Here is a 113,600-nt window from a genome sequence, read left to right as displayed (position 1 = left end):
TTCATGTAAGTTTATCTGCAATAAATTGAAGCAACTTCGGGTTACCTACGATAACATGTTTAAAAAAAAGTAACAAAAAAACTATCTGCAAAGAAAGAAAGAAAGAAAGAAAGAAAGAAAGAAAGAAAGAAAGAAAGAAAGAAAGAAAGAAAGAAAATAAGAAAGAAAGAAAATAACTTTTCAATAATAAATGTAGACGAAGGCCGCGCATGCGTACTGTAGCGCCACATTGCCCGCGCCGGTGGTGAATGCAACTGGGAGAAATTCAACTGCGTGATCTGGACCAGACAGGCGGAGGCGGCGGTGCCTGCAAGTTGAAGGGATTATAACGGACATTTTTTCTCAAGCCGTACCAAGAGTGACTGAAGACAAGGTAGGAAGACCAAATTGTACCGCCAATCACGCTTTGAAGTTCCTATTTTGAAATAATAACGTGAATTGGGTCTGTTTGGCGGACGCATCAACAACGTAGATGGCATGGTGCCGCATGTCGGCTTGGAGTTCAAAACAAACGTGACGAACTAGGTGATCATACTTTATGTCTGCACACTGAGCGACCTCTTTATATCACTACTAGTGTGTTAGTTGTTTCCTTCAAGATTTCCAAAGGCTGCGTCACTGTTGCTCTGTCTTTGTCATATAGAGAAGTTTACTGCTTTGTATTTCCACGCCGCTCGTTCGCAGCAGGAAAACTATGAGAAGTAGGCCCAGCGCGAGGCCCCGGACGGCTTTGTGACGGACAGGTGATCAGCCAATGATGTGCTAGTATCACACCCACCCGGTTCCTCCAGCCAGTCATATTTGCTTATTGCAGTGACGTAAATGATGGTTTCGCTCGCGCTACGCACACTGGTTATAAAACACCGGACAATAAAGAGACATTAGCCGTTAAAGTTATTAAATTGACACGGTGACCGAGTCAAGACAACGAGGTGTGGTTGTAATTTCTGCACTCGATGAGAACTTGGGTAAAAGAAATAATAAGAAACACAACGTCTGGCTTTGGTATCTATCATTGAAATTGAAAAAAAAAAAGGTTATGTCCAATTTTTATTATGTGAATGTCCTTTTTTAAGGAGTTACTATTTTAATATTGGTTGCCTGCTTCCTGAGTCTTGATTTCGGCATCACCAACTCTCTTCTTTCGCCCCGCCTGTGTCACCATAGCCTGTCCTTCTCTGTGTTCTGGCGTTTTAAATAAAGTAAAAGCTTAAAATCAAGTGATGTGTTTGACAAGACGGGTTTCATAGTTTGATTACGTGACGAATACGGCACTATGGTGGTCGGTTATTCTGGTAGGTCCGAGCTATTGTCTCTCATTGTGTCCATGTACGTGTGATCGGCTGACAAGAAAACACGTGGGCCGAGTGGAGATATATCCGGTTTGTAGGTTGCACTGCAACCGTACAACTCCAGACTGTCTCCGCTATGATGAACCGATTAAGCTTAAACCTGGACTATAGTAAGACATTCTGGCTTCTCATGCAATCTTTTAGTTTTTTACAGCCTGTATCTCGATCTGCCATCCGGAATCTGCATGCTCGGTCAAAGAGGCGCTTTTAGTGGGTGGGAATTGAAATTTTCTTTGTATGTCAAAAAATGATCCTCCTAGACCAAGCCCTAAAGCCAGAGGACTCTGCATGCAGTGGACCACGCGTCTTTTGAGGCAACACTACGTGAACAATGACCCATTCTAAAAAAGCTAAATGTACTGTGTAAATCTGACAAGTGCGGTGTACGATTGCATAATTTTTCCATCGGTGGGGGCTTACAGCAGTGAATGAAAGCGGGCGAGCTATTTTAGTCTTCTGTCTTCTACCATTGTATTTGATTGATGAGAATGAGGTAAAACTGAAGGAGATGGTTCTCATTTTGATAGCAATCCTCTTTGTAACATGTGTGCTGTCGTTCAAACATCCCTATTATCTGAGTCAGTGAACACTGAATGTCAAACATTTAAATCCTGTTTAAAGGGCATAGCCCAAGTCCCCCACTTTACTCTGTGGTGCACTGAGTTATCTGTAGCTGTGACTATCACTGAAATGTATTTCCAATGTCTGCAGTGCACCTGAGCTCTCTTGGATAAGGTGACACACCTTACTGCTAAACACCAAAATGGCCACTTAGGTATTAAAACTTAATTTTGGTCACTTAATCTTCTGGTTGAATAAAAGATAGGATGACTTGAGAGAAATGGGGCCTGCAGCACAGCTTGTTTGCATGTTAAGACCACACATGTTCTTAGATTGATACAGTATCTCTTTCATAGTCTTGTACACAAGCCATATAACTGTATCTCAGATTAAGATGTTGTTGATTAATTGTGGTGGTTTTTGTGTGCATACAGGAAGGTAGCCTTGATGTGGGCAGCATGAGCAAGACGCCCCCTACCAGAAGAGGGATTTCATTTGAGGTTGGAGCACAGCTAGAGGCCAGAGACAGCCTCAAAAACTGGTGAGTCATGGCCTCTGTCATCACCCTCCATGACTGTGACCATTCACTTCCTCAAGACCCAAGAAGTCCTGATTTTCCCTCTTGAGCCTGTGTTAACTATCCCCCTTTATATTTACAAATTTAAAAGATTATAAATTACATTAATTATGTACCTGTCAATGATTACAGCTCATTTGTTATGAAACCGCACGTGATGGGTGTGTTTTCTGTTGCAGTTGAAATGTAACAGATTAAGATGAATCTGTAAGAGTTTGATTAGAGTTTGAACTCTTGCAATGGTTATGAGAAGAAACTAAACTGGATGAACTGGTGAAATGTTTATATAACGGCTCCTAGCTCATCATTCATCAACATTAGGGATTTTTTTTTAAGTTAGTCTGTTCATTTCTTTACCCTTTGTCCAGCATTACTCAACCACAGGTCACCTTCAAAAAATGTAGGATCAACTATAAGTTGTGTTTTGATGTAGTAATAAAATTGTAATCAGAAATGTTGCCCAAACGCGTCCCCCAGCAGTGTCATCATCTCCCTTTCATCTAAAGCTGTTGTGATTTATTTTGTCTCTTTGGGTTTGGCTTTAAGGCTTTTTTCTACAGTTATGAAAAAATAGTTTGCGATAAAAAAGGACCTTTTAACCTCTCAGCCTCCATGTATATGTAATGTATTTCATATGTTGTGTAGGTATGCGGCAAACATCGAGAAAATTGACTATGAAGGTGAAAAAGTACTAATCCATTATCGACAGTGGAGCCACCGTTACGACGAGTGGTTTGACTGGACAAGTCCATATCTGAGACCCGTGGAGAGAGTTCAGCTGAGGCGGCAGGGCCTCCAGGACGACGCTCCTGCACCTGTAAGCACATCACACTAAGACACTGGGAGTTATGCTCACTGTGATTTGTTCTGCATTTAATGTTTATGTAATTCAAGCTATGTATCAGTTTCCCTGAAACAGAAAACAGCAGAAAGATAAAACTTGTAGAGAGCAAACAGTATCCGAGGCACTCCGATGTAATTAAAGTCCTTTATTATGTCAGGGACATATCAACGCGTTTCGACTTCTCAGAGTCTTCATCAGGACATGATTAACAACACAAAACAGGTGTTTAAATTACCTAGGAAGTGTCATGTGATTTTGTCACGGGACGCCATCACATGACATCAGACCTTAAAAAAGACATATACAGATGAAATATACAGGGAAAAACATACAAGACCTAGTTGCACAAACATAAACAAGCTACACCAAACAATAATCAGCAATAATTCATTAGACCAAATTCAATATTACAAATTCATTATGAAAAAAAAATCATTTATAAAAAGGAGAAAAATCTATTTCATCATTTAGGCCTGGAAAGGGGGTGGCCCCCAAAGCATAAATCCAAAATGTTTCACGTAGTAAGAGACATCAAGGTTTGTCCCAGCCCCTTAGAGGTCTAGGAATTACTTAAATAGCCATGATTTTGAGAGAATTTGAATTGTTTGAATTACCTAGAGAGTGTCATGTGATTTTGTTAAAGGACGCCATCACATGACAACAGACCTTAAAAAAGACATTTACAGATGAAACATAAGGAATAAAATTGCCTGGTTGCTTGTTCATAAACAAGCTACACTAAACTATAATCTGCAAAAATTCATCAGACCAAATTCAGTATGAAAAATTCATTATGAAAAAAAAAAGATCATTTATAAAAAAGGAGAAAAATCTATTTCTTCGTTTAGGCCTGGGAAGGAGGTGGCTTTTAGAACGCGGTCACACTGGCCATCCAAAACGTGCCGTGCTTAAGCACGATTGCCCCCCTGCAGCGCTGTTCCCCAGCTGGAGAGTACGGCCGGCGGTCACACTACCCCTATATGAACCAGACTTTAGGGGGTATCAGACACTTGCACAGCCCGCCTACGTCATCGTGAAGCGTCTGTTTACATGAAGCGCGATCTCATCAGAGTCAGCACAATGAGACACAGAGAGCACTGCTACAACTTTAGAGACTTTTGGAATTATATTGAGTCGTTTTCGCCCGGCACAGCCCTCTAACACCCCCGCTTTGTTTAAAATGATTGTCAAGAGATGCGCTCGCGGTGATTATACATAATGGATCGCACCCGCTGTCCACGTGCTTGTGCTCGTGCATGAAGTAAACCGTACCGAAGCCCACCTCTTCGAAGCGTGCCGAAGCACGGAAGGGAATCGTGCCGAAGCACGGTACAGTTGCGGTCACACTGGCCATTCCAAACGTGCTTTACGGCTGAAGCGTGCTTAGGCCGTGTGACCGCGTCCTTAGTGTATAAATCCAAAATGTTTCACGTTGTAAGAGACGTTTGAGTCTGTCCCCACCCCTCAAAGGTCTAGGAATTACTTCAATAGCCATGATTTCGAGAGAATTTGGATTGGTATGTCAAACTTGTGTTGGATTTGCTGAAGCTGAATAAGCACCGATAGCTTTAATCTGAGAGAGGAAACTGATACGTGGTCTGTAGCTATGATGTCCTGTCAGAGATAGTAACTGTGCTATGGTTCACCAGTTGAACCTCCATTGTCTTTTGATTATAGTCTTATATCATCGCTGTAAATGACCAAGTCTGTTTTTTCTTCAGGGCTTTCATGTGAATGACAAGGTCCTTGCCAGCTGGTCCGACTGCCGTTTTTATCCCGCTAAGGTCCTTTCTGTTAACAAAGATGGTGGGTATTCATTAACTCGTAATTTTAATGTTGATATTAGCTTTGAGCTGCGATATCTGAGACATCTTGAAAAAATTAAGGCATGGGGGAGTCATAACAAAGGTTACATCTGACCATTTAAGTTGTATTTTCAGTTGCATTGAACATGAAGCCTAGTTAATGTTCTGTTTTGGGAAAGAAGCTGCGTTGATGTAAGTCATTTAAAAAAACATCAGGACTAGAACTTGGTTAAACATTTGGCCAATCAAAAGAGCATGCGCTCCCCTCTATGGATACTCCTTTATGGCATATATAGAGTAAATATACAGTCATTATCATCTGAGGCTTTTACTGTCATGTAAATTTGATCTGTTATTGACTTGAATTAAATGAGTTCTCCCTCTTCATCCACAGCATCCTATACTGTCAAGTTCTATGATGGCGTTGTTCAGACAGTAAAAGAGATACACGTGAAGCCTTTTATTAAAGAGGTAACGGATATTAACTAAAATGTGTCTTGTATACTCCGTGGCATTTGATCCTTCATCAGCCATGTCTAACAACACCCTCTTCATCTTCTCTTTTCACCAAATGCCCTCTTTGCCCTGCTGACAAACAGAGAGGTGGAGGAAAGTCTCGGTCCACAGAAAGGAACATGGTTAGGAGGGCTCCGAATCGCAGAGACAGAAGGCCACAGGAGAATGGCGGTCCCAAAAACAAGCGAGCCAGACGCAGCACCTCTGACCAGGAGGATGAGAGCAACAGCGAGGAAGAGGAGCGAGAAGAGAGGGTTGTTAGTGAGAAGAAAGAGAAGATTAACGGTGAATCAAAGGTTTCAACTGCTATCAAACAGGAAGAAGAAATGTTAAAGCAGGAAGACGAGAAGCCCAGAGATCTACAAATGAAGACAGGACTCACAAACGGTGTGAAGGTTGAAGAAGACATGGAAGAAACCAAGGAAAGCTGTCACCTAAATGGAGAGGTGAAGAAAGAAGAGCTGGAAACAGAAGGGAGTGGAACAAAGCCATACTCAGATTTATCTAAGCCATACAAAGAGTTGCATACTCAGTTGTCAGCGCAGTCGGAGCAGGTGTCTGTCACTATGACAACCACTGAATCTAATGGAACAGCGGAGCAGAAGCCAAACGGCCAACCAGAAAGCTCACAGGCTCCAGCAGAAGTGCCACCTCCCCAGCCTGTCAAACGTAAGTGTTAATGATCTGAATGAGCAGGAATCTGTGATCTGCATGTTGTGAAAAGTATTACACTGCTGTTGATATGGAATCTGAATATGCTCCAGACTGACAAACATCTCTTTCTTCTGTCTTGGATAGCGGTAAGGAAACAGGGATTCCACAACCCAAACAGATTCAGCAGAGAACCACGTGAGTGCACATCAAAGCTCGATTTAATCATCACCTGTATTATTTGATGTACTTCCTTTTCTCAAGTTGTGTCTTTTTCCTTGTTTCAGTGTACCGAGTGATCAAAAACCAACCTCCCCCTGTCCTTTCAATCAACCTCGACCACAACCCTTTTAAGTGCAGCGCTCCTGGCTGCTCCAAGTCATTCCGTAAAGCCAAGCTGCTTCACTACCATATGAAATATTATCACGGCGAGGAGCAGCCTCTTGAGGGGGAGCGCAGTCCCACCAGGAGCATACATACCAGGGCATCTGACAAACAGGTCCCTGGTGCTGGTATGGAGGGCCCCAGAAGAAGGCGGACCATCTCTGCTTCTATGCGTGAGTGTCTCACTAGTTTCACTTCTCTATCAATTGACATAACAGGACTCAGAAACTAGTTTAGGTGCTACTTCTGCTACTCTCAAACCAAATATCTGTAATGCGACGGTAAAATGAGGAATAAAATGATGTGCATCAGAAATCAGAGACTCCCGGCAGTATGATGTCACATACTCCGCCCTGTCTCAGTGTTAGGAATTTAAACTTATATTTGCTCTTGACTGATTTGTCTCAGACTCTGTCGGAGCTGCCACAGTTCCCCGAGGCGAGGTAAAGACTGCTGGCAGACGCACGTCAGCCCCACCTGTCGTCAACACTCAGGGCCATCAGCAGAGGGCACTGCTGAGGGAGAAGAGCAAGGAGAACCAGCTGGACAGGAACGGATGCCACCAGCAGGACAAGGACTCAGGCAGGAGCGCTTTTGACATTGGTGAGTGTCTTACAGTACTGTGGTTTTTGATGAGCCAGAGGAAGGTATAATCCACTTTTTCAAATGCAACTCCTGTCCCTTCACTCTTCACAGGGTCATTAAAAGAGAAGCTGAAAGAGAAACCAAAACAGAAGGACTTCCTCCGCATTAAGCTAAAAAAGAAGAAGAAGAAAAAGAAGGCAAAGTCTGGTAAGAAGGGGCTCTGGCTACTGCCCCTCTCCCCTCCTCTTGCATATCTGCTGCTCTGCATGTGCACTCACTGTGACATAGTGAAAACGACTAGCCTGCAAAGCATTGAGTACTCCATTCACTCCTCTTGGTGTGGTGGCTGAGCCTTTGTGCGTGGGAGACGTGTCACATCTGTCACTCTGTTATGTCGATCAGGCGGTGCTCATCTCTTGTACATCATGGCTTGACTATTCTCATGAAGCACAAGTCAGACAGAGCTGGGGATCAAAAACAAGTCAAATCCAATATTTTCACTTTAATTTGCTGGTTGTATTTACATGTCTGTTAAATATGTTTGGTTTGGGCGAATGTTTAGCTAAACCTGACACATTTATTTATACTAAAAGGCCTGACACACAGACCTGTATTGATCTGATCAGATTGAGTTTCCCTGCCTGTTCTTGACTCTATTATTTGTCCAAGTTTGTTGTGCCACTTTTTTTTAACCTCCTGATGGGCATTTGTTCACGTTTTTCAAAATTGACATTTTGTTTTACATCTGCTTCCCCCCTCCCTGTATTAACAGACTACACAGGTAGTGAGGAGAATATTGACATCTCAGTATTGGGTCTTCAGTCCAAATTGAATTTGCCATTCAAATCCCCCCCCTCACACTATCACAAGCCTGATGCCTACCCCTGCAGGCCAGGATACAGCTACTCAGAGCAGATACATGTGGATGGTGGGTATTTCTGTGCCTGTGTGTATGTGTATGTGTGTAATAGCTGAAGAGTTTGACTGTATGACTGTACTCTCCCTTTCATGTCTGTTCCTTCTGGATTCAATCTGTGATGCTTTTTGTATAATTCGAGCTACATTTGACCTATTCCTTGTACTACAAAGCAAGATTTTGTGTTTGTGGGTTTTTTTTTTTTTTTTAGGTGTGACCCTGATTTTTCAGGGTTGCTAAACATTTTTTTTAATTGGGCTTTTTATGCCTTTACTCAAACAGAAGAGAAGGGTAGTAGAGGAAACAAGGTGAGGGTGGGGAGTAACATATGGGAAAGAGGCCACAGGCTGGATTCAAACTCAGGGCACCTGCATGAGGGTGAACCTAATGGGACATAATCTAAACCACTAGGCCATCCCTAAAACTTTTCTTGACTTCTTACAGAGGTAACAGAGTCAGAAAGACTTTTATTGATTACCTTAACTCAACAAATAACAAATTGATCTTGATGAAATTCTCAGGAAATGTTCAAAATGGGATCAGAAAGAAGTGATTAAATTTTGGAGGTGATCTGGATCACCGTCTGGATCCAGGATTTTTTCAAAAGATTCTTTATCATTCAGAGATAGGGACATTTTTACCATATATGTATGCTTATTGCTTTGTAAAACAGTACAAGACAAGTTCACAATAATTTCTGACAGATATTTAAGTACGATCCAACTCCTGGCAATATTCTAGATACTAAGATCCAGAATATGAAATATGTACTGGGTCATCTTAGGGTGTATTCAGACCTGGACTGTTTGGTCCACTTTAAACGGACCAGGGATTGTTTCCCACGCTGGTGCAGACTTTTCATGCACGTGTGAATAGACACAAACAAACCCTGGTGCGGACCAAACAACCGGAACAAGACCCACTTTTTGAGTTGGTCTCGGTCCCCTTCCTGGTGCGGTTCGTAGTTCTCCGGTGCAGGTCTGAATACAAACCAAGGTCCATCTGAACTAACTACAGGATACATGCGCCTTTTGGGCCTATAAAGCCACCGTAACCTAACCGTCTTTGGTTCATACCTGATCCTCCGTCTTCTGTTTAGCCACGCTGTTGCTAGCATGTTGTGGGTCAGGACACGCAGAGCATAGTGTCTCCTTGCTGCGCGCATTCGTCTTCGCTGTTCCAAAATTTGAAACGGTGTTGTGAAGCCTTCTTTGAAGGAGCTTAAACTGAAAATGATTTTGCAACTCTAATAAGAGCCCAAACACATGTTTACCTCCATTTCTGGGTCTGTATTCTGTGTGCCGCCCTTTGTCAGTGCTGTCCAATGAGAGCACTGATCGTCACACACGTGGATGTGTTTACAGAATATAGTCCACTCGCAAAAAGTACAATCTGAATACGAACCGCACCAAACCAAAAAAATAAAGTCCGCTTTTGGTCCGGACCAAACAAGTGGACCAAAGGACTTTTCTGGTCTGAATACAGCCTTAATTTTCAACACTGCCAGGAAACAAATTATGGTACAACCCTGCAGCTAACACCAAATTGTAGCAGACAGTCTGCTGAAAGGGAGTATAACATTAAAGTAGGACTTAAGTGTTGCGTGACAATCACAATGTGCTTGGTGGAGGTCTGCGCTCTCTGAGTGCTTTACTAGTTCAAGATCAGAAGACTCTAGGTTTAGTTTCCTAGGTTGATAAACATGAAGTGATCACTATGTGAGCCTTGCTTTGTGGTACATTATCAAAACTTGTTGAATTAAACTGTATGCTCTCAGGGAGACAAGCAGTTTTTGGGCATTGGTTGATTGAATCCTGAGCTTTATCTGCTTCCATTGCTTGCTTCATTGTGTTCTCAAAAACATTCCTTTAAACTTACATAGTCTGACAAAGTTAGCCAATATTGTTAACATAGCTAGAATCTTTTATAGTAATATTTTATTCTGAGTTTTCCAAGGAACAGCTAAATCCTGACCAGATGTTGGAAATCCATAACAAAAACAAAAATCTGTTCCATCATTCCTGTTCCTGTAGATGAGGACAGCATCAGCGACTGGTCCACTGACAGCTGTGGGTGGAGCGACGATGACTTTGGGGTTGATTTGGATGTCACCACACCTCCTTTGAGCATCGACTCCGGTGCTGTAGACACAAGTGACCAAGAGATTGTTCGGTGTATCTGCGAGGTGGAGGAAGAAAATGACTTCATGATTCAGGTGAGCTGGATGTTTTTTATGATGACTTCTCCTTGGTCCTTTTATGGAAGTGCCAGCATTTTTTTCTTCGTTTGACACCTGGAATGATATTTATGTCTAAAACGATCTTCCTTCCCACAGTGTGAAGATTGTTTGTGTTGGCAACATGGCACCTGCATGGGCCTGCTAGAAGACAACGTACCAGATAAATACACCTGCTACATCTGCAGGGACCCACCAGGTGAGGATTTATCACAACACATATCTGTAAATGACTCACAGTCACTACTTGGCTTGTTGACATCAAATAACTGATGTTTTCCTGCTTGTTTTTCATTAAAGAATTGATATAGACTGCCTTGAAATGAATAGTAAGAGAAGACATTATTGTAAATAACCATTTGACATTATATAACATCATGCTGCTGTGTTTATCGTTAAAAAAACACTTAAACTATGATTTGCTTTGGGGGTGACCTGCCAACAGCAGCCACCAGATACACACATATCTTTGGTTTACTCATTGAGTAACATTTTGCAAATTGTTCGTCATTCCAGGTCAGAGACAAAGTTTGCGCTACTGGTATGATCGTGAGTGGTTAAGCAATGGTCACATGTACGGCCTGTCCTTCCTGGAAGAGAACTACTCTCACCAAAACGCCAAGAAGATCACCACCACCCACCAGCTGCTGGGAGATGTGCACCACGTGGTGGAGATCCTCAATGGACTGCAGCTGAAGATGAGCGTTCTACAGTGAGTGAAAAAGATTTCAGACTGATGCCCTGTCAGGTCAAATTAAAATGATCTTTCATTTTTATGTTCAAACCTCCATGGCAAAGTTTGAATTTAATTTTCTTGGTTCTCACTCTTCAGAAGCAATACTCACCCTGACCTGCAGCTCTGGAGGCAGCCATGGAAGCATTTGGAGAGGCCACGGATCAGCTCTGACTCATGCCGTAGCAGTGACGCAGTTCCTTCTCCTGTGACTCCTGATGAGGACATGAGCCGAGGCGAAATTTTAATGTCTAATGCTTTGGAGAAGCTTAGCAAGGCTGCTACAGCCGCTTCCTCCTCCTCGTCCTGCTCTTCCTCCCCCTTCCCATCCTTCCAGGACTCGTACATTACCAGTGAACATTGCTACCAGAAGCCACGGGCATATTACCCTGCTGTGGAGCAGAGGCTGGTGGTGGAGACCAGACAGGGCTCAGAGCTGGAGGATAGCATGAGAAGTACAGAAGAGCTGCTGGAGCGGGAGCAGCGCTATGGAAGCCTGCTGGAGACAGACAAGCCCAAATCAGCAGGAACGTGTAACAAGGTGATGACTTATTCCACCACATACAAGATGTTTATCATTTTTCAGTGTAATCACACATTTTAATGATGCTGTCTGTGGAATTTTTGCTTTAATCCAGCACATCAACATAAAGCTGTGACTAGATTATTATTATTTTTTTTCCTGATCTTGGAGCATCTACTCAAGACACAGCATAAATAACATTGTACTGAAGTCATTGTATTGAGTCATTTTGTCTGGACTAAATAGAACTCTGTTTTTGGCAGTCATAGGAGAAATAGTTTTGTGACATGACAGAATATATTCTGTCCAGTGGGTTCACAAATGTCTTGGATCCCTTATTGCTTGTAGTTTTAGGGCACAAAGCCTTAGCCAGGTGTGATGTAATGGATTGGTAGTTTCAGTCTATCTCAGGGACTCAGAAGCTGTTGTGCAGTACAGTGCTGCTGTTTTGTGTATCTAACTTAATGCTAGATGTAGGGGAAGCATTGCTGGCCTTCTTACAGTCATCGTGCTGCACTTTGTGGTTGAAAAAGATATTTGTGGTAGTTTCTGTTTTTAACCTGAAATATCTCAGTTGTAGGTACATTTCTTGGACAGAATTACATCTGAGCTTTAGCCTGATTTATGTTTGAACACTAGTCATGCTGTCGCCAAATAAATCCACTTGAATAATTTTCATTCATTTGGTTGGAAGTGCATCCAGATTGGGGTCTGACGCTGTTGAAAATGTCTCATAATTTAAACCTATATGTCTCCAGGCTTTGATGAGTGGCTCCTGGTCCCAGGCTGACCCAAATGAAGGGAGTGAAAAAGATCCTGGAGAGACTGCAGATAACTGTAAGCAGCATAATCAAAGGCAGATCAACCTGCTGGATCACATAGATGCAGTCCAAGATGAGGTCTCACACAGGATGGACTTCATTGAGAGGGAGCTGGATGGTAAGACTTTCTGTGGTCATAACTTAAACTGAGCTGGAAAGATTTTTGCCCAATAATTGCAAGTTTATGTTTGACAGGCTATGAAGCTGCCTAAATCTAGGGCTGACAGTTTTGGAAAATAATCTAAGTGCGATTTTTTGGACCAATATTGCGATTTAGCATGTGATTTTTTTTTTTTGGGGGGGGGGGTATCTTCTACATTTTTCACTTCACACATACAATAAACCGTTCCATAGTATGACCAACACAACAAAGGATAGTGTAACATACAAACAATTTTTTCCTATATACCAGGCCTACATGTCATGTTTACAAATAACATGTACCTTGATTTAACTATAACAATCACAATAGAATATTGACTGATTGATTTAATTTTAGGCATTATAGACCTGTAATAAAATTATCATTAATTACCTTAAATAAAATCAGAGAAAAGAACAAAGAACTGCAGAAAAACAAGCCTATTATGAACAATAAAATAAAAAATAAATATGTATCCTCTCATCTATGGATCTCACACAAAATACAGTGCAGAAATGTAAATAAGACCAAATCTATATAAAAATCTGTATAAAAATCTTACTGCTCTCTCGTTACCAACAAAACACAAACTTAAGTAAATGCATTTATTTTTTTTGTTTTGTTTTGCAGCCTTTGCGATTTGAAAATTGTACTTTATTACATTGCGATGTCGGTTTAAATTCGATTAATTGTTCAGACCTGCCTAAATCAGTCAGTAATCAGTCTAAAATCAAAAGTTAGCAGCTAATTGTGTCATGTTAGGACTGTTCAACTTGATGAGTTCAGACAACACTGACTTGCAAGTATGGGTAATATCTTAAATGAACATTTCTTATTACAGCTTTGGGGTATGTTAGCCTTGCTGCATCTAACTTTGATGTGTCGCTTACTCTCCCTCTTGAAGGCAGTAGGTACATGGCTACGAAATAAGAAATGATTCTATTCCTTTATAAATTATTCACACAGAAATTAACAAAGGCTTTAATGAGGTTTTGCACATTACTTCTGGTTGCAGGTGCATTGTCACTAAATGTTGAACACTGAATGTGAACACTTGCTTTTGATGATGCACTAAATTAGGTAACACCTTCAACTGGCACAACCTGACCTATAATTCTTCTTCTTTTTCTCCTCCCCCTCAGTGCTGGAGAGCTGGCTGGACTACACAGGGGAGCTGGAACCTCCTGAGCCCCTGGCACGTCTGCCTCAGCTCAAGCACCGCATGAAACGGCTATTGACACAGCTGGGGAAGGTGCAGCAGATCTCTCTGTACAGCTCCACATGAGGGCGCCAGAGAACAGCAGCAGCTTCGGTCCCATGCAGCTGCAGGAAGAGTGCAGCAGAGGAAGCCCACTGGATTCTGGATGCAAATATAACTGAGATTGTTAGGTGCACTCCCGCTGACCTGACATCTGCTGCTGTTTCTCTTTATCAAAGGTTGTGTGTGGATGAATCCAGTGCTGCAGCCAGAGCGTTTCATATATATGACGTTTATATGAACACTTGGAAAGTCAGCGTTTAAAATCAGGATAAAACACAAAAAGTAACCTCTTAATCGCAGGAGAAAATCTTTAGGACCAGATTACACTTCTATGGTTCCCATGCAACTTTAACCTTCTGAATGCCTTTTGTATAGAGGCACTATTAAAGGTTGCCCTGTCTCTCTCAGTACACAGTGCTTTACATGCAGAAGCTTTGTTTTCAAAATTTCAAGAGTTCCTGAAATAACCCAGATCCTTTGCAATAGTTCCAAAAGATGTTTCATAGAGTTGCTGTTGCAGTTTGCGTTAAAATGTCCCAAAGTTTTTTGTGTCTTGTCATACCATTCTGCATTAAAATTCTCACTTCGGTGTGGACAGACAGTTACTTGAAGACATCCTGTATGTAATGTGACTGAACAACAGTCTCTTCAAAAAAAAAAAGTTCTGTTTTTGGCATACTTAATGGTTTTATACTACACTGTGAAGTTATTTTTGTCTGGAATCAAAGGCATCTTTTTTCAGTTTCAAACTTTGTCAGATGTGAGCTCTGATTCGTCTTACCCATAATCCTTCTGTTCTGCAAGTTCTCTTCAGCGTACCAGTTTCATTAGTTTATCTTCCTGTCACCACTGTATCACTTATACTTACTCTTTGCATTGTTGTTGTAGAACTTGACTTTCCCCCTAAAAACTGTTATGTGGACTTGTTTTTCCTTAACCTAGATTATTGTACTTTGTAAGTTACAAATAATACTTAAGACTAATGCATTTATTTTTCTCTGTTCTGTTTCTTTTTTAATTTACTGTATTTTTGTTGTAAATATGTTACTCAAAAATGTGCTCCTCTTTATTGAAAACATTCTTCAAAATCAGATGTTGTATGCTTCTGTACTGTAAGTGTCTGGCTTAGAAACAGGGAAATGTTAAAACAATGCAAACTTCTGCTGGTACATAAATAAACTCATTGTTATTACTCACTATGGGCACAATTGTCTGTCTTTGTGTGTTTGTGTGTGACATGCTGGTATTTCAATACTTGTTCTGTAAATGTAGATGGCTGTTAAAGTCAAAGGTTGTCATTTTTTGAGTTGGATATGACATGTCACTGTTTTGTGCTCCCACATATGGAAATCAGCTGGAAGTTGAAAGCATGAACTTGAGACTCAGGTGACTAACTAAAAACCACTATTCGATTTCCAGCTGTAATGTCAGAAATTAGACATTCAGACGTATCCTTTGCAATTGAGCTGTTCATGAAAAAAAAAACTTGTTAACAAAGCTACCATTTAAAAAGACCTGTGTGATCAAAGAGGGCTTTTCTGGGTCTGGAAAACAGCAAAAACAGAAATTGCGTGCATAGTTTGATGTTATTATTTTTTTGGATAGCCGATTTATGTGGTTACATCATCAGATTGAAATATAAAAACTTGATGGAAAATCCTAATCGGTTAATCTCTAAAATTTTGAGCCAGCATCATGTGACAGATCATGGCAAGTGATACTATAATTCACTTTCACAGTGTGAAAACAACACCTATCTTTTGGTTTGAGAGTGCCTGAACAGGCAACCCCCATAGATGGGTAGAAAAACTTATATGGAAGCCCCTTTTGGACAGTTTTTTTAAGGGAAACCTGTCCTGTAAAAAAAAATAAAAATAAATACATCTGTGTTGCCACATAGCTTCTTGGGTTCACATCTCCACTCAGTTTGGTTTTGAGTTAAAAAAAAACAACAACATGTATTTAAATTTATTATAGGCTACAACATGTCATTTATGCCACCCACTCTTTCATCAGTGGTCTGTTTCTTCTGCGATTAGCAAACTAAACTGTTGAGACATAAAATCTATACATCATATCTAAAACAGTAACTTTTATAAACGGTTATTGACATACAGGTTGTTAGACCCAAAAGACAGTTCTTGGCTAAATTGGAAGTAGTTACGGACCTACTATATAAAGGAGTGTCCCATTAGTCTACATAAAGGCTCGCAAGATGGAGGATGAAGATAACGAGGGAAATCTGAGGAGTAATAACCAAGTACACATTAGGGTAGTTTTCATGGAAGTCCTTGCTCTGACTGGAATACCCCAATACTGACTATCAGTCTCTCACTGTTTGCCGAAGTGCATGTTTCTTCACTTGAACTCACATCAGCAGCAGCATGAAGTATATAATAACAGGAATAAAACAGTTACCAAGGGGTGCCTTGAAATGAACAAGAACTATGCATTTGTTTCTCAGTGTGATGAGATGAATTTATTTTTTGTTAAAAAAAAAAAACGACACCTTTTTTTTTAATTGAGCAAGATTCCCATTTTCACCTGGCGGAAAAGGGACTTCCATACAAACCATAAATCAAAATTTCTTGCCTCTTATCCAAAAGGGCATATTTTCTCAGCCATGCCCTGTACGCCTTTTTTTACTCAAAAACGTGAGTAACTTTTGGATAATGTTAGTCAGTGGGAAAAAAATAAATAAAATAAAATTATATTTAGTGTTCAGCCAAGTCTGAAGACACCCAGGAGATCCTCGTGCTTGATGAGTAGTGCCGTCGAAATAAATTCGCAGCAGAGTGAGACCTCCTACCTTCACATCCTGTCTCTGGCGTGCTCTGCCTCCTCTCATTGGCTCCTCGCAGTGTCTGCGACGCAGCGTGTAGTTCCGCCCAGAGTCACATCGAAATACTAGTTGAGGCAGAGGAAGCGGCAGACAAGAGACGTGTGTACTGTGTACTTCTTTATTCAATTACCGTTGATTTTCAACATATAACCTCAAAGGGATTAACTGGACATCAACGGACGCATATTTAACCGACGAGGTAAGTCTTCCATCGGTGTTTTCGCGGTAGCATTTTCCAATTTACCATTTGCAGATGTTCCCCATGCCACAGGAGATTGTCATAGCTGGATTTCCCAACCTGTTCACGCCGCTGTCTAAATATATCTTCGGTGGTTCTCTGCTGTCCCCTTATGAATCGACAAATAACCACCATAGTGTTAATAAAAATCCGTTTGGACACCGGGGATAGTTAACGCTCTCAATTCAATGAGCAAAGCGGCTCAGTCAGAAAAGCTGCAGCTCCGTTGAATTGACTTCGCTGCTCCTCTCAACTGTGATGCGACATAACGGCTGATACTCACTTTACATTCAATCTGGTTGTACAGGAGGTTGTAGGAGTTATCCGTTTTCTGTCACGGTTAGTACACTGTACACCACAACTTAGGTTCTGACTTCTTCATGATAAAAAGGGGCCAGTATCCTGCTTTACTGCATAAACTATCTTGCTAATACGCCGAAAGAAGTGTTAGCCGAATAGCTTATAGCTGAATGAAATCAGTAAGAGTGGTTCATGCACATTTTACAACTTGAATAGGGATAGCTTTTAAGTCTACATACGGGTGATTCAAGGTTTAGCAGCAGAAGCCATCCTTGATCACTGTTATGTACAACTTGTAGGTTTTATGTTATTATTTTGAGGAAAAGACATACTTTTATCGCCAGGATTTCATTTTTCTGGAGTTCAATCCGGGGACCTGGAACGCTGGGTGTGAGAAAACAGGGTTTTTAGTTGGTGTTTGTAGTTCGTGATACTCCTAAATGATGTTGCACATTTTTCAAACCATGTCCGCGTCTAGACCTGGCAGATCTATCATCATAAATCAGATACTGCCATCTAAGTGAGAGTTATCTCATACAGAAACCACATGATGGATGACAATGTCACCAGTGGCCATGCGAAGGTCACACAGGTGGGACGTGCATGACAGCGGGCATCAGGTGTTTTCCCTTTTCTAAAAATAACTAATTTCATGTTGGGGTGAATTTGACAAGAACACCGTGTTCTGCTTCAGTGATAATGACTGAGCACTATCTGGAACAATGGGAACTTTTAATTAATAGTTGCATGAGGTTTAAAAATGCCACACTGAGGAAAGTCTATGAAACCTTTGTGTTAACTTCCAAAATCACAAAATCTCTATATGAAAAGATTAATACTTGAATGGATCACTTTTCAGTTTGTGTTCTTTTTTTAAAAAAGTGGGATTAGACTCAGGTGTTTTATCTCCCACAATGCCCTCAACAGCGTCACGTGGTCAGGAAGGCATGAGTAGAGCTTACACAACAAGCAACAACAAGGCATTTGTTGTCACTCACAATATTGTTGCCTAAGATCATTGTCTAGATTGGACTCGACAACTAATAACAAACAATCAGCTAGAAAATGCTTTCTGTTAGATCAAACGAAGGCTTTAAAGACTGAGCCAATAGTCGGCCTCCTGGGGTTTATTGGCACACCTGGTTGATTATTACAGTAGAAACCTAAAGCCTAACTAATAGGGAGTGTCAAAGTTGTTTATTAAGCTGCTCTGTTATGCCTGACTCCTATTGTCAGCACCCTCTCAGTTCTGAAATGGTTTAACAGAATAGGTTTTTGTATATCACGATTATTCATTGCATAGTTTTCAGTGTTTTTGTACAGCAATAGACACCAGCTCTGCACTCAGTATCACATTTGCACATTTTTAAACTGCATAAAGTATTTTCAATAAGTCAGAAGCAAGAAATGACAATAAAAAACCTTTGAGCATGGATTACAACATAAACATAATTTATCACAGGGATTACAGAGTGTCTAGAAAGTGAGTCTAGCTCTTGTGTGGAAGAGGATTTCTTACAGGAAAAGAAGGGATGAATGTCAGGAAAAAGCTCTCACTGGAGAGATGGCGACAGTAATTAAGGCACTATGCTGACACTCAGTCTGCCTTGTATTCTCTCCCACCTCAGCGTTACTGTCTATTTACCTCGCCAGACCTGCAGGGTAAAACACAACCTGTGCCAGCCTCGGACATTTTTTACATCATCAGAAATATGTGAGTTTTCCTCAGCATCTCTCCCTCTCTGCTTCGTTTTTCTTTTAATTTTCTTTTGGTACAAACACAAGTCTTTTTGATAAATTAAAGTGTTGCCACAGTTGTGCTGGCACCTTATTGTGTCTCTGACTCTGAGCCTGACCCTCCAGGGGCTTGGCTGCTCTGTTTTTGTAACCGCATCTGTAATTTAAGCTGTGCCAGGCTTAGAGTTACAGCAAAAGCTCTTCACAGCAGCTTCAAGCATCCATGGCTAAACAGCTGATGTATACACACCTATGTTCTCGGTTAAGTTCTTAAATTTCTGGTCTCCTCTCAAACAGCACACGAGTCAGCCTCCACTTAGTCCTCACTGCAAGTATTAGGGGATAAATAAACAACAGAGCCCATTACTATAGCTTGTTGTCTTGTGAAAGAATGTAGCCCAGTTGTTTTCTGTACTGGATAGATGTACCGTACCATACTGTACCGTACCATACTGAACCGTACCATACTATACCGTACCATACTGTACCGTGCCGTACCGTCCCATATCATACCATACCGTTTACTGGATCACCCCTGCGTTATGGTGGGCTCTGTCTGATCAGCATCAACAAAGATATCAGCAGGTAGGAATGAGGGGAGAGACAGAGAGCACAGGTGTTCAGCTTGTTGATCCAAAGTGTTGGAAACAATCCAAGCCGGACTTCTGGATACCCTGAGTTGTCCTTCAGTGCTGCTGCTCATTGAGAGTCAAACATTTTACACCTGTTCTCAGAACTTTCCCAAACTGCACATTGTGATCTCAACCACACCTTTCTCCTTTTTCTCTCGTTGTCTTTGAGAGTCTGTTTCTGTGCAGCTTTCTGAAATGCAGCTATTCTTTCTTCCTTGAAGTTAGAGGAAGTGCTTCTACTTCTTCTGAGTCTCATTATGTTCACATTGTGCTTATGTGTGCGTGAGGGAGATTGTTAGTTAAGACCAGGATGTTCCAGCTCTCTGCTGAGACAAATCCCATTTTGTCATGGGTATCAATTAGTGCACACTCATAAACATGCTAGCAGCACACTTTGTTTCCAGTGTCTCACAGTAGGCTGTGCACAGTTTGATTCATTTAGAGCTGAAACGATTCCTCGAATGATTCGAGGTACTCGATTACAAAAAAATACTCGAGTAATTTTCTCCGCCTTGAGGAATCGTTTAATTTTAAAAAAGATCAAAGAGTGGTATTTCAAATAGAGCTGAGGCCATATTAAGAGAGTTTTCAGACCCCTCAAGCTACCTCTTATACAAAATAGCAACTAGCAACAAATCTAGCTTTTTTTCTGGAGTTTGGACACTAATAGGTCATTCTACGAAACGGGTGCCATTGGGTCCGCAACGTTTGATGAGATGTACAAGGCACAGAAATGTGTCAAAGTGTGTTTACAAATTTTGGAGCTACCAAAGCAAGTGCTCTCATTGACATGCTGTATCAGAAAATTCTATTTCTTAAAGAGAAAAAATTTCATTTGAAAAATAACTGCTCTTTAACTAAACAAAAATATATTTTATCCGATTACTCGATTAATTGATGGGATTTTTAGTAGAATACTCGAATACTAAAATATTCCATAGCTGCAGCCCTAGATTCATTTCATACTCACTGCGAACCAGTGATGGAGAAAACAACTGAGAAAGTTCAGTACTTTGGTGGTTATTAGGAAGTGGCAAATGGCAGATACATCGACCCATGTGGTTTGAATCCCCTCTCCCCCAGACATTGGTCCTGCTTGAAACAGTTCAGCTCAGACAGAGATGATGGATAAAGAGCTAAATCACCCAAAACTAGAATTTCCCTTGGGTAGCTTCTCTCTGAGTGTTTGTGTGGTATGTACCTCAGTGTGGGTCCTGACTGAAGGTGTTTCATGTGTGCTGTTGATGAAGAGGAATAATTGTTAATTGTAAAGCTCAGTGAACGCTCATTAAGAGTAAAGGGCGGTGGCTTTAGCGTCATGGAGGCTCAGTGAGAACTATGCAGGTTGGTAAAGATTTCCATGTTGTTGTTTTATGTGGTAGCGAGTGACTTCATGTAAATGATGGCGAAAAGGTCATTCCATTTCAACGGCGCCACCAGCTGAGCTAAGGATGGCTCAGGGGGAGGGCCCCTGTGGTTGCCAAGGACACCGCCGACCTCCACAGCTAGCACTCGCACTGGAAGGCGCCAGAGGAACCACCTCTGTGTTTCATGGAGAGATTGAGTTGTCAGTAATCAGTCATTGTGACAAGCAAGCTGACCACATGGATAGCTCTATTATGGGAGGCTGTGTTCCTGCGAGGCAACAGGCTTCAGAGCACTGATTCATGCGCTGTAGTGCAGTGACACACGTTGTGATTCAAAGGCCTCAGTTATCCACAGGCAGACGTCTTTAGTATCTCCGCCCGTGGTGCACTCATGTGTCAGAGCTGTGTAAATGTTTCAGAGAATCCTCTCTCCTGTTTCACCCCAGCCCAGCTTGTTAACCTGATGGTGTGTGGGGGTGTGGGATTGGCGAGGGGGAGGGGGGTGTTCAGCCTGTGTGCAGATGGTCTTACTGCTGCCTCCACGGCTTCCTCCACAGCTGCCCCTCAGCCGGTCTGACCGTGGTCTACAGAGCCTGCTGCGCCTCCAGCAGAACCCTGCTGCTCTCAAAACTTTGGCTGTTCTCATCTGACACACACACACACATTCACAGCATCCCTTTGCACTTTGTCCTCCTTTGTACTGTGGGCTCAAACGAGGATGGCAGAGGAAATCCCTTCTAACAGAGCCACAGCTAGTGTAGCGTAGCGTAGCGGAGTAGGAGCAGGTCCTCTGTTAGCAGCCCTAGGTGCAGGGCTGATAGGTCCGACCATTCCCTTTTATTTATTACCACATACCATGATCAGCTCAGCCAGGAGAGCCAGGCTCACGGCTCCCTCTGAGCCATCACAACACATTTATCAGGATCTATTTGCCTTTCAGTGATCCACATTCTATTGAATTTTTTTCCTGTCTTTTATCTCGTCCTCTCTCCTTCCCTGCCTGTCTTTGTGTCAGATGTGTCTGTGCTTGAGAGAATTGATTTATTGATGATCTGTGTCATGTAGCTACAGCTATCTAAAGTGCTGTCTGTATTGCTCTTCGCTTATTAGTCCATTTATCATTGTGTGGGGGATCGGCTGTGGCGCTGCATGCAGGTTATTATGTGGAGTCGAGGGAAAGATAAAAACATCACTCATGAATTTGAGGGTGGTAAATGGGAAAAGGAATAAATTGCATATTTGGATTGGCCAGACCCCTTTCTATGAAGGTATTTTTGGTGCAAAATGTTTGAGCCCCTGTAACATTGAATTTGTAGCTGTGTACATTGAATTTATATGAGTATCAGTAAATCTGATTTCCCAAACTCAACAAGCTGTGTACTTGTAAAATAATTTCTTGTACGTGTCATTTTTTTCTTCCTACAAATACAACACACAAAACACACATTCACAAATCATATTTACAGGTGCACAAATCCTTTTCTACAAGTCACATATTTCAACACCGACACGCTCACATTTTGCACTGATTGTTGCAGCGCACTTTGCAAAACATACTTGTGCACTTTTATCATATGAAGTGAAGGTGCGGTGAGACTTTGAATATGTGCAAATCTGAACGTGAACTTGTGCAATAAGTATGTAAAATAATTAACCACAAAAGTAGCTGTGTCCTCTAACACACCAACACAAATTGCTACTTACAACACTGAAGTCCTCCCCACGAGTCACACATTCTCTGTTTTCTACAAGTGCAAATCAGAAATCGTACCTCTGGTTCTGTTGAGATATTTGGTGCAAAACTACAAATCGATCTGTCCTGCTCTGAGTTTGACAGACTTACGCTACAGGTGCACAAATATGTTTTGCACCTAGTGCGCTTCAATAATAGTTGCAGATTGTGAGCGTGTCAGTGTTGAAATATGTGGCTTGCAGAAAAGGATTTGTGCACCCGTGAATATCATTTGTGCACCTGTAAATATGTTTTGTGCACCTGGAATTACGATTTTGTGAATGTGTATTTTTGTGTTGTATTTGTGGGAAGAAAAAAATTGAGACATATAAAAAATTATTTCACAAGTACACAACTCATACAGTGTGGGAAATCAGATTAACTGATACACATATAAATTCAATGTGCACAACGTCAAATTGGATGTTACAGGTGCTCAAACATTTTGCACCCTAAATACCTTCATACCTTTCTTATCGATATAAAGTGTCTTTCTAATGCTTAGTTATCTACTTTAAAAATGCACATCTATAAAAGAATGCATCTACTTTCAAAGGGCTAAAAGTGGATGTGAATCCTTTGTACTTTACGTACTTCACGTAGATTTTCTATTAACACATACATCCTGCTGTGTTTGTCCTTTTTTACAGTCTCAAACAAAAAAATTGTGAGGTAGGTCTCACCAGAAACCACAGACTGCAAATACATGGACTGGTCTCTATGATGTCACCCATCTGTTTCTGAGGTGGAGTTTTGAAGCCTATCGCCAAGAGATATTCAAACTAAAATTGTGTTTGAGCCAGGCTATAAAAAAGTTTGAGAATATTGCGTGTGAGTTTTTGAGTGTTTTTGCTTTCTATAGCTACCACCTTGTCATAGCTGAAAATTTAGCCTAGGATTGCTAATGATAATGATGGTCCTGTGGCCGCAGTTTAGGCTCAAACAGTTTCTGTGACTGATTGGTTTGAGCCAATGAGATGACGGTGTGATTGCCGATTACCTCTATCAGGTAAAAAATTGCCTTTTTAGCTTGAACCAAATAGTTGAGAATGAGATAGGGACATCCCTGGCATACTCGATTTCATCAGGGGTTAAACTCCTTTTCAATTTTGTGTTTCCCAATCATCAAAAATGAATAAATTACAAGCTTTAGTAAAGGCCAGTGAAGATCTTCAGTTACAAACAGGAAAAATGAGTCATGTTTCTGTTCGAGGTTTCTGCCTGTTAAAAGAATTTTTCTATCACAGCTGTTACTCGTTAAATTGTGCAAAGTGCTTTGCTCATGTTGGATTAACATAAGATCAGACTGAATCCTGTCTTATCTTGATGTTAGGTCTTTGTAAATAACAGAAGCAAAGAGGACAGTCTACACCTCTGTTGACTCTTACATAACCAGTGATAAAAGTTACATATTCAACATTTACATTACATTCAACACTTGTGAATTGACACTTTGAGAACTGAGCCCCAGTGCTGTGGCTGGTGAACTATATGTTACATGAATAAAGTTAACTTTGGTGTTCTAAAATATATTTCAGTCTTAAAACAACTTTAATTTATTCAACTTTGTCTTTTCTCTCTTTCACCTTTGTTAGATTCTCCTCTCTGAACTCCTAAAAACAGAGCATGTGTGACATTATGCAGTTATTAGACCCAGAAAACAGTTCTTGGCTGAACTGGAAGTAGTTATGGACCCACCATGTTAAGGAGCGTCCCATAGTCTTTTAGAGGCTCACAAGAGAGCGGCTTGAGTTCATAGGAGGGAAATCTAAGGAAAGATGCACAAGAGCAGTTCTCATGGAAGTCTTTGCACCGACTAGAACTCTCTCTGGTATTAAAGGTGGGGTGGGCAGGAATTTTCATTACTTGTTTGTTAGCACAAGGTAATCATGGGTCTTTGACACATACTTGGTTAACAGAACTTAAAAAACTTGTGTTGTTTCACTCTTATGTAGGAAAAAGCTTTATCTTTGTGGCGTTTTATTTCACTTTGGTTGTGTACTTCTTCCTCCTTGCTGCACCCTCTATCATAGCTGCTCTGAATAGCTTCTTTCACACTGTCATCAACACGCAAAGTCACTTTTGCACTGGGAGTGCTCTGATTGGCTGAGGAAACCATGTCCACTCTCCATCCAGAAACGTCTTAACACAACCGAAGCATCAACATAAACACAGAGGAGGTGGTTGAGGCAGACACAGACACTGACTAGGGATGGGTACCTTTTTCATTTGAAACGATACGATACCGATTCCAGTTACTTGGCAATCGGTACTGGTACTCAACGGTACCAATTTTTGGTACTTTTGTGTGTTTATGTAGTACAAAATATCAATTTGTTCAATAATAAAATGCGAATTCTTTTCAATTTTACATATTTGTTATTCAATATATTACCTTGAAATGCTGTGTTCATGTCCAGCATGGAAAATCTCCTACTCTTCCACTCCCTCACAGTCACAAGGATGCATTCAGGTACCTAAACATGGTACCTTTTGATTTTACATGAATCGGTACCTGGTACTTTTGACAGATTTCGATCGGTACCTATAAAAGTACCCATCCCTAACAATGACACAGTTGTATACCTGTAGGAGACAATTAAGCAGGATTATTCCTGTAAAAGTTGACATTTTGTTTTTGGGAAAATCCTGCTGACCCTACCTTTAAATATTGGTGTAAGACTGTGCTTCTCTAAATCATTATCAGCATAACAGGATAAAGTGAAGTGGTTGATTCCCCCACAGGTACTCCTGCAGATTTTAGCACTTCTGCACTGGTTTAGTTTTTTAGAACTGGAAGTTTCTGCTAGGTGTTAATATCAGGCCCTGCTTTTGTCTGTGTTGTGTCAAAAGCTCAACGTAGAATAACTGGGTACGTTTATCACATTATCACTGCACTTGCATGACAACAGGACTCACAACACTCTTACACCTTTCCCTTTCTATTCACAGAGCAGCATACAGTTGGTCAAATTATGCACAGTGCAGCCTTATTCAGTATGTGAGAGTATCCTTCTCATACGTTTCCATCCACACTGACTCATACAGCATGAAGTCTGTTTTCTTCCTTTCCACTTGTTACTGTGGCATGTCACTATTTTGGCATCTCATTTTTCCTGTCTGACACCACCTCACCCCATATTTTCCAGTGGTTCAGTGTGTCTGAAAGGTCCTCATGAACTGCAGTTATCCAGTCAGTGATACCCTACAGTATAAACATGAATGAGCCTTTCTCAGAATCCCTTGATCCAGGCCCCTTCTTAACCAGACAGTTAAAAAAGAGTCTCATTAATTTAAGAAGAACCTATCTGTCTGTATGGTAGGTAACCTGAGATGTATAACCAACCAGAGCCAACATTTACCCTACGTTTGGCAGATGGCAGGCGCCAATTTAATTTCCTGCTTTTAAGTCTTTCAGCATAAGTTGTGGTGGCTCCATCCATATTCAGCGTGATTAAAGAAATGATATTTTTCTCCTGGCTACAGTAAACCCCAACCACCGTCAGCTAAATGTTCAGGTTGTTGTTGATGTAACTGTCTGTGATGCTGAAAACACACCGCCTCACAAAATGCATTTCAAATTGAGTTACCATCGGTTAGTGCAGGGATCAGGTCATTACTTATACAGCAGACCAGTCGTATGATGTAACGAGCAGAGGGAACATGGGAGAGCTGACTTACATCCAAGCTCCAAACACACACGCACACACGCACACTTAAAGCCCCACATGTCACACACATACAAAATTCATACCTACTATGTTCACTTCCTGGTCTGACACAGCACAAGCCTAATGGATGTTCTGAGTTTTCAGTTTCATTTCACCATTGGAAAATATTGCTTCTGGTTTCTAGCTTTTTATGTAAGTAGTAAGTTTAGCATCCTTCTAAAGGTTATGACAAATCATTTTATGCTTTACGTGTTAGTGGTTCCCAAGACTCTCTCTCTGCCCTGGTCGTGTGCGTTTTTACTGTGAAGCGAAGCATGCTGACCATGTCATGTGGTTGTAAATCAATACAGCCAGATGCTGCTCTCCAATCTCATAAGACCATTAGCAGATAAACTGTCCCATCCAGGAATAATGTAATTCTTTAAAAGCCTTGAGAGAGATGAGTTTGGTCCTTCTCTCTGTGACCCAGAAGGATCCGAGATTTGTCTATAAAGTAGGACTGTGACTTTAACGCGTTAATTAGATTAATTAATTACACTGCACATTAACGCGTTATAAAAATCAACGCAAGATTAAGTCATTGGCTGCCAGCCATTTTCAGAGCATCTTGAGCGATCTTTTAAGACCCAAATAATAATGTTTTCTCATACCATGTAAACACCAAAGTTACTTAAGAAGAGTGGACTCTCTTCTTTGATGTCTCTCTTCCTGTTTTTGGTCCAAATAGTAGAAATTTCAAACTTTTTTGATCGCGTTCAACTCGGGCGCTCCTTTCTTCGATCCTCTCCATGATCTCCGTCGACTTTCCTGACAATGGCGCTGCTCTTTCTCTCTGAACTACTGCGACACATCTTCAGTTGGAGCGTGAGCTGCCTGAACTTTTCTGACTCGCAGCGTCTCTCTGTCTCTGTCATCTCACATCTTCTCCTCATATCCATGCTGAGCTCTCATCCAAAGAGCACACCGCTCTCACCCACAGTAGTTTACGAGCAGGATTTTGATTGACAAGTTCCACAGACTCTGCCTCCCTCCTCTGAAAAATGTAATTTACTTCTATAGACGCAGTAAACAGTAATCGAATGTCAATGGCAGGGATATTTTAATTAATATTGCCCAGTTGAAAAAAAAAAAGGATTTACAAATCTTCTCTTTTTTGTGTATTCATTCGATTAGTCATGCACTATAATTTTGTAATGCCCTACAGTTCAAATTCTTTATGTGGGGTCCTTAAACAGATATAAGATTAAAATGTGATTAATTAGATCAATTAATTACAAATCCTGTAAATAATTAGATTTTTTTTTAATCTCCTGACAGCACTATTTACCACATAATGGCTGATGAATGTACTTGAAAGTAGTGTCCACACACAAAAACATCTTCTGAACAAAACAAACAGGATTTTGTTGTTTAAACTTGTGTATGAGAATATTCAATTATTTAGTTTTCTACCAAAATCTGTTTGAATTGAAAAGTGTTGCTTCTGATGTTGAATATTGATGTGATTAAAATGCGATTAATTATGATTAATTAATTAATTACAAATGGCATAATTAATCTGATTTTTTTCAATCAAGTCCCACCACTACTATAAAGTAACTGTTGGTGCCTTTATTTGTCTTTGTTTGTTTACATTTGTGTTACTAAGATGTTTCTTAATTACAAGCAGCAGAGGCTGTCCCCAATCTCGTGTGAGGATGGAGGTCAGGGTTTGTGTGAGTGTTGTGCAGGGCTCCCTTTTTGGCAGGCAGATTAGTACAGTGGCTGCTATGTGCCAGTGAGCATCTTTGTTGATGAACCAGGATTCTCCTCCTCCTCACTCACTCACACACACACACACACACACACACACACACGCAGCAGAATGCAGGTGATGAATTAGCAGCTCAGGTTTAGAAAAAGAGGAAGTTGGTGGTTCATTAAACAGATGTTTTTAAGAGGAGTGCACTTTGAATAAATATAACGACCTAGAAAACAAGGTCATGAGTCTCCTCCTACTCACAAATGCTGCTGATGTGTGTGTGTGTGTGTGGTGTGTGTGTTATCAATGCCCCATCTAAGTACAACCCCTACAACATTTTTATCACTTGCATTTGATTTATAGCCAGAGGCTCCGGATATTAAATGTAACGGTGACTGAGTGAGCCTGCCCTCAGATTTGGTTTTGCAAAGAGGGGATGAGTCAATTATAGTAATGCAGTATTTAGCATTTATTAGACCTTTTTAATTCTGGAAGGATCAAACAAGGATGTCGGTATTTGAGGAGGAAGATTTGTTTCTCATAATAGCTGTCCTAAAATAGCCTCTCTGTCAGGTTGAGTTGCATACTGTATCTCTGTTTCCCTTTGTCTTTGAAAGGTTTTTTTTTGCTGTATCATCTATTCAGTGGTCGTCTGCATGAATCCCTGTGTCTCACTCATTATGTTATCTCGTGTTTAAGCAGGATCACGCTCAAAGCTTGCCAGACTGGTTTAAAAACCAGAGGGGGAAATGTTCCACATTTGGAGGTGGGGGATTTCATAAGAATAGACCACTTTGATAGAACTGTGACAGAAGAGGAAATCACAAAGATGTCTCATTGTTACATTGTCAAGAGAATAAGAGAAAAGATCTGTCAGCCTGTACCAGAAGAATCCTGTAAGCTGTGAGGAGGATGATGGATCCTCGGTGGAGCAGGCTGTCAGTTAATTAAAAACATAAAGCACAGGTGCATGTGTGAGTGTGTGTTGGTCTGCATGCTGGTGTGTGTTTGCTGACAGTATCAGCAGGGAATGATCTGTGCTATAGGTCAGTTTTTACATGACAGAGGACAAACTCCAGATCAGGTGTCCTCCCTTGTCTCTGTAATTCAACTATCACCCGGGCTGTTGTCAAGCAGACACAGGAGGAGGGCTGGAACACAAAATAAATGAATTTCCTTCCTCTAATTCTCTTACCAAACGGCTCAGGTAAGAGCAATAATCTGGAAGTGAGCCTTGTCACAGTCCATTAGCCTTACTTCAGCAGGATTGCTACTTCCGCAGAATGGGAACTGTGAACACAGGATTGGCCTGGTTATTAGTTATTAAAGGTTGAAAGAAATTTCCTGAACCTCTCCTCTGAGGAGAAAAAGATTCTCAGTCCATGAGTAATGTGTCACTACATTTGTGAACAAACTGTCCACCTGTTTGTGGCCTTTGCAGCACACAAAGATGAGCTGTCACACTAGTCAGGCTGTTGGCTGATCTCTGGAATTTGTGCTGGCCTATTTTCTTTTGTGAAGTGATGTTTGGTGGTCCCCCCCTCAAACTGCTCGTTATGGTTCTGAAAAAGATTCCGAAAGTCCTGAGGAGTTCATGAAACCAATGCAGGGACGGTTTAGAAGATTACAAACAAACAAACAAACAAACAAACAGATGTTTGGACCTCTGGGCAACATCTGCAGACTAAACATCTGGACAGAGTTTGGATTCACGGAAAATATGCAGATAGTTTCATTTTTTCACTCTTACAGGCAGTGATATGAACTTAAAGAGGGGTTTAAAGAAAAACACAAGTCCTTAAATGATCTGTAATGACTGGAGAGGAGGGGAAACTCATCCCAGGTCATAAAAAATAACTTTCCCAAAAAAGCAATATCTGAGGCTAAGGTAGAAATAACCTCCAGGTGAATAAAGCCAAGCGGTTCAGTTCCAGACAGTACTTGAGCTGATTTTTACAAACTGTAACCAAAGCACTTCTCACGGTCCAAGTAAACACTATATTCACTTATTTGCTGCACTTTGTTTGGCTTTCAAAAGGCCAACATATTTTTGCAGTTTTCTTGGATGTAGCACTGCAGCACTAAAGAATTTCTCAACAAAGTAAAAACAGAATAGGGCTCTGGTTGAAATTTGTTAGAATAAGCTCAATAGCACCATAGAAAAAGCCCTGTATGTAGCTTCTGCTCTAGTTCTTCAGCCTCTGTCTTAACATAGCAGATGATCTGGCAGCTGTTCCTATGTGTAATACACCTACTATTAGGGCTGCACGATATTGGAAAAAACTGACATTGCGATTTTTTTGGGGGGTTGGGATATATTGCGATATATATTGCGATATTAAAAAAAAAAAAAAAAAATCAACAGATGACTTGATTGACTCACAATGACACCATTGTATTCCTATAATACCGTTAAATCCAGGCTAAGGGGGTTTATCTGTGAATGATGAAGATTGCTGTATTGTGAAGTGATGTTTGGTGGACTGCAGACTGATGGTTCGGGCTCCAGTTGAGGACAGGCTGGCCTGTGTTCATCAAGCAGCAACCTGCAGAAGCCCCAGAAACCATATCCACACCCATTCAAAGAGGACTACTTTCACACTGAAGATAAATGTGTTTACAGCCCAGTTTTACAAATGGGGTTGCAGAGTACCTCATTTTTTCACAGCTTACACCCCACAGGGGGCATATTCCTTCATAACTCGTTATTTTGGAAGCTCTTAAATCTTCACGTCTTGTCTATATTAGGGCATGGCTGACTTACACAGCCTGTAGCTGTCTCATAGACTGTAAGAAACATGGACATAGTCTCACTGACGTCACCCGCCTGTTTCTGACACGGAAAATGAAGCACATCGGCTATTGCTGCCATACTGATAGTGGTATGGGCTTTGCATACAGCTATAGGGCGCCTGTCGGTCACATGACCTGAGCTCGCAATCTTGATATCCTCTGAACTGCTGAGTTAGAAATAAGGTCTGGTTCACGTAGGGGTAGGGTGACCTCTGGCCGTACTCTCGGGCTCGGGAACGGCACTGCGGGGGGGCAATCGTGCTCAGGCACGGCACGGTTTGGATGGCCAGTGTGACCACGCCTTAAGATCAGTTTCATATGTAATGATGGGCCGATCACCGATCTCTTATCTCTGATCACTGATCCCCCAAAATTAAGGAAATCTGCCACTAAATAGGTTAATTTCTGCTTTGAAAACTGCTTTTCTGGCTTGGTGTGTACGTGACTTCCAGTACCTCTGCGGCCAGCCTCAAGCAAACACTCAAAACATCAAATTTTAGCACTTTTGCATTGTCTCATATTCTTAGACTAGAGGTTGCCCCTTGAGCTGTCTGCAAACAGACTTAAGGCCCACCTCTTTACCTCACCCCAAGCTGGGCTAAGCCAAGCTTTCTCAATATGACACTTGTAAATGATAGGGTTAAAACTCTGTTTCAAAGACCTCATAGAGAATACGTCTGTGTAGTATGATCTGTGGTGTACAGCTGTGATAGGTTCTGCTGTTAAGATAACTTGTTGGACACAGAAAGTAGCTTTCAGGTAATGACAATTCCCGGAGCTGGAAATAATTGTCAAGAACTTTCCCCTAAACTCAGGACTTGATTTTTTGACAAACTGTGGCCATTATGTGTTGTGTCCATGAATGAAGATTATTTGCAAGCAATGCCTTTTCTCCTTTTTTTCCTCTTTTCAATGCCTTTATTTATTTTGGGTCTATTTTGAAGTTCATGTTACCTACATTTTGTTGTTAAGTTGTTAACCTAAAAAAAGAAATAAAGGTTGGAAAAAAATGGCTGGCAAATTGGCTTGTGCCTAATTTGAGCTGCTTTGGCCCAGCAACCCGGTGTGTCCCAGGAGAGGACATTTAAGGTCAGAAAGTTAAGGAAAAGACTCTGAAGCACACGGACAGTCTGTGCCTTTTATTAAAGGTGCAAATAAAGACAGTGATTAATGCTTGGATGTCAGAACATCCTCAGCATTGGGTGGACTAAGGCTTAAGCAATATCTGAGGCTAAGGTAGAAATAACCTCCAGGTGAATAAAGCCAAGCGGTTCAGTTCCAGACAGTACTTGAGCTGATTTTTACAAACTGTAACCAAAGCACTTCTCACGGTCCAAGTAAACACTATATTCACTTATTTGCTGCACTTTGTTTGGCTTTCAAAAGGCCAACATATTTTTGCAGTTTTCTTGGATGTAGCACTGCAGCACTAAAGAATTTCTCAACAAAGTAAAAACAGAATAGGGCTCTGGTTGAAATTTGTTAGAATAAGCTCAATAGCACCATAGAAAAAGCCCTGTATGTAGCTTCTGCCCTAGTTCTTCAGCCTCTGTCTTAACATAGCAGATGATCTGGCAGCTGTTCCTATGTGTAATACACCTACTATTAGGGCTGCACGATATTGGAAAAAACTGACATTGCGATTTTTTTGGGGGGTTGGGATATATTGCGATATATATTGCGATATTAAAAAAAAAAAAAAAAAATCAACAGATGACTTGATTGACTCACAATGACACCATTGTATTCCTATAATACCGTTAAATCCAGGCTAAGGGGGTTTATCTGTGAATGATGAAGATTGCTGTATATGAAAGGGATCCAGGAGGCCATGTCTGTACAAAATTGAATAGGTTTCAATTTCAGTTCCTTTATTTTCCATTTCTCCAATAAATGGGGGTAATGCGATAGTTGCATCACATGCGCGATGTGACTATTGCGCATGCGCATATTGCAATGGCGATGTTCAAACGATAGATTGTGCAGGCCTACCTACTATTGACACGTTTGTCATGCAGTAACACTTAAAAACAACAATTACTTGTACCAGCCTTTTTGTAAACAATTTAACAGATAGTCTGTACTCCTTCCAATCAAGAAACATTTAAATAATATTTCAGGTAGAAATATAATAATAAAAACAGAATTTTTACTGATACATGTGTAAACCTGTAGCTATAACTAAGCAGCAAACGTGGTCTAAAATATGAAACCATGGGAAAGTGCTTAAGACCACATTTCAGTTAGATTGTGCTTGAGTACACACCAAGCCAATAGAGCAACAAAATTTGATCAGCTGCTAAAAAACAAAAACGTTAGGATCTAGGTAAATCATTCCTCTGTCAGTACTCTCTGTTTCGAGTTTTGCCATGGAAGGGTCATGGCTGACTTGACTTACAGGCGGGAACCATGGAGCTGTCTGCAAAGAGGCTAAAGCCTGCCTCTTGACCTCATCCTTGCTTAAACAAAGCTGGGTTAAGTTCAGCATTACCAATGTGATAATAACAAGCAACAAATATGAGGTCCCAGACACTACAGCCATATATTATTCTGTCTACTTTTTGGATCATACTCTCACTCTTGCCACGCACTGTCCATCCTTTCCTCCACATCTTTGCTGTGAACCGTCTTCTGCAGAGAGGGACACTGTGTGGCTAGCCAAGGATTTCTGCTTTGTGTCACCATGGCAATAAAACCACCTTACTGGGGGTTCTCCATAGAGACTCTGAGGAGGGTTAATATGAGGTCAGCACAATGGCATTCACTTGAGCCAGAGGGGTCAAACTCAGAGCACGGTCATGACGTGAATGATGATGATATTGATAAGTTCTGGTTGCCTTAACAGTATGTAGTAAAAAGGGCCCATTAAAAGAAGGTCGCCACCACAGCCTGGCTCCCAGTTGACCATCATGCAGTCTGATAAGTGGACTTCTCCTCAGCTTCGATGAGATGGCGGTGGATAGACAAAGACACGGATAGAGGCTGCAGACTGGAGGAGGATGAAGATGAGGAAGGAGGTGTTTGGGATGTGTTCATCAATCACTCAGCCCTGTCTGCTGACATGGCAGCTACAACCATGATATGTTGATGTCAAATCTATGCTATCCCACTTGTGTTGAGGTAAGGACTGGTCTCTGTGGGATGGATCATGTGTGAGGGACACAGTAGTGTTCACCAACAGGAGAGGAGACAGGGCTGGCTGCTAAATAAGTTATCCATTGATTTAACTGACGGCTGTCAACATGTCTTTGCTTTTCCTGTATTAAATAATTGTGTCAGCATTGAAAACTCTCCAGTCTCCCTGAGACAGCACTGACACTGAGCAGCACTGAAAGCTGACCTTTGCTGCACAGAAAAAGCCTCGTGTGGTTTGTTTCAGCCACAATTTGTTTCTGCTGTCGTTTGTTCTCTCAGCACAGCCCCTTGTCCCCAGCTGCACTGCACGCTATTTAGCTCTGAGATGAGGCTCAGTTGGAGGCTACATGCCCCTCAGAGAAATGTACCTGAAGAATAGATGAAGGAAATCATGTGTTAGAGGCAGCATGTAATGCTTGTGTTACTCATCTGGAAGCTGAATAAAACAGATTGTCATACCGGAGACGAGTGGGAGAGCAATCCAGCACAACGGACGGTCCTTCTGTTGAAGCTAGAGGGACATATCATCAGCCCGTCGATCCCTCCCCCATTCTCATCCACAGTAATGACATGGTGTGAATATGGGATCAAGCCCACAATCCGCACAGACTGCAAATAGAATTTCCCCTCTATCATCTGGGACGACTTCGACTAAGTTTCTGTTTCAATTACACTAAGCTTCGCTGTCAAGTCTACAGAGCCTGCATGCTTCATTTGACGCTTCATCTTTGTCGGGGGTAAATGCTGCCGAATGTCTTCTTCTACCACTGTCTTTTTTCCCGTGTCTCCCGCCTCATATCTGTCCCTTGGGTATAGCCCAGTTTAGAATAAACACCAGCAACCAGCTTCGTCTCTATGGCAACAGCTGCGCATGCTGAATGGTGGAGCAGGCATAGAGTATGTAGGAATGGGTAGGAATGGTTGTAAGTGTCGCTGGATGGGACTTGCTGTTCTTTCTGGGGATTTGATGTAAGGTTACGGAGTTTCAAGATCAACTGCAGCCACCAAGAGACACCTCCGACTTAACGATGATGAAAGGAAGAGGACCAGTGATGATGGAGGGGGATGATGCTGGTTGCTTGACTGGTTACCCAGTAAAAGGGGTCAGTGGGGTTGGGCTAAGAAAGCCCCCTAGTCAGTCCTTCAGTTGTTTTAAGCTCAGCCTGACCTCGTCTCCCTTAACACCTCGATTACCCGGCTAGCCGACTTCATTTAAAGCAGCTTTTTCCATCCTCCCACTCTCTGTTACAGCCTGAGGAAGTGTTGGATTGATCCGGCCAATACGGTCAAGCATGCAGAGTATTTGTTTTTCTTTTCTCCTGTTCACTTGTCTAAATATTATTTAGTTTCACCACTGAGCCGGATTTGTCAGCAGGGATTTTATCGGGCATGTTTTCACTCCCCATGCTGATGGCTTAGTACTTCCAACACTCAATGTTGCCGCATTTTTTTTCTGACTTCTTTATGTAATTTGAGGATTGAGCTCAGTTGTTCCCATCTGCCTCCCTGCCTGCTTCCAAGCAAGATGCAATCTGTTGCCAAAGTAGGACAACCTTTGACCTTTCTCATGCGTCATTAGACAGCTGTCTGTTCTAACCTCTGTCAGGCCATCAGAGGATGAACTGCTGGTAATACAGACAGGAATGACCCCAAATGCGCTGGTACTTCCTGCTTTTAGTTTGCAGCTAGCAGCATGACCAGCCAGCCCTGAAGGTTAAACTAGCATCTGAAGGTCGTTTCAAAGCTGCTTCTTCACTTTGCTTGTCCCTTACCAAATTGCATTTGCTCTTGTCTTGTGTTACGTTGCATTCCATGCGTCGCTTAGATGATAAATGCCATCTTTCCTCGCAATGTGGTGCAGGTTGGTTTAGCTTTGTCTTCTCTTTGTAAGCATCGACCTCAAGAGGCAGAGGCTCCGTCTGTTGTCTTGTGCAACATGAAGCCATTCTGGGCAGAGTCAGGTAATTCAATACCACTTCCTGTCCTCACCTTGTGTGAGCAAGCAAGGCCTGCGATGTACCATTTCAAGAGGAACTGAGAGGGGGGGAAGACATTTTGTTCTGTGATTATATGCAGGGACAGACAGGTTGCTTCAAGGAGAAAGCAAATGAGGTGGGCTTTAGAGCTTCCTGGTAAACCTGGCCTGATTCCTCTTGATGTGTGTGCGCATGTTTGCACGCCATCTGTGTGGACTAGTAGTGTGACCTTTCTCTGAGAATTTATGAAGAACTCGCCCTCTGTGCCTTCGCTGTGCAGCTCTGGTATCGTGATATACTGTATCCCAATGTGAAGTCAGAAAGAAGGTCCCCAACCAGATGGTGCCACAGTCTTTAACCTTTCAATGATGGACCTGTGTTGCTTTATTAAATGATTAGTTAATTATTAGGTAAGTCATTTATGGTGTAGAGTTGCAACATATTTCAAGCTTTCTTTTTGACATTGTGATTTTGTATTTAATAAAAATGGATTTCAAGATATCTTCCAGTCAAAACCAGAACCCTGGTACCTTGGTCTTGGGGGATTTGCATCTGTTATCTTTGTTCTAACTCTTTATCATCTTAATGAGAATCAACTTTTGTTTAAGCTTCCTCCTCTTCCCCTTCAGTAGCTTTACATCCCCCAGTGAAAGAACCACATGTTTAAAAGAAATGAAACCATTAAACTGATAACTCTAATAATTAATTACAGAAAGTCATATAATAGCTGCAAACAAACACCATCAAAGGATATTTAGATGTGAACGCAGTTCAGCTCGTCTGGTTCATACTTAAGAATTCTCTTTTCAAGGATCATAGAAAGAGGAAGTGTGTTATCTGTCTTTCCTTGGATTAGCAGATTTTTTTTGCCAGCAGTGGTGTTAATGCAACACTCTCACAATGTACTGCTCCGCTTTTTTAACAGCCGATGTTTTTGTGATGTTTTTTTCCCTCTCTCCTCAGACAGAGTGGTTCACAGTGACGAGACAAGAAGATGGATGAGCTGCAGGATGTACAGCTGACTGAGATCAAGCCGCTGCTGACCAATAAGGTGAGTTCAAGAAAGGACAAGTACAGTGAGAAGCTGCTGAGCAACAAGAACAGAGGTGTGCCCCCGTTACATGAAGAAGCACTCGTATAAACCAAGCAGACATGTTTTGCACACAGTGAATGAATGAGCACCCCATACGATCTAACCCAGGCAAATGCATACACCAATACACTAGGCATGCAGACTCTGCAGTCCCTCTCATCAAAGTGAATTATTCATATCAGCTCGACTGTTCAGAGGAAAACCAAAAGAGGGGCGAGAGCAAGTCAAGAGAAAAAAAGGTTGCAGACGGAATGAGGCAAGAGAAGAAGAAATGCGGGATGTATAATGGAAGAAATCCAGGGAGTCAGAAAAGACGTTGAGCAAGGAGGAGAAGAGATCAAAGGAGACGCTGAGAGAAATTCAACTCTTTATTTTTACAAGCTTGAAAGATTCTTGCAAGTGAGAGATGGAAGGAACAGAAAGAAAACAGTGCTGAGGAAGAAAAAAAAAAAGCTAAAGCAGATCAAAGCTTCCTCTGGTCTACTGCTCGTCCCCCTCTTCCTCTTGCCTGCCCCACCTCAGCGGCCAAAGAGTTGATTATTGTTACTATCTTCTGTGGCATCACAGGAGTGTTTGTGCCCTCTCAGAGACAACTGTCACAGACGGTCAGGAGGAGACAGTGCCTCAGAGGAAGAGTGAGTAATGATGAATCAGGTCTGAGGGGAGAGGAGGCTTAGGGCACTGTTATGCTTCAGTTGTGCTCTGAAGACTAAGAGGGAGCATATTTCTCCTTGTTGGTTTTATGCTGCGTAATATAAATGTCGTGAGTGAAGTGAAAAAGAAAATAAAGTTTTTAAAACTGTTTGAATGTCTGATGCTGGAACTGACCTCTTATGCCACCTAGTGGCCGGTTCAGTAAAAAGTCCATCTATGGGACTTAAAGCACAAGGAGATAATGACATGATCGTGATGATGGAAGACCCTCATTTTGTCTCATCTCATTTAGAAGTCATTACAGTGTGTAATGATTTCCAGAACAGTTAAAGTATTTATGATGGAAGCAGCCTGGCACATGGAGGAACAGTACTGTCTGCAGCAGCAGACCTGGAAAACCTGCGTAATGGCCTTTGACAAAGGTAACTGCAAGGGTATATATTTAATCCCACTGCAGAATATTTCAAGGAAGAAAAAAACATTTTCAACTCCTCATTTAGTGCAAAAATGGGCGTTTTCAGCAGGGAAAGTTGCATCTCAACTTTTGCAAATAAAAAGAATTTCAAACACAACATGTTTTGGTTCTGAACTGTAAGGCTCCTGTTTACTTTCATTGTGCCTCTTTAGTGCATCATCTACATCAGAACCTAGTTTGACTAAAAGAGTAGTATGGGCTGTGAATAGAAACTTTTTTTCCTCTGATTTTTGCATGTAGCACAAATTAGAGCTATTTTAGTAAAAGAATGGGAGAGCTTCAAGGCATTATCTGTCTTTACACCCTTATGCACCCTGCTGGTCTGGACTTCAACTGAATCCCAGCTGAATCTCCTCTGTTCTTGCTGCCCACCCTCATTTCACTGCCTGTTCGTTCTGCAGATTTCTGCAAAAAATGCATACTGGGACATTTTAACCAGAAAGCTGCACATCTTCACTGATGTTATGCGTTAAAACAAGTGTGTGATGTATTTATCAAAAAATAAACTGACAGTCATGCCTGATGGTCTGCAGCTATGAGTAATTATTAAATGACTGTATAATTGATTGCAATACATTTTATCATCAACCCCATGATCCCTTTTTTTACACATGGAAAATTCTGAATGTTATATGTGTTACACAGAAAGCTACACTCTGCGTATCAATACATATAATATTTCTATTGTTATCTGTATCTTTTGTGTGACTGTTCTTCTCCTTTCCTCCAGAATGCGCGCAACTTTCAAGATTTCGACTGCCAGGTGAGTAATGCTCTCTGCTTCTCTGTGCACAGTGGTGCTGTGGTAAGGGGACATGCTCATATGTTAAACTGGGGAGGGATCAGGGGTATTGGGACATGGCCCAGATCTCGCAGCCTTATTGGTAAATGCATTTGTTTGCCTGCCCTACATCACAGACAACAGAACCCTTCTGTAATGCATACAAGATTTATTACAGATAAATCAATGAGACCTCCTTTCACACTTGCTCTTAATATTCTGAGGTGACAACCTGTGAATGCATTTGGAATACGAAGTCTTTGTGGAATAGTTCTCCAAGCACAGTGGAGTGGGGTGTCCGTAAAGGAAAAGACGAAAGATATGAGCAGAAAGACAAAGCTGTATTCGACATTGATTTTGTTTCCTTGGTCCTAAATGGACTTAGATATTTTAGAATGGATGATTAACGCTAACTAAAAAGCCATCTTACTGTCACACTGGTGACCTGCTCACTCAGTCATTTTCAACCCAAAAAATCAGCAGAAGGTTTTTTGAAGTGGAAGCAGAACAACCTTTGCAGTGAAGGTCAGAAAAACATTGAGAGATAAACTGATTTATTGCTTGGTTGATTTATCAGGATGGTTGTATGCAATTAGAAATGATTGGTTTCTGACATCCAGTTTCAGTGCTCATGAGGAATAAATAATGTCTGCAGACATTGCAGGCAGCCTCGCCTGTGTGACTGCTGTTGAACAGTAAAAGAATCTTCCCTTGTGTTTGTTTTGTAATCCATATTCTGCATTCAAGTTTATTCTAATGAATGAACTGTTATCTTTTCCATATGACAAATGATGGCCAATCAAATCTGAAGCTTTTACTTTTCCAATGAATAAGACAACACAGTTTTGTATGGTATTTAGTATTGGCAAGAACCTCAGGATACAATATGCATCACGATACTTGGGTCGCAGTACGATAATATCACAATATCACAATATTGTGATATATTGTGATATTCTACACAATCAACTATTTGACTTAAAACGTTTTAATTTTATTGTGTTTGAAATAATGAAAACCAGATGTAGTGTTTCATTTATACACTTAACTTGAAACATAAAATACGTCAAGTTTGTCACTTATATACTGTGACATTAAACTAGTGTTGTAAAACAGTTGTTGGGTGAAAGATGTGGTCAGTTGGTGAAACCAACGTCACCCATAAAAAATCTATTCTTGCTCCAGACATGACTATGGTTATTATTTTATCATTCTACTACACTGTAAAAACTAAACTTACCCAAGAATAGAGATAAAAAAATGATGTTTAAAGCATAAAAACCCACATTATCAAGTTTAGGAATAAGTATAAGCTTTGATATTATATTTATTTTACAGTCTATGAGCAACATACAGTGGAGTAGCTCTACGGCGCCATCTATCGCAGTGGAGGTGTGGAAGAAGCACTGAATTTCCAACTCGCCTAAAATATTAATTTTATTTTAATTTTTAAAATATTGATGCTATGAGTTGAAATCTCAATATTTTATCACAGGTCAAAGTATTGGGATATATTGCTGTATGGATATTTTTTCACATCTATAGTTTATTATTGTACGAAATCAAACATGTTGCTGGCAAAATAAGCAGTTAACCTTTGATGTAGGTTTAATTCTTGTTTTTTGAAAAATGAATACATAATAATGCATTATTTACCTACCATGTGCTGACCTACTTTTTTAATGACTGCATTAGCACCAGGATATCGTTCCCAATTGCGATCTGGACCACTGCAGTCCTTGAGATACATTTCCAGAGCTTTCTTTGTCTGTCTCTAGAGGTACCAGTTTGCCATGCAGTTGTTTTTTAATGAAGATGAGGATTTTATTTCCAACATCTTTTTTTTCTAAAAGATGTTGTAGGTATTAAAATAGAGTGTTTTTTATTCATTAAATGCCAGAATAGGATGCACATTAGCAGTGATCTCAGATGTTTCATTAGGTGTCTCCACATTCAGACAGTGTTTCTGTGCCTTGCTTTTTACAGTTAGGATCTCAGCTGTAGTCAGGTCCTTTTATGTGATAACATAATTATCATTGCATAAAAGAGGGTATTGTCCCTGAGTGGGCGCTGTTCCAGATTTCCTTTCTTTGATGGTGCCGTTTCTTGGGAGAGGATAGCTACCCTTTGCCTCTCTGCTGAGCAATTAGTATCTTCTTGCAAGGACCCTCTCACAGGAGGGAGGCCTTCCTACAGGCAGGCATCATCGCTGCAAAGGGTTAAGCCTTTCATCCCTCTCTCCCTTTCTGCAGTCACGCCTGCTCCCAGCATCCTGCCTGTGCTAAATATAGCTGCTGCAGGCAGGGGAGGAGAGTAATGCATGTTAGCTGGGGCAAAGCATGCTTCATGCTCCCCAGCATCCATTCCTGTCTGCATCTCGTTGCAGTAAGACAAAAACATTTATTGCTGCACCGACTAACTCACTCACTCAGACTGTCATTCGGCCTTTTTCACTCAGTATTCTGAGGCTCAGGGATGTCCTGCAGTTGTTCTTGTTGAACAATGTGCTTGTCTCAGTGGAACTGGGACAGACTTAAGCATATTTGACCTTATTTAGATGGCAGCCATTTTGACCTCATAGACTGACTCTTTATTTGGGAGTTTTCCATAAAGTGAACACCCTTTGACAGCAAAGTGAAGACTGAGAACCTACTCTGAAAGCAGGACTGTGCAGGGCTTTAACTGTTAAAATAATTTTAATGTTTGCTTAACTCAGTTTAGCTGCGCCAGTGTCCTGGCTCTGTATGTGTTAGCTAAATGTAGCATGGTCATTATTTACTGATATTCCTGAACAGAGCTTTACCTACCGTGAGAGGTTTAACTGTGTTGTATTGAATCCAGTGAATCCTTTGCACATGTGCATGAATTTTGGAAACTATAAAATTTTGGGTTTGAATTTACGCTCTTTAATACATTAGAAATGTTTGTTTTTTTCTCCATTCGTAAAAAAATGTAAAAAGCATGATGGTCAGCTGTTTTAGTGCAGTTTTCAGTAGTAGCTGCTGCCTTGAGGAAAAACTGTAATAGATGACATTAAATCAAAATCGAATCAAATTTTATTTATAAAGTGCTTTTCATACAAACGTAACACAACACACTTACATAAAATGTAACACAAAGTGTACACAGTCAAATTGGAAACATTTGACATGCCGTTCAACCCAACCATTCTTTGCCTGCACTACGATACTACCAGGGCTGGGACAATATCCTTTTTTTTAGTGATTTGATTTTATTACGATTTTTGGGATGCCGGTTTGATTTAAATTGCAATTCTTCGATCTTTACGATTTTTGCAATTGTTAGTTCGTTTTTTTGACACCAGACCATGGGGAAAAGTTAAAGATGGTGATAATGTGCACAGACTGTACCAGGAGCCACATTTTCCCTAAAATTGCACATCACATGTGTCAGAGAGAAACATTTCACCCTCTGCTGGAGAAAAGTAGTAACTTCCAGTTTATAGACAAAGACTGAAATGAACAATTTGAGTTTGAAAAAAAAAATTTTTTTTGACAAAGAATCCTGATTTTGACATTTTCAAACAAAAAATCCTGGTATATCAATTTTCAATTTTTTTTTCCCCACCCTACATACTACCCACAGGCGACAGTCACAAACAAAATAATGCAGAACAACACACACACACATACTCACACACACTTAGGTACATGAGGGCTGAGAACAGATGAGCCAGTGGAGGAAGCACCATTAGAGGTGCAATCTGCACCAGGAACAGAGAGCCCGACACAGGGCCCAAAGGAGAGGTATAGCTGACATCATCATGAACCAATATGACAGGCCCCCCCAACCACAGCTGACCACCACTCCCAGTGCAGGGAGCTCCCCAGAGGAAACACTAGGGAAGCTAAAAAATGATAAAAACATGTAAAAACTAAAATATGAATAAGACACAGACGATAAAATAATAAAGTTAGATATAAATAAATATGAAACAACACACATAATTTACTAAAAGAAAGGAGATAAGAAAAATAAATATTAACTTAAAGCTAAGCTAAAAAGGCAGGTCTTTAGCCTGCTCTTTAAAACATCAGACATCATAGTGGAAATCTAGTTGTTGATTTTTCAGCTATTGTGAGAAATTAAGGAATAGTTTTTTTTTCTTTTCACCCAACCCTGTGTGCCATTGGAGAAAGCCTGGTCTTGTTAAGATGTCAGTTTTTGGAAAAGGATGTTTCAAGCATTTGATCAAGACTGTGGTGCATAGATTCAGAAAACAGAGAATGGAGCCCACATGCAGTACAAGGTATTAACAGCAGACTTCTCATGAATACAGTCTGTGAGTGGGGGAGGGGTCTTCACCGCTGCACCATCACTCTGAGCAGCCAATGTGACATTCCAGCGGCTGGAGGACAAATCCAGCTGCTCTCTTCTCTGCTACCAAAGCTCCCACCGCAGGCGATGCGGAGGTACTGCAGCAGCAGCTGCTGCAAAAGGAGAGTGGTGCGAGTCTTGGTGGTGGTGGTGGTGGGGTGGATGAGATGGGACAGTCGGGAAGGGGTGGTGCTGTATCCTTTTTTCCTTTATGATGTCCTGCCCACACCTCTGTGAAGTGAGGGTAGGAGGAAGGTGTGAGTCAGCCTCCTCCACCCATGGGATCTGCTGTGCATACTTAAGAACACTGAGTTACTTTATGGGCATGGAAAGAGCTGACTGTTCGCCTTAAAAATAGAACATCTCAGGGCTCATGGTATGAGCTGTGGAGAGCAGAGCAGAAGGAAAGACTGCAAGTAGTGTCTAATGTCTTTTTTTGTGTGTTAAGTGTTGTTTTTGGATTATTCTATCTTCTTGTTTTGTTGTTACAGTTGAACTAGTTTTCTCTGTATGTTCTGTTCATAATGAAGTATTAGTTGATCAGTGTGTTGTTTTTGTCTTGTGTACATGACCTAGTTAAAGGTAATAAAAACAGAAACCAGTAGAAACCTGTTCTATCCATGACTTCAGATAAATGGCTGCTGAAGTCTTGCCTGTGGCTGTTTAAACACTCACTGTCTCAGTCAGAACAACAGAGGGCGCCATAAGCCTGTTCATTGAGCAGCTGAGAGGCTACAGTATTTTATGTCATGTATTTCAGTGCACATTGCTCTTCTTGTTTGTCATCGGTCGTCCTAAAAGTAGATTTCAGAGAATCAGAATCAAAGTGTATTTTGCAGATGTCCAGTCTCATGGGAGGAAAATGATCTTGATGGTGGTGGACAATTAAATATAAAAAGGTTTTGGATTTTGGTGCAATTGACAGCTTGGATTGTGTCTACTGAGGCAGGGTTAGTTCATTTATTTGAATTGGAAAAGCACTCGGAGAGCGCAGACCTCCGCCAAGCATATTGTGATTGTCCCGCAACACTTTAGTCCTACTTTAATGTTATACTCCCTTTCAGCAGACTATCTGCTACAATTTGGTGTTAGTTGCAGGTTTGTACGGTAATTTGTTACCTGACAGTGTTGAAAATTATGATGACCCAGTTCATATTTCATATTCCAGATCTTAGTATCTAGAATATTTCCAGGATCTGGATCGTACTTTAACATCTGTCTGAATTTATGGTGACCTTGTCTTGTATTGTTTTGCAAAGCAATCTGACCATTTATCGTGGAGTTATATACACATATGGTAAAAACTGCCCTATCTCACAATGATAAAGAATCCTTTGAAAAAGTCCTGGATCCAGACGGTGATCTGGATCACCTCCAGAATAAAATCTCTTCTTCCTTATCCCATTTTGAACATTTCATGAAAATTTCATCAAGATCAGTTTGTTACTTTTTGGGTTATGTTGTTCACAGACAAACAGACTAACTCTCCCAATAACATAACCTTCTTGGCGGAGATAACTATGCAATGACATGGTCACTGTGTGCCCATATGGATCTCCAGACTCAGACTCAGCTCCTGCTGAGGAGCACAATGACTCATTGTACCACACACAGTTACCTGTTCTATAAAGGAAACATTTTCAGTCACGCATGCAGCAGTGATCAGCTGATTCGCCATGATGAAATGTCAGTGATCCATAATGAAAGGCTGAATTTATTTAATGTACACAATCCGTCATAGGCTTGTTACCTTTCTGACTCAAATGTTGACAAAAGTAATCCACAGATCCACCTGGACTATATTTCCTGACATGATGTAAATTTTTGGATTGTATTTCTCGCTGTGTGTACACCCATGTGCCAGTGGCACCCTCTGTGGGTAAGGACAGGGAACATGTAGAGGAGAAACAGCAGCTTTCAACCAAACATGCTGCAGCACTGACCATCCAATCAAGTTACCTTTAACTCTGTAATCCCACCCACATTTCGCTGTGTGCGGCCATGCCATTGGCTGCAAAGAGCAGCCCGTCTCACATAACGGCGTGACTCTACTGTACACTATGACTGCTGTGCAGGTGACAGAGGAGAGTAGAAAAGGAGAAATCGATAAACTATGTGGATCAAATAACTCAAAGGCACATTCAGGGGAAATATTGTAGATCTTTAAGGCAGGGTTGTGGACTATAAATAGCAGCTAGTTGTGGGATCATGGGATAGGTGGGTGATTTCATGAATACTCGAGCAGTGATAGAAATTCTCTGAGTAAGTTAGTGTTGCAATATGAATGAGGCATTGTTGTGGATCCACCCTCGCTTCTGTTTGATTCATTCTTATAATTCAAGTCTTCAAATGTCTTTCTTTTGGATGACATTGTACTCATTAGGATGCAAAGATAGACGGCACCATTCTTCATTTCTTGGCGAGCTGAAGCTTGATTGAGTCTTGGGTAAACTGCTGTAAATTGTCAGTGACATGCAGCCATTTTGCTGATGCAGAGCGAAGCTGGTGCACGGTGAGCTGTCAAAGTCAGTCCTCTCGACTCTATTTTATCACAATCACCGCGTGACGTCAGCAGCCTGACCATTTTTTTTTTAGCTCTGCCTCAGCATCCTTTGCGACCCATCACCCCTCTTCCACACTACCCCTCCTCCCACCCACCCTCCTCTCCTCTCCCCTGTTCCCCTACAAGCCCCACCCTCTCCCTCTTCCCACATGACCCTCTGCAATCCAATTACAGCAGCGGTGACTGGATGTATGGACGCGCTGTGACTACCAAGCACAAACTGCAGTCTCACTCTCCTCCCCTTCTGTCTCTTCTCTTCCTCTCTTTCCCACCTCTTGTCTCTCGTCTCTCTCTGGCTCTCTCTGCATCTTCTCCACCCCTCCTCTGCTGCGTTCATTCAGATTATTTACCCATCTCCTGATCACTCCCTCTGCTGTGTCTCTCTCCTCCCTCCCCTCCTCTCCGCTGTCGCTGCTACTCTAACTGCCTCACCCTACATCCCTCCCTTCCTACCAACACTCCCTCCTTCTTCTCCTCCTTTTGGAGATCTTAAAAGCTGACCAGCACACACTCGCTCGTAGCATAACACACTCCTTTCCTGCGTGGGAAAAACATGTCAGCTATTCTGGACCTGGACCAGATTGCATGCTCTGGGAATGGAGTGGTGAGTGACAAATGTGTCTTGCCTGCCTTGACACACCTTGCTGGTTCCTTGCAGAGGGGAGCTGTGGTTCAGACTGGCACTATGGGGGAGGTTGTGGTGCTGTTTTCCATCAGACAGGGAGGCAGCAGCTGGCTCCTGGAAACCTAAAGCTGGTGGTGGTGGTGGTTTTTTTCCAGGATGGCTTGTCACCACCTTTAGCATGCGGTTCATACTTGGGGCTTTTTGTTTCTGGGCAGCTGCTGGGTTGGGGTGAACATTTGCTCTGTGTGTGTTTGAGTGTGCGACTACAGGTCACACGTTTCTTGCGTGTGCAGTCTGCACAGACAAATCACGTTTAGTACTCAGTGATGCTTTTTAGTATGTTGATGTTAAAGATGCATGTGTCATTGACTCTTAAACTGAAAATGCACAAATTATGGTTTGTGCATGTGCAGGTCAGTACGTGAGTGTGTGTTTCTGGGTGCATGTTTGTTTGGATCTCAAATGAATATGTGCAAAGGTCTGTTTTTTTCTGGGAGCCTGATCTGGCTGTGGTTGGTACATTGTGCATTTTGTTACTTACACTTCAGTAATCGCTAAGAGCAGGCATGGAGGTCACTCACCCCCTGCACATTGTAGCAACAACACACCGAAACCGCTTTAGCCGTTCCCTCCCTCCTCTGCAGAGACCTTGAGTTTGTGTTTTCAGCCCGCCGCTTTGATGACACACATGAACTGTGCTGCAGGTGGGAAGGGCCGTGTTTGTGGCAAAATACAGCGGAGTGGCATGTACCTGGGATGATCCCACGGGAGAACACTGATGTGAGTCTACACACAGAAGTCATTTGGAGGATGCATGATATTTCTGCCCTGTAATGCTGCTCTCAGAGGTGATTGATGCTGTTCCTGGCAGGGTGGGGAAACACAGGGAAAGAGGCGGAGGGGGGGCTGATAAGAGATTGCGGGAACAAGAACAGCATGACATACTGCTCTCCTTTCTCCTTTTTACCTCACCCCAACACCCTCACCCCTCTTTATTCTGGGACCAGAATCCGAAGTGCTCGCCTCCACAGGCAGCCTCTAAAGCCCCTCTTCTCAAAGCACAAGCCCCAACTCAGTATTCCTCTCACCCACAACTGCAACACATAATCTTTGTCCAGCTACTAGCCACCCCCCATGAATACATGAAAAAGAAAGGGTTGTTGCCATTGCAGTGCCCCCTTTTCATCCTCCCTAGAGCTGCTTGGCTTGAAGCCTTATGTTTGTATCCCAGCGCATATATTTATCTATGTATGTATTTCCATTCATGTTTGAGAAGAAGAATTCAAGAGGTACAGCTGTAGATCAATACAGCTTCAAACCTTGCCAAGAGCTAAATGGATAGATAAAAGGTCTCCTCTCTGCTTCCCTCCCTTTCCACGGCCCTCCAGTGTTATCCACCCTTTTGTGTGCCAGGACATGGCTGGAAAGACATGATAAATTTAAGTGCTGCACCCCTTCTGTTTTAAGGCACAGGCGTCTGTTAGTCATACAGGACTCCCTCAGTCGTTTCTCCCTCTGCCATGTCACTGTCACTCTGTGCCGCTTGCTTTCACGCTCTATTTCATCCCATCCACTACCAGACTCTTTCTATCTCTATCTTTCAATCTCATCTCAGTGCCCTGTTATGTTCCAGTCACCTCTAGATTTCTCATAAATGGTGGGATGTTCAGGCCCAGTGCATGAACACCCCTCAGAGAGTGCAGCTCACAGACAGCAGGTATTATGTAAACTTTGTGTGCTTTCAAGTTCTCAGAGTCAAGCTTCTACACTTTGTGTGTCCTTGACTGTGTCCTTGTCTAAAACTGGAAATAAAGCAGCAGTGAAGCCATGAAGATTTCTTTTTGTCTGTCTGGGTTCTTTCTCCACCAGGCCAAGGTTTCAGAATCACTCCATCATCCATCTGATGAGTGTAAGGCGTCTTATCAGCAGGAGACCTTCATCAAGGTTTATTCCATTTGGGGAAAGGAGGATATGGTGACTTTTGGTGACACACTTTGCAACACAACCTCTGAAGGGGGCATCATGTTGCTTTCAAGTACAGTCTCTCATTTTTATAGCGAGAGGCTGATCTTTGCATCGACTCTCTCTCAGACCAACGTATCTCACTCGGTTTCTTATAGTAAGGATGTTTTTCCTCTGGTGTTGCTGTGACCAATGCAGATGCACATTACTGCAGCTGTGTCCTTGAGAATTAACCTTCATCTCTCGTCTGAAAAGATTGTGACACATTTCCATCAGCCACATTCCTGCAGTGGGAGCTCAGGAGAGGGAGCAGCGGCGTGAAAAGGCAGGGTCCTGCTCCCTCCGTGTCTGTCAGCCTGAACCTGTGTCTCTCCTTCGCCTGGGCTCACTCCCTCTATTATTGATGACCAGTGGGCCTTGAGACCAGGCGGGTGCTGGGCCCCACCCGTGCCTCTGTTCCGTTCAGTGCAAACACATACACAATCGCTTACTCTCATGTTGTAGCTACGTCATGCACATCCTTGTATGCAGCACCATGTCATGCTGACCTTGGGAGGTGTTTGTTTGTGTACATAACGCAAAATGTTGCTGTGTTTCTTTAAAAACACAGTGACTTTGTCACTTGTGTATTTCTGATCCCTCTCCTCCATGTGTCTTCTGACACTTTTATTCAGAGTTGTCTTTGTGGCCTGACTGATTTGCTGTGTCATTCTTTAAGAATATGAACTAGAGGACACTTCAAATCAATGAAACAACTTGCCAAACGCCATTGTTTTCTGTGCTGAAGCTGAGAAAAGCATCCCCATGCAAGATGGAGAAAGGTATTCAACAGAAAGCAAAAGATAGAGTGAGGCTTTGAATTTTAATAGGTCTTTCTGCTAAGACATTCAGTTTTGCAGAGTCATACTTAGGAAATCACTGTGAGATTCAGACTGCTGGGTGAAGACAAATGTCTGGGATAAAAGGCCAGTTTCCACGACAGCCCATTCACTACTTTGTTTGACAGAGGGGACAGGATGTGTCGGAGCAGCTTTTCATGCTTTGCATTCTCAGTCTAAGGTAGAAACAAAAGTGTTGTGCTGGAAATTAAGTGTTAACTGCAGTGAAATTTAAATATAATTTAACTTCTTGTTCTAAGATATGTTCAAGCCTTGAATTTCAGTGGTAATCTTTGTAATCTTTCATGAAATGTGTAACTGCTTTTTCTCTCATTTTGGCATAATTTGGGAAGTTTCGCTGAATGGTTACAAGCTAATGCCTGATTTGGGAAACACATGGATAATCAGCTTTGTGCTTGTGTTCATGTAAAGAGGAAAAGGCTGAACCTTGTTATAAGTTCTCTGCTGCTTAGCGCGCATACAAGTAGAGATTTGATGTCAAAAAATGTAATGAGTGAAACAGTAGTGTTATGGACTGCCATAGCTTTGAATAGTTGCTGAAAATTACTTCAGACTTTTACTGGCAAAATTGTTGAACGTCTGAGATTTATTACAACAATGAACATGAAGAAAGTATTTTGTTTTATAATAGCTCTGCAGATTGTAGCACAGACATGCCTGCACAAAGATGCTGTTCTCTGTTTGTCGCTGTTATTTTTAGAGGTATTTTTGGAGGAATTTTTTCCATTATTGGATAGGACAGCTGTAGAGAGACAGGAAATGTGGGGAGTGGAGAGTGAGAAAAGACATGCAGCAAATGGTTAAGGTCAGGAGTTGAACTAGTGATCCCTGCAACAAGGATATAGCTTCACAGGTTTGGGGCACACGCTTCAATTGCTAGGCCAACCATGCCCAAGTCTTTGCAAATCTGATGAGTCGAGTAAAATAGAAAAGAGCACCATGGAGCCTTTATATGTGAGTTTATTTTTTCTGTGCATGTGGAATGAGCCTCAGATTGAGGTTCACTCCTGCCTCCTGTTTGAGAATTCAGGGCTGTCCCTCTGTCAAATCTTCAAACGTATAAGGGATCTGAAGCTGACCTCTCAACATCAAAGTGTGCCCTTTGTGAGTCGGCGTTTTTTCCTGAGTTCCCCTGAGGACCTGCCAGTAGTGTACAGTGAAATGGATGACACTGAATACGGTTGTCATATCTGCCACTTTGAGCAAAAGGATCCAACATTAAAGTCTTGTAATAACCATGTATTACTAACCCAGAGTTCTGTTCATTTGTAGTTAAAAGCCTAAATTATTCATGATCCTATCTTACTCGCTTTTTTAATTCATCTTAAGAACATAAATGCTACAGTGTAACTTCTGTGTTCAGACGGCCCTATTTGGTGCTTTTCACTCGTTACGCTTTGTTTACAAGTAACATAAGGTATCACGGGATGTGTTCTGTTGCTGAATTTGTTGACACCCTTTACAGACACGTGTTCACACTCTGTCAGGGCTCAGTGTCTCGCCCAGTGGCACCTGACATGTAGACTACAGACAAGAAACCAATCACCAACCTTCTAGAGAAGAATGACCCACAGTATCTTTGGCCCAACAGATTGTGTTGGCTTTGGTCGTCTCAGTCAGTCTTTGGGAGCTGGGTGGATAGGGGATGGGTATCTTTCACATTTGAAACGATACGGTACTGATGCCCGGTACCTGGCAATCGGTATCAATTTTGGGTACTTTTTTTTGTGTGTGCTTATGGTAATTAATGTAAATTTGCTTAATAATAAAATCACATTTTTTTTCAATTTAACATATTAATTCTTTAATATATAACCTTGTAATGCTGTGTTCGTGTTCAGCAAAGAAAATCACCTACTCTTCAACTCCCTCACAGTCAAAAGGACTCATTTAGGTACCTTAACATGGTACCTTTGGATTTCACATGAACCAAAACCCAGTACTTTTGACTGAATTTGGTCGGTACTAGAGATAGACCGATATGGATTTTTCTGGGCTGATACTGGTTCTGATTATTTGTAGTCAAGGAAGCCGATAATCGATATTTGAAGCCGATATTGATTTGCAGTCAAAGTGCAAATATCGGTGTCAAAATTTTTAACAATACAAACTCCAACACTTGACTTCATTCAAATACCTTTAAGCATGAGTTTATTAAACAGCTCCCAGGCTCAGCAGCATGTTTTATAAAGTGAAGTGAAAACTTTTTAAAATAAATAGATAAAGTTTTCTACAGTAAATAAAGTTTTTCAAAATTTAAATGTAACTGCAATAACTGCAATAACTGCACTGCTAATTGGCTGTTTCCTAAGCCATGGCTCTGCCTGTAACCAATCAGATGGTACTGTGGGTGGGACAGTGCTGGTGACTGAGTAATGACTGCAGACAGCTGAGCAGCTGCATCAGAGCCGCAACAATGCAGTTTTAAATTTGTTTCATATCGGCTGTTGGATTAAAAAAAGGCAGATGCCGATATGCTTCAAAATACCAAATATCGGCCCCGATAATCGGCCCAGCTGATAATCGATCTATCCCTAGTCGGTACCTATAAAAGTATCTAATTCAGTACCCATCCCAAGTGTCACGCTGTACAGTGTTACAGAAGTCTGACTAGAGGAGAGTTTGTTTTTTACTACTTACTTCAACATTGTTTCTGCTGACCTTCCTCAAACGGAGCTGTATTCATGTATCAGTTTTGAATGTTATTTCTTTCCTTTGTTGCTGCAGGAGCATGACATTGAGACTCCCCATGGCGTTCTCCATGTGACTATGCGAGGTGTACCCAAGGGCAACAGGCCCGTCATCCTCACCTACCATGACATCGGCCTCAACCGTGAGTCGGTCACATATAAATATATCCACTCCGAGCCCTGCACATGAGAGTCTCACCTCTGGCCCCTCACAGCGTTGACTTTTGAACTCTCACGGTATGCGTGTATCTTCTGCTTTCACCTCTCTAGACAAGTCATGCTTCAACACACTGTTCAACTACGAGGACATGCAGGAGATCACGCAGCACTTTGCCGTGGTTCATGTGGACGCGCCTGGCCAGCAAGAGGGTGCACCTCCCTTCCCCAGCAGGTGGGTGCCACACTGATTTGTCACACACTGACAAATCACAGCACATTTGAAATCAGGGCTGATGGAGGTGCCACAGTTCATTTGTTTATGAGGACTGTGAAGTGAGCTAGAAGTTAATTTGCTAATGGAGCATTAGCAAATGGAAACTGAATTTCAGCAACCCATCATTCAAGAAGTGGGCATTTAGAATGATTGCAAACTTTGTTTCTCTTCAGACATGAGGAATGACGCTGTGGACTTGTATGTGTTTTCTCTCTCCAGTTATCGCTACCCGACCATGGACGAGTTGGCTGAAATGCTGCCCTCTGTGATGACTCAGCTGAAGTAAGAGGCCCTCTTGTCTATAGCCTTTCAATGATAATATGCAAAAATGTCCGCTTCCTCTAGCTGTAATCAATGGTTCCTTTTCAGGGTCAACAGCGTGATCGGCATAGGCGTTGGAGCAGGAGCCTACATCCTCACCCGCTTTGCAGTAAGTCCCTCTCAACAAACCCATCCACATATTCCCTGATGATGTTAATCTCATCTAAAGTCTTCTTCTGTTCCCTGTGTCTCGCCTGTTATGATTGCAGCTTTCAGGCTTCGTAGGTTGTTACACTGACCATTAAAACCTCCCATCAGGCCCACACAGGGCACCAGGTTTCTCCACAGTCTGCTGCATATAAGCTGCCGGTCCCCAGATGATGAATCACTTCGGTGATTCTCTTCCATTCGGTTGCTTTTTGTCTTGTTTAAACACTCGGCAGAGCTAAAATAAGACCGTGTACAGTAGAGCAGAAGGAGTTAGAAGTGACAGAGAGCGAAGAGGCACTGAAAGATGAATAATGAAAAGAGAAGATGGTGGTCGAGGTATAAAAAAAAAGGGAATGTGGTGGAGTTAGAACGTGTTATGTGACGCTCTCTCCGGAGAGTGCTCCTGTGAGGAATTAATGAAGAAAATTGATCCTGAAATGCATCTTCTTAACAGGGCTTGAAGTAAATTATGTTCACCCTTGATAGATTTATAGCAGCTGTTGCTGCATTTGCATCGTGTTGAAAACAGCATCTGCAGTGCTCTCTGTGTCTAGACTGGGATGGATCTTAGATTTCCCCAGCCATCCTCTCTCCTCTCACCTCCTTAATTTAGATGTGCAAAGTTCAGTCTTCTTTGTTTTGTGTCTGCTTTGAACTGCATCAACACGGTTCACTTTTTATAACGTGTAGAAAAGTGCTGTTAGGTTGTCCTTTGTTGACAAAAGAGGGAACTCTGAAGCACATTGCTGCAGATTTGTCATTGTAGAGATGTTACTACACTGAAGATTCCTTTCGCTCTCTGTAATCCTAGACTGAAGCACACTACAGCATACTTAATGCACCAATTTATCACCATCATTATCAATTTATCTTATTTGCCTGTGTTTTTTTTCAATAATCATAACTTGCTTTCCTCTTTCTCAGCTGAATAACCCCACCCTGGTGGAGGGACTGGTTCTGATCAATGTTGACCCGTGTGCTGAAGGTTGGATCGACTGGGCCGCTTCCAAGGTTAGCCTCATTATTTCTTCATACAAGAGATTTGACTCCAGCTTACACCTTCTTTTCCCGTGCACTCTAAGAAATGCTGTTAGTTACTTTACTTCATGCCAATTTTCCTGGCTCTTTATGACACATTAATTAAGTATGACTTTTTACTGGTCTTTTTTATATAATTACACGCTAATATGCCACTTTGAAAACCGTGTGTGCTGAAACTACCCCTATAACCTCCAATACCTCTATGGTATGATTTATTTTCTGGCTAGAAGTTGCTTTCATTAAAGACTCAGGCACAGCCTCTAATCCTTTGTTAATTTGGTTATCCCTGCAGCTTTTGTGTTAAGGTCAACTCAAGTTAATTTAAAGAGCCCCAGAATTTAGTGGACAAAGTGGCACTTTCATTTTTTAAGGATTACTTTTCTTTTGAGTGGACCACTTGGCCTCAAAGTACTGGATGTGATGTAGCAGAATACTATGTCATCTGCTGCTTTAAGCTACATGAGTTGTACATTTTGTGCACTCCTCTCAGAAGTGCTTGTGTTGCGTGGATAAAAAAGATACTTTGAACTGGATTTTGCACATTTTATCTAAAGATAACTTCACATAATGTTACAACAAAGCTACAGCAAAAATACAGTGGAGACCTTTTCAGCCTCAGGCTCCAAACAGGAGGATTGTGTTGATAAGTGTTTGTATTACTACTCGGTAGTGAGGACACAACATCTCACACAAATTTTTAAAATCCCCTGATTGATTTTTATAATTAATATCCTATTTGTGCCAAAATTAGAATTTGTGTAGTTTTATTTACTACACTTAGAAATCTTATGGCTTCTGTTACGTAGCTACACCTATTCCTAAATTCCTTAATGTAAGCTTTTCTTCCTGTCTTAACTCTCCCCCTTCTTGTGCGCAGCTGTCTGGATGGACCAGTAATTTGGTTGATATCGTCATGGCTCACCACTTCAGCACTGTGAGTTTCTCTTGCAATAAACCTTCACTCTGACTTTATTTCTGTGCCTCTGACCTTTTTCATTGGCAGTTTGAAACTGTTCCTGAACCTCAGGCAGCTTTTCTTGATTTCCCTTGGCAGCTTTACCCAATCTCACTCTAATTACAAGCATTAACCGATTGATCTATTCATGTCCTTCTAGATTACCAAGATTGGAAGTTTGTTAAATCAAGAAAACAGAAGGTTAAAAACTTGTCAATGCTCATCATAGACTACGTACAATCCCACATGACCAGCGCAATGATAACAGTGCAGTGTACACTTAATATGCACTGTTATAAGGCACTTTACAAGTAGTACACTTCTTTTTCTTTTCTTTTGTTTTTTACAATATTTTTTTTCAAAGTTTTATAATGAAAGGTGAAAACTTACTGTACATTGTATTTACTTTAAGAATATAAATCAAAATGCAAACATCTTCACACACACACCCATTCATACCAAGTAGATTTACACCAAATTACATAAATACTTGCGCATACCAAGGTTATAATAGTTAACTAAAACAAAACTAAAAACGAAAACTAAAATTTGAAATACATTGCAGTTAACTCAAACTAATAAAAACTAGAAAAGAAAAGAAAAACGATAAGTAAACTAAAACTGTATCTTGTGTTCACAAAACTAACTGAAACTAACTAAAATGTCCTTAGTTGTAGTTTTTGACAATATTAATAGCCTTTAGGATTTAAATTAATCCGACACATTTTCCCAACCAATTTTAGACAGTTTGAGGCAGTTGTCAGCGCCGTACAGCACCATCATAGCGACGTATAGGGACGAGCTTGTATACTGCGCTGACTGGCCGTGCGCTGTGCTGCGACAAAACGTAGTGGAGCAATGAAATCAGAGCATCTGTAATAGTTTAATTGTTACAGAGTCCAAGTTTTTATTGTATTTGAGTCTGCCTTTATTGTTACAGAGTCCAAGTTTTTATTTATTGAAGCTCATATTATATTGTTTTTTTATAATTTATGTTAATATTATTTTTATTTAATTCATGTTAACATTATTTTATATAATTAATGCTTATATTTTTTCATACTAAGTTTATATTATTTTCATGTGTTTAAGGCAGCAGCCAACATTTCGGTATCAGCATTGACTGAGCAGTGAGCACTATGTTGGACTTGAAAATAAACAGTACGACAAAATATTTACTCTGACCTTTTTGAATCCTGCACCTGGTTAATAAGGTATGAAAAAACTAAAACTAAACTGAAACTAAACTAAAACTAAGCCTTGTTGCAAAAATAAAAACTAAATAAAAACTAGAATGCCTGCTCTAACTAAAACTAAACTATTATGACAAATCCAAAACTATTATAACCTTGGCGCATACACACTTATTCACATATATTTGCTTGAATGTATACACATGCATACACCTCAGTAACATATATTTTCATATATTCTTATAAACATATAAGTATACACATATATACATAAACCTATATTCATACACATCCATTCACATACATATGCATATAGAAAGACAAGACTAAACTATAACAGTAAAAATAATACTAAAAAAAATAAAAAATAAAATGGACCATTGACAGTTTAAATGTCATATCTTTATTTGCCAGATGCTATAATGTACATATATGGCTCCCTCAAAACTACAACGTCCTCCAGTTTTCCTTTATAAGTCAGTCTTATCAATCCAATGCGCTCAGATAGCTCTTTTATCCATTGTTTTACAGAAGGACCTTCCATGCTCTTCCAATTCAATGCAATAGTCCAAAGTCCAACACTTTGATTTGTTTCTTTGTTGATGCAAAGTCTTTGGGATATATTCCAAGTATATAAAGTTTGGCACAAAAAGGAATCTTGACTTTAAATACCTCAGACACACAGTTAAAAATACCTTTCCAAAATCTTTGTATCTTCGAACACTCCCACAGACAGTGAACAAGACTTCCTTTATTATCGTGACACTTAGTGCATGTATCAGGAATATGACTTGACATATGTTGGAGTTTTTCAGGGTTACATAAACCTTGTTAACCATTTATATTGTAGTAATTAAGTCGTGTATTTATGGATTGTTTTTGGGCTTTCAGACAGGCCTCGCTCCATTCTGTTTCATCTATGTCTTCCTGTAAATCCTTTCTCCAGGCATTCAGTCCATTTATTGCAGAGTCCTTGAAATTCATCATAATCAGATTATAGTATTTAGAAAAAGCAGTACACTTCTTGTGATGAGGCAGCTTTACTAGATCAAAGAAATGCAGTTGTAGCATCTCATGTCTTCTTTTACTCTGCTCCGCTCTCCAGGATGAGCTGACGGAGAACCAGGAGCTGATCCAGACCTACCGCCTCCACATCGCACAAGACATCAACCAGGACAACCTGGCCCTCTTCTGTGGCTCCTATCAATAGTATGATGACCACATTAGTGTACCCTGCCTATCCTGATTTGACAGCTTTAGCCAGACCTGAATAGAAAGAAGACATTAATGCGTTACATCATAAAATCAACTTTTACAAACATGACAGTTCCAGCTCCTTGAGCTTATCACCATTTTTCTTCTTGTTCCAGCCGTCGAGACCTGGAGATCGAGAGGCCGATCGTAGGTCTGAATGAGGACACGGTCAACACACTAACGTAGGTTTTGACTTTAGGAGCACTCAGCAATAATCTGTGACTGCACTGTTCTGTGAATATTCACTCCTCATCTTCCCAGGTGCCCTGCATTGCTGGTTGTGGGTGATACAGCACCTGCTGTGGAGGCTGTGGTGAGTTGCACTCATTTATCTGAGTAAGGCTGAGAAGCTCTGGAAAAATGATGCTGTTATTTTTCTGTTTTGGCTGAGAAGTAAACCATCATTGATGTTTCAGGTGGAGTGCAACTCCAGGTTAAATCCAACCAAGACTACACTGCTAAAGGTAGAGCTGTTTGTATTGCATACTCCAGTTAATAACTATATGATGTGTGTTTTTTTTCACTGGACATATGATTTATAATAAAGACTGATGCTTTTTTCTCAGATGGCTGATTGTGGAGGCTTGCCCCAAGTCGTGCAGGTAGGTTTTTGTTTGTTTTGTTAAGCACAGACATCCATTCTTCTTTTTTTGTCTCTGTTATCTGACTGTCACTCATTGTCTGTTTACAGCCAGGGAAACTTGCTGAGGCCTTCAAGTACTTTGTTCAGGGAATGGGCTACAGTAAGTGAACATACTCACACCTTTTGTTACAAGTGATGAAGTGAGTAAAAACATCCATGAATGCAATGATACTGGGTCCAACGAGTCTGTTGTTCACTGTGAATGTCCAAAACCTGCTCACACTCTGACACCTTTAGAGCTGACGTGTTCGTGGTCAAGGTTTGTCTTCATCTTTGAATTTCCTGTTTACGTGAGCGCAGTGACAAAATTTGGTAAAAGGAGGTTGGTTTTTTTTTTGGTTGACTCCTGTCAGCTTGTCAGTAAACACCCTGCTGGTGACATTTGGGCTGTTGCTGGCAGTACATGAGCTTGCACAGTGTTTTTGGTCAGCCTGATCACAGAGAGGCAGCCTGTGCAGCACGGTACATGCTAACACCATTTCCTCTCTGCTCTTTACAGTGTGTGGTCCCCACAACCCTCAGTAGGTGAGGTGTTAGTGCTTCTAGCATGACCAAACTGACGGTGGCTCTGAACAGCCATTCACTTCCTGTTCAGTTGAAGAGTGGCCGCCAAAAAAAGCCCTGTTCTTTTTGCCTGGTGTGCTTTTCTCACTCTTTCCAGAGCTGTTTAAAGATGCCGTCTCTCTGTGGAGAGGCTCAAAGTGCATACTTAAACAGGCCCCCAGGTTCTCACAGTCATTCATCTATGAAGAAAACAAAAAAATACACTTCTGTCAGAAAACACTGACATGTGGTGCACCAACCAGACTCTACTCTGGATGGATGAAATCTTATATTTTGAGGTTTGCTTGCTCCAGCCATACAAATGATGGCTGTATCTGTATTCTTTCGTAATGTTGTTTCCCTTTTGCTCTCCTGCTCCCACACGCTGCACCGCGGGAGGCTCTCTCAGGTGCAGAGAGCGTGTCAGTGCCTCAGTGTTGCTTTAAAGGCCACCGAGTCCCCCTGTTGAGTAAATGCCACTGCAGGATTAGAACAGATTAAAACGATTGTTTTCATGTAGAGAAAGTGTTGAAAATAAATCTCAACACCTCAGCATGTTTCTGAAAGCTGCTTTTCTCTAATTAACACATTGATACAGTTAGAAATGCAAATCAGAAAGAGCCAAAAATTACAGGGGGTGTCCATTCCAGTTTGCACACTCACTACTTGTACGCACTGGCCAATAAACTGCAGCAGAGTTTCACTCTGAACCAGAAACACACCAAGGTGGAACAAAGCAACCAGAGCTCCTTTTCAACGCTTTCCTTTTCTCCCTCTTTCTTTCCTTCCTTAAACATCGCTTACAGTTCCCTACGTTCTTCTCAGTCACCTGAGCAACGAATCAGGTATCAGGTTCTCGAGCAGCTGACAGGCAGTAGGCTTTGAACCCCACTGGCCTTTAAACCCTCCACAGTGGATAAATGTCAATGTATGCAGAATTCTCTGTAGGGCAATGTTTTATCATGGTAATCCACTTCAGCTATAAGATTCTGCATACTTTAACATTTTCCTCTCCACTTAGTAGTTTTAGCTTATTTTGTGATGCATGACACAGTTTATTTTGTTAGCGTACGTTCTGTCTTCAGTGTGCTATGAATTGCATGAACTTGTTATTCCCTGTCAGTGCTGTGGGATTGCAAATGCTGTAGACTCCTGTTTGAATGTTTGATTGATTTGATTTTGTTTGGTTTTTGGAGTCATTTTCTGTCATGCACTTTGTTTTATTTTATTGGTCCCCATTTTTCAGAATTGCTTGCACAGTAAGCATTTTTTTGTTGTTGTTGTCAGAGCGTCTGAGTGTTCCCACGCTGCACTGAGCCCGTCCTGTGTGAGTGGAATATTAATGCCTGTTCCTCTTCCTCAGTGCCGTCAGCAGGAATGACTCGTCTGGCTCGCTCCCGCACCACCTCCTCTTCCAGCATCACCTCCATGGACAGCAGTCGCAGCCGCAACAACCTCAACAGCCTGCTGGAGGGCAGCGCCACCGGGGCCCTGGACAGCCAGGCCGGGCCCCAGACCATGGAGGTCTCCTGCTAAACCCCATCCCCACCCCTCCTGTATGCACAATCCCATAGTAACTGCCCTCAGTTTTCCCCTTTTCTCTCTGTCTCTCCTTCTCTCTGTCTCTCTCTGTCTCTCTCATAAGCAACTCAATGCCAGGAGGGTCTGTAACTATGAACTATGTGATTAGAATAAAGGATGTAATAAATATATAAACAGATGCATATTATTAAATATAAATACACTATCAGAGTCACATTCCTACCAGAGACCATAACTACATTAACACATGTTGTATATTTAGATGGTCAAACCATATGATTGGCTCAGCTGGTCCACCTTGTCCCCTCGTATTTATTTTTTTCACGTCGTCTTTATTTTCAATGTCTCCACAAACTTTTTCATTGCACTGTACATCACATTTCAGCTCGTCTCTCCTATCGCATCGATCGTGAGTCATTGTATCTTTGTGTTTTTATCACCTTTATGCTGCAACGTGAAGCTCAGTTAGTCACTGAACCTACTGTAGCTGCAGGAGTCAAGGTCAACTAATGTATCTGATAGATGGTGAGATCACCGTTGCAGACTGTAGCAAAGTGTGAGTAAAACTAAAGAAAATTTGGGAAGCTGCATGGGAAACAAAAGAAAAAGACATTCATAGTGAAGGTTAAGTCATGTCCATGTGTGTCTTGTCATTAATTTTGAATTATTTTTTAACTGAACTCATTTCCTTCTCTTTGTGTTGATGTTTTTGCTCAGTTTAATAGATTATCTGTTGATGTTTTAACAACTTTTAACAAGAGGGACCTGATGTGAAAAGTGTAAATCCCTTCCCTGAGGGGCCCACTGGTGCTTTTCACAATCTGCTGATTCAACTCATTTATATTACTACTGAATAAAGCTTCAACATGACAACATGCCTGACCTTTTCTTTTAAATCTGTTTTACATCATAAGTTACACCGCTCAAAAAGTAAGGCGTGCTGAATTAGCTTGAGAGAAACAGAGCACAGTGCGCCTGACGTGCTCTGGGTGCTCGTTCTTTTCAAAACCAAGTTTTGATGGAAAGTGAGGTGACTGTGGTGAGTTAGTTTCCAACCGCAGTTGTTCTTAGTTTTGACAATTCGAGAGTCACAGATGACGCCATCTTTGTTGACCACACATTGAAAAAAAAAAGAAAAAAATATTATCAGCTGCAGTGCAAATGAGATAAAGTGGCTTCAAAGTGAAATAACGTCAGTTTTATTGCAGTAAAATGGTACATAGCAATCTGATGTTAACATCACGCTGTTGACAATTTGTAATAGCTGTCATTATATGTGTTGAGGTCTGTGTTATTCCTAGAGTTTAATTTTCCAACAAAAAAACACATTTAATATGGCTTGTAGTTACAGAGAAACTGCGTCTTTAGGAAACCTACTCTGAAAACCATATTAACATGACAGCGTGGAAGGATTGCATCCTTGATTATTAGAATAACAAGTTCCTTCCATCTACATTAGCATGTGGTTGTGAGTTATAATAGCAGATTTCAAAGCTACTTCTTGTAAAGATAATCAGATTGTTTCCATGTGTGGTAGAGTGGTTCCTGTTAATCTAATTTAAGACTCAAGCAAATAGACACGATAGATTATGCAATAAAGATCTGAGAGTCTGAACTTCTCATATCAGAGCTGCCAGCTTTGATGCACGCACTTTGAGATAAGTTATTATGAAAACCATTGGTTCATATGCTTAGATTTTTGTTGGACACTGCTTTGAGATTGTATCACTGATACTGTTATATATCAGTATGCTGAATGAATATTGTCATGCATTACCAGAGCTTCGACTCTTATCTGATGAGCCTTAATGTTATTTATTTATTAATTTTTTAACATTTTATTCAACCTATATTTAACCAGATAAAACCCCCTTAGATCTGGATCTCTTATACAAAGGTGACCTGATCAAGAGGTCTGCAGCACACGCCATAATAAATGAATAAATGGCATCATTCAAACAGAGCTGACATAACTGTATGTAATGGGAAATCTGCAATAACATGAAAAATATGAAGAGGTTTTTCATCAACAAATCAGCTGCAGGAGTATGCAGAGGTAATACAGCATTTCTACTCAGTGTAAACAGTAACTGCTGGAGTGAAACAAGGCCACTGCCTCAACCCACTTTATACCACAATGTACACAAACATGTATATGTAAATGTTGCTTACGTAGACACACAGTTCATTCCATGAGCAAGTGAAGCAATTCAAGCCTTTGATGAAAACATTCTGCATCACACAGAGCAACTCGAGCTGTCCTGAGTCAGGATGTCAGAGTCTTGAACGTCACAGGAAGCTGCAGCAGGGTGTCATACATAAAGGCCGTGCAGGAAGCCACGACTCTTCATTTAGACCCCCCACTACAAACAGCTGCAAAAACAGTTTAGTCTTCCTGGGAACTGAGCGGAGATGTGCACACAGTCATTGTTACTGAACGGTTAGTTAGACTGGGATCCTGGTATTACTCATTTACAACAGGCTCCTGTTTGTGGGTGACACAGAAAATTTGGAGTTTACAAGTCAGTCTGAGGAGGATCTGCCTCTCTACCTGTGCAGAATACAGCTTCTGGATTGTTTTTCAAGAGACAGCGCTAAGAAAAAGTAAGTAACTTTCTTTCTTTCTTTCTTTCTTGTCTATTGGCTTAGGCCACAAGAGCAGGCTATGAGTATTCTTTATACTAGTTCTTCATACCGTCTAAAGTTTACTTTGCATTGCAGATGAAAAGAGAAATCAACTTCTTACTATTTCATTTTTTTTTCTTTTTGGAGTTGCTGCATTTGTTCAGAAGTTTGCATGACTTGCATGAATAAAATCTTGAATGTTCCCATTCAGATGCTTTTTTTTTTTTTTTTTTTTTGATAAAGTTGAGTTTCTCACAAACATGTTTATTGGAAATTTATCACAGGATGTAGAGGATCTCTTGTTGTGGTTAGGCCCCTTCCTGTGTCATCTAGGTGTTGTTGCCTGGTTACTGGGTTGAATGTGGTACCTGTGAGCAGTTTTCTTTGGTGACAGCCATAATGTGATTATTGAGGATTAGAAGGTTACTGAAGGTGGATCGCTGTCTCATCAAGCTCCCTATCTGACTTTTGTAGCCACAGGATTTAACTCACCCAGCGAAAGCTAAAGAGGATGGGGATCTGCCCCATTAGATGTCAATCCAACCTGACAAGATTAGAAAACACACCTGAAACCCCGTCTCAAGGTATGTGATAACACTATTTTTAATCAAAAAATAAAATATATATATATATCTGAAAACCTGAATTTGGTTGATGATCATCTCCCTTTCTCTCCCTGCAGCTCCTGATGAGACCATGGTTGTATCTCTTTGTAACTACCCATCCTTTGGGCATACAGAGCTGATGATGTGCATTGGAGAACAGCTCACAGTAATATCAGAGTACATGATTTTACTTTACCAAATATTCCCTTTTCACCGTTTCACCTTCAACCTGAACTGATACAGATAGTCATGACTGTCAATCTCTCCTGCAGTGATGGCGATTTTATGATGGTGAGGTCCTCTACAACGGGCTGTGAGACTTACATTTCCACCTGCTACACCGCCAAGGTCACAAACAGGTAGGTCAACATCATAGAACAAGTGGGAGACCTCTGATCAGTGAGCATGTAAATGAGACAAAGAAAGACAGAGAGGCTGAGAGGGGAAGGAGGGGGGTTCCCTGTGAGGTAGGAGGAGTCTCCGTGTAGGTGGAGATGCAGGTCTGGAACAATTCATCTGCTCTCTAATGACATGACTTCATTCTTTCTGCCTCCTGAAGTTTCAGTCCCACTCCTGTGGAGACATCCTCTCATGTTGTTCCACTGACTTTTGCAAACCTTAAAAAAATAAAAAGCAATACTCACTTTTTGGTAGAATAAAAACACTGTTTGAGTGTAAAATGTATCTTCTCTGGCAGTGTGTCTCCTTTCACTCTCTACTCCTCTCATTTCCTGTCCCTCTTCAGCTGTCCTATCCAACCAAACAGCACAAAAGCCACAAAAACTGACTGAAAAAAAAAAAACTGTTTCTTCTCTGTGCGTAGGTGGCTGTTCACAGGCATCAGCAGGTACAAAGCAGTGGAGCTGCTAATGCAACCTGAGAACCTGTGTGGAGCCTTTTTGATCAGAGAGTCAGAGACAAACACAGGTTAGAGGGTTGTTTTCTTCTTCCACTGTGAACCACATGGTGAACCATTCATGAAATGGGGTCTGTAACAATTAGGAGCATCTTGGGGTTAACAGATGTAGCTGATAAATGTATAATTTTCAAAGATCATGATCAAGAGCCATTAGGTTTGACTGCTGCATTCATCTGCTGTTTCAGATGGTTACTCATTGTCTGTCCTAAAGAGAACCAACTCTTCATATATGGACTCTGTAAAGCACTATCGCATTTCAAACCTTCAAAATGGCTGGTTCTACATATCTCCAGGACTCACCTTCCCCTCACTGCAACAGCTGGTAGAACATTATTCAGGTTAGTACTGAATCTGTGATGATTTTGTCTAAACATAAAGGAGACCACTGAAAGAGAGTGACATGATAATGTTGTCTCCTCCAGAGTGTGTGGATGGACTGTGCTGCCGGCTCACTGGACCATGCTTCATTAAGGGTTTAAACGATGGAAGAGAGGCCAGGCCAATACCGATAGCTGTAAAGAGGCCGACTCTAAACTGGAAGGACATTAGCAGGTGAGGCACAGTTATTCTCTTCTAAATACATATACATAAACATATAAACATATACATAAATATGTTAATTCAAGAACATTGTCAGAATCACATCAAGCACACAAATACAAAAACATGGAATTAACATGGAAAAATCTTGCCATGTCACAATTTATTTTATCACCTGTATAATGCTTTGAAAATATTCTTTATATATCCTTGAGTTGTCTAACCTTGTTATTGTCTTCAGACAGTGTCATTTTTATCAAATAAAAAAAATCATTCTTTACTAATAAGCAGAGAAGGGGCCTCAGTGTCTTTTCAGTGTCTTAAAATGTGTTTCTTATGAATTAAAGGAGAGAACAAAATCTGCAATACCGTATAACAAATAACTAAATATGGAGCTTTGCTGAAAACTGAACTTTTGTTTGACATGTATATAATAGTTATCCATTCTTGGATTATACTGCATACTTAGTTCACTTTGATTCAAGAGCAGCACGAAGTAGGGAGATTCACACTCCACACACTGCTCAAAGGATTTTGAATAGAACTTAAAAATTTCATCATTAAAAAGCATTCAATTGGATGCAATGATGGAGAAATAAAGGATGAAAAGGGTAACATTCAATAAAACAGACTCAGATAATACATATGTACATGTTTTCGTGTGTGGGCTGGTTTGAAACAGGATACACAATTATGACATTTTACCAAAGGTCATATAGGTAGATAAATACACAATAATTTTTTAGGTCTCACATCTGAAAAATCGTCTTCATGTCTATACCAGGTCGATGATCATGCGGAGGAAAAGGACAGAGTCAGACAACTCTCTTGTGAGTGAGGGCCTCAGAGAAGCCATCACTTCCTACCTCCAAATGACAGAGGACAGTGATCACAGCTGGGACACATGAGGAAATACGGTGAAGGAGTCACTGAAAAAGAACTCAGAGACAGTTGTGTGGTCAGAAATGTTCAGTGTCATCTAGGCCTATTGCCTGAACAAACCACTGGAGGAGGTCGCCAGCAAGCCATCTTGACTCCTAACAGCAGCAGACTATTTGGGGAGCTGAGACACTACATTGTCAGAACAAAAAATATGTCTGCATAGAGAAGGATTTTTGTCTCCAAAGAAGAAACTGAAAGACAATGCTCTCCGTTTATGTAAATGCCTGAATGTTTCTCTTAATTTATCATCAATCATGTATGCTGTCTGAACATGTGCTGTATTGTTGGATAGTTGTTGTCATGGTTACTTAATATTATTGGAATCCAATAAATAAGTAGACTAATGTAAATAAAAGTGTGTTCTGTGTTTGTACTGAATATAATAAAAAGGAGAATTTGATAAATGGAGTCCGGAGGTTGTTGTAGGATGCGTCTCTAACAGCAGGTGTCGCTTTTTTCCCAACGGTCCATTAAAGCCTTCCACTTCCTGCCCTAGCAGTTCAGTTCAGGAAGAAGAAATCATGGCGACGCTTTTGGGGTCCGATTCCCCTGGTAGTGGAGGAAAACGAAGAAATTGCAATTGCAACATCATCACAAAGTTCACGGCCAGTAAAATTACCGGCCAGGGATATAGCCGAGGAACACAGGTAAGAGACACGATGCGTGATGTGACGGTTAAGACGGTAGAAAGTTGGTCCACTGAAGCCACGGACTTGCGCGAGACATCAACCCTGAAATGAAGACGTTTTCCTGGAGACTTTGCTGGACATGTAGTCGACTTACAGATAGCTACAACATGACGGTGTACATAAAAACCTGTATATAACTTCAATAATTTGCATTCTAGATGCAGTCATGTGCTAACTGTTAAGGTAAATAACACTGCCTCTGCTAGAAGTGCATAAAGCAGATCCGCTGAAAGTGGCTCTTTTGTTGTTAGCCTCGCGGTAGCGTAGCATTACATGACAAGTTCGCGACGCTAACGTTACACAAACACTTAGCGCTGAACGTTTGACGACAGTGGTTAGTTGAAACACGTCTGGGTGCCAAAAACAACGAGGGCGTGTTGCTAAATGTTTGTAACGCTTCAATCACGAAATTAACGTTAGCAACGGTAGCTTGTGCTAGCCAACGGCTAGGTGGCTAAGCCAGCTGAACAGCTCAGGTGATTACGTAACGTCAGTCTAACCACAATAACTATCGTTTCCTTAAATGGAGACGCCTCAACAGCTGTTCAGAGGATAGCGTTGGGAAGTTTTATTTTTATTTCCACAACAGAATAACACGTAGCATGTTTTTAACTTTGGAGCACATAATTTTCTTGTTGATTTTGTTGTAACTGTGTAACTGTGTCAACTGTTTTGGCGTGGATGACTTTATGCAAATGAATGTGTCACCTGTCCTGGCAGTCAGCCACACAGTTTGTCTTTTTCTGTACACTGGCTTTTGGCCTTATACTGCAGAGCCTCTGAAACCGTTTATTCTTGTGCTGTTTGTGTCGTGACTGAACCTTCCTTGCTGATTTGGGGTATTGAACGGTGGGCTGGCATGCTGGGGAAGTAAATGTCATTAACGAACAGATTTAATTTATTGAAAACATCCCAAGTAACCTTACAAATATGGAACCACCTTTCTTTCGAAAGACTTGTTGAAGGCAGGTGACATAACCTGAACATTTGGCGAAGTGAGGTTTTGTTAAGGTGGTAACAAATTCAGATGTGAATATCAAACCTGCCTGATTAACACATATTGACAATCACGCCAAGTTTTCCCACCAGCTTCTGTTCAATGTATTTTGCATTTAAGTTTTGACCCAGTCTCTGTGTCACAGCTCCCAGTTGGTCTGCTCCAGGAGAGGGACAAACGGGCCAAATGGCAAGGCATCCCTACTCTGCTGCAGAAGCTCCATGAGAGCAGCCATCCAAACAGTGACCTCTCACATGCCCACAGCTTTCTTAAGGTACCCACTCAGCACTTTTCCACTCAGCAGTGAGATGATAGAATCATCTGTTGTTGCCTCTTGCTGCTGAATGCTGAATGTGAAACCTAGGTGATGTAGCAAATATGTGAACAACTGCTTCTTTCAGGTTTTGTCATCCCAGCTTTCTATGGAGGCCATGTCTTTTGTCACAGAGGACAGGAAGACTGCTCAGGAATCCACCTTCCCCAACACACACACCTTTGACCTATTTGGTGGAGTTGATGTAAGTCTGACACTCCTAGTTTGATCTTCTTTAACTTTTGAATGTCCCTTGAAGAATCAGCTGACATGTTGTACAGTAGGGCTGCAACTAACGATTATTTTTAGTGTCGACTAATCTATCGATTATTTTTTCGATTAGTTGGTTAATCAAGATTATGTTGAGTTTCAACCTAATTTGGCCTTTAAAATGTGCAGACCTTTATAATTCAACCTGTGTGTTGCATTTTCACTGCATTTACCCAGAGTTAGGTTCTCTCCTCTGATTGGTCAGCCCTGTGTCATGTTTGTTTGTTTGATTGTCTTTATTTCATTCATGATGACATAAAAAATATAAGTACTGGGCTATACAAAAAAATAAATAGGCTAAATCTCAAACTGAATGAAGCAGGTAACAGGGAAATGAAGTTGTTGTACGCAGTGTTGGACAGACCGATTATTAGTGACTTTGGGCTTGTTTTCTAATGTCTATTTGCTTATTGGGGCTTGCTTTGCTGTCTGAATGATCCTGCCTGACTCTCTCCCTGCTCTCCATAACAACGCGTTTAGTTTCGTTTCTCTACATGCGCTACTTCCACTTCGCTCATGCGCACTCCGCCCCTCCTCCTCCCCACTGAGTGTTACTGGTGCAGTGTGAGCTTGAGAGTGATAAATGTCCTCTCTTTTCAAAAGTTAGGGGAGTTTTGACACTAGTTTGTGGCTCAGATCCTGAAAAACTGTAACAGAGAGGGAAGGAGACTCTCTAAATCACGTCATCAGACGCTGAACTGCGGGAGCTGTCAGGCTGTCCAATCCGGAGATGCAGAGCCTCCGTCAGCGCACAGCGCTCTGTGGAAGTGGAGATTTTTCCTCATCAATATTCCTCATGTATAAACTTAGTGATCTTTTCCCATAAAAGTATCCAACAACACAGCACCTCATGCTGTGAACTGAAGTTACAAATAAGTATTACCCCCTGGTATTTGATTTTACCATGTGACAACGACAATAAAAACACTAATACGACGTGTCGACTATTAAAATGTGCGTCGATGAATTTTTTTCGTTGACGTAGTCGGTTATGTCGACTAATCATTGCAGCCCTATTGTACAGTTCGCACTGAAGCGGTGTAGATGTGATAACAGATAAAGTTCAAAGCATTTCATACTTGTGTCTGTGTTTCCTGAAGCTGCTTGTGGAGATTTTGATGAGACCTACTTTAACAATGCAGAAGAAAAAGCCCAAAAGTAAGAGCCACTCTCACTCTAAATGCGTTAACTTTTATTCCAATGTCAACATGTATGCTGCAATCACTGCATAATGTGTCCTTGCTGTGAAACTAACTTGTGTGGTTTTATTACAGTGAATGATGACTTGGTCAAAGACTGCCTTAGTGTTCTCTATAACTGCTGCATTTGTGTAAGTATCCCATTACTCTTTGTACATATCAGAGAAAAGTCAGAAGCTCATTTTTATCACGCCTCGTTTGGCACGAGAAGACTTTTTGTTGCCTTCTGAATCAAAACAAGCAGGAATAATCATTATTTACCTACCCTGTAATTTTTCCCTTTCTGTTCAGACGGAAGGGGTCACAAAGAGCCTGGCAGCGAGGGATGACTTTGTTCTGTTTCTCTTCACTCTGATGACAAACAAAAAGACTTTCCTGCAGACTGCAACCCTAATTGAAGATATCCTTGGAGTCAAAAAGGTTTGAGTTATATGAAATACTCAGAATGATCACTCTAACATGGCTTTGGTGATTCCAGTTGTGTTGAGTTCATTTTCCTGCTCGGCAGAGACATATTTCTGGTTAAATGGTACTCAGTACAGGGACTTTAAATGCCAGATGAGGCTAGCAGAGCTGTTGGTCCTGCTGAACATTATCATTATTGTTCATCAATTCATAATCATAGTAATGTATTTGTACAGTTTTGTATTCTATACTGTTATTTCTGGGTTGCTTTCACAAAAAAAAAAAAATTTTTTAGAATAAACCTTATTTCCTTGTTCACATAAATCTGAAATACCTATGAGCTCAACATCATTTGCATATTACTGCACCATTGTGGGATATTTGGCATTTATGCCATTTGTCTAAAGTTTGACTGGAATGCTAAACCCTGGAGGCTTAACAGAGCTCTAGAGTTTTTACATTTAACACAAAAGCTTTTGGGTTTGGCTTGAGTATGAAAGAAGTACCAGAGTCAAGGCTTTCAGAACAATGACACTGGTTTTTTGTGGCCACTTTCACATGGCAGTTCGTCTGGTATCCTGTTTGTTGAGAAGCGCGGTTTAACACCTTGTATTGTGTTGTCCTCTTCAATTCAAAGAAATTGTAGTTGCTCAAAGGTAGCTGAGTGTTATTGATTGCACCATTGTACTGTTTTATCAGGGCTTTGTGAAACCTGCAGGTGGGGATTTGGCCAACACTGTGGGCCCCCTCAAAAACAATGACTTAATTATCCAGAACATTATCTCTTTCAGTTACCTTGAGTCAGACCCATATTGTTGTTGTTGTTGCACAAAATCAGTTACTTTTGGTTTCTACTTCTGCTGTCCCTTTGTGGGTTAGTGGGCATACCTCAATCCCAAAGAAAGACATCTTGACAGAAGTCGCTCCCTTGAGACCTTTAATTTTCCTAAACTAAAACAAAATCTCAGGTTTCCCATCTTTAGTAATGGATACATAAATCAAAGGTGATCAGTCTGTCCATTTTATCGTTTTTACTGATTGTTGTAACTAATACTTTTGTGTTACTTCTCCTAACTTGAGGTTTCATGTCAAATCATGTCCGTTAACATATTCAAAACTACATCAATCAAGAAAGCACCCTAAACTAACTATTTAAATCCATGCACTTTTTTCTGTCCATCTGTTGGATCAGGGAAATCATTCTGCTGTGATATTTTGCGCCTTTGTGATAGTTGCTAACTCCTCATGTGTTTGCATGTTTCAGGAAATGATTCATTTAGAGGGAATCCCCAACCTGTCGGGCCTGGTTCAAAGCTTTGACCAACAACAACTAGCCAACTTCTGCCGCATCCTGTCGGTCACCATCTCAGAACCTGATGTGGGAAACGATGACAAGCACACCCTGTTGGCCAAAAATGCTCAGCAGAAACGTAATGCTAGCCCCTCAAGGGCAGAGGTCAACCAGGGTAAGTTGTATACTTGTCACAGCAGTGTCAATGAATTGTGTTTTTATATGCGTATAAATATCAGCATAAAATATTTTGTTGTTGTTTTTTTTCTTATAGTTACCCTTATGAATATTCCTGGTTTTATTGAGCGGCTGTGCAAACTAGCAACTAGAAAGGTGTCTGAGGCCACTGGAGCTAACTTCCTGCAGGAGCTGGAGGACTGGTACACCTGGCTAGACAACGCTCTGGTGCTAGATGCCCTCATGCAGATGGCAACAGAGGAGCCTGAACAAAGCAGTACTGGTGAGATAAGTTACACCATTGCTGATTCAATTCCAGGATATTTGGTTGATCTGACCTCTTTTCCCCCTTTTTTCAGAGTCATCAGATGAAAGTTCGCTCGCCACCAGCCCCTTGAGGCATAGACTGCCGCAGTCCATGAAGATTGTCCATGAGATCATGTACAAAGTGGAGGTGCTATATGTGCTTTGTGTTCTTCTTATGGGGCGACAGAGAAACCAGGTGCTAATCTTCACCCACCTCTTCCTTTGTTGAGATGTCAGATGCATTGTTTGCTCTGGGCATGGCTTGACCTTTACTGATCTTTGTATCCTGTCTCTGCACAGGTCCACAAGATGCTGGCTGAGTTCCGCCTCATCCCAGGGCTCAATAACCTTTTTGACAAGCTGATCTGGAGGAAATACACTGCCTCCAATCATGTGGTGCATGGCCAGAATGAGAACTGCGACTGTAGTCCAGTATGTATTTTCTCATGCATTGAAAACTCTCTTTTGGGTGTTAAATTCAACTTTTGATAGTGTTGTAAGCATTGTCTGTTAATTCTGTTTTTTTTTGCAGGAAATATCCTTTAAAATCCAGTTTCTCAGACTGATTCAGAGTTTCAGTGATCATCATGAGTAAGTTTTAGTAATTTCAATAACCCTCGTGTCCGATATTTTTAAGTAGTTGTGGTTTGTGTTTACTAATTTTTCCTCACACTCTTTCAGAAACAAATACCTCCTGCTGAACAGCCAGGAGCTGAATGAACTGAGTGCCATATCCATGAAGGCCAACATCCCTGAAGTGGAAGCTCTGGTCAACACAGATAGAAGCCTCGTGTGTGACGGGAAGAAAGGTCTTCTCACGCGCATCCTAGCTGTCATGAAGAGGGAGCCTCCAGACTCATCCTTTAGGTCAGCATCACAGACAGGGGATGAAGTAGTTGAACTTTTTATGTTCTTAAAAACAGTGAGACAAATAAGTTGTTTCTATTTCATACAGCTTTGTCTTTAACTTTATTTCTGCTTTCTAGCTCTGACTGAATTTTTCTGTTGTGTTTGTAGATTCTGGCAGGCCAGGGCAGTGGAAAGTTTTCTCCGTGGAGCCACCTCCTATGCAGACCAAATGTTCCTCCTTAAGAGAGGGCTACTAGAGGTAAAACTAGAACCCAGACTGTGACTGAATGTTCAGCTTTGCACAGATCTGTTAGATTTTGTCTTCTCCTGAATTAACTGGCTGCTTCTCTCTCACTATCAGCACATCCTGTTCTGCATCATAGACAGCGGCTGCACATCGCGGGATGTCCTGCAGAGCTACTTTGATCTGCTGGGAGAGCTCATGAAGTTTAACATTGATGCCTTCAAAAGATTTAACAAATATGTCAACACTCCAGAGAAGGTAGGGTGTATATACAGTTTACACACCAAATTTCAGAAGAGCAAAGTTTGTTTAGCTTTATTAACCTTCTACAGTACCAGTTTGTGTGAATGAAAAAGAAGTGTAAATTATGAGTTTTTTTTTTCTTATCTCCAGTTTCAGACTTTCATGACACAGATCAACAGTTCCCTGGTGGACTCCAACATGCTCGTACGCTGCATCGTCCTTTCGTTAGACCGCTTTGAGAGTCAAACCGAAGATGTTAAAGGTAAAAAAAGACGACATGTTCAGAAACTTTGTAATAGAACATTCCCAAGAAGTAGTTCTCAGTTTCATTTCTTGTTTTGTAAAAAAAAAAAAAATACTATCAAAACTAAACAAAAATGGAAGTTGTGTTCCTGTAAGAGGTCATTAACTGTTGTTTGATTTGGTTCTTTCCCCAGTGGTGGAGGTGCTTTCTGAGTGCTGCCTGCTGTCCTACATGGCCAGAGTGGAGAACAGGCTTTCCTTTCTCTTTCGACTGATCAACATCATCAACGTGCAAACTCTCACACAGGTCTTTTAATTTGTAATGTAATATCTTGATTAAAACTTTTTTCTAGATTAAAAAATATGTACTGAAAGATCTTCTTGATGTAATTTAATGTAAAGCGCTGTTGGCTACATCAACTGTTGACTTGGTTTTAGTTTTGTAAGAGATGTTCAATGTCTGGTTTATCTTTTAAGCCCCGTTTCCCTTTATTCTATGTTTTGCTGCAGGAGAATGTGAGCTGTTTAAACACCAGTTTGGTGATCTTGATGCTGGCCCGAAGAAAAGCCAAGCTGCCCTTCTACCTCAACGCCCTGCGGGAGAAGGAGTATGCAGAAAAGTACCCTGGCTGCCTGCTCAACAACTTCCACAACTTACTGTGCTTCTGGCAGCGCCACTACCTCAACAAGGACAAAGACAGCACCTGTCTGGAGAATGTGAGTAATGATTCCCTGATCACAGCTGAAGTATGCCTTAGTGTGCACTCAGCATGTCATCTGCAGAGCCTTCTTCATGTCATGTCGTCTGACTGTGCTTTTTCTGTCACAAATAGAAAAGGGTGTTAAAAGAAAATGATTTGGAAACTAGGGACTTTACAAAACTTCTCTGCTTGGAGAAAAGAAAAACAAAAAGTGAAAACCTCTTCCTGAAGCATCTGGAAAAGTATCGTCATAGAACATGCAGAGATAACCACAACTGAACACTCACAAAAGAAAGTAAAATACATAAACAGATAAAGTATTTTAAGACGCTGACAGAACATGCAAACCCAGTGGTGTCAAAAGTACCAATAACCTGTGAAATAAATTTAAGCTGCTCTGCTCTGTTGAAAAAAATGCGTCTTTGGCTGTACATGAACATGTACAGCTTCCTTTACTCGCCCTGCTGTTGCTCCTTGTTGTGGTTTTACAGGCAGCACCTTTTTCCACACTCATTTAGTCAGCATAACCTCCATTAGCAGCAGGCAGATGTGTTCAGAAAAGCTTGAATAAATCCTCAAAATGCCATGAGTCCAGTTTCAGGTCCAGTTGGTAACTTTCTTGATAACACAAGCCAATATGTGTGGTTGAGGATTTTTTTTCAGAGTTTGATGAGCTGATGTTCACTCTGTTGGATGGTAACTTTAGCGGGTGATGTGTTGTGCTTTTCTGCTGCCCCCAAGTGGTGAGAACAGAAAACATGTCTGCCTCATTCTTCAACAGCCTTATGATATTTAAAATGTCTCTTAAATCTGTACTGAAGTCGCCTTACTAATGTTTTAGTGTCATTAGCTTTTGTGTGCTTATATCGATTGGTAAACAGTGTTGATCACGTAGTAATAGTTACCAGATGGCATGATTTGTGATGATGAGTCTGTGTTTTTCATAAAGTGAGATTTTGTTTTGTAGAGTTGGTGCTCAGCTGATTTCTTCTTTGCCATGAAAATGTTGTAAACCCCCTCTGGTTTCCCTTTTCAGAGCTCTTGTATCCCCTTTAGCTACTGGAAGGAGACGGTGTCTGTGCTGCTGGGTTTAGACAGGACTTCTCTGTGTGCCATAGCCAGCTACATTGATGAGCCCTTCATGGACCTGGACAGAGACCTTCTGGAGGATTGACCTTGAGTATGTGAACTGGGGACAGGACAGGACAGGGCAGAGGGGTGCAGGGAGCAAGGACACCTCCAGCTGGTGAAGACTCCTTTGAGCTGAGCCATCCGGGCACTTTGGGACTGTGTCCTGGATGTAAAGACTCACATGCTTGCTTTTGGTACCTTTGCATGGAGGCTGTCATCGATAAGAGGGGATATGACTCGCACTAAATCACGGTTTCTCTTCAAAAGGAGGGACCCTTTATGCCCGCCCCGATCAGCCACATTATTTAAGACGATTTAAGGACTTGGTAAAAAGACACCTGCATTGGTTGTTTGTTGTAGGTGAACTTCAAATAGAGCCTTTTTATATAACCTATACAAAAATCTATTGAAAAAATATGTAAGATTCAACAAATTATATGTTAGAGAAAAAATATTCTTTTCACGTGGACGGCCACTGAATAAACTGTCCACCTGATGCAGGTCAGTGATGCATCACAGGGCTGCCAGGAGTCACCAGCCTCAACCACCCACTACCTACACGCTCCAGGATGACTCCGTGCCAATTCACCACCTTACCTGCTGGGTGACTGTTGGAGTAATTTGGAGTTGCTACAGGCGTCTTAACGAACAGCGTTTTCATTTGATCTACCCGTGGGTCTGTTCTGTTTGGTGCTTACTGGCTCTTTGATACATCCAGATAGCTTGCAGGGCTCTTCAACTAAAACCATCGACTCTCATGTTGTCTGGAAATCCATCCTGGGGTTTAATTCTTTACCAGGTAATTTTTGTTGAATTACTTTTTTCTTGTTGAAAAAATGGCTTTTAGCTCTGGACAAACTGTAGATTAAAGGATGCACAGGTTAAATGTTTCTGTTTGTATATTTTAACACATTTGTTGATTTAAAAAGGTCTTCATTTTGTAACACAATTTGTATTGACGTTCTGAGAGATGCTTTAGTAAAAGAATAAACTATGCAGGCACTAGTGTTAAGATACCACTTTCATTGCTTCAGTCCACTGAAGTGTGTGTGCGACCTTCTTCCCATCAGCACCGGCTTTGGACTGAAGGTTTACCACTTCCTCTGGTTTCTGCTGTTTCTCAAAACCTTTGGCCAAGAATGACAATCTTTCTATGTGATGGCTCTCTTTGCATGGCACCATGTGATCTTTCTTTTTGACAAAGACAAAGCAATGGGCAAGGCTATGCTGTGGATAGCCCATGGCCTGAATGTGCAGCTGTTCGTTTGAAATGGAAAAACACAGGCATGAGCAGATTTTTGGTGTCTCAGATTAAACCGGCCCAACCTGAGATAAGTACAAATGGCTGAGCTACCTCATATTTGATCCTGACAGCATACAGATCAAACCACTTCTGATGATAGGTGTACAGTTTTTCTCCCAGCATGTCATGGTTCATAGTACCTGGTCATGTGAATGTAAAGGCATCCCCACAGTTGGCCCCTGATGCCAAGAGTTGCTAATGCTGTGCCGCCTTGGGATGCAAACACTAACGTCCTTTACACTTTAAAAGCCTTTTCTTTGCTTTAAAGCTAATCAACCAGAAATGTTTCCTTTCTTTCTAGCTTTCATTCAGCATGTCTTAAATCTCTTGATAGGTGTGCACATATTTGAATTAGTTCATCTTCTGTGCTTTGCAATGAGTATAATGCACCTACACTATACAAGTGCTTCTCTCCGGTTCTCAGATTCAGTGCAGAAAGCCTGAGGTGTTTGCGAGGGCTCTGTGATGCTGAGATGTGATCTAACACTGGGTTCTTCTGCAGTGGTGTCATTCTTAAAACTGACCATGCGTCACTTTCTCTTTTCAAACCTCTGTCATTACTTCAGTCATCCATCAGGAATAGTCGACCATGCTTTTGGTACAAAAACATGAATGTTGTGAGCACTTCTCTATGATGACTGTACTAACAATCTCTGAACCCTGAATTCTGTAGCTTTGTGGTCTGGATGAGTGAGCTGCCCCTTTTTTGTATAAGGCACAAGAACAGTTCTTCTGTATGTGATGTGGTTTTCCCGGTAGGCCTTAGATTTTATTCAGTCGTATGTTAAGAGAATGGTGAAATGTTGCGCCTGTTTGCCAAGAACATGCTGCATTGTGTTAAATCTAACACTATTCAGTTTTTACTTTGGAGCCCTGGTGTCCTGACTTTTTAAATTGAAGACTTCTCTTTTCTTGGCATGAAACCATTTATCATACAGGTTAAAAACTGAGGCAGTGTGGTGTGTCTTTGGTCGGCATGTTGGTCTCACCTCACCAGGGCTGATAGTGGTAGCGTTTGGTGAAATAAGAATACAGATGATGGTTTAAACATTTAAAATCACAAAGATTCATGTTTGAGACCTACCCAGAAGTTTTTCTAATCACTTGTCATTGAACAATGCATCAAGTCTCACATGGTTGGATTTGAAATTTCACTTCTGTACCCTTTAGTCTTAATACCTTTCTAACCCTGTGTGACTCAAACTATCACATTTATCTTTCAGTTTCACATTCTAGTTTAACTACTTCTGTAACCAACTCTCACCCTTCTGTTCCTCCTTTAATGCTGATATTGAACTTCATTTTCCCTATTAAACAGCTGTTTGTCAGATAAGTGATATAATAAATTCTTCTTTGGATATTTTTTTTGTTTGATTTCCATCTGTCATATACTGACTCTGAAATAAAAAAACGCGGTAGACATGAAAGGCTTGATTAGTCTTTATTTAGGTGTCCTCACAGTCAAGCCCAGCTGTTGCAGCTGTGTGGCTGTGATATGTTTGGATACAGCTCTTAGCCTCAAGACATCACTCAGCAAGCTGAAATACACAAGATAGGGATGTTTATTAGCAACGGCATACACAGCATTATAGAGTTACTCATAACCACACTACAGATCACATGAGAGAGCTACGTGAGGTCATCGTTAACAGATGATTACATCTTGTGCCTCCTATGATTAGATCTTTTAATAAAGCCTGCAGGCTAATTTTAGTAAATACTTCCAAAGGTCACACAATGTGTCTGCATACTTTGACGAAAACATTTGTATTTTTAGATCACTAACCTTGCTAACTTGGTCGCGGGATCGGACCCGCAGCTTGTTGACCTGTGATTCGGCCATGTCGGCCCTCTCCTCTGCGTCGTCCAGCTCATGCTGGAGCTTCCTGTACTTAGTCAGGTTGGAGTTTGCCTGTTCCTCCTGAAAAAGGACAAGAAGAAAACTGAGACGTGTGGTGAAGTGATGTGGTGCTACGACTTAAAATATCTCCTGAACCACTCCAGTGCTCCCACTATGGTTAAAATTATCACTCATCACCGATCATAACAAAATCAAGTCCTGATTGTGGACTCACTGCTTCTTCAGCATGTCTCTTGTAACTCTTCAACTTGGCCTGCAGCTTATCGATGAGGTCCTGGAGACGGATCAGGTTCTTCTTGTCTTCCTCTGCCTGCACAAACACACAGAGAGCTCTTACACTATTTCAGTGCAATACTCTGAAGAATGATGTGTGTGAAAACACAGGGATGGTTCACCTGGTAGGAGAGCTCTTTGATTCTCCTCTCATACTTGCGAACAGCTTTCTGGTACTCCTGGCTCTTTTTTTGCTCAGAATCCAGCTCATTCTCCAGTTCTTTGACCTGGTAGAAGTTAATTCATTACTAACAGAAAACAAACTAAACACTAATGATACAAGTACGATGAGGGGACAACGTAAGAAATCGAGAGATGTCTCACCCTGGCCTCCAGCTTCTGGACCTGCTTCTTGCCGCCTTTGAGGGCAATCTGCTCGGCTTCATCTAGACGCATCTGCAGATCCTTCACCGTCTGCTCCATGTTCTTCTTCATCCTCTCCAGATGAGCGCTGGTGTCCTGCTCTTTCTTCAGCTCCTCTGCCATCATGGCCGCCTACAGGCAATCAGAGGTTTGACTCTTCTCTACACACTGAAGACTAAAAACTCCCTGTGATCACGATTAAACTCTTTAAAGATGAAATTTTGGAAATTTCTCATCTACAGACCTAATAGTTTCCACCTTGTTATTGTGAAACAGAAGACTTACATCAGTGATGGCCTTTTTGGCCTTTTCCTCAGCGTTGCGGCATTCCTGCATTGCATCGTCCACCTCATTGGACAGTGTGGACAGATCAGATTCCAGCTTCTTCTTCTGGTTAAGCAGCCCTGTGTTCTGATTAAAGTGAGGTCAACAATGAGCATTACCTCAGATTAAAACAGCTGGTTACTCTTATTCTTAAGGATGTTTCTTCTGTTTCTAAAACTGGTAGTCAAAATACCCATTTATAACCAGAGAAGCTTAAACATGGTTGCCAAAGGGCTATATTCATTTCCTTGTCCTGAATGTTTGTGTTCTGAAAATCACAGCATTCCCCTCACATTATAAATGAGGCACATTACTCGAGATATGCTTAACTGATATGAAAGTGATTCAATCATTTCATCGTACTGGCGGTTTGTTTGCACCGACCTACCTGAGAGTGTAAGAGATTCACTCTCTCGGTCGCCTCGTGCAGCTCGTGCTCTGCTAGCTTGCGCGCCCGATCGTTCTGCTCCAGCAGAGCTCTGAACTCGTCCACCTCAGCCGTGAGGAGGTTGTTGCGGCGCTCAGTCAGTGCCACTTGCTCCCTCAGTTCCTCATTCTTGTGAACGGTGTCATCCAGCTCCAGCTGGAGGTCCTGGGGTCAAAGGTCGGGTAAAGTGCTATTTAGTTTATGATCATACTCATCATTAGACTCAACATTTGCTCTCTGACAGCTCCCCAGCAGCTGGCAGAGCCCAGCATTCTGGCCCCCTCCTTCATTAAAGCTATGCAGAAAAGCTGTGTTTCTCTTATTGAAATGGCAGTATGCCCTTATAAGGAGACTCATCAATTGGTGATGTCATCTATTGAGCAAATCTCATTTAGATCTCACTGAATTCTCACGTGACTTTTAGACCAAGCTATTAAGAGCAACCTACAACCTCATCCAAGAGTAGAGCATGGTAACATTGCAGTTGCAATTTGCCCACGTTCGGTATTGATTCCAATACTACACTGCAAAAAACGTATATTGTTACACTTGATAGGAGCTACATTTAACTTATCAGTCCCCAAAAAAATCTTGTTTCAAGTTGTTAAAAGGCAAAATGAGGTCTGACTTGCTTGTAACAAGTAGAAAAAAATCTGCCAATAAACCAGCAAAAAAGTTTGCCAGAAAATCTGGTTTAAACTACAATAATGTCTTAATACAAGTAACTTTTCTCTTGATCATTCCCAAATTTCTGTCTACTTATTTCAAGCAGTTCAGACCTCATTGTTGTCTTTATATGACTTGAAACAAGACATTTTTCTGGACTTGTCAGGTGAATGTGGCTCACATTTGTTCTAAAGACATTTTCTACTAAAAAGAAGACAAAAAAAATGATAAGAGTTTAGTTTTTGGCAGTGTAACCTCTATATACCTTTTTAAAACACGAAAAAGCCTGATAGAAGCTCTTTAACAATATTTGTAGAGGTGAATGTGACACCAGAAAGGTGAGCTGGACTCACCTTGATCTGGATTTGCAGGTTCCTCAGTTGTTTCTGGGACTCTGAGGCCACCCTGTTGGCATGGTTCAGCTGCACCTCCATCTCATTCAGGTCGCTCTCCATCTTCTTCCTCAGACGCACCGCCTCGTTACGAGCCTTGGCCTCTGCATCCAGGGTAGCCTGCATGGACTCCAGCGTTCTCTGGTGGTAACGGCTGGAAGGTGACAAGCAAGGAAAGACAAATATTCAGTTTGGATATGTTGATGGAAGCACCAAAGGTATTCAATGAAGAGGAAAGTGAGAAATGATCAATGAATCTTACCGGAGGTTATCGATCTCCTCGTCCTTCTCTGCCAGCTTCCTGTCAACGTCAGCCTTGATCTGGTTGAGCTCCAGCTGGATGCGGAGAGTTTTACTTTCCTCATGCTCCAGAGTGCCCTGAGACAAACGCACTTATTACCTGAAAATCCTTCGAAGATAATCTCTCCCAAAATGTAAAACTGCAGAAAAGGAAGGATGAAAGAAGTGAGGGTACTTTGTAAACCACTTACTTCAACTTCCTCCAAGCTGGCTTGAATCTCACTCTTCTCCATCTCCAGACCCTTCTTCATTTTTTCCAGCTCATGGATGGTCTTTGCTCCCTGACTGATTTGATCAGTCAGGTCAGCGATTTCTTCTGCAGAAGCAGATAGAGAAACAGTTCACACTTCATCTCTGTAAGATCTTGAATTTAGTTTGAACTCATCTTTTTGACGTGTGTATTTATTCGGTGAGAAAAACCTCAGGTACCTTGAAGATTCTTGTTCTCCCTCTTGATGGTCTCCAGATGATCCAGGGTCTCCTCATAGGAGTTCTTCAGTTTGAAGAGCTCGGTGCTGAGGCCACGGGACTCTTTCTGAGAGGACTCCAGCTCTGACTGGCATTCCTCGTACTTCTGTTTCCATTCTGACAGCACCTGAAGGACGAAGGAACTCATGAAGGAATTCATCATGAGCTGAATTTGTTCCAACCCTACACAACATCCACTCTGATTCCCCTGAAGGTTATGTTTGGCTCACCTTGTCAAAGTTGCGTTGCTTCTTGTCAAGGGCAGCAGCTGCAGCATTTGCACGCTCTAGATCAATGACCAGGTCCTCGATCTCCATCTGCAAACGATGTTTGGTCTTCTCTAATGAGGAGCACTTGGCGTTAGAAGCCTCCACAGACTCTTCAGCCTCCTGCAGACGTATCACCACCTTCTTCCTAATGGGAGGCAAACACAGTTAGCACTCATGACCTCAAACAATCGTTGTAAGCTATTTGATTCTGCAAGATAAAGAACTACATCTCCCTCACTTGGCTTCCTCCAGCTCCTCAGTCCTCTGGATGGCGTCAGTTTCATACTTTGTCCTCCACTGAGCCACCTCTGCGTTGGCTTTGGACAGAGCTCTCTGTAGCTCAGCCTTGGCCTCCTGCTCCTCCTCATACTGCTCTCTGAGCAGATCACAGTCGTGTCGAGATGACTGCAGTGCGTGGGCCAAGGCGCTCTTAGCCTGTGGACACAGATCATGGTGGGCTTAGGAAAGTTACTCAAACATGAGGAGCTCTGAGTTTCCGCTTTGGTGAAGAGGAGCTGACCTTATTCTCCTCCTCCAGCTGTTTCTTGAGTTCCTCAACATTCTGGCTGAAGGAGTTCTTGGCACGCTGGAGCTGAGAGACCATAGCTTCTCGCTCTTCCAGCTTTCTGCCCAGCTCACCTACAGTTTAGAGAAAAGCTTTCATGAACTGTGTCTCGATTGTTTAATTTTTTCTCTGACATTTGTAACCTGATCAGTGTTGCCAGATTGGACACGTTTCCACCCTTCTAGCCCATTTTAAACATGTTGGGCTGGAAAAATAGGATTGGACATGTTGATAAAATTTGGGCGGCTTTTCACATCATTTGGCAAGTTTTAAGAAAATATTCTGGAGGAAATTAATAATTTAAAACATGTGGCAAAAAAAACTTACACTCATATCATTAGTTCATTTATTTTGAAATGTAGAGAATCTGTGAAATTTAGCATCAATCAGTCAAAGTCATTGTTAAATCAAATGTCACTGTGGAAATAGTATTGGTCACTTGTAAGTATCTAGAGACAGCATCATGCTGAAGTGGGGGAGATACAAAAATTTTTAGGCATCAAAGAAAAAATCGTTATACCAGGATTTTTTATTTCATAATATCAAAATCAGGATTCTTGGTCAAAAAAATGATTTTTTTCTTCATTTCATTCTTTTTTTCTAAACTGGATTGGAAAAAAGTTACTATTTTTCTCCAGCAGAGGGTGAAATGTTTCTCTCTGACTCAAGTGATGTGTATTTCATGGAAAAATGTGGCTCCTGATTTAATTTGTAGACATTATCATTTAACTTTTTCTCATGGTCTAAAAATCAAAAAATTGCAAAAATCCTAAATTTCGAAGAATCGCAATTTACATCAAAGTGACACCTTGAAAATTGTGATAGGATGGAATCACGATAACAGTGTATCATCCCAGCACTTAAAAATTAAACGGGATGGAATGGGTGAATGATCTGGAGATTGGATATTTTATATATGTGCGCCAGTGAAAAAAAATGCATTTTATTAAATTTAAATTTTTTTTCAGCTTATCATGGAGCCTGATTGTTAGAGGTGGGAGAAAAAAAATGTTGTGCATTTTATTGGGATTTTTTTGTTTTACAAAATCAAAGTCATGGTTCTTCATCAAAAAATTTTTTTTTTTTTTTTCAAATTCAAATTCTTAATTTCAGTCCTTGTTTATAAACTAGATTAGAAAAATGTTACCACTTTTGTCCAGCAGAGGGTGAAATGTTTCTCTCTGACTCACTTGATGAGCATTTTATGGGAAAACGTGGCTCCTGATAGAGTTTGTAGACATTATCATCATCATTTAACTTTTTTGTGGTCTGGTCTTAAAGAAGCAAACTCAAAATTGCAAAAATTGTAAATATTGAAGAATCGCAATTTAGAATGAATTGGCACCCCAAAAATTGTAATAGAATCGAATTGTGAGAATAGCATATCGTCCCAGCCCTACTGGTTGTGTTACACTTTGTTGATTTAGTGCACATGAAATAGTTTTAACATGAGTTTCTAGAGAGGTTGGGTTTGGGGCTGGTTTTTGTTGAGTTGGGCAGGAAACTGTCAGTCAGATCTGGCAACCCTGAACCTGATGAAGGTCCCTTACCGCCCTCGGCCTGGGCGCGGGCCCTTTGGGTGTTGGCCTCATTGAGCTGCCTCTGGAGCTCATCAACCTTCGCTTTAGCCTCGTTCATCTGGTCCTCATACAGACGACACATCTTCTCAGAAGCAGCCTGAGGGTAGGGATGGAAGATTTAAATGTTAGTTTTTTTGTTTTTCTATAAAATCATTACCCATCTTTTTTTTCTGTTTTTCACCCACTTTGCCCTTCGAGAGCTGCTCCACAGTAGACGCCAGGTCGTCTGCCTCCATCTTGGCCTCGCTCCTCTCCTTCTCCAGCTTCTGCTTGACCCGCTGCAGGCTGTCAATTTGCTCGCTCAGCTCTGCGACGCTGTCGGCATGCTTCTTGCGTAAGGCTGCCGTGGTGGCCTCATGGTGCAGCATGGCTTCCTCCAGGTCTCGGCGCAGCTTAAGAAAATCAGCTTCCCTCTTCTTGTTGATCTCCACCTGGGCTGAGGTGGCTCCACCAGCCTCCTCCAGACGCTCACTCAGGTCCTCGAGCTCGCGGGCCACATCGCCACGCTGCTTCTCGACTTTGGCCCTGCAAGCCCGGTCAGCCTCCAACTCCTCTTCCAGCTCCTCTGTACGGGCCTGGTAGACAGAAATGTCGTGTTTTTATTACAGTAAAAGCTAAACGATGCACTCAGGACTGCAGAGATAAAGAGATCTGTTTTTCACCTGCAGCTCTTTTATCTTCTTGTGGAGCTGAATGACCAAAGCTTGTTCATCTTCAATGCGTGAGCTTATCTCGTTCATCTCAAAGTCTTTCCTGATTTGAGAAAACAAAAGTGTTACTCATGATTTCTTAAGGCAGCCTCTGTTTTGCATCATATTCATGAATTAAACTTACTTTTTCAGCTTCTCTTCAAGTTGCTGTTTGTCGTTTTCCAGGTCCATGACAGACTCCAGAGAGAGTTTCAGATCTCCCTCCAGCTTACGTCTGACCCGCTCCAGGTCCAGGCGCAGCTTCTTTTCTTGTTCCAGCGTGCCCTCCAGCTGATTCACAGGAGAGAGATTAAAACTGATGTCACCGGTTTTGGAGAAATGACGACAAAAGGGTGTTTTTTCCAGTAACACACTGAGAAATACTCACATCATCGACTTGTTGCTCCAGCTTTGCTTTGGCTTTTGTCAGAGTGTTGACTTTGTCTTCCTCTGCCTGCAGGTCGTCCAGAGTCTGCTGGTGAGCCTCAGCGAGAGCCTTCTTCTCTTTGCTCAGCTTCAGGATGGTTTCATCGAGAGCTGCCATTTCTTCGATCAGGTTCTTCACCTGTGTGTCAGGAGGAAAGGGATTATGTGGATTATAAATCTGCTGTTCTCTCAGTCTTTGAGGCGCCTGGAGGCGGCTTGCTGATTTCTTTTCCTCACCTTGTTCTCAGTGGCGTGTTTCTCCTTTTCCACTTTGGCCAGTGTGATCTCCAGGTCATCGATGTCTTTCTTCAGCTCAGAGCACTCATCCTCCAGCTTTCGCTTCTTGGCGAGCACATTAGCACTCATCTCCTCTTCGTCCTCCAGCCTCTCCATGATTTCTTTCACTTTGGCTTCAAGCTGGATCTTAGTCTTGATGAGCAGGTCACAGCGGTCCTCGGCATCTGCAAGATTATCTTGCTCCTGTAGAAGACAGCAAACAGAGGAAAAGTTTAGCACATTCACACACTCTGGGTCAGTCTGTCTGATCAGGAGAGCCACTTACGGCCTGCAGCTGTAGAGCCAGGTCGTTCTTCTCTTGGATCAGGCTGACCTGCTTCTCCTCCAGCTCTTTGCGCTTCACCTCAGATTTCTCCAGAGCCTCCTTCAGTTTAGCCAGCTCCTCTTTCAGAGAGGCCAGCTCCTTCTCTGTGGCGGCGCTCCTCAGCAAAGGCTTGATTTTGAAGAAGAGTTTCATCCAGGGCCAGTGCTTGACGGTGTTGAAAGCCCGGATGTTCCACTGGATGATCATCAGAGCCTCCCTGATTGCAGGACGGAGTGAAAAAAAGAGAGAAGAGTAAGGACTTTCCATCCACAGGAAAAACCTCTTTAAAGGAACTGGGCAGTTTTCTCGTGCCATTAGTTTTTAAATAGATTACAAATAGTTTGCCATAAGTAAAAAAAAAAACAAGGAATAAGGTGTTTGGTTTCACAATGATCTGACCTCAGGAACTAGGGATGGGTACCTTTCACATTTGATACGATGTGGTACCGGTTCCCGGTACCTGGCAAGCGATACCAGTACTCAATGGTACCAATATTTGGTACTTTTTGGTGTTTACGTGGTAAAAACTATCAATTAGTTTACTAATACAATATATATTTTTTTCAATCTAACATATTCATTCTTCAATACATAACCTTGCAATGCTATGTTTATGTCCATACTGGAAAAAACTGAAATCTTATCAAGTATTTTTGTCTTATTTTCAGTAGAAAATGTCTTTTCAGACTTAATATGAGCCACATTTCCCAGGAAAAAGTGTTGTTTCAAGTTATTTAAGTACAAAAACAAGGTCTGAATTCCTTGTAACAAGTAAAAAATATATGTCTATCTAATGAAACAAGAGAAAAGTTACTTTTATTAAAAAAATAATTCTAGTTTTGAGCAAATTGTCAAGAAAACTTTTCTTGTTCCATTGGCAGATTTTTTTATAACTTGTTACAAGTGATCCAGACTTCATTTTTGTCTTTAAATAACTTGAAATGAGACATTTTTTGGGGACTGGTTAGTTGAATGTGGCTCATATCAAGTATAACAAGACAATTTTTACTTGAAATTAGACAAAAACACTTGATAAGATTTAATTTTTTTGCAGTGCAGCATGGAAAATCGCCTACTCTTCCATTCCCTTATAGTCACAATGACACATTTAGGTACCTAAACATGGTACCTTTTGATTTTACGTGAAATGGTACCCTGTACTTTTGACAGAATTTGGTCAGTACCTATCAAAGTACCTGATTTGGTACCCATCCATATCAAGAACTATCGGAAACTTCACCCGACAACTTTAACTTTGTCTGTTTTTGTATGACACAAAAATATTTTAACATCCATCATCATAAATTCAATGAAGGTTCATATTTCTCTTTTTTGTTTTAAAGCTGTTGAAATACATTAGAAACAACATGTCAAGACTTGGTGAGGCAGACCGCCAGGCTCTCTGAAACAGCGAGAAGTGAAGTTCAAGTCAACCCAAGAAGGTCAAAAAGATTTATACTGAAGTCCGCCAGTCTATTTATTTAGTTACTTATCCTTGGTGCTTAATTTTTGGCACTAATCCTTCAACTCTCTGCTCCATGCTATCTAATCATACACCACGGGGTGTGACATGAAATCATAAACCTCCTGCTGCTTTTGATGTTTGCTAGCTGTGACCAAACAGGGTTCGCAGGTTGGTTTGGTCTCAGCAGAATGGCGTCTCACAGCCCTAAATATGGACCCAGAGAAGACCGGTCAAGGACTTCCTGTCAGTGTTTAGAGGGTAAGTTTGAGTGAGCGTGCACAGCCTGGGTGGGAGGTAACTGAGTCAGGGTGTGTGTGCGGAGGGGGCTGATTGCATTTTTGACATGACTCCATGCCGGGTGCCTCTCAAAGGTGAGCGTCTGTGTTTATTTAGAAACTAAAGCCCTCTGTCCAACGGCCGACTTAAATCCTCTGTCACCCGCCACATATCCCACCAATGCACTCACTTAGAAGTACAGGCGCCGCGGACAAAAGGGGCCAGGGGCCATCGGGCACGCAGGGGGCTGGTGGTTGTATTTTTAGGGAGGGCCTGAGCAGCTGCCACTTGACACATGTCACCACCTGGCTCTGCGGACACCGTCAGCATTGTTTCATTTAGAAAGAGGGAGGATGGAGAGAATGGACGGAGACCTGCAACGAGCCTGTGTGTCTTTCTGTGTGTCAGTGTGTGCGTGTGTGAGGGATGGGGCCCTTATTAACAGTACGGCCACACACATGCCTGGTAACCATACAAGGGTAAGCACACGCCTCACACACGCCGATAACACTGCCCTTGCATGCCACACATACTAGAGCCAGGGAGTGAACTCCAAGGTGTAGTGTATCACAGGCTGAAAGGCTCGCAGCTGATCGTGTTGCTATTGAACCTGTTCAGAGAAGCAACTGTTGAGGGAGGTCTTTTTGTACTCATGTCTTCACCTTCTTGGCATTGAGTGATCAAGCTCAAGGGCTTCCATGTGCCTGAGGGGACATTTAATTTCATATGGGGAAAAAATAGGGATTGTGTTGACAGAAACTTTGGTCTTTTACCTCCTTTCGTTCATCTTCTGCAGCTCCAGCCTCATGATTTTCCCTCGAGCTGCTGCCTGCAGCAGGGTCAGGACTTTAGCCAAACGCTCATCCCTCATCTCCTCCAGGAGGCCCAGCAGGCCCGCCTTGAAAAACACCTACACGACACATGGTTAAAAAAGAGCAAGATTAGCTTAAAGGAGGCTCTTTGCAACTCTGCATTACTCCTCCTCCTCCTCCTCTTCTTACCTTTGTGTGTCCAAAGCGGTACTGGTTGTGGTCGATATCCAGCGAGGCCAGCAGCTTCTCTGCAGCTTTCCTGCTGTCCACAAACTTGTCATCAGGGATGGCCTGGGGGTTCAGGATGCGGTAGCTGTATGGGACACCACAACAGTGTTGTTAAGAAGACTGATTATCTCTGTGACTCCAAGCTCAAGCAGACGATCTGATCTTGAGCCGTACCGCTGTTTGAACTCGGCGTAAAGGATGCGGTTGGGGAAGCCTTTCCTGCAGATCCTGATGCCTTCCAGCACGCCGTTGCAGCGCAGCTGGTGCAGCACCATGAATGGATCCATTATTCCTGAGCAGAGCAGGTTTTGAACATGTAATTTATCCCATCAGACGCGGCCTCTGGTGAAATGTGGTGCTTGTGTTTTGTGTTACCTGGGGTTTTGGTCTCATTAGGGATGATGCAGCGTACGAAGTGAGGCTGGGTGCTGCGCAGGTTGGTCATCAGCTTGTTCAGATTTTCCTGGAAGAAAGAAAGAAGCATGAAAGATTAAGAAAAATAAGTTAAGTAGTGTTTCTGATATCTATAACTGCATTTTGTATTTTCCTCCTGTCTTCGTGGTTCTTTGTGTCTCTGATGAGGAGAGGAGAGGAGCCAGCACAGACTTAAAGTGATGTTCATGTGATCAATGCCCTAAACATCACTGCAAGTCTTAACTGCCTCCAGCCCAGCGGTCCAGAGATGATCACATATCAAAGAAAATCATGGTGTGGATTTAACTTCATTAATAACAGACTGTTTCCTTCTGTCAGTCTCACCTTGTGAAGCTGAGACACGGTCTGGAAAGACGCAGCCTTCTTCCTCTTCTCTTTGCCGCCAGTCTTATGTTCAGAGGCTGTGAATCAGTGAGCAGGATGGTCACTTTGGACGCCTTAAACACCCTAAACTGTCCTTTACTCTCCAAACACCTCTGTTAAACACCTGTGTGCTGTACCTGAGTCAGAACTGACGTAGTTCTCATACAGAGAAGCTAGAAGCTTGTTCGCAGACTTCTGGAAACAGACCACCACTGTTTCATTCAGCGGGTCTTTGTTTTTGTCCAGCCAGCCTATGATGTTGTATGGTACCTGTGAAAAAAAACAACAGGGACATCTCAGTTTTCAAACTCTGTATGTTAGATGATGTAGTGTGAGTGTTTCTGGGCTTTAAAGAGGACACACTCACCACGCCGGCGTAGTGCACCAGCTCAAAATGAGCCTCATATTTGCGCTTCTTGTCCGGTCGTGGCTTTTGGAAATTAGGCGACTTGCCAATGTGATTATCATACATCTTGGCTTTAAAGCTGCTGTCTGTGGCCTTTGGGAACATGCACTCCTCTTCGAGGATCGACATGATGCCCAGCGGCTGGTGGAGAAGCAGAGCGGTGTTTAGATATCTTCTTTCGAACAACATTTAACAACATAAAGTGAATTCTTTGTTTACCTTTTCAATGAGATCAATGCAAGCTTGCAGGTCGAGCCCAAAGTCGATGAAGGTCCACTCTATCCCCTCTCTTTTGTACTCCTCCTGCTCCAGGACGAACATGTGGTGGTTGAAAAACTGTTGCAGTTTCTCGTTTGTGAAGTTGATGCACAGCTGCTCGAAGCTGTTGAGCTGCGACGGAAAGAAAGAGCGGGTGACAAGGTGAAGGATTATGACACGTAAGGGAACATTAAAGCAGAAATCCATCCTGTGATGCTAATTCAATAAAAGATAAAGAAGCATGAGCAGACCACCTGTTGAACATAAAATTCGACCATACCAATAAAAATCAAGTTATGATGAATAAAACTTAAATCATGGAGGAACTTACATCAAAGATCTCAAAGCCAGCGATGTCCAGGACTCCTATGAAGTACTGACGAGGCAGAGACGTGTACAGGGTCCGGTTGATCCGTCCCACGAGCCATTTGAACATACGGTCATATGTGGCTTTTGCCAGAGCTCCAACAGCGTAGTTAACCTACACACACATCCACACACACACACACACAGAAGGAATACAGCTGTCATTCACATGGATAAACTCAGTTGCTTGGATACCAGTTTCTAGTGTGTGTGGAGAGGCTCGGGTATTGATCAGCTGAGGATTAAGAAACCTTCATTAGCATACGAGCCATCCAGCAAAATGAGGTGAAGATGAGTGCTCTGGTTTGGTAAAGGAGCTCTAACGCTGCTGCCACTCATTTTGTAATGTTGGCCCATGCTATTCCACTTATAAAGAAAAAAATATAAACTGAAGGTTAAAATGCAAAGCAAAGCTCAGACTTGAGATGCTGTAGCTCCTCACCTGCTCCACATTCTGTCCCTTCACCACATATTCGTTCCCCACCTTCACCCTCGGGTGAAGAAGGCCCTTGATGAGGTCAGCTGAACTGACTCCCATCAGGTACGAGGCTTTGTCTGCACCTGTTGGATCAAGAAGTAAATAAATCTCAGCTGTGTTTGATGATGATGAAGTGATGGTTTTTCCCCTGTGAATGCTCTGCTGGCTCTTACTTTCAGTGCCGTCGGCCTCGGCCTGCTCCTCCCGCTGCTTCTGCTTGAACTTCATGTTGCCAAAGTGCATGATGGCTCCCACTATTTTATAGCAGCCATACTTCTCATCTGGCAGGAAGCCTAAGATGTCCATCGCATGCTGTGAAAGTGTGAAAGTAAAGTCAAAACAATTCACAACACTTCTTTTCTCGATGAATCATGATTTTGTGTGTGTGTGTGTGTGAAAAATGAAAGCTCTTACATCAGTGGCCATCAGCTCCTGACCATCGTCCAAGTTCTCCACCGTGGTCACTCCCTGGGAGCAGAAGTGGTAGTCGTACGGGTTGGTAGACACAAGCAGCATGTCTGGCGTGAAGGATTTAAAAAGATGACTCTCCTGTCCTGCAGTTAGCTTTAATGATATATCCAGAACCGCCGAGGAAACTTACCGAGCAATTCTGGTTTCTTCTGCGACATGATCTGGTAGTAGATGTGGTAGCTCCTCTCTCCAGGCTGCTGAAATATCACTCTGGATTTTTCCAGAAGATCTGAGGAAAGAGAGAAAAATATTCATATATAAAACATGAGAATGTTTATGATTCACAAGGAAGAACAACATGTTATAAACTGAGTGTCTTTCACTGAACTCACATATATCTATATCAGCGGAGGCTAGTTTGCCCGTAGGTCCAAAGTGGATCCTGATGAACTTTCCCTGTGGACAAAAACATCTTTGAGATGCTCCAGAAATTCACCAAAGTGTAGCTGAAACATGACCCAGTTTTATTTGTTATATTCATACAATAAAAAATCAGAAAGTCAGATCTGGATACTCACAAAACGGGATGAATTATCATTCCTTAACGTTTTGGCGTTACCAAACGCCTCCATTGCCGGGTTTGCTTCGATGATCTGATCCTCCAGCGTCCCCTGGAGAAAAGATCAAAGAGAATCATGAAGACAGTGAGACACCTTATTATTATAGTTGTTGTAATTATTATGTTCATTTAGTATTTTTTTCTGTTGTTGTTGTTGTTGTGTTAAAGATGGTGGTAATGTAGGATTTCTTCCTTCACTCACCCCTGTTTTTGTGGCAGGACCTTGCTGCAAAACAACGTGATGAGGAGACAGTGAGTATGAGATCATTGGAAACATGATGAAATAACATTTTCACCATCAACTGGAAAATTAGACAGTGGTGGTTAAGGCTAAAAATCAGTGGCAGCTTCATTTAATTTGATGAAGAGAGGTAAGAAGCGCAGGGGAGAAAAAGGTGGGTAAAAAAATGACACCAAACAACACAAAATAGTTATAACCAAAATCCAAAGCAAAGGGAAAAATAATGAAAAAATTGGAGCAAAATGTAAATAAAAATTAAAAAAGGACAAAATTACGTGGAAAGGGTAAAAGGAAAAAATATTAAAGCAGAGGAAAAGGGCTGGAAAGGGGAACACGACACATGAGGCAAACTAAGACATGAATGTAATCAAACATTCACAACTTTGACAAGGAGGAAAATGTATGAAGATGGTTTTACAGGGAATACACTGAAGGATTCCTGGGACCAAAATAAAAAAAAATAAAAAAGTAAAAAATGGATAAAACAAAAAAAGCCAGGACACAAAAATACGGTTTGCCACATCAGCCTTACTCCTTTTTTGGCAGGTGTGTCCCCAAGAGCTGCCACAATGGCAAAATACTGAATGACACGTTTCGTGTTGACAGTTTTGCCAGCACCGGATTCTCCGCTATAGGAGTGTGAAAGATGACAGAGTGTACATACAACAGGCAAAAACTGGTCACAGAGCTTTTAAAAGTAAAGTGAATCAAAACTATAACACTGCATGTCACTGGGGGGAAAAAAAGAGCAGGAAAAAGATTTGAGTTACAGCAAGAAGCTTTGGGTCAAAAAATATCAAAGCTTTTAGGTGTCTGTAGGATGGCAGGAGCTTTCTTTCCACTCTCTAAATTGTAATTGAAATAATTCTCAGGAAGCAGCTTTTACTTACGTGATGAGCATGGACTGGTTCTCACGATCTGGGAAAATGAGCACAACACAACGCTTAGTGAAACCACTGAGAGGTGTCTTCATTTATACTTGTTTTATTGGTTTCAATGGGCCATAGGCTGTCTGATGTGCATTATCCTTGTGAGTATGGGAAGACTTACTGCGCAGCATATCATTGTATGCATTGTCTGCAATGGAGTAGATGTGTGGAGGGGCCTCAGAGCGGCGTTTGCCCTTATAGGCAGCGACCACAGGAGCCGTGTAGACAGGCAGCCACTTGTATGGATTCACCGTCACACAGAAGAGCCCGGAGTAGGTCTGAAGAGCAACACGACATTAACCCTCTATGATACATCATCACAGGGCAACATGACCAGTTCGTCCAGTGACAGGCTGACATTGCTGGAGCTTAAAGCTGAACCCAGCAACTTAATCTGGATAATCATGCCTTTGAAGGGAGCATGGAAACATGGGAGAGGGGAAGTACCATAATGTGATACTCACATAGATCATCCAGGCAGAGTAGCGTCTGCGCAGGTTGTACAGCACAGAGGCCTCGTTGAGGTGTGTCAGCATGGCCATGTCTTCGATCATGTCAAACTTGGGAGGATTCATCTGCTGGATGTCTCCATCTTTTACAGTTAGAGTCTGAAGAGATGAGAACAGGCGGACAGACGGACGGTGTGAAAAAAAAAGCGTCATATAAAGGTTTTTAATTCATCATCACATGAAGTCTCATGATGACTTACTCTCCCATCTTTGGTTTCAACAGTGACTTTGTCACCGCTGAGCTCCTTGATCTCAATCTCAATGTATGCTTCTTTTTCATCTGCAATCCAAGCTCGTTTCTTACCTAACAGCAGAGCAAAGGATGATGGGAAACTTTGAAAAAGGCTGTTAGAGACAATAAAGTAACTGATCAAGAAATAGACAAAAACATTTCTAAATCAAAGTTCAAAACAAACAAATACTTAGAGAAACATTTAACACATTAAAAATCTGATTTAATTATTAATTTCAGATCATTATGTATTTTGCACTTGATTTTTTTTTTACAATATCACAAGATCACTTGCACTTAAAAAGGTGATGTGATATTTATGCAGTTATTTATACATGGTTATTATAATCTAAATCATATTTTGCTCAATTTTACTCTGTCAGGGTTACAAACACACTGCACTCATGAAGCAATATTAACAAAGCCATGACATCGTCTGGATTTCTGATCAAATAAAAAAAAAACAAAACAGATACAATCGTGACTCTTAGAATGAAATCTAGGTTATAATCTGTTAGGAGTAGATTTAAATTGATTTTTCCTTAGAGATTATATTTCTTTGAAGTTCCCCTCAAAGGCCTACCGTCAAAGGGAATAGTGTGCGCAGCCAGCAGCTCCAGCTCCGATTTGCGTAAAAACATTGCAGCCTCCCCGAACTCCTTCATGTCAAAGCGTGACATGGTGGCAACTCCTCACCGGCACCCCCCAAAACCCGGACGCACCAGTAGTACGAGACAGATGAGGAACTCCTTAAGTGAGAGAAGAAAACTTTGCGTAAGGGTCAGAAGTTCTTTTTGAGTCGAATCTGTTTTGTTCCTGCAGCCCGGGCGTGTTCAAGACAACACTGCCTGTGCGTAAAGAGCGCAAATCCACTACGACCAAACAAAAACAAAACGAAAAGACACACGGCAGGTCAAATGACACGTGTCAGGTAAGTTATTATTTCATTACTGCTGCAAATGAAGTTATAGCTTCATGAGACCCCTCAAGAGTCATCCAACCCGCGCGTAAAATGCGTAATCAACAACCAACTAAATAAAAGCAAAACTTTCCCACTGACCTCAGGACGACCACAACCAAATAACAGCTTGGTGATATGTGCCTTCCTTTATACTGTGTTTCTCAAGGTCATGGTCAGTGGACATTTGTCCCTCATTAGCATATGCCACCTCCTCCAACGCCTATTGGTGCTGAGCGCCTGTCTCAATTGACACAAAAGGAAAGCTACGTTTTTGTCATTGCGCTAAACCCAAGCCGGCTATTTTTGTATCCCAGTTATTTTATGCACTACACACACTGCATTAGGAGCATCCCTGTAGGGGAGAATTTTAACACTCCATAGACTTTGAAGGACGGTACATCATTGCCCCAATAAGGACAGTGATCTGTGTTCACACCTAGGAACAAAAATTGGCAGTTTGAAGGAGTTTCATCAGGGAAAATACACAATTATCTGCACTGAATTTCAAAATAAAAGCGCCAGCTTTAAGTAAACATCCATCTTTGATTTGCTTTTTCCACTTGGAATGATGTTAAAGAACTCAAGATTTCCTCTGGGTAAGAGCCCCACAGCTTTGTGTCAAGTGCCAACAGGGATGTTTGCTATTGTGTGTGGCCACAGTGGATGCAACCTTAGAGGAGATTATTTCAGGAGCAATGTGGCATTAAACATGCTACTATAAATACACAATATTTTATTAATAGAGGGAAACATGGGGCGTTGCTCTGAACACACAATAATCCGGCCGTGTGAAGTGAAGAGCAGTCAACATGAGTGACGTTTCATCAAAGGCATGCAGTGAAATATTTAGATTTAACAGGTATTTTCCAGGTTGTTCCCAAAGCGCTCTCACAATGAGTACCTGAGGCTCAAGCACTTTGTACCTATGACGTAATTAGGATGTTTTTTTGCTATCTTGTGACTTTTTTTTTCTGATAGCACAGTCTGCAGTGTTGTCACATGTAGCTGCTATGGTTTGGTGTATCCAGTCATTTTGGCACATGCACAGTGCCTTTCTCACTGTGGCTCCACCAGATCTGACCTTCAGAGCAAGGGGAGAGGTGGGTGCCTGGTATGAGAGCAGGGTGACAGTGCAGCATGGGGGAGGGAAAGGGGACCACAGTTTCTCAGAATAGACAAAGCCAGACTCCAGCATTCCTGATAGAGAGATTGACTGTTCATGCTATGTGGAATCGTGCAAAAGCGATGTAGATAAATGTAAAGCGGTCATCCCCGTCCAACCAAGGCTCTACTACCTGTCAAAATCATTTATGAGGTTATGGGCTATGATGGGACAGTATGAGTGGGTTTCCCTTCCACACGTACCACACACAGTACGACAAACGAGAAGGAGTGCCAAAGCTGTCTTGACTTGAGGTCGGCCATCTTTGTTGATGCCGCTATCTGTTGCTGTGGCAGACTGAGAGGTGTTGCCGTGATGGCTCAGACTTTCTCGGGCATCAGTTAGATAGAGCGGGCCTGAGCTATTCTGGGACGAGGGGCTCTTCAGAGAGGCAGAGGCTGCTTTATGTACTGTGTCACTTGCTGCACCATTTGAAAAGCTGGCATGCTGATAACACATGAGGAGGAGATGAATCCCAAAGTCCCCAGAGCTGCTGGCTTTAAATAAGTCCACATTACCCAGCACGTAAACACACACACACACACACACACACACACACACACACACACACACACACACACACACACACACACACACACACACACACACACACACACACACACACACAATGCGGTGTGTTCGCCTGGTCCCTCACACATCTCTCTGCACTACTACACTGTAGCCCACTGCAACAGCTGACTTTTCAGAACCCCAGCTCTCCTTACGTCCCCAGTGTTCCTCAAAATCATTTAGACCCTAATGTGGCCAGGCCCTTTACCGCTTGTGTTTGGATAATAAGACATTTGTGCAGCTTTGAATTACCTACCAGTAAAAAAGTAACCCAGCTAGACTACAGCTACAGATCCAGACTCCAAAAGTGGAGCCCAATCTGCGGTTCACAGGGGATTTTCCTGCCAACAGTTTGGTGGTATGTAAGTAAGAAGCCAATATTTTCGGCATCAGGACTTGATCTGGGGGTCTGTCACAGTTGTTTTAGATCATCATGCACAAAATGCCAGCAGGCTTAGGTTGGGAGATGGACAGAGATTGGGAATTATGACTGCAGTCATTCTCAGCAGTGTTTAATCACACATGACACATTTGTTTCTCTCCTCATGTTTGGCAGCAGCACAGGTGGGCCTGACCATCAGAAATGAGACTGTGAAAGTTTTTAACAGACCTCAGATCTTCTACAAGAGGATCAACATGCGTTGTTTGTTTTTTTTATTTAGTTTAAAGTTACTTACATTTCTTGGTGGACCGGTGGGAAGAGATGAGCATCGTTTTTCTTTCGTGTTTTAAATCAGTATCTGAAAAGTTGGACTTGAGGTGTTAAAAAAAAGGCTGGGAAGGTATTTCCACTCACCAAACTCCAGTTATCTGTCTGATCATTTCTGTACAGCTCAACACAAACCTATCAGCGAGCCAATCCTGTGTACACGTTTCTTTTATGGATCAGGTTTATATCTATTTTTTACTTTAGTTGTTTCCATCCAGCATCCCAGGGCTGCAGGATACTGGCAAAAAATGATGTTTCGATAATTACTTTTCTAAAGTTTACTGCTTCACTCTGTTCAGCTGCATTCTTCCTGAAATGATAACAACACATTGTCACCTAAGACTCCCACCCAAGGGTTCATCTATTAAGTTCCCCTCTGCGACCAAATAATATTAAAGATGCTATGGGGAGGACCTGTTTAAATTGCTCTCCCTCGCCACCTTGTGGCTCGGAGTCTTCACGCACTGTCAGAAATTACTTTTAGCGAGGCGTGTGTTGGTTGTGGAATTAAATGGAGATCGGATCAAAACAAATTTTCTTTATTCAAGACTACATCTTACTGGATACAACGCACTGAATAAAGGAACTGAACAGCACAGTCATACTATGGCTTGAAATGTACCGATAGGCAAACATAGCAGCTGGCTATATGTTATAACAGTGCTCTGACGTATCTGTAGGCTAACATGACAACAAGTAAACACTGTCAGTTTGTAAGTAGTTTAGTAGCCGTTTATATTTAGTGCTCTAAGACATGTATGTAATGTGTAACATTAGTAAATCCTGGTTAGCTATGTCCTGCCAGTCATCTACCAATCAGAGCTAACGTAACCTCACTCTTCATTTTATTGATAGACTCTCAAGTTTGAACAGACCACTGCAGAATAACTGCTGACTGTGGGTTAGAATCAACATTATCACAAACAGTTTAGCTCCAGTGTTATAGGGTGATACAGCCCGAGCTAAAGGCTAATTAGCTTTTAGCTTGGGCTGTATCACTCTCCTGTTTAGCTTTCTTCTGCTCTTCTGTCCTTTTTCTGTCTGACAGTTAGGCTCCTGTGTCCACCATCACTACATAATTAATCACAGAAATTGTTTTTACAATCTTCTCACTTCTTAACTTCGTCAGCCAGCGTGGTGTTGTCATAGAGACCTAGACGTGCTGTACATCAATCAGGTCCTGGTCAACCCAAACTGGAAGCTAAGAAGTAGCAATTTTAAATAACCTGTAACCAGCAATATTGGTGCTGATAATCTCATTTTAAAGTGTGGATTACGATCAGGCATATATCTAGAGGGGAGACTTTTCAGGATCACTTTCAAACTCCTCACAGCCCCTTTAAGAGTTATTTATTGAATATCAGCAGACATGCAATAGCACACAAATTTGTCCTCCTCCCATGTTTTGCCTTATTTGTAGGCTTGAATATTTTGCCAGAGATATGAATCAATTAAATGAAATGTTTAGAGACATTTCTAGAAAAAGCACAACATATTCCATATTTCCCATAACCTTGCAAAATGAATATTGCGCATGCACATATCGCGATGAGGATACTGGAACGATATATTTTGCAGCTTTACTGCATCCCCTCCCAATCCTCTTTCCAACCCCAACTCAGTCACAGTAGATGCGGGCTCAACACGAGTCTGGTTCTGCTCACAGTCTCTGCCTGTAAAGGATGCTTTCCTTGCTGAAGTAAGTCACGAAAAGCTGCAGGCTGCTTTACTCACAGTGGATTCAGATAAGATAGCATCAAATGTTATCTTAAAGCTGAGTCTTTGTAAATAACTCAAGAGCTACTGTGACATCTTGACCTCTCGTTTTGTAAAGCGTCTCGAGACAACAAGTTTGATCGACTGAAATCTTGTCTTTTTCTTCCTGAAAGCTTTAGGTGGGCTTGCTTGGTGGAAAGGAAAATATTATGACCCCTATGTTGCTTTATAGCAGCGACCTAAAAATGGGCGGTGAAGTAGTGTTTCATTTTGGATCAAAGCATTCATTGAGGGTGGATATTTCTGTAATCGCCTCGTGCCTGCCCACAATACCTTGCAGCAACTGTGTGGGCTCAGGTCTTAGCCGCCAGTTCATCAGAGTGGAGACTGGCTGACGCGTGGCACAAACACGCTCCTAAGCCCCAATTACCCCTCCACACCCGCTCCGACCCCTGACATCCACCAATGCTCGGGCAACAATAACACGCAGCAGAGTTAATCAGTCTTTTAGCGAGCTGTTTGGGGGTTTGATACCGTGGCTATTAGCCTCTGGCTCCAGACAATAACCCATCTCTCATTGGGCTAAGTTGTGGTCTTGGTAAGTGGGCCCAGCCTGACCGTCCAGCCCTGCCCTCAGTACGCATAGCAGCCCTCAGCTGTTTTCTATTTCAGGAGCACGGAGGCATACCTCAGCCCAGCTGGGGCATCAGAGACAATGGGCATGCTGCCTTATCCAAACACAGGCCCGCAGACAATCTGACGCACTCCAGGATCCCAGAGAGAGCCGCTCTGCAGCCCCTCCTGTCCAATAAAACACAAGTAAAGGGTTAACAAGGCCGTACAGACACTGAGACACATCACTCAGAGGCTCACAGGCTTCCTTTACACAACACTGAGCAGTCCATAGCAATGAGAAATTAATCTTTTATATCATGGGTAAGAATACATCAGTGAGTAAAGTGAGCACACTGGTCGGCCTTTCTGTTTGTAGAGTAGAGATGAGCAGTTTTATAGGCTGATACAGGCGGTGTGTATTATTCCTTGTTCTTCTTGTTATTGTCTCATTATGTTTATAAAAACACTCTGTTTTCCACAGCTAAACATTTTCTGTGTCATAATTTGGATAAAATGAGATGATTAATGTGAGTATCCTATATCCATCACATCATTGATCTCTAAGTACTCCTGTTTGTCCGTTTGGCCTCGTCTGAGCCTCTACAACCGCACAGATCTACCCACACTGGATTTAAATCTGGTGTATTTCAAATTAAATCTCTGTTTCCAAACTGCAAGCCATGACTTGAGCTTCTCTCCTTGGCTCAAAATAGACTTGGAAGGGAAACCTGTCTAGCTGCTTGGAAAGACCTTCAGTTAGTGACCTACAGCATCTCACTGTCAGGGCAGACATAGCTTCACCTAATTTACTGTCAGTCCCGTAGCAGCTCTGTTAAAGACGTCCAGTAATGCAGGTGGCAGTGCCCGGCTTCTGACCATAATTGCTGTTTAGACAGAGCTGCTATCACAATGAGAGGCATTTCAGCGAGCCGCGTGGCGGCTCTTTCACAGTTTACACAGGCTCCTAGCCTTTGTATGTTTCCTTTTTACACACACACACACATATACTCACACACACACACACACACACACACACACACACACACACACACACACACACACACACACACACACACACACACACACACACACACACACACACACACACACACACACACCATCATCCAATCCGCTACAGAAAACAATGTCACCTGTTGCCTGTAGCAACTGCTGAAACAGAGGGAAGGAGAGAGTCGAACGATTTGCAGCACATGTGTTACAACATCATACTTTGAGTTCATCTAGTTCACTCGGTTGCCAGGCAGAACCAAAGCAAATGGACTCGGGTCACTCAGACGGACTCTTAACAGAAACATAGACCCTCTGAGTAAACACAGCAGAGACCTGATGAGACCTGTGGCTCAGATCTCAAACTTCTCCATCTTAAAAATATATCCCATCAAGCCTGTATAGCCATCTCAGTCAATTCATGATACTCCGCCGTGGTTTACATCATGTGGTGTTGTAAGATAAAAACAGGCTGTTGATGGAGGCATTATGAGAAATGAATGGAAAAGTGATTCATGTTTTCTGTTTTTTTTCCTCAAACAGAAATGAAGCAGACATTGAAGTATTGTAATGTAGAGCTGATCTGGTGTGTGATTTTGAAATGTGAGAGCTTGTTTCTTTGCATATGTGGATTGAGCGAATGTCCCTTCACGTTTGTTCTTTGTGGAAAAATGTATGAATGTGTCTGATTACGATCTAAGTTACAGTTATTGAGTAGTTTAGGCTTTATCATATCATTTAGATTTTATTAAAGGTATTTATTGAGTAGATTTTGCCCAGAGTAAAGCACATTTTTTGTTCCTACTGAGCCTTCTGTCCTTACATGTGAGACGACAACTGCAAAATATCTTTCACCTTATGGCATCCTTTACTGCAAAAAACTAAAATCTTATCAAGTGTTTTTGTTTTATATGACGTACAAAATGTCCTTCTAAAATTAATATGAGCCATGTTTACCTGACCAGTCCAGAAGATGTCTTATTTCAAGTTATTTTCTTGCATCAATGGATTCTAGTAGCAGCTCGAATCAAATTCAAAGCTCTTCTTCTGGTTTACTGAACATTGTCAAGAATGGCTTCTGCTTACCTGGGGTCCCTCATCCAGGTCTATAATCCTTCTCACCCACTATGCTCTGCTTGTGAAAGATGCCTGGTGCTCCCAACCCAGCGTGGCTCTTAATCTCTAGCCAGACTCTTCTCCTCTGTTGTGTCCGAATGGTGGAATGAATTACCTAACTCTATACAACCTACAGAGTCTCTTTTAACTTTTAAGAGATGTCTGAAAACTCATCTGTTCAGGGAACACTTGAGCACTTTAGCTGACCCTTCTCCTCTTTGTCCTCAGGGGTAAAATGAGTCAGAAGGTCTCAGACCCAGCTCTTAGTGAATTTTCGAAACTAATTACTGAATTTTGTTGAAAGTTGAAGTGTATTGTTGCAGCAATTCATTGTGGTTAGTTGGATAGATTTTTCTACATTATTAAAAAAAATGCACTCAATGGCTGCACCTGCAGCCAATTGACTTGAAGCAATTTGTCGCACTAGCTAGGTTTTTCCTTTCGTCTTTCTTGCTTGTGTTGAACGTCGCTTTGGACAAAAGCATCTGCTCAATGAAACTGTAGAGCCTAAGATTTATGAGGTCTGAATTGTTTGTAACAAGAAAAAAAACTGCCAAGAGAAAATGTATTAATAAAACATTTTAGCAAATTTTCTTGTTCCATTGGCAAATTTTTGTTTACTTGATACAATCAATTCAGATCTAATTTTTGTCTTTGAATAACTTGAAACAAGACATTTTTCTGGACTGACCAGTTGAATGTGGCTCATATCAAGTGTAATAAGACAATTTTACTTAAAATCAGACAAAAACACTTGAAAAGATTTCAGTTTTTGCAGTGTTCTTGAAACTGTACTGTTTATTTGCTCAATACTCACCATAAAGTTGTATGTGATTATCTCAGCTCATACATCTCAAGATTGTCAAACACTCTATATGGGATCCACACTGAGTGATGGTCTGTGTTTCTGTGTGGGTGATGCCTTGATGAGTGCACCAACAGCTGACATGAACCAAGACCTTCTGGGCTCAAACATAGCCATGAGTAGATGCCATGCATCATTTCCTTCTCTTATTCTCCATACTCTATCTTCTCTTCATTTCTTGAACAACCATGTCAAAAGACACATCCCGTGGTTGTGGAAAAGATGTTAGTCTGTTTGAGAAGAGTCAAATCGTTGGCATGCATCAAGCAGAGAAAACATCTAAGAAGATTGCAGAAACTGCAAAAATTGGGTCAAGAATGCATCATTCAAAACTGGAAGGATAGTTGGGGACCCATTGTCTCCACGGGATGTAGCCAGAAAAAAAATCGTGCATGATCATGATCAGTGATCACTTAAACGTTTGGTGAAATCAAATGGAAGAAAAACAACAGTTGAACCCAGGGCTATGCCTAATAGTGAAAGTAAGAGCATTTCCACACGCGCAATGCAGAGGGAACTCAAGGGATTGGGACTGAACAGCTGTGTAGTCTTAAGAAAACCACTCAACAGTAAGACTCACCAAAAAAAGGCTTCAATTTGCTAGAAAGCTCAAAGATTGGACTCTGGAGTGATGGAAGAAGGTCATGTGGTCTGATGAGTCTAGATTGACCCTGCTCCAGAGTGATGGGCCATCAGGGTAAGAAGAGAGGCAGATGAAGTGATCACCCATCATGCCTAGTGCCTACTGTCCAAGCCTGTGGGGGCAGTGCTATGATCTGGGGTTGCTGCGGTTGGTCAGGTCTAGGTTCAGCAACAGTCTGTACTCAAAGGATGAGGTCAGCTGACTACCTGAATATACTGAATGACCAGGTTACTCCATCAATGGACTTTTTCTTCCCTGATGGCACGACCATATTCCAAGATGACAACGCCAGGATTCACTGGGTTCAAATTGTGAAAGAGTGGTTCAGGAAGCTTGAGACATCATTTTCACACATGGATTGGCCACCACAGAGTCCAGACCTTAACCCTATTGAGAATCTTTGGGATGTGCTGCTCAGCGGTCAGACTCTACCATCATAAATTCAAGATCTTGGTGAAAAATTAACGTAACACTGGATGGAAACAAATCCTGTGACATGCAGAAGCTTGATGAAACAATGCCACAACAAATAATTAAAGCTAAAGGCAGTCCAACAAAATATTAGAGTGTGTGACCTTTTTTGGGGGCACCAGGCATTGTACATGGACATTACATTTCTGCCTCTCAGACCCATGTTGCTTCATTTTTCAGAACCTTGACCTATTAGCCAAATTTAGGGACACTGCCCATGTCATCTTTTGGTGATATCTCAACATTAGACTCATTTCAGTGAACAAACCCAGTGTATTTAAATACAATAATACTAGACCAAGCTTTGATATTATACGTATTAGGTCTTACTTATCCCAAATAGCAAGGAGAAATGAAAAATGCCCACCAGACAAAAGCATGGGTCTCAGAAACTTAATGAGTTAGCCTTCCTGAACTAATGCTACTATGACTTGCAATCCACTTGCGAAAGATTTATTTTTGCTCCACTCATAACTAAACTTTTCTCCTCAGCGATGTCTTGTATTTATCTCAGTATCTTTCCCAGCAGAAGGCATCATCCTTAGTTCCACCTCAGACTCCCGTCCTGGCCTCTTGGAGATCCTGCCAACATTTAACAGCTAGTCAGAGCTATGCGGGGCCCCAGGATGTTGGGCAGTGAGAGGCTGGAGCAGGAGCAGGTGAAGGAGTCCTGAGGGAAGGGTCTTTGCCCCTGCTTCACTCTCTGAGACGAAACAGGAGGATCAGCTCGGCATTCAGAGAAGTGCTACTCTGCGGCAGCAAGCCAGACACTCAGACAGCTGGCACAGTGTCTGTCTCGATCCTCCTCTCCTTGCACACTGCATTTAGCGCACAATATGACAGTGTGTTAGCAGTCTGTTGTCGTCTGCTAATTGGAAGCACCAGAATAGTGTGAACATTATAAGTTGGAGTCCTCTTACCTGTGTCTGATGGGGAGTGGGGTCTGTAGAAAGAGTACATTTCTTTAAAGAGGCTGATAATTCAGACAGTGAATGTTACTGACTCTTATTTCAACTAAATGTCAGCAAAGGGGGGGATCAATAATCTCAAACAAAACCTCCCTATGGGCTGAAACTGTGATCTGATCAATGCTACCCTCTGCTGCCACGCCGAATGAATGACAGGCCCCCACTTTGTCCACAGGTCGAACAATCACGTCACACTGTCAGCTCTGTGGTGGCATCCGTTTATTTAAAGCATGATTTTATGATTTCAGTATGAGCAGCCGCACAGAGATTTTTAAAAATTAAAGAATCTATTATTATTGTTATAAATATTATTTTGTTAATTTGTGAATTCTTAGTTTGATATTATCATCACATACAAACCTCCAAACCAACTCAAAAGTCTGCTGAGTATCTCTGTGAGTCAGTCTTTCATCAGTAACCATAAAGACAGGTCATCCTGACATTTTTGGTGCAGTGAGAACACAAAATCATGTGACAATCATCATTATTGTGGCAGTTTATCCTTAACCTGGAGAAAGACGTTCAAATATTTCAATTTGTTCTAATTTTTTTTTTTTATTAAATCAGTGCTTGAACTGGATCCAACAGGGACATGAAAAATCTCTTCTGAACTTGGACCCACAACTAAGACACTGACCAAACCAAGGGTTAGGTCTTAACCCTGGTATGCGCAAGTTGTTGAACTCTCACTTTTGTAAAAAGTGTGTCAAATTTGAGAAAGGTAGAAAGGCACCTGGTTTTCTTTCCCCCAGTCGTTCTTTTGGCTTTTGTTTCTTACTCAACATAGTGCCAAGTCTTACACTAATTGTGGATGGAGGTTGATTTGTTTCGATCTTCTTTTTGAAAGTGTTGTTTATCACTGCAGTCACAATATTTTTGTTATTTTCCCTCTGTCTAAGAAGGAGATGAAACCGTAAACAGAGCTATATTAGCAGCAACTCCTCTCTGTGGATTGACTTGCTGTGTGTGGTCTATGGGATCAGGTTTTCCCAGGTCTCAGCTGTTGTTATGAAGTTTTGACCTATCAAAGTAAAATACATATTGTGTTTGATAAGAAAAAAATCCTGTAATAAATGATAGTAACACATACTCTTTTATAGAATAGCCATTTAAACACGTCTGTTTGGTGACAGCAAATGTAAAAAGGAAGTTTTCAAATGTTTTTATTGGAGGTGACACTTTTGTTGACAGTAAATATGTCCCTGACTGCCACAGATAATATGAACCAATATTTTCAGGAGGTAACATTAGAAATATTGACACGTTTTTAAAAGTTACTGATAGTAAAGAACCTCAATGAGTCATTTTTGAACCAAGATAGATAAATAGTAAATGAGCTGTGTTTGTACAACTCTTTCAGTCGTCTCCTGACCACATAAAACATTTCTACGCGACGTTTCACTTTCACATCATATTCAGGCTCTGATGGCCAAGGCTGCTCAGTGAAGCGCCCTTCATCTATCTATTATTTTTACTCCTTTTAGGGGTCTCAGGGCAGCTGGACCCTACCCCAGCTGTCACTGGGAGCAAGTCAAAGGTACACCCTATGACAGTGTGGTTTTACACTGCAAAAACTGAAATCTTATCAAGTGTTTTTATCTTATTTTCAGTAGAAAATTCCTTTTTAGACTCAATATGAGCCAAATTCACATGACCAATCCAGAAAAATGTCTTGTTTAAAGTTATTTAAGGACAAAAATGAGGTCTGAATTGCTCGTAACCAGTAGAAAAATCTGCCAATGGAACAAGAGAAAAGTTACTTGTATTAAGACATTATTCTTGTCCCAAGGAAATTTTCAAGCAATTTTTTCTTGTTCCATTGGCAGATTTTTTTTTACTGGTTACAAGCGATTCAAACCTCATTTTTGTACTCTGATAACTTGAAACAAGACATTTTTCTGGACTGATAAGTTGAAAGTGGCTCATATTGAGTATAATAAGACAATTCTTACTTAAAAAAGACAAAAACACTCGATAAGATTTCATTTTTTTGCAGTGCAGACTGTGGACATGGACATGCAAACGCCACACTGAAAGGCACCTGCCCAGCCAGGAACTGAACCAGGAACTTTTTCCTGTGCAGCATAATCACTGATCACTGAATCACCATGTAGCCTGAGCACCAACCAGTAGCACCCACAAGATCAAACCCTGACCTTCATCTAAGAGATGGCTGACTTCTCTGATCCACAGCTGCTCCAAGGAAACATAACAGTTGTTCTTTGGCAAGTTCTGACTTCATAAGTTTAACGCATTAAGACCCCACCTAAATGTCAGACACAAGTAAGAGCATCTTTTCATCTTTCGCTGATGAGCCTCCATACAAATGTTGATGAAATGGAGTCGCTTCCCTGCAGGCTCCGAGACGATCGATATCTCACTGATGTAATTTCATGATATGTCTTTAAAAAGACTCAAATATGCAGACATTGGACATTTCTTAGCACTGATCAAATGAACATAAGTGCTAGGATTAAAAGTCTGTAGGCCACAGGATTATCAACAACAGTTTTTAAATTTAAAGAAGATCTGACACTTTAACAACCATAGTTTTATGAGACACTGAAAGATGTGTTAAACTTGACCATATAACTTCAAATGCCAAGATTATTAAAGTGATTTTTTCTTCATCCACACCCCATTTATTTATCATTTGTGTCATTAGGAGACACAATAATAGATTAAAGTAATTAGCATTGTTTTCACATTCAGTCTGAGACTGCATCATACTGTTTGTGCAGTTGTCTGTTGAACTATATTTTAGACTTCAGTGAAGTGAGCGCTCCTAAAATGCATTTTGTTGTATTCTTAATGCTGCTGCTCTGTCTTCCCACCAGCAGAGGGAGCCACATGCCTGATGTGTCCTCTTACCCTGCAGTCTGGGATCTGATCACATGTGGTCAGCCCAGTCTCAGAGGAAGCACAAAAGGAACCTTGTGAGTTGACTGCACCTTGCAAGCAGCTGGTTTCATGCCTGTGAGAAACAAAAGCTTCACTTTACAAAATGAAACTTGTAGAGTGGAAGTTTTCTGTAAATCAGCTCTGGGCTCATGGTAAGACCAAATATACTTTATTGATTTTAAACACTTCATAAAATTAATTTCTCTGGAGTCATTACCAAGGTGTTTTCTATGTTACTCAATGACAGGAAGGGGCTATCTCACAGGAAGTGGAAGTAGGAGCGTCCTTCTCTCTCTCACTCACACACAAATACACACACACTCCCCCACAGTCGTCCACTCGCCTGCCCATCCTGTAGCTGTGAGCTTGTGTGAGCCAGGAACACCCCCTCTCTGCAGGGCTATGGCTGCCTGCTAGTATTTTGGTAATCGTCATCCTCCCTGACCTGCTGGCCCGATCCTGGCGCCAGGAGTCTCCTCGCCTCCCCTCCTCGCCTCCCCAAAGCTGACTACCCCCGACCCCACGGATAATTCAGACCAGCTGTTGCAAGGTGCCTTGCCTACTCCCACCCACTTACACTCACACTTGCCTCCTCTGCAGCCTTGAGTTTGCATCATGTTAAAGAAAAAAAAAAAGCCCAGCTAGGAGGCCTCTCCGTCTTTGCATGGGGTCTCACTGGTGCATAAAATAAATCCAAGTCAATCACTGGCCTGGTTCCTGCTCTGCAACAAATCAGCACTGTGTCTGGATCTGATGTTGCAATGTGGAAACACATATTTAGTTGATATTGTGCTGTGACAGGGAGTCAAACATTGATATATGCTTTTCACAGCCCTCCACCACTGTCACTGACCTGAATTTCTCTCATTCCTCGAACCGCTCGGTCCTAATGAAGAGGAATGTGTGTCACTGTGAAATCAGAATCCCACACAGACTTGAGTTTTGTTGTGATACGCTTCTGCAGAGCCATCTCTTTATTGGAGTCACATGAAGAGCATGTGCGTCCACAATGATCAAGTGATACCATGAGGGGGGAATTGAGAGTTGTTGCCACGAAATGTTGATGAGAAGGGCAAGAAGGAAAAAGCACGCTGATTGTTTTCTTGATTTTTATGTTACACAGGAGGAAACGTTTTCCCTGCATATGTGTGCCTGTTCTTTTTTTTAGTGTATCTGAGTGTTTTTGGCATTTTGGGGCTCTGTGTAAAACAAGGTGCCTCTCTGTCTATGGCCTAACCACAGCAAGACTTTGGACTGAGATGGAGGGGAACCCCAAGCTTTTGATCCCCGCTCCACAAGCCCAGCACTGCTGAGTAACGGCCCACAAGTGAACTGCATACATGTGTGTGTGTTTCGGAGGTTTGGATTGTTTTTTTTTCACGGTGGTGGCAGTGGTGGTAGTGGTTGCCTCGTAGAATAGCGGTGGATGGTTGTCAGAGACAGAGGCCTGATAGAGGGGGTGGGGGACTGGTACAAAGAGCTGCTCTGGTGGAACTTTGGAGGAAAATAGTTCATGCTGCACTGGGATTTCCTGCCTTTGCCCTGGCTAGCCCCCCTCCTCCTCCTCCTCCTCCTCCTCCTCTCCCACCCTGTCTACCCGCTCTGTTCTTGACGCCCTTTAGCAGCATGGAAACTGCTCGTACAGTTTTTCAGCAAGAGATGGGTGAAGCAATTGATTTAATGGAAAGGACTGTGCAGGGATCATGAGGCAGGAGATTCAGTGTTGATCCAGACGTTTGCTATCAGGTTTTCATAATTCTATTTCCTGCCTTAATCTGTCCATGCAAAAAGCTTTAGTGCAGATGAACAGTTCGAACCGTGCACAGACTCATTTATGACTCACATTGTCATGCAACATTGTATGACGGTGTTATTTGATCTCACATCATACACAGCTGGAATACACATTACTTTGTGCTGACATTGGTCCCGTGAATGAAAGCACAAGAAAGCAACAGCGGTGATGCCTGTGTTGGATGTAAGAAGGACAGGTGTGTGTCACCATTTGGCCGCCTGCAGACGTATCGCATTGGTGTCAAAGAGGAGGTGTATGGGAATGAGGGGCTCTTGGTTTAATGCTGGAACCAGTCCCCTTCTCTTCCAGGGCTTTGATCTTTGGTGTCAGCGGCGGAGCTAGGGGGCATGTGTCACTCATTAGCAATGTGGTGAGAGTGTGCTGGCTCACAGGTTTTTCTCAGTGTGGAGCAGAGCGGAGAGGATGCTGTGAAAATGTCTGCTCTGAGGTTCCTGCTAATAATGGCGTCAGGGAGGGCTCTGGGGGTGGGGGGCTGAAACAGAGAAAAAAAAAAAAAAACAGAAGAAGCCAGGAAAACATTTCAGTTTATTTCGGTGACTGTGTATGTGTGCTGAGCGTTTTTTCATTACTCTTTGTGGTCCACACACTTATGTTAAACTGATAGCACAGGAAGTGGAATAGACGAATTCATTGAAAAGCCCTGCTGCCAGCACTCAGTGTCTTAGGAGAGGAGGGAAATGGAAACCAGATGTCTGAGATCCACTGTGAATATGTCAAAGCTCTCAGACTATGTCAGTTCCTGCGTGTCCTATTGGTGGACTGAAACTTTTCTGCACAGTCATCAGTAATGTCTATAATACTCCCTCCCCGTGGACTTCTCATACAGTCTTGGCTGCAGCTTGGAGCTGGAGACTTGGGGAGAGAAGCCTCACTGTTCCAGGAGATGTTTTTTCTTTATTCCTTAGGTTTCAGACTTCACCACATTCCTCAGATTTCAGGGTAACTTCCCATATCCCATGGCTCAGTCGGGTGGCAAATCTCTCAGCACTCCTTTGTGGATAGATTGCTTTCTCTTGCTTGGGAAAATAACAAGCTATAGAGTAATGACTTAACAAGCAACAGGATAATGGCTTCAACATGTGCAGGACTGAGTGCATGTGTCTGTGTGCGTGCATAGATTTGGGATTGCGGGAGTGCTTTCTTACCCTGTGTGTGTGTGTGTGTGTGTGTGTGTGTGTGTGTGTGTGTGTGTGTGTGTGTGTGTGTGTGTGTGTGTGTGTGTGTGTGTGTGTGTGTGTGTGTCTATTGTTTGGGAACCGACTGTGCAGAATCAACTGGCTCTCTGTTTGGTTGGAGTTGTTTGAAAGCTGGGCTGCTGATGAATAGATCGTTCTGCTTAGGGTCTGGAGTGGAGCCTTTGGGTGCGTTACAATGACAGAGATGGCCTGTGGGGTGTTAGTGGGAGTGCTGGGTGTTTTCCATCATAACCAGCTGCTGCATAAGCCTCCCACACAGAAAAGCAATCCTGTGTGTGTGTGTGTGTGTGTGTGTGCCTGTGTTCACCTACATCTGTGTCTGTGTATGTGGGGATGTTGAGCACTGTGACACTCGTGTCGTGATTAATGACTTTATGACGTCTGTCATTTGTTGTGAGTGTGTGTACATGGGGCAGATGTTGATGTTTTCTCCTCCTGTGTTTTTGATGCTCTGCATCTGTTCCTGGAGCATGCCGCCTTCATTCTTAACTTTCTTTGATCTCCGTCAGAACAAATGGGAAGCACTCACACCTCAGCTTACTACAGCGACAAACCACACTCCTGTTCCTGCCCGTCTCTCTGTAAACCTGTGAGCTTGTTTATTGGAAATGACATGCTACTGACACAGTCGTGACTCAATTAGCAGCCCTCTTCCTGTCACTGATATTCCTGTGTGCGACAAAATCAGCCGTGGCATGACTTGGCTTGCCTGAGTTAGTCTCCTCTCTTTCACACACAGCTTTATAAGCCTCAACAAATCAAAACCCTGAAAAGTAAGCACCAAGCAGGGAGAGACGTTGTTCCCAGCACACTGCCTGATGCTGTTTACACACTGTTACACCATGACATGTCCTAACAGGTGGGCAGAGATCTGCATCATCTCTTTCATAATGCTCTGGAAAGGCCTCAGGCTACAGCTCAACGTCGCTTTGCACCTTGTCTGGGAAAATATGCTCAGGTGCATTCCACTGGAGCAAACAGGTGATATCTCCTCCACTGTCAGGTGAAGAAAAGTTTAGAGTGGGCTCAATGAGCCAGGTGACTTTCCCTGTTCTTAGCTAGTGGCACGGATTAATGGATAGCAACATATGTCTTTGTTGTTTTGGTTTTCTGTTTTGGTTTGGACTGAATATTCAAGCAAAACTTGTCTGGATCACAACAAAATAATGGTGTTTAGGGATGGCTTGAAGCAACTGAACTGATCCCTGGAGTTTACAGTTTTGTCATCATGCTTTTAATATTCTAGCCACTTCTAGTGAAACATCTCACACACTTATAATAAAACCACGTATCCAATTCAGGGTGGAATCAGCTGATGTTTAGGCCTTATGATTTGGTTTGGGGCAAATTTAAAATGCTGTGCATAGACGATGGACATGAAATGTTTTCATTAGCATGAAGTCACGGTGTTATCATTGGTCAAATCCCACTCCATCATACTACTTTTTGTCATTTTAGAGCAATGAACGTATCTATTTATAGTTCAGTCCAAAGAAAATAAGTTTTGTTTTTACTGTGTTGAGAAAAAAAGCTGCTCCTCAGTTTGCTGAAATGCCACAAAAGAATTTGGGAGTATTGATAGTTAGAAAAGCTGGGTCAGGATACTCTCTGAGAATCTCTTGTTTCCTGTCCCAGGGTAGAAGTCAGGTTTATTTTCTCCTCTCCCGTCCCTCAAGCCCATGTGTGAGGCAATGCCCAGAAGGACACACAGCTCAGGCGCCATCCATCCCTCTACCTCTCCCCCTTTCTCTCTTCTCTCGTTATGCTCCTCACTGGCATGGAGTCCACAGCAACACATGTCTCTGATCAAGTCCAGCCTGCGTCATCAGTTAGTAAACTCCAGGCTCCAGGAAAACCAACAGAGAGCACATTCATAGCCGGCGACCCTGTGACTGAGTGTGTGATTCATTACTCTTTAATATGCACCCCCTACCCCAATCCCCTAACCCACCCAACCACTTCTCCACTCCAGCCTCTGGGCAACTCCACAGCCTGATCAAATCCATCATTAAGCATACTTGTGGTGTTACCGCTGTTGGCCTTCTTGTTTACCAGATGCAGAAACTGTGTCTGTGGCCTTTTTTGCAGCTCAGAGGAGAAGTATGAGCTCTGCATCCTGACATTTAAATCAGCACTGTGAACTTTTCTGTGTTCACAGGGAGACAGTATGTCGGCCAAGATCCTTCAGGGGCAACAACCTCCACCAAACCCAGAAGAAAAGGATTATCAGACAGATTTGAGACAGTAATGAAGTACTCTTGATCCAGAGACTGACGTTAAGTCGAGAGATACTTTCCTTGGATATATGAGACTGAAAGATCACTGATGAGATAATTGGGGGTTTGGATGGAAAAACTGTATAACAGCTTAAGTTCTGTCAAAAAACAACACTGTATGGTGATTCAGTGGTTCCCAAATGGGGGGACATGTACCCCCATTTGGGCAGTCCAGGGGGTACCCATGATTTAAAAATGTTAAAAAAAAAAAAAGCAACTAAGCAGAATTCCTTCAACACCTTTTGTGCAATCAGTGTTTGAATCCAATATTATTTTATTATTTATTTAACCTTTAATTAATCAGGTAGAAAACCCAATGAGATCGAGATCTCTTTTGCAACGGTGGCCTGGCCAAGAGGTCAGCAGCACACGTCAATATATAAATACATTACAATAGTGCAAGATTAATTTTAAACAGAAAACACTTGGAGATAAAAAAAAAAGATTGAAGGTTAAATGCTATGTCTGCCATTTAGCATGGAACGAAAGGCTCCAAGAGAAATGAGTTCGGACAGATTAAAGTCTGTCTGTAGACACAATGCAGAGGGCTTTTTTACCCAATTCAAAATATAAGTTTGTCCACAAACTGTATATCATATCAAACAGACACTAATAGTACAGCTCTGTGGTTTACGTCATTTTTTTTCCAACCAAAACTGCTTTGCATATGTTTGGGGGTACTGCAGAGAAAAAACATTTCACAGGTGGTACATCACTGAAAAAAGCCTGTTTTCATTTCCTGAATCAGTTACTCTACATATGTCCCAACTTTGTGGATTAATTTTACACATTAATTGAAAATATTACAAGAGCTTGACAATACAGCCATGGTTTAAATGGATTGGTAGCTGCAGATAATTCATCCTCAATCACGTGTCTGTACATATCAGTGCATTGTTCTCTCACTTGTAGTCACAAGCATGAAAAGTGATCCTTGCATATCCAGCGTTTTATTCTCAATCATCACACACAAACACCAAGAGCAAACCACAATCTTGGACTTAACGTGTTTTTGAGGGCTTTTCCTGGGAGAGAGCTCTCTCCAGCTTTTGTGTGTCATGAGCGCAGGATGAGTCCTGTTTATGAGATGCTGACAGCTCCTTCCTGTCTCCCAGGCCGTGAGCCCTGGCTGCTGGTGCTCTGAAGGCCACTCTATT

General features: G+C 41.8%; 5 protein-coding genes across 15 annotated transcripts; 4 read left to right on the top strand and 1 right to left on the bottom strand.

Moving 5' to 3' along the window:
• The first annotated feature begins 221 nt into the window (after positions 1–221).
• Positions 222–14,344, top strand: LOC141791622 (PHD finger protein 20-like). Of its 8 annotated transcripts, none has more exons than XM_074672220.1 (17): positions 222–373; positions 2,348–2,454; positions 3,136–3,307; positions 5,056–5,140; positions 5,534–5,610; positions 5,739–6,324; positions 6,454–6,504; positions 6,594–6,863; positions 7,099–7,293; positions 7,387–7,482; positions 8,048–8,203; positions 10,225–10,406; positions 10,527–10,626; positions 10,944–11,139; positions 11,260–11,701; positions 12,442–12,622; positions 13,789–14,344. In XM_074672220.1, the coding sequence occupies exons 2-17, from the start codon at positions 2,372–2,374 to the stop codon at positions 13,929–13,931; spliced, it is 3,015 nt and encodes a 1,004-aa protein (XP_074528321.1). In that variant the 5' UTR covers positions 222–373; positions 2,348–2,371; the 3' UTR covers positions 13,932–14,344. The 8 variants fall into 8 exon arrangements, with proteins under 8 accessions (XP_074528321.1, XP_074528364.1, XP_074528346.1 ...); XM_074672263.1 differs by lacking the exon at positions 222–373 and adding an exon at positions 502–525; XM_074672245.1 differs by lacking the exon at positions 222–373 and adding an exon at positions 845–932.
• Positions 14,345–16,789: 2,445 nt separating this feature from the next.
• On the top strand, positions 16,790–61,090 carry LOC141788381 (protein NDRG3-like). 4 transcript variants are annotated; one of them, XM_074667326.1, is made up of 17 exons: positions 16,790–16,948; positions 37,035–37,122; positions 39,024–39,056; positions 52,189–52,294; positions 52,422–52,542; positions 52,804–52,866; positions 52,954–53,014; positions 53,980–54,066; positions 54,974–55,030; positions 57,350–57,453; positions 57,615–57,680; positions 57,760–57,811; positions 57,915–57,962; positions 58,065–58,100; positions 58,190–58,241; positions 59,491–59,529; positions 60,048–61,090. In XM_074667326.1, the coding sequence occupies exons 2-17, from the start codon at positions 37,066–37,068 to the stop codon at positions 60,218–60,220; spliced, it is 1,155 nt and encodes a 384-aa protein (XP_074523427.1). In that variant the 5' UTR covers positions 16,790–16,948; positions 37,035–37,065; the 3' UTR covers positions 60,221–61,090. The 4 variants fall into 4 exon arrangements, with proteins under 4 accessions (XP_074523427.1, XP_074523435.1, XP_074523434.1 ...); XM_074667334.1 differs by lacking the exon at positions 59,491–59,529 and adding an exon at positions 58,641–58,666 and having other exon boundaries at positions 60,048–60,174; XM_074667333.1 differs by lacking the exon at positions 59,491–59,529.
• Positions 61,091–62,593: 1,503 nt separating this feature from the next.
• LOC141795640 (src-like-adapter 2) lies at positions 62,594–66,129 on the top strand. Its single transcript, XM_074676608.1, has 8 exons — positions 62,594–62,830; positions 63,326–63,435; positions 63,534–63,633; positions 63,729–63,815; positions 64,280–64,383; positions 64,561–64,713; positions 64,798–64,927; positions 65,700–66,129. The coding sequence occupies exons 2-8, from the start codon at positions 63,363–63,365 to the stop codon at positions 65,821–65,823; spliced, it is 771 nt and encodes a 256-aa protein (XP_074532709.1). The 5' UTR covers positions 62,594–62,830; positions 63,326–63,362; the 3' UTR covers positions 65,824–66,129.
• A 202-nt stretch (positions 66,130–66,331) lies between these two features.
• On the top strand, positions 66,332–77,585 carry trpc4apa (transient receptor potential cation channel, subfamily C, member 4 associated protein a). The gene is made up of 18 exons (XM_074673224.1): positions 66,332–66,504; positions 67,689–67,817; positions 67,945–68,061; positions 69,227–69,284; positions 69,401–69,456; positions 69,617–69,745; positions 70,995–71,196; positions 71,296–71,481; positions 71,558–71,700; positions 71,805–71,936; positions 72,037–72,095; positions 72,186–72,371; positions 72,522–72,612; positions 72,715–72,855; positions 72,991–73,102; positions 73,278–73,390; positions 73,594–73,800; positions 74,821–77,585. Exons 1-18 carry the CDS (start codon positions 66,379–66,381, stop codon positions 74,956–74,958), a joined length of 2,325 nt encoding a protein of 774 aa, XP_074529325.1. The 5' UTR covers positions 66,332–66,378; the 3' UTR covers positions 74,959–77,585.
• An 81-nt stretch (positions 77,586–77,666) lies between these two features.
• On the bottom strand, positions 77,667–94,130 carry myh7ba (myosin, heavy chain 7B, cardiac muscle, beta a). The gene is made up of 42 exons (XM_074670219.1): positions 94,034–94,130; positions 93,419–93,522; positions 93,174–93,317; positions 92,831–92,987; positions 92,671–92,698; positions 92,313–92,409; positions 91,499–91,591; positions 91,313–91,376; positions 91,111–91,209; positions 90,924–91,027; positions 90,683–90,821; positions 90,474–90,592; positions 89,997–90,146; positions 89,627–89,797; positions 89,369–89,548; positions 89,139–89,271; positions 88,963–89,039; positions 88,579–88,666; positions 88,378–88,495; positions 88,165–88,288; positions 87,937–88,073; positions 85,384–85,639; positions 85,059–85,301; positions 84,784–84,960; positions 84,541–84,686; positions 84,369–84,459; positions 83,892–84,281; positions 83,677–83,803; positions 82,082–82,200; positions 81,800–81,996; positions 81,523–81,706; positions 81,254–81,419; positions 81,016–81,140; positions 80,787–80,902; positions 80,486–80,678; positions 79,428–79,631; positions 79,001–79,126; positions 78,677–78,847; positions 78,475–78,579; positions 78,294–78,389; positions 78,005–78,139; positions 77,667–77,756 (listed from the first exon to the last, which is right to left on the bottom strand). Exons 1-42 carry the CDS (start codon positions 94,128–94,130, stop codon positions 77,745–77,747), a joined length of 5,802 nt encoding a protein of 1,933 aa, XP_074526320.1. The 3' UTR covers positions 77,667–77,744.
• Between the last annotated feature and the right edge of the window lie 19,470 nt (positions 94,131–113,600).

This window comes from Halichoeres trimaculatus, unplaced genomic scaffold, assembly GCF_033239565.1.
Source record: "Halichoeres trimaculatus isolate MK-OKI-2021-1 unplaced genomic scaffold, fHalTri1.1 fHalTri1_scaffold_1, whole genome shotgun sequence".
Classification (NCBI taxonomy): domain Eukaryota; kingdom Metazoa; phylum Chordata; class Actinopteri; order Labriformes; family Labridae; genus Halichoeres; species Halichoeres trimaculatus.
Note: the sequence above shows the minus strand (reverse complement) of the source record. Positions and strands in the feature narration are given on the sequence as shown.

Excerpts from the sequence above, each read along its gene's own strand:
- LOC141791622 (XM_074672210.1), top strand. Across the intron at positions 7,483-8,047 it reads GAAAAAGAAGGCAAAGTCTG|ACTACACAGGTAGTGAGGAG; the intron begins GTAAGAAGGGGC and ends CTGTATTAACAG. Across the intron at positions 11,140-11,259 it reads CTGAAGATGAGCGTTCTACA|AAGCAATACTCACCCTGACC; the intron begins GTGAGTGAAAAA and ends CTCACTCTTCAG.
- LOC141788381 (XM_074667326.1), top strand. The coding sequence starts at position 37,066 with ATGGATGAGCTGCAGGATGTACAGCTGACTGAGATCAAGCCGCTGCTG. Across the intron at positions 57,812-57,914 it reads CACCTGCTGTGGAGGCTGTG|GTGGAGTGCAACTCCAGGTT; the intron begins GTGAGTTGCACT and ends TTGATGTTTCAG. Across the intron at positions 59,530-60,047 it reads TCACCTGAGCAACGAATCAG|TGCCGTCAGCAGGAATGACT; the intron begins GTATCAGGTTCT and ends CCTCTTCCTCAG.
- LOC141795640 (XM_074676608.1), top strand. The coding sequence starts at position 63,363 with ATGGGGATCTGCCCCATTAGATGTCAATCCAACCTGACAAGATTAGAA. Across the intron at positions 63,436-63,533 it reads ACCTGAAACCCCGTCTCAAG|CTCCTGATGAGACCATGGTT; the intron begins GTATGTGATAAC and ends CTCTCCCTGCAG. Across the intron at positions 64,384-64,560 it reads AGAGTCAGAGACAAACACAG|ATGGTTACTCATTGTCTGTC; the intron begins GTTAGAGGGTTG and ends CTGCTGTTTCAG.
- trpc4apa (XM_074673224.1), top strand. The coding sequence starts at position 66,379 with ATGGCGACGCTTTTGGGGTCCGATTCCCCTGGTAGTGGAGGAAAACGA. Across the intron at positions 66,505-67,688 it reads GATATAGCCGAGGAACACAG|CTCCCAGTTGGTCTGCTCCA; the intron begins GTAAGAGACACG and ends TCTGTGTCACAG. Across the intron at positions 73,103-73,277 it reads TCAAACCGAAGATGTTAAAG|TGGTGGAGGTGCTTTCTGAG; the intron begins GTAAAAAAAGAC and ends TTCTTTCCCCAG.
- myh7ba (XM_074670219.1), bottom strand. The coding sequence starts at position 94,130 with ATGTCACGCTTTGACATGAAGGAGTTCGGGGAGGCTGCAATGTTTTTA. Across the intron at positions 93,523-94,033 it reads GCACACTATTCCCTTTGACG|GTAAGAAACGAGCTTGGATT; the intron begins GTAGGCCTTTGA and ends CTCTGCTGTTAG. Across the intron at positions 90,822-90,923 it reads AGGAGCTGATGGCCACTGAT|CATGCGATGGACATCTTAGG; the intron begins GTAAGAGCTTTC and ends ACACTTTCACAG.